The sequence below is a fragment of the Alligator mississippiensis genome, chromosome 13 (assembly GCF_030867095.1).
Source record: "Alligator mississippiensis isolate rAllMis1 chromosome 13, rAllMis1, whole genome shotgun sequence".
Taxonomy (NCBI): domain Eukaryota; kingdom Metazoa; phylum Chordata; order Crocodylia; family Alligatoridae; genus Alligator; species Alligator mississippiensis.
In genome coordinates this window covers 53036176-53175975 of record NC_081836.1, presented here as the reverse complement: position 1 = coordinate 53175975, position 139800 = coordinate 53036176, and the positions used below count along the sequence as shown (strand labels likewise).

The following is a 139800-nucleotide window of genomic DNA, read 5'->3' as shown; positions in this document are numbered from 1 at the left end:
GGCAGTGGTGAGCGGGGCCTGGCAGAAGCAAGCTGGCTCGTGTGTGAGCGGGGAGCTGTTGCTCCATTTTCACGATGGTCTCCACGCCCAGAGACATCGGCTGGTGACTCATGGAAAGTCCTTGGGGCATGAAGACAACTCGGTCTGTCGCATTCTGGCTCCGTCCCTGTAATTTTCCTCGGAGGATGTTAGTGTGGAAACACCCCGGATGCTGAACTGGACCTCAAGGTTGTCCTCGCTCCCGCCCCGCCCCGCCGTACCTCTGCCGGACAGCCTTGCGATGGCAGTTGTCCTGCCACAAACAGAGGCCTGTGTTTTTGGGTGAGGAAGGAGGGGATTAGGTTTCCAGGCTTTGAGTGCCACAGAGGAAGCTTGGCACACTTCCATCGTCCGCACCTGTAGCGTGGGGTATGCACGTACACACATCCCAGTGCACCGGTGTGTGTGCACCCTGCTGGGGCAGGAACACGCCAACCGGAGTTTGCTCCACTGAGCAAAAACCCCAGTGCACAACTGCCTTTGGAGCCTGAGCAACTAGGAAGAGGCCCCTTTGGAAACATTACCATTAAGGAACATGGCTCTATTAGCCTGTTTTCATGCAAATATCCCTAGTAACATAAATGAGGAAAGAAAAATACAGAACATATGGTCTTGGCGCATCTCAGCACAATGTTTTTTCCAAGCTTCCCACGAGTGGACCTGCCCTGTGGTTTGAAATATGTTCTCTTGCAAAACTGCCATCCAAGAATTCGAGATGGGGCCCAGCCCAAGCCAGGGCGCTGAGCACCCCTGCACTGGGGGAAGCGTGGATTTGAGTTTCCTGGCAGGCTCCCCCTTCTTCCTAGAGCCAACTCGACTGCACTGGCTCTGCCTGCTCTCTGCTCGAGTCATTTGGATCCTGACCCGAGTTCTCCAGTGCAGGCTCCTCTGTGCTGGGAAGCAGAGAAGGCAATTACATGCTTCCTTCATCAGTGAAGGGAGAGATCCATGGAGTCCTGTCCAGGAGACTTAAAGCCAACAGGGATCATTAGGGTAAATGCAGGCCAAGTCATGGCTTGTTGGGGGATGCTCGGGCAGTGCCGGATTATGACGTGCTGAGGCCCTAAGCTACGTCTAACTTGAGAGGCCCCATGCGATAAAAATTGGGTTTTCGTGACATTTTAAGATGAATTCTTGTTATTGCTGCACAAATGTGAATAATAACCGTAGAGCCATTTATATGTGTATGTTTGCCATGTTAGAATGAAAATGTCCAGTTTGGTTTTTTCCTTATTTAGAGGCCGCTCATATTGTGAGGCCCTAAGATGCAGCTTAAGCCTAAACCCGGCACTGTGCCCAGGTGTGGATGAGGTGCTGCCGGGGTCCTCCCCAGATAGCGGGGCTCATCCAACCCAGTTTGCCTCGTGTGGGACAGGTCCTTGCGTGTGGCCGAGAATCCCGTAGCTCTCGTCCTAATTTTGATTTTTTGCTCGTGCAACTTCAGCATCCCATGTTCTTCCTGGCTCCTGGGTCTGGGAGGTGTATGTCGGTCCTGCTTGCATGCTGAGGCGCTGGTATAATCCGAAGCCCTTGCCTGACAACACCATCTATGGTCAAAGTTTGCCTTCTAGGACTGGAAATGCTGAGAGGAGGATGTCTGACTAAATCTAGAGGGTCACCAGGACTGCTTTAGACTGAACTGTTCTCCGGTCTTTCTTCAAACCCTTTATAGATAAGTGGCAATCGGCGCTCTTCCTTCCCCTTCCTCCTATCCCTAGTACATTTTGCCTTATCATTTCCCCCCCTCTTCTTGTGCTGACGACCCCTCCATGGCTCCCTGGAATAAGGGCTTGATGGTTTAGTTTGGAAGGAAGGATAGAAAATTATTTCCAAGCCCCAAATTAGAAACGACATCATCCTTTGGGCTGTGTCTCAGAGGGGACAGTGAGTGTGATGCTTCAGCAACGCGAGTCCTGCAGAGATGCAGCCAACAGGGCAGTTCTCTGTTTTTTTGCTCCATGCTACCTGAAGGGCTTGCTGGGCTCCCTGCCCCTGCATTCAAGGAGTTTGATGGTGTGGGAGCACCCATCAGCCTATGGGCATTGGTGGCCACAGAGGGTTTTCACAAGAAGTGGTTTGCTCCTGGATTTTGGGATCCTTTCTTCAGGCAGCTTTTATTTCTGGGGGGCGGGGAGCGGAGAAAAACCTGTAACAGAGCCCAAGAGCATGTCCGCTCCCTCTCCTTCCCGTTGAGCAGCAAGCTTATCTCTGTAGCAACCATCGCTGCTACCGGCTGAAATGGAGATTCAGGCATTACCTGCAGCCCCTTCCCATTGCTGCTGTTTGTGATCAGCAGGGAGATGAGCAAATTAAAGCAATTAAGAAGCATCAAGGCAAGAGACCACTATTTCACTTGAGCGCCGCAGGTTGCTCTTCCATCCGTGAGCTTTCTGTGGGCACGGCAGTCCAGTTTTAGGTGCCCACGTAGGTGTGTAAGAGGGAGTCTGTTTGCACAAGGATGAGTGGGCGTGCATGGGTTCTGCAGGCCAATGCACACTGTGCTGGCTCCATTATGGAGGTCCCTTTTTGAATGAATATATTTCGTATTCCAGGTCAGATAGGCCAAATCATATTGACTAAGCAGAACTCGATCGTTCCAAAAACCATATCGATAGAGCAGGTGGAACTCAGTCGGTCTCAACACCACGTACGGTGCTATAACCGGCGAGCATCCTCCGTCCCAGGCTCCCATCCTGGGACTTCAGATACTCACAAATCCAACGGCAGGCATCCTACGTGCAGGCCCAAGCCCAGAGGTCTTGGGATTCAGATGTCCCCACTGGATCTTAGCCAAAATGATCTGAGCCAAAAGGCTGAGGAGCGATGCTGATGGGACCCGACCACAAGGACCGGTTAGTGCAGCCCATCTGAATGAGATGGAGGTCCCTTATTCCGGTAGATTGAATTCCCATCAGGAATGAAGCTATGCTGGCCTAAGACACCTTTATACTTGTGTCTACGCTACATGGGTTGTGCCACACATTTAGAGGGGTGTATGTGGTATAACTCTGGTAGGGAAAAGGCCAGACCCTCCCCTGCATCTCATGCCTAAGAGTCGCTAGCAGCTGACCAGGTAGTAGTGAATGTCACGCCGACAGATGCTGGAGTCGGGGATCTAATGCTTGGGCAGACTTTGCAGCTTGTTACTCACTCACCCTTGAATCTTTTAGTTTGTTGGGATGCCTAGGTGAGCGTGTCCCTGACTCTGGCCAGGGAACTCCTATTGAGAGAGCTTTCCTTCCGAATCCCAAGCAAGTCTCTCCGTTAACTCTCCATTTCCTGGGTAATGCCTTGCATGATGTCTCCAAAACCAGACCTGCAGTTTAGCTTTAATGCAACATTATTGTATGTTAAATACCAATGGCTTATAGGAAACGTGTACCGGGGATTAACAGCCACGTAAAAGATAAAGCGCCGCGGTAAACCTCCAAACAGCATGTTTCAAATAATCCACAGCTCTTTCAATCTGGTGTAATAACTCCAGAAATAAACACGACTCGCCAGGCTGGAAAAGACTGATTGGGTATTTAAAGATCACCCGGTTATTTCAAACCCCTCTTGGAAATGTCACCTCGCCGAAGGGAGGGAAGTAGCTGGTCTGTAGACCAACAAGAATAGGTGTCTTCGAGCTGGTCTCATTCATTCCCCACAATGGCATGTCATGCTGTTTATTTAGAGAGATGGTCCAGAGGCTGAGGCTTTGGACCTGGCTGGCAGTGCTGGTTTTGGGTTCAAATCCTGACAAAGCAAGTTAGGGTCTTTGACTCAGTTTCCCCATCTGGAAATTGGGAGCCCAGTCTTATCTACTGAAACTGCAAGCTCTTCAGAGCTGGGCCTATCCTTGGGGCATATCTGAGCAGCATCTAACACCATGGAGCTTGCTGGGGCTGGTGCCAGAGGCACCTGGAGCACTGGCCTGGATTGGGCATGCTGCCCGTGCCACCGTGTTGGGCCACAGCTGGCTTTTCTCAGTGTTACCTTTTGAGGCACTGAGACTGGGGTGGAGTATCGGGGAAGGAAAGGAAATGCATGTGAAATGGCCAGGCCCAGGCGAGGGCCCGTGCTAGTGTGTGGAGGACAGGGCAGGACTGACTCGTCCTAGGGGGTTGTCTGGGGTGCTGTGGTTGGGGGGAGGGCAGGTACAGCCCCCCAGGCCTGGCAGGAAGAGTCTGTCTTGGTGACCCCATCCCATACAACCTTCTGCATGCTAGCATTGCCTCTTTGGGGTGCATTCGTCTACTGCAGGGCAAGCGTGCGCATGCAGGCAGCTCCCGCGGAGTAGTGCCCCTGGCCTCCCCTGGGTACATGCCAAGGGAAGACAAGGCAGGCTGCGAGGGCCTCTCTCCCCCTCCCTGTACAGCCTCCCCACATGGTCAGGGTGGGGTAAAAACCATCAACTACACTATCATTGCTGGTATTTTAGTGTCAGCGAGTCCAAGCTAAGTAAGAACAGGCCCTTTCTCCCAGAGAAGAAAGCGCTCTACGAGCTGTCCCGGGATAAACCTTCCATCGCTGGAACAGCCAATACAGCTGCTGGCTCTTCTCTGTGGTCCCTGATTGTGCTTTCAGGGAAAAAGCTTCCTGCCTTTGTCCTGACTTGCTCTGCCATCTGAGCTATTTCCCAGGTGCGATCAGTCGTGTAAACTGCCTGAGCCCCGAGCGGATGGGCACAGTCTTGCAGCCGGGCTTCCAGAGGGAAGGCAGACCTGACCGTCCCTCTTGGTGGGGCCCAGGACACTGCTTACAGCTTGCTTTGGTGACCTTTCTTGCTGGCCTGATGGACCACGATTTATGTGCCTGGTCCCCAAGCTGGATGTTAGGGAAACAGTGTAGGAGATCCAGTGCCCAAAAGCACATGACACCACTTCTCCAACCAGAGATGGAAAACTCTCAGAGCAGGGCGGGAGCCAGGCTCACGGATGCGGTGCCAGGGCATGGCATGGGAGGTCGTGCACCGATGTTCCCTGAAAGCAAAGGTCTGCCAAAGCAGCTGGAGCAGGTTTAAAGTTGCAGCAAAAGTTGCCATCCCCAAACAGGATCCAGTGCCTCTACTGTCCTCTGTCCCCAGAGAGCCACAAGTAGGACCGAGGTGGTGCTACCATGTGAGCAGCTGTATCCATGCTGCTCTTTGTAGAAAGAGCCCAAAAGGCCATCGCCTTCCTGACCAGGGGTGCTGGCTTTTCCCCAACAGCCTGGCCACCCAGATGAAAAAACCACAGAGGCACGTGGCAGGAGTTTGCCCTAATATCCCAGATACAGCCTGCTGCCTGGAGGCTGTGGCAGGGTACGTGGCATTGCCCCTACCTGAGTGGAGATGGGGGTGGGATTTCCCATTGCACATAGCAATCGTCCCATCTCCCGGGCCATGGCACCCACCCACTGTTAGTGCTCTTCCTGGAAAGCAATTAGGAGGACAGAATATTGTTTTTTTTTCCTTTGTCGATATTTTAAACCTTTTCTCCCCCCCAGCGTGCAAATAATGAATGGGGAAGGGTGGTTATTACCAACAAGTAAATCTGCCTCTCGTTTCAAATGCTATAGCCGGTCTGCGGTATCATCAGAACCTCTCCCCTGATTTACAGCCTAGCGATCATCTCTCCCCTTGCCATTATCCCAAACACACTGGATGCCTTTTGTGTTCTCCTCTTTGCCGGTCCTTTTGTACAGCAGCCTTTCCATCACTTGCTCTGAATTATGTGCCTCTGCCAGGTTGGGGCCGGCTTTGCTAGCTTGTTTATCCCCATAAATTTTGAATTCCACCTCTCGGGCCGTGCCCTGACGTGGAGATGGAAATCTCCTGGGGTCTTCTACCTGCTTCAATAAAGCACTGAGACTGTGTCTGCTTTTGTAGAGTGCCTTTCATAATTAAACTGTCCCCAGGCTCTTGATAATGAGGACCTGGGTTTTGGCAATGTAATGACTGTCATAGGAAAGATAGTGGTGGGTGCATTTTGCACTCCACGTTGTCATGGCCAGGGGAGCCTGTCCTATAGAGAGAGAGGAAACACTGAAGGACCCGTTTCCATCTTACTAGGGAATGTCCGGCTGAACAGCCAGCACAGCCTGGGGCCATCTGGTTGACCATGGTTAGCTGTGTCTTGTCTCAGCATCATTTCTTTGACATAAGGAGTACCAGAAATGGAGCTGTGCTGCCTAGCCCCAACTGCAGAAGGCAGATATAAAGTTGCTGGCAGCCTACTCGAGCAACAAGAGGGGCAAAACTTGGCCTGGGCTAAGTACAAGTGTCCTGGGGCAGGATGCAGTTAATAAGGTAAAACGCACGCTGGATGCCGTTGACCACGCAAACGGGAATAACTTGCATGCCGACAAGGAAGCGGAGCTGGAAAACTGTCTGCCACAAAGGCATGAGATGAAGCAGCTGCCCTCCCACCCCAGCCCCACGCCTCTAGTTACACCTGTCCCGTCACAGGGACATCCAGGTCTTCTGCACGCCCGTGTGATGATGGCACGGCTGCTTCCGGGGAGGTCAGGGATGGAAGTAAGGTCACACTGCTGTGGGCAGAAGCCACCTGAGGTAGGTGCCCGTGTCGCTCGTCTCTCTGAAGGCTTTGGCTTAATTCTTCGAGTGTTTAAAAAGATTTATTTTTGTCCCTGTTATCGGAGTGGGTTGGAGACTTGTTGCTGATCTCCAAAGATTCAGATGTGTAAAATGTAGGTCAGTAAATCCTGAGGCTGGAGCACTGCTTCCAAAGCTCTGGCTCTTTCTCCTACTCCTTTCCCCAAATCTGGAGTCCCCCCCCCCCCACCACCACATCTCCCCCTTTTTTTTTTCTTTCCTTGGTCCAATTTACTGTTCAATGCAAAATGCCTTTGCTAATTAGCAGCAAGTGTCAAAGGAAACGATTAATGTTCATAAAGGGAATTTAGTTGCCTTTGTACCGGTGCACCCTAGCTCGGACACTTAAAAGGTCTATTAAAAGATAAGGGAACTCATGATGGAGGGGTGCAGGCTTCCTTCCCCCCCTAATATTAAAGAGCACCACGGGGGGAAGGAACATGGGTAAATGGAGCGAGGTTTTGATGTGCTAAGTGGTGGAAAGTTTGGCTCCGTGAAGCCAGGTGCTGGTCTTTTGGGGTCGCCATCAAAGGGCACTTCCCGACTGGAAGAAGGAACTAGCTGGTTTTGCCTTTTCCGTCGACAAAGGAAAGAATCTGGCTTAATGCGGAAGGCGAGGCAACGTGATCGCGACGGTCCCTCCTGGCCTTCACATCTGCCCATGCTCCATTTGCTGTTTCAAGGTCGAGCTGTTTCATCTGATAATTCGGGGCTTTGTAATGGCTTTTTTTTTCCCTGTACATTTAATGAAAATAGACGCTTGCTTTGTCTGTGTTGTCAGCCTCTCCCCTGGCTGTTCTCCACAGCCCAAAGTTTTAATGTTGAAAAGCAGGGAGGGGGGAAGCAGGGCTGATCTTTCCCTCCACGCACATGGACATGCAGGAAGGAGGAGGAGGAGGAGGAATGATGACCAGTCTGCTTGGCCCCTTAAATCCTTTGCATTGCAGTTGTTGGAGCTTGGTGGAAACATGTCTGGGGCCTGATGCTCCAACATGAGAAAACTTCAATTCTGCTGTTGACCGGGGCCCAGGATCTGTCACCTAAAGGCGGTCTCATTTGTAGCAAGAACGGGTGGAAGGTGTCCGAGGCGATCTAGAACTTGGCTCCTGCTTCCACCTTCCTGACTTCACATTCCCCCGCCGATGGAGTTGTCGCTTTATGCACCAGCTCAGAGGGGTTGCCTCTGATCTTCCTTTTAAGGAAGATTTCTTTAGCTCGGGGCCTGACACTCATTGAACAGATAGACCTGAGGCCAGAGGAATAATGGCAGGTGGCCCGAGCCCCAAACCCATACCTAGAGGCAGGAGCACCCTCTTTATGGTGCACCTTGATCACTAGGCTGCAGACGGACTTTCAGCTCTTTTATTTGCATCTCGGAGCAGACTTTTGTTCAAGAAGCAGAAAATCGTAGCAGCCCTGGGGTTTTGTGGTTGACCTTGTCCCTCTTGTTACTGAGTCCTCAGTGGGGTTTTATAATGTGTTGGTTAGGAAATGCGATGGAGAGAGGCAAGGTTGTCTCTGGAATAACCCCCCTTGGAGGAGACCTCTTGAGATGCAGGAGTGAGGTTGCACCATCCTGGTATACCCATGTTCCTAGATAACGAGCTGCTTTGGCTTGGAGATGCGTATATGAGGTTGGGAGTGTGTGTGGAGGGTCTCTCGGGTCCTTGCCAGTCAGTCTATTAAATGCTTCTCCTCTCTGGTCAACCTGTCTCCATTTCTTAGTCCCTCTTAATGGGAATCCCACCACCCACTTCACCAGCATGGCTGCTTGGGTATTTGCTGTCCCATTGGGTTTCTCCGGAGGGGTGAAAAGGGGGCATTAGCGCAGTCAAGTCTGCAGTCATTCTCCTCCCTCCTGCACTGTGCATGCATGCATTTTTGCAGCTGCTGTCGGCCAGTGAATCCAGATGCTTTTCAGCAGCCTGTGGTTCCCTTTAGGTCACTATAGAGAGTGCGTGGCAGGCCAAGCCAGCGTTTAATTGTAAGCTCACTTGGGTTTTGCACATGCACTGACCTTTGTGAAGCCTCTCTATCTCTTTGGCCAATGAGTCCAAGCCTGTTGAGTGAGGCCCAGCCAGAGCCTTTCACCAGGCCAGACTGTGACGGACAAAAACCTACCCCTCTCTGCCAGTCCCGTTGGATGCCTTCCCCCAGCTGCTGGGAGAAAGCAGCCCGAACCCCTTGGCTTGCCCTCCACCTCACACCACTTTAGCTTTATTACTCCAAGAGGGAAAACCATTATTTTTGTAGTGATTCTTCAGAATGAATGGCAAAAAATGTCTATTGAGGCTGAATGTGGGTTCTTGTTCCTGCCGGTTTCTGAAGTGCTCTGCGGCACTGTTTTACTGCTGTCAAATAGATTTGTTTTTTACCTCTCTCTCTCTCTCTCTCTTTTCCCAAAAGATGGTTGGCAAAGAATAGATCTGGAAATTTTAAAAAGTGGCAAGCTCTGTGCAAGCTGCCATACAAAACCATCCCTAACCTCCACAACTGGCTTCCATTAGGCACAAAGGCAATTTTAATCCAAAGCCCCTTTCTCCTTCGAGACATCGACTTAAAGGAGTTGGAAGGCATGTATCTTGGGAGGGAGGAGGGGGAGCAACCCCGTTCTTTGCCATCTGGAATCCTGGTCTGTCTATATTAAGACACAGGAAACCATTAAAATGAGCCCAGCTTATTCCAAAAATCCTCTGCAAATGCTCCACTTCTTTTGTTTCCTGTGCTGGAGAATTGGCCCTGCTGCTTTTGCGGGTGTTCAGCCACCAGCATAGGATTCAACCCACTGGTGGACCAATCGTTTCGGCGATGGCTGGTGGCCAGACAGTAACCACAGCTGAAATTGCTTGTTTTCTTTATCCCAAGTTAATTGCTCAAATTGCCAGCTCTGATCTGATGATGGGAGGAATTTTTTTGCCATGGTGTGTGTGTGTGTGTGGATGGGAGAGTTATTATTATCTTACATGGAAGAAGGATGTTGCAGCAAGGTCTAATCAGCAGGACATAGGCTTTAGCACCAAGGGAGTCCTTAAGCCTTTCAAGTAATGCCTAAGTGGAGCGTAGTCCTCATCTTTCCAGGATCCATCTCTGTTGTTGCAGCTGTGCCAGTTATACTAGGGGTTGGCTAAGACTTGCAGTTGAGTCTGGCCTGTTGTAGCCAAAGGGGGAACTCATCTGCCCATATTCTGACCTCATTCCTGCCAGTATGAAGCTGGTCGCTACCCTGACATCTATGCCAGGCCACGTCTGCAATAGTGGGGTGGGAAAGGAAGAGGTAGTACTACACTATTGAAGCCTGGTGGGAATGGGGCAAGCTGTAGCTTTGCCATGGTGCTGGTACATCACGTGAAGCTTCAACCCTGCACTGAAAGCTCCTGTGTCTTATCCAAGGAGGATATGGACAACTTGGTCCGGGACTGGGATGTGAGTAGCTCACTGTCCATCCCTGGCACCTCTAGAAAGCCTCTAGACTTCATCACTGGCTCAAACCCTAGGTGACATCTATACCCAATCCTTGGGGGGGGGATGCCTCGGTGTGGTGTTGGAGGTGGGAGACTTAGGATCCCATTCTGGAGGCCTTTCCCTAACAAAATGTTATCTGTGAACACGCTGGGTATGACTCCAACCATTGACAGCAAATGCCTGGGGAAGGGCCCGGGGAGGAAAAACCCTTCTAGTGCAGCTGGGACTGTGGGCAGATGGAGCAATGTTGCCCCTGTGCTTTAGGACAGCTTCTGCTAGCCCCGTTCTGCCTTGGTCTCGCTGATGATGGGGATAGAGCAAGCTGCCGAGGGCCAGAGCAGATGAGAAGGGGCTTAGCAGGCTGGTGTATGGGAGAGACTGAGCACTCTTAGCCTCTTTATCCAAGCAGGCGAGAGCTGGGCTTCATGGAGGATTCAGCCTTGGGTCCGGGTACTTGGCACTTGAGAATTGGAGCACCTCTGACAATCCTGCTGCCTCTGCCCAATGCCCCTATCTCGGCTGGCCTTGTCCGGCCTGAGACCAGGGCTTGTATTCGGCAGCACTGAAATGGAGGCTGCTGAAGTTCAGTGCTAGGCTGGGCTGTAACGCCTGGACCCTGCCCGCCTTGCTGCTGCTCCTGCTGGTCCGAGCTGCTTCAGTGGATCAAAGCAGGAGCCTCTCCCTTCTTTCTGTCGGCGCTCTTACGATGCAGCGTGGCCTGTTCACAGACATGCCTGAGACATGCAGTTCACAGATGTCCCCCCCCGGCTCCAAGGGCAGCACGTAGATGCATGTGGGGCTTTGCCAGAGTCCTGGTTGAGCACAGACACTGCTGCCCTGGGAAAGCTGTGTGCTGTGGGGTCTCTGCTCACACCCTTGCTCCCTCCTGTCTTGGGCCCTGAATTCCCCCAGTGGGCAAGGGAAAAAACCTCCAGGACCCCTGGCTCAGCCCCAGGCTCCCTCCCGATTTTACTGCAAAGGTCTAAGAACACGCAGTCTATGGTGGATGGCCAGAAATTTGGCTCCTGATGCCGGATTGGCCTCCAGACGGCTTGATTCCCACCAGCCGGCGTGTTGGGCACCATGATTCATTTGGGGGGCTAGCACACGACGTGACTCTGGCCCAGATGTCAGAGGGAGCCCCAGGCACGTTGTGGCACCCAGCGATTTGCCCACAGGTCGTGCCGCTCTATGAAGAGGTGCACCACGCGGGCAAACACCACAGCCCTGTTCTTGAGGCAAGTGCCCTTCGGTCGGTTCCTGTTCCCCCCGGCTGCGCTCCTCTGCTTCTGACCTTCCCTCTCGGTTCAGAGGAAGCTTCACATCCAAGCTGAGCCACAGGTGCCCGGGACGAGAACCAGTAGACACATAAGCTAACGTGTGCCCATCTGGAGCTTTGCCTCCTGCCTGGCCCCATCAAAACGTGGCCCAAGGTAGTAGTCCTGGGAGCAAATGAGAAGGCAGCCACTACAGGGGAGGGGATGGTACCGTGCAGCTGTGGCAGATGTGAGTCGGGCCCATGGCCAGGACCTGCATCCTTCCGAGGGGAGAGGAGGACAGCAGGAAGGAAGAGCCTGATAAACTCTGCCAACTTGGAAGGGTGGATTATAGCGAACGCTGCAAACACTTTCCTGGCAGGAAAGCAGGGGCTTTGCTGGGTCTAGAATGAACAAGACTAAACGCATTGCCTTCCCCCCACCCCACCTTGCCTTCCCCTTCCAGCAGCCTGCGCAGCCCCCTGTTGTACCACTGCCACCCCCAACGAGATCTCTCCCACTCTGCCAAAGCCGCCAGTCGGCACCCCAGCTTCTGGAGGGCAATGGAGGAGCTCCGAGTTGGAGCCACCACTGTAGAAATCTATTAAATAAAATGTCAGCTCTTTGTTTTCACTCATTTTTAGACTATAGAAAAATAATACGGCAATGTTTTCTCTTTCAAAGATCTCAGGAGGCCCCCAAGACAAGTCAGGATGGTTTTAAATGGACTATTTGACACTATTGAGGGGGATCTTATGAATCGTATTTGTACACTTAACAGTGCTAGCATCGCGTGGCATCCTGTGGCACCCCTAAAAAGATCTCAAGGCGCCCCCAGGCACTGTGACACCCTGGTTGAGATTCACTGCTCTAGGGGACTTATACAGCCCTTGGATAAGTCCCCACTCTCCTATGTACTTGCCTTTGAAAATGCCTGGTGAGGGAGGGTGGTGTGGTTATCACCATCCTACAGATGAGGAATGGAGAGGGAGACTGAAGGCCCGTCACCCCTGAGAACCTCAGCCTGGCCTCTTGCTCTGTCTCGCCCTGCATGGAAAAGCATTGTCATCTTAAGGCAGCACTCATCTAATCCTTGTACCTTCTGGTTCCCAGGCCTTGGCTCCTAAGGGCATTGTTTCTTAACGACCCTTGAGCGTTTGTGAAGAAATAGGGTTGAAGCGTTGTCCTGGCCACGTTGGTCCGGGAAATATCCGAGAGGCAAGAATTGCTTTGGTGGTCTCTTCTATTGGCTGAGCTGTGGGAGAGGTTGGGCACACGTTTTTGGGCACCATGTGCCCTTCTTCGGGTGACTTTTCTTGAGATGGTTTTTTGTTCCTGCTTGTTTTCCATGTGCACGCTTATGCACACGTGCACCCAGCCACCCCCTTAAACAAAACCAATGCATTCCCACAGCAGGCACATGGCCGTAGGTGCTGGCTCAGCCCATGAGAAGCACTGCTGGGAGCAAGTCCACCTCACTGCATCGTACAGTTTGCAAACTGTTTTGAAGGTACCAACGTGGGCTGCGTGGTCCTGCTGTTGATTATGACTCTGAGGCACCTCTTATGAGCCTCTGGCTTTATCCTGATATCACTTAACTGTGCAATTAGTTTGTGTGTGTGTGTGTGTGTGTGTGTGTATAACCCATCATCAATGGGTTTCTAGGCATTGTGTTGGTAGGTGCTGGATCAGGCAATCTTAACAGGTGTGAGAGGAAGGGAGAGGGGAGGAAGCTGCCTAGTCCATACGCTGGGAACTGAGATTCCACCAACAAATTACTTTGATGCGACTTGATGATGTGACATGGTGTGGCAATGAAAATGCCTGGGACACATGACTTGTGAGGCCAGGCTGAGGGAACTGGGTTTATTTCACCTGCAGAAGAGGAGACTGAGGGGGGAATGAAGAGCAGCCTTCAGCTGCCTGCAGGGTGTTTCCAAAGAGGATGGAGCTGGACTGATCTCGGTGGTGGCAGATGACAGAACAAGGAGCAATGGGTTCAAGTTGCACAAAGGGAATTTGAGGTTGGATATTAGGAAAAACTTTCTCACTCGAAGGGTAGAAAAGCCCTGGAACAGGTTACCCAGAGAGGTTGTGGACTCTCCGTCCTTGGAGGCTTTTAAGACCTGGCTAGACAAAGCCTTGGCTGGGAGGATGTAGTTGAGAACGACCTTGCTTTGAGCAGGGGTTGGACTAGCCGTGACCTCCTGAGGTCCCTTCCACCCCTCCTTTTCTCTGATTCTGTGACGTGCCCATCGTCCCACAAGAAGCCCAGGCCCGAACCAAGAACTGGACCTAGCTCTCCTGAGCCCCAGCATGGTACCTTTGCTGCAGGTCCCTCTTCTTCGTCCCTCCTGGCTGCCACGAGCCAGTGCATGCCTGAAAACCCTGGCACTCGCCTGTCTCCTCCCATCTCCTACTCCGTGCGTGGCTTTCTGGGTCCCCCCAGTCTATCTGCCTAACATTTTGGTAAAGCGACGTGCGATATGCTAATACGCTACTTCCACCTCCTCATCCATCACAGAGTTTAGACGTGCTTTATATTACATAACAGAACTGGATATTTCCGTGCACATCCGTCTCCTGAGCCATGCAATATACAGATGTGCAGAGATTACCTTACAGGGACATTGCCTAGACCTCGAGGCCCCGTGTTTTAAACCTCCCTTTCAAGCGTGCATGGGCTATAACTGTTGTCAGCGTGCCTTGTTTTCCAGTGTGGAGAATACTAAGGTTAAGGAGGAAGAGGAGAGAGAAGGTGATCGTTCGACTTCATTTAGTTCACTTGGAACATAAGCCAAGATGTTTCACGTTATCGGTGAGAGCACCGCAGCCGCACAGGCTATACGGAGACAGAGGACCGGACCCTTACAAAACATCGAGTGACCTGCAGGCAGGCAGTATTATCCTCCTGAAGGGTAGACCCTGGCTTCTTAACTATGCATGCTAGCTAACACCTAAAGGGCTCAGCAGAATTGTACATCAGCTACCTGAAGTGATGGTCACTGCTGGGAATCGATATTTTAGTCTCTGACGTGGGATGACTTTCATTCTCTAAGGCCCTGTGCTAAGTCACGTGTTAATAAAACAATGATTAACTGGCATATAGACAATGTCTGTGAGCACTAAGGCGATACAAGCCATGTTCCTTCGAATATTTAAATGCAAAGGCTCAGATGAGACGGAGACAAAGCCCACCGTGCAAGGCTTTCTCAGGTGGGAGAATTCAAATCTTAACCCTGCCACAAACTTTGGGTGAGACTCTTAATTCCTGTGCTTCGGTCCCACGTGCATATAAATGAAACGCATGCTTGCATACCTCCAGTAGCTCTTGGGAGAACCCAATCAGCTGTATTGCCTACACCTATACATTCAAAACCTTTGACTTATGATCAGCATCGTACCTAGACTCCTGGTGGCCCCGGGTGAATTTTTAGTATTGGGGTCCCCTTTGCCAGAGATAATGATAATAATAATTGGACAAAAAAAAGACCGTTTTCGGGCCTCCTTTCTGTCTGGGCCCCAGGTGACTGCCCAGTTCACCCATGCCTGGCTTTGTGGGGGCATCCTTTAAGAGTTTGGGGACGGGGGTGGGATATGCAGCTCTTTCTTTGCCTTCTGGTTTTTGAGCCATTAGGTTACACTTGGGTCATGTTCTCAAGCGGCTCTTTGCAACCGTGAAGGCTGGAAACAGACTTCAAAAAATAAATAACTGAAAGCTGAGATTCTCATGTAATCAGCTGTCCGAGTGTTGGCCGTGGTGACACGCACTGGAATTGTAGTGATAGGTGCCAGATGAGAAGATGGATGGCATGGTATAAAAACCTAGCTGGGAATATGTTGGTACTGCAAAGGTCTTGATACTTTATAAAGTTACTAGTAACTGGAAAACTTGGCAGCTAATTGATGCTATGATCCATTTCTAGGAGGCTTAATTCTCTTGAAACCTATAGCCCTTACCCAGAGGGGGTCAGAACGTGATACTTTGAAGCATAAATAGTGACTGCTGAAGCCAGTGGAAGCTGTTTGAGGGCCGGGTGTTTTGCCTATCGGGCACTTTATAGAGCACCAAACAAGGTCTTGGGCTTAGGAAGTGGTTTTGCAAAACTCTATAGAAACAGCAGCGTGTGAGGGGCAAAAGCTGGCCTGTGAAGGATGCCTCGGAGCAGGGGGCGTTGACATAGGAATATTTTTTAGATAAACAGGAAGAAATTCATTTGGAGAAGGCTAAAAAGTGCTTTTGACGGGGATAACGTGGGGCTTCTCCAGCAAGGATTTTCAGATCCCAGTGAAAGGGGACAGCGTGTCCTAGCCTAGGGTCTGATCCTGCATCCTTTCATCAGGCTATTGCCTTACTGGGGGCTTCAGCTGGACCATCTGCCAGATGGGGCCTACTCGAATGATCAGCGCTGTGCAGTAGCAACCACAACACATAACCTTGACTGCGTGAACCTGGAGGAAAGCGGAGACGGTTGCGTCGTGCTGGAGGATAGACTCCATCCATTGCAGCGGCAAGCAGAGGCGTGCTGGATTCTCTTCAAGTGGGCTCCACTTCACGCCCAGGAAGATTAAAAGCACATTAGCGAGGCATGCCAGCAGAGCAGGAGCACTGGGAGGGAGGGGGTGGAGGAGGCGGCGAGGGCTAAGTTCAAGGAGCTGCCTAGGGCAGGTAGGAAAGCAATTGCCTAAGCGCAAATGCAAGGGCAGATGAGGCATCTGCAAGCGCTCCGAGCAGCCCGTCGCCATCTCCCGCGCTGAAGCAGGCGGACGGGTACCGCAGCCCTGCTGCAAAATGGAGGAGGGGGAATGCAAGGGGCGGCGAGTGCCAGCCTGAAAGGTGGTTTCTGTACGTGCACCTTTGTGGGCAAGCGTGAACAGGCCCATGCAAGGGAAAGGAGAAAGGGATGGCAATAACCCCTGCTGGGGTCCTTGCCTAACCAGGTGATCTGCTCCCCTGCCTACGTGGCTTTTATCCTCGCTATGTTCAATGGAGCGGTAGCTTGGGATGATTGGCATCTCAGAACATACGACTGGAAAGGAGCTCCAGGGCCCGGCAGTTGCAGGCAACACGTTGGACCGAAGCCAGTCCAGCTCCATCTTGGCAGCGGAGCCTTGGCCCGGCTGTGCCGGCCGGAGGTTGTTCCAGGATCTCCCTTTTCTGGTGGTCGGGAATCTTCTAACTTCCCACCAGAATACTCTGGTATACTCTGAGAGTATACGAGCTGCTGGCTTTGTGCCTGCACGGTCCTTGTACCCTTGGATATATTTATAGGCAGCAATTGCATCTCTCCCTCGCTGCCTTATTATTATTTTGTTTTCTACCACGCTTTATAAGCCCAGGTTGCCTCGTTCAACAGGATCTCCATTCCCTGATCCTCCTAGCAGCCCTCTCCTGCACCTGTTCCAGCTTGAATTCATCTTCCTCGAGCATGAGTCACCCGCAATAACACCCAGCAGTCCAGATGCCTCCTGCGATGCCATGGATGCTTCCATGTCTCCTGGAAATGCCTCCCCTGATGCGTCCTAGGATCATGTTCCCCTTTTTCCCTAGCTACATCGTGCTGGCAGCTCTCAACCATCCACATACGCCCGGGTCTGTCTTCTCCGTCATTTCCAACTGGCAAGGTTGTAGCTTGTGGCAGCAATTCTTGTGCAGCCCCAAGTACACGGCCCTGTCCCTTTGTACTCCTGAATTCCCCCCACTTTCTATCGCTGGGTCCTTGGGGTCATCCAGTGCATCCTGCCTGATATCCTGGTCCTCCTCTGTACGGATGATGCCTCCCAACTTCACCTTCTTCTAGCATACTCCTACTTTTTAGGTGCTGAGATCCTATTAATCTTTTAATGTTATTGAATATGAATATATTGAATATCAGATATTAATATTAATAGCTTCATATTAATGTTAATATCTTGAATATCAGATGTGACTGGCACTACGCGAATATTAATGGATTCATATTAATGAAGCCCCAAAGCAATCTTTGAGTGACTCAGCTAGGAACCTCTCCCCACCGAACAACCCCTTTTTTTAATCTTTGTTTAAGCCAGTTCCTTATCCACCTTGCAGATCTCAGACGAAGATTCATTTCTCCGTATCAATTTCTGGTGGCACCACAGTCTGTCAAGCGTTTTCCAAACAGGAAAAGCAGCAAGATCCACGACCCCATGCCCTTGCGCAACGTAATGCCGATAAAATAAGATGACCTAGGCGATGTAGTGTCCTTATCTGCAGCTGTGGCATGAGCCAAACCATACTGAGTCATGAATCGTGATAGTGATAATAGTATTGGCTGACTCTTCTGTATGGCTCTGCTTCCTAGAAAATCTGGAGGACTTTACAAAAGAGGTTGGGAGCACTTGGGGAAACCAAGGTATGGGGCAGTGTTGTCACCTGCTGAAGATCATTGAGCAGGCCAGTGACCCGTTGGGTCTCCGGAGCCCCAGCCCAGGGAGGTCTGTCTGTAAGTCCATACTGTGGGAAGGGGAAACTTCAGCGTGTTGCCCCCATTGACATCAGTGCTAGGAACAGAAGTACCACTGACCCTTCAGAGCAGACCTTGGTATCTGTCACTGGGCCCTGACTTTCTCAGATCTCCTCGGTTCCCCATGTCCCCCACTGATGCTGCACTGAGCTCCTCCACTTTAAGCTTGGCCCTTGTAGCCAAACCCATTGCCTTCCTCTAAGCGCATCCTCTCACTAAGCACATCCTCTCTGCCGGGGCCCATTTGCCTTGGGGACATCCGCCGTGCTTTTCTGTTCCCACGGAGGTAGGTCGTGATTGTGATGGACGTGTTTGACCTGGGCCTAAACCCTGAGTAGGACCCAAAAGGATCATTAGCATCTTGCTCAAAGTCCCTCTGAGATAAGTCGCGACCAATTGCAAAGTCTTTCCAAAGCGGGGCTCTCGCCTGGTGACGGCTCTTTGGGGATTGGGCCTGTTTTTGTCGGACAGAAACTTTGAAAACGGAGAGGAGGAAAGTTGTTGCTAAAGTCCTTGGCCATTCTGTTTCCATTGTGTGCTTTATAGCTGGGGCAAGGGCCGACAAGTCGGTCTACAAAAATCTCCTTGTATCTCTTTCTCTCTTTTATTCCCCACCCTCCAAGCAAATTTAATTAAAAGTCATTCAGATTCCTTTGAAAGAAAATGTCATCCGTCAACACAATTACATTTTAACTAACCAAAGCTGTTACAGTTCCTATATATATTGGAATCAGGCTGTCGTTATTAGTTCTAAGTAAGTAATTTATTCCCATTATTGTGTTCAAATTACAGGATATTACCCCCTGGGGAAATAATCCTGTTATTTGAAATGTAAAAAAGAATTTGCATGGACAACAATGGATTCCTAAATGAATCTAACAACACACATGATATCCAAGTGTAGCCTCACTCTCCCGGGGTGGGAAAATACCAAGTTTCTTTTTCAGTGTTTTTCCCCCTTTTCCAACAGAGGGAAATAAAAGGCATCAACTACATCTCTTGTAGATATTTATGGGGGAAATTTTAAATAAACAGGCTGGAATGGGATCCCTGGAGGGGATCATGGGGGAAAAAAATATTTATTTTTCCCCCTTGATCTTTTCCACAAAGACTTGCAAGGGAAATAACCATTATAGAAGGGAAGGATGGGGAATTCAAACTCCTCCGAACCCTTTAGATCAAGATGCAACTGTCAGGTTTCTGCAGAGGCCTGCAATACTTTCTTTCCCGGGTAAAGGGCGGTAATGGTTTCTTTGCTGAAATGTTGTTCACTTGATCAAGATCTCCTTCAGAGAAGCCAAATAACAGCTTGTCTCTGAGACACCCAAACACAAGCAACTAATTTGGACCACCAAAAAAAAAAGGGAGGGGGGGAAGAGAAAAATCAGATACACTTGTAGCCTGATTACAACAGCCCGCTATGTGTGCAAAATCACAATGCGGCTCTATAATTAAACCTCTCCTTCCCCCTCCTGCCGAGGTTTTTCCTCGAACAGGCACGGTACAAAAACAGTTGTTATGACATCAAATTCCAGCTCGCTACAAGAGGGGACTTTGTGTCTGTCACTGCTCTCCTCATCCTGAAAGAAATAATAATTAAAAGACAAATGCTGGTGTCTGAAGAGCTTTGCCAAGCCGAGGAGCAGGCTCCTGGCACCGCAATCCTGCTCTCCCCTCCATGCTAATCGACCCCCCCGCTCCAAGCCTAGTCTCTGGAGTGGTCCGTAAGGGTTGATAAGAGATGCTGGATGGGATGAGACCTGAGGTCCTCCTGGCCCGGTGCTGGAGATGCTGGCTGGAGAGGACCCGAGCGGCTACAGGTCTGTGGTCCTTTCCCTTGTCTGGGCACATCTCTGAGCAGTCTCGCTGGGTGGCATCCAATGGCTCCTTGGATGCCTTCAAGGAGCAGCGGGCGCTGGCGGATCCGCTCCACATCCTCCCTTGGCCCCCTGGTTTTTAACCTGTAACCTGCACTCCTGTTCCTGGCTTGACAAGGAATTGGCTCTGCACCTGGTGGCTTCTTTCCCCCCGTCCACGGAGGGGGCCTGTCGATGCTGATGGGACTGCGCCCGCTAGCACTGAACAGCAGACAGGCCTGTCTCCTACAGGAGCCAGGGGAGGGGGTGAGAAACCCCCCCGGCCCCAGCTTATCTGCCCCCTGGATGGAAAGCACCTCCCAGCCGCCTCCGAGCCAGAGACCAGCTTTTGCAGAGTGAGGTTTCAGCACGTCCCTTTCAATACTTACAACTCCTGTCCTCCCCATATTGCAAGCACCTTCCTCCTTTACCCCAAGTGTGCCGGATGGGCAAAGCAGAGGACTCGTGTCCAGTTTTCTTCTAAAAACCTGCTATGCAGAGAGCCAAGATATTTACAGCTAGGCTAGGTGCTTGGGGCACGAGCCTGTTTGCTTGAACGACACTGGGCGATGGCTTTTCCATTCATAATGAGGACAGGAATTTAAAAAACTAAATAAGGGAACAAGCGTTGCAATGAATTGGATGGGGACTTTGGCTCCGACTTTGTTCTTTGTAGGAAAATGTATATGCCCGAGATAAAAGGAGGGCGAGGGGGAAGGAGGAGGGATCCAGGCACTAGGACTCCTCTGTAGCTATCAGATTGTTCTCTCGGAGTTTGCGCGTGGATCTTGAGAGCACGCAGAAGAGGATTGTGGAGATGAAAACGGAGAGGGAGTTGTTTCAAAGAATTAGCCATGGGAAATGCTTTTTTCTGGTTCTTCTCCAGCATAAAAGGACATGCTGGAGAATAATAAAAGGCTAAGAGAAGAGTGTGGGGGGGGGGGGGGGGGGGGGGGGACAGAGCGACCTTCCAAGACAATGAAATGGGTTTGTAACTTCTTTCTTTTCCTTCTCCAGCCTTTTAATGCAGAATGCTTTGGAGAGCTGGCATAGATAGTTGCAAAAGGAACTTCAGTGTACGTGGTTGTGAGAGAGAGAGAGAATATCCTTGAACAATCAGAAGACCTAGAGGTTTAGTGGGTCCTGGTAGCAGCCAAGGGATTTCTCCAGCTCCCTGGCTCTGACTCTCACCCTTTTCATGTGGTCCTCTCCTTCCATCCTGAGCCCTAGATCGACAGATGACTAGTGCGAATTGCCCAGCACCACGCACCAAGGCGGGCATCTCCACATCCTCTTAAGCCATGCCATTAAGGCAATGGCTTAATTTAATAACTGCTCTTACCGTATAACCAGCAGCACTGCCTCCTTTGTCCGGAGACTGACAAAGCAAATAGTTTTGCTGAAGTGAAAAAAAGACCATTCACCAGAGCTAACAAATGAGCTGGGCCTTGCAAGAAAAGGGGTGGTGGGGGAAGAAAGCATTGTCAAGGGAAAGTGACGCTGGAACGGCGGAGAATAGAGCCTGAAGGAGGTGGATGGCACATCTTGGTTGTTTATGCAACCTCGGTGACGAGTAGCATTGTTGAGCAGGCCAAGGCTCCCAGCGCGGCTCCAAGATGGAAAGAAGAGGAAGCGTGGAAGTGAAAAGCAGTCCTCAGTGTGAAGTGGGGCTGGGTGAGAGGCTTTCCTCACTGCGCATGCGGGAGCGTGTTGGCCCCTTGCAAGGTGCTTCCAAGGCATAGATGTGCCAGGTGGATTCGATGGCCCGTCTTGGAATATGGTTGCCTGTGCGCGCACGTCCAGGTGGACAAGTGAGTGGCTAATGCCAGGAGGGCAGCCCCCACCTGCAGTGACCACAGCCTCCCCGACTGTCCCCGGGGGTGCTTCTGTTTCTGGGTAGACCCCATTCATCATCAGCTCAGCTTGGAAGATCTGAACCCCGGGTCCCTGTTGGTCCCTGGTGTCACCTCTCCATTGCCAGGTGGGACAAAAGGATCTTGGGGATTACTCTGGACAGCCATGGACGTGCTGACTGGGTGTTCACACTCGGGGCACCCCTGAAATGCCAGGGTTGGGCCCTGTTGGGGGGAGTCCATGGCATACAGTATTTTACAGTAGGGGGTCTCTGGATGTGTGTTCAGTAGAGGCTGGTACGCAGCTCTGTTAGCTATGCAGTAGGGGACTACCAGCTCCTTTCACCTCCTCCCATACCCATTACCCAGCTCTGAAGACCACACAGCCCAGACTGTCAGCCTCACACGGCGAGGGGCAGGACAGCCTCCGTGATGGGAGCTGACCGGGGAGGTGTTTGGCAGGCAGTGAAAGCAGAGCAGATCTGTTTTGAAGCAACAACACGCTCAGAAGGAAGCTATCAGCAGAGGAACAGGAAAAGGATCTCTATAAAATTTGAAGCGCAGGACTTTAGTCTTTAAGGGACGTTCTAGGAAGGGGGAAGACCCTAAATCCTGGCTGAGTGCACAGGGATGGAAATCCATCGCAGGGCAGGCAAGAAAAAATAAACCCTTACAAAGCATCCAACTACTGAACCACACCACCCACCCAATGCACCGGCCTGGTGAACTCTTAATGGCTTTGCCTGTTTCCAGCCTGGTCAACTATGGCCCAGCTGGCATGGCCAATGCTCCTCATACGGTTTCCACGCCCAGGCAGCACGCTTGCTGTGACCAGCAGCACCGGTTTCCTTGAAGGCAGAGTTTTCTGTGCAGTCCCTTGTTCCTTTCCTTTGGCAGCTTCAGAATTAGATCCCCCCCTCCTCTTTGCAATTCCCACCCGTTCGGCCTAACAAGGCTGGAATCTGCCAGGGAGGAGATGGAATGGCACATACTGGACACCCAAATGGAGAAATCCGAGTTGACGTGCAGAGTAGCCGCAACTAGCACATGATTTATTGATTACACCTTGCTCTGACAGCCCCACCGCTAGCGCAAGTGTGTGTGTGTGTGTGTCTACGTGCATGCACGCAGGCTTTTAAACACACAAAGCGGAGAATGGGAAAAAAAATCATGACCCTTTCAAGCAACGCACGAGAGATTTTGTTGTCGTGGCAATGACTTACCTGTTCAGAGCTGGAGGGACTTGAGAATAATGCTTTGTGCTTCTGTGGGTCTTTCGCACGGAGATTTTAAAGATTTGCAAATCTGCTTTCATCTCGGTAATCCCTCCGTGCCTCGCGGGAAGGAGGCGGCATTCTGCCTCTTTTTAAGAAGGGGAAACTGAGGCACGATGCACTGTTTTTTGCAAGCATGCCCTGGGAAGAGCAGTGCGGGCTACTCGTGTTGCAATCCAGTGCATCTGCCTGTTTGATCTGCACACCCAAGGGTACGTGCCTTAGCACCCAAGGGTACGTGCCTTAGCGCCCAAGGGTATATGCCTTAGTGAAGGCCATGCAGAGACTTCGTGGCGGAGCTGGGGCCAATAAGGAAAAATCTGGACTTGCTGTCTCCTGCTCTAACCAGTGAACGCCAGTGCCGTGACTGCCCTTCCCTGAGCAGGGCTTATATCGTTTTGGTGCTGCAAATACGGATGCAACAGTCTGTTCTGCCCAGGCTCAAAACAGTAGCTCTTCAAGCCCTCGTTGGGACAGCAATACCCGGATCTGGACTCGCGGCCCTCCTGGGCTCCTCTGTGCCCCAAAGGGGTTGAAACTTGTGAAAAATATTTAGTCTGCACCAAAGAGCTGATCAAGTCGGGTCCTTCAGCTCACCTACTCCCCAAGCTGCTTTCTTTATGGCCATATAGGAGCAATTCCCCAGGGTTTTCTGTATTAACCCTTTCTCTTGGGCTTACTCCCCCACTTTTACATGGTTGCCTGATCCGAAGGCCTTGACATTGCAGGGCGGGAAAGGGGTGGAGGCAAGGGGCTGGGCTCTGAAGGTGTTTGTGTTTAAAGGGACAAAAATGCAAATGCCTCAAACTTGCTCATCAGGCTTCTGAAATTTTTCAGGTAAACAGGCCTGTATTTACTTTCACAAGCCTTCCTCCGAGCTGTTTATGTGGAGCACGGCTATCTTTAATTTGGCGTAAAAAATGTGCAGGCTGGAATTTAACCTTGGGCAGGAACTCTGTGCGTGTATGTGTGTGTGTGCGGGGAGGCACGCATTTTTTTAGGAAGTTGTCTTTGTCAGGGTGATATTGCAAATCTGGATTTTCCAGTTCCTAGAGGCTTCTGCTTGTTTAAATTAGTAGCAGATAGAGGAGGTGAATTGAAAGAAGGGCAGAGCAAAGACACGGACTCCTGCAGCTAACCTCAAAACTTCTTTCTGGGTGTCTCCTGCTGAGTAAATACTGTAAGATCTCCCAGGCGCAGCTCTTAATATCTCCTGTAACATGCCCTGCTCACCCACCTCTTCATCAGAACGGCAAGAGCAGTTGTGAATATTTTTCCATTTTAAAATTGGTTTTGTATGCATATTAAAATACCTGCAGCTGTTGTGAGCCGGGGTAGAAAGAAAAACCTTTGAAAGCCAGCTAGATATATAAAATCTTTATATAGCGCTCACTCTGTCTCGCATACACATCCAAGAATATATTCTTGACTTAACTGACAGGCAGTTCAGGAGAAGAAAAATCCAATTCACTGCGATGACATAAAACTCTTGTCATTCAGTGGCAAGAATTCCCATTTGACTGGACATATAATTGTTTTAAACTTTCATATTCAAGGCTATAATAACCTTGAGCTCTACCGGGACTGAGAATTTGGGTAGGGGTGGGTTGTTTTTTTCCAAAAAAAAAAAAATTTTTTCTGCTAAATGAAAGTGGATTTTATTTCTGCTGAAAGGTGTCATTGCATTTTCCTAGCATAAGACCAGATTTAAGAATGGGAGGCGATGTCGGTATCCTAAGACTTCCAGCAGAAATTATAGTTTGGGAATTTAGTTGCATGATATTTTTCTTTACGTCTTGGGGTGGGGGGGGGGGGGGGGCGTTGTTTGCTGGATTTCTGATCCAGGATGAAAATCTTATTGGTTGAAAAATAAAAATCTCTCGACTATTCTGCGTCTGCCTGGCCATAGCCTAGGGAAAGAAACTTATTCTTGTCCTTCTCGAGAGAGAATAGCACTGTGTACAGAGCACTACATTGTTTCAGAAGATGATGTCAGTCTGAGCCGAGTCCAAATGTTTAACAGGAATTGCATACTCTAACTTTAGCAACATATCTTCAAAAGCGTCGGATCAGACATCCACAGAATAGATCAGGAAAGACAGATGGATCTGTCTGGGTGAGGGTTTTTACACTGGATCTCCAGCGTTCCCCATAATTAGTATTGTACAATTTTTTTTCCAAGCGCTACTGCTCCGGCATACAGCTGAATGACAGAAAGCTGATCTTTGATTTCTTGGGCAGGGATTATGGCTTCTGCAGCTTTCGGTAAAAAAAACCCAGCAGTAGCTGCCCATGTAAGTGCATTTAATTCTCTTCCCTATGTAAACACGGGGATCCATAAAGGAGATCTTGACTGGTGAGCTCACACTTGACCTTTTTTTCACCAATGAGGAGAGTGCATGGCAGAAAATCCCTCCCTTGGTGCTGATCAACTGGTGAGTTCTCCAGACCCCGGAGGCAACGACCGAGGGTCCCTTGCATATTGAGTGATATTTAAAATAAACCTGGACTTCTTACCTAGATCATCTGTTAAAATGTTAATCTGTTTAAATCCTATTCCTGTAAAACTTCTCTGGTAGTCGGTGAGTGCAGGCACATTGCAGGAAAAGCCCAATTGGGGAATATTTTTTTGAAGCATACTGTTATTTTTTTGTGTTGATCATCAAATCTGATTTACAGCCAGCTTTGTCAGTGCCACTAGTGATGTGGGGGGAAGAAACTGGGACTGCCAGAGCTGAGCCCTAACCCAGCATTTTGATGAGAGAGTGGATTTTTGTGTTTTGCTCTCAAGAGCGGGTATGCACCTCTGAATCCTGCCAGCAGCTTTTCATAAACCGGACCTTGAGCTGACACTGGTGCTGCAGCCAGCCCTGGATAAGGTGGCTTTACCAAGGCATCCTTGTACCTTGAACTTAGAATTAAGAGTCTAGAGGGAATTTTAGCTATAACCCCAGCCTCTCTCAGCTGATCCCTTCTCCTTTGCCTTATTGATCTGTTTTGGCCAGAGATGCTCAATAAAAAGGCACCTAATCTTGCTGCTCGATGTGGTTCCCACTCCAGCAACAGCAGGGTTGTTAGTTTTTTTTTTCTTTGCTTTTTTTTTAAAAATCTTTAAACATTTTTCCTCATGCTTTTAATTGCCTTTGAATGCGCGTGTGGTTTTTTTTTCTAGCCTGCACTCTCCGTTTGTGCTCATCATCAGCTTTTCCTTTTAATATACACAGTGTTCATCCTTGCAGAACTCAGTGGGGCCAAGGGGCCGAGGTGCTGGATTTAATCAGCCGGTATTTATAGAGAAAACGCGCCTTTTGTCATTAATCTTATTCCAGCAGGAATTCTTCCCCCCCCCCCAGTGAAAACACATGAGCCTGGCAGATTTCCACCGTGACTTGTGTAAAGACCCAAACCTGGCATCCCTCACGCCCCAAAATGTTGCTGTAAATTCTTCCCCTGCTGTCAACAGGCTGTTGAGCAGGTTCGTTATAAGTTAGGGAGCAGATGCTAATCAGCATGAATGTGTGTGTGTTGGGGGGGCATGCATAGGGGTGTGGGGCCTGACCTGGGCTGAAGTATTTGACCTTTACCCTTCTCGGGGGGGGGGGGGCGGGGGTGATGCTACTACCAGGATTCCTGTAGGCAATCAGCACTAGGGACACGTCTTCCCCACTGCATGCCTTCACTATCCCCTTTTTTCCCCAACTCGTACAGCTCTGCAAATCTGCAATTGCTTTCCCCTTACAGGGGCCATGCTTTAGTTGAAAGAGGCTCTAGGTTTTAACTCCAGATTGAGGTCACATTGGTAGTGGTGGTGGGGGGATATAGCCAGCTTCTCTCCCCTCCCCATAGCTATAAGGTGAGACATATCCTGATCTGGCATCTGGAAGCTGCACCTCTCCCACTCCAGCAGCGGGCACAGCTGGGGTGGCCAGTGTGTCCCAGGACTGCCGCCTCTGCGTTTTCCTCCTCTGCCATTGTTTATAAACCCTTATTCAACTGTTGCTGTAGGGGAGCTAAAAAGAGGATCTCCCAGCCATCCTCTCTAGGAGGGGGCCCAGGTAGCCAGAGCCTGGGTCCCGCTTTGTGCGCTGAACGCAGCCTGTAGCGTCGCGCCTGCTTTTCTATATAAAGTCCCTGACTCTACACTTTAAATATACCCCGGCAGTTCCAAACCTGAAAACCTATAGTAAGCACGTTAAAAATGCACAGTGAAATGCATGCACAGCACCCAGCACTTCTGGAAATGTGGTTGTAGTGCCTTTTTTTTTTTTTTAAACAGGCTTATTGCAAAAAAAAAAAAGGGAGAAAACAAATAATCTTACAGCAGATGCCCGGGGGCTGCAGATACAGCATGTTCTATTCTAAGCCCAAAAAAAAAAAAAGAGTAAATCTCAAAGTCCCAGTAAGAGTGATGGGGAAGTGGGGAGACAGCAGCGATGGGCAGAAGGGACTTGTTCTGCTATTACCCACCAGGTCATGGGGTTAGCAGCATCCACCAGCTCTACCCCAGAAGCCAGCTACTGGGAGGGGCAACGGGAAGGTTTTGCCATAGAGCTGATAGGCTTCCCCAAAATGAAGGACCCCCACCCAAAGGCCACTGCCCCAGCCTGGATGCCATGTGCACACCTGCCAGCTTCCTGACCCGGGATAGACAAGTGCCACCCCAGCAGGACTTTCTGCTTGTGAGTAGTAGTGCTGCATCCCCCTGAGCTGTGTGTGTGCTCTTAGCCCACCTGGCTTGCTTGGCTGAGTGATGGAGGGGCTGGGGGAAGGCACTTGAGTCCTGCTAGCACCCACAGTCCCAGGAGGGGGACTGGTGTAGGGTGATGCAAGTTGGGGGGGGGTGCAGGGACATCCCAGGAATTGGGGGATGCAGGAATTGCACCCCAGTGCTGGGCCTGGGGAGAAGTGGCAGGGGTTGTTATTATGTGCAATCCCTGCAGGTATCTTTGCTCCCCGGCTCAGACCTGCCACATATCCTGTGATCCCCTGCCAGGGTCCTGGGCTAGACTCTGATTTTAGGGGGAGGTGGCGGCGTGGGAGCCCTTTAGCCCAGGCAGGATGCATGGGTGGGCAGCAGAGGAGTGCATCCTGTGCTTTCCCTGGCTGGTTGCACCGATCCTGGCTGCGGGTGTTTGCTGTTCCAACATTCTGGACCCCGACTCAGCTCGGGGTTGTTCCTAGGGGTGCGGGACCACCAAGCACTTTCACCAATTGGGTACAACTGGGGGAGGGGGCATTCCTATTCCAGGGCTCACCAAACCGTCCCTCTCTGCCTCACTTCAGAGCACCTCCACAGAGGAGAGACCGCAGCCATCCTTCTGGGACAGGAGGCAAAGCAACAATCATCCTTCACCTTTCTGGGGGGACCATCCTGATGTAGGAGCCGGGTCTCAAGGAGGGCAATTCTGGGCAAAGAAAGCCTGAAACCATCACCCTGCCACTCAGGTTCAAATCCTCCACCTCTTAGCAGGAAAACAAGGGGGGAAAGGCTTTGATCTTCCAGATGAAAGCTTTATTTAAAGAAAAAAAAAGCAGCAGCAGCTGAGTGGAGTGGTTACAGCCCTTTCATACACTGGAAGGGGGGACAGGAGCGAGGGGCTGTGGTGGCTGCTTTCAAAGACTCCTGTTTATTAATCATTAGAACTAGGGGTGGGGGGAGAAAAAACCTGGAATAAATAGGGTTTAGGGTTTTTGTTTTTTTTTTTTTAAACTATTCCCAAAGAAAAGAGGAAGAAAAGTTTCTGGAGAGCCAGCCCGACCTGGCAACCCTCTTCCAGGCAGTCAGGAGAGCTGGAGGGACCCATGCCTTTCCCAGGAAACAAGCCCCTATTGTGCACCAGCATGTGTGAGAGGGAACACGCCAGACCTGCACTGAAACACGGGACACACGAGCTTCCCCCCACCTCTAGCTGGAGTACAAAGCACAGCCTTAAACCCGAGCCTGCTCCCAACATTTGTGTTTACCCCTGGGAGAAAAAGAGTGATTTTCTTTGCTAGGAATTTTTTCCCTTTTAAAAAAAAAAGTGGGGGTGGTGATTGAAACAGCTCAGTACCGTGGCTCAGGATCTGGAGAGAGGAAAGGAAGACAAAAGAGATGCCTCTGAAGGCGAGCGGCTCGGGCTTTTTATGGGCGAGCGGTGACAAGGCGGCTTCAAGGTTGGAGTGTCCTTTGATAAGGCGAAGTATTTTGGCAACCCAGCTGGGAATAATAGTGTGTTTATGATACAGTGCATCTCAAAGCGGCCCGAGATTTGCACTGGAGAGCGAGAACAAACAATGGCAAGACAAAAGAAAGTCTTAATCTAATTAACGCCGCCTAAAACAATGCAAGGGGGGAGAAGGGGAGGGGGGGAAAAAAACCCTTAACGTGCTCGTTCAGTTCCGTTCTTTTTGCAAAAGCAAATGCAGCTCGGGGCGAGCCTGGGGAAACTGACCAGGGCCCCTGATGAGGGGAAACTGACCAGGGCCCCCGAGCCTGCAGAAACTGACCAGGGCAGCGCCGAGCCAGGGGCCCCCGGGCCGGGCGCGCTGCATGCCTCCATTGACAAACTAGGGATTATTATTCTCCCCCCCCCCCAGCAGCCAAAAAAGGGCAGAGAAAATGGCTCCTGAATCCCAGATCCGCCTGTTTACAGATCTGGGCAGGGAAAAAGGCAGAGACCTCCCCCCTCCTCCAATATTGAAGCCAAGCAAGGTTTGCAAAAAATAAATAAATAAAAAATGAATAAAAGCGGGGGGGGGGGGGGAAGAAAAGCAAGCCCCACTTACACAGAAAGGGTGGGTTCCTCTCCTGCAGCTGAGAGAAGCAGCTTTCTGCAGACGTAACTTTATTTAAAGTGATTAATTGCTTTACTAACCTGGCAGGCGGCTGATTGCCCGCGAGCTTTTAGATAGAGAGAGATATTTATTTATTTTTGGGGAGGGGGCAGCGGGGGAGAAGGCAAAGTTTTGTAGGCAAAGGACAATACTGCTCTCTCAGAAATGTTTTCATCCCCACCCTCCAAGATGGCTCCCAGCTGCTGTTTATCAACCCGCAATGGAAAAAAAAATAATCCTTAATTCAATCCAGCGTTTTGCTATCAGTGGCAAAGATCAAGGCAATTAAATCTTTGCTACAAACTCAGCTCGCCATTCAGAGCTGCATGTAATATATGTTACAGCTATATTATAGTGTGTGTATATAGATGTGAGCTCTCTATATGCACACTTTTTTTTAAATATTTTTTTATACTTTTTGCAAAGAGAGAAGAAAACGCGGACCCTAGCACCCGAGTGTGTGCAGCGGAAAGCAGCCGGGATGGTGAGCTTGGCTCTGCATTTCCCCCCCTCCATAACAACATCTCCCACCCCTCTAGGTAACTATTTGATTACATAAAAAAAAATGCTCTTAAAATAGCTTCTCCTTGCATTGAGAGCTGACCCAGTAAATCTTGCTTTAAGTCTCTTTTTTGGGGGGGGTGAGGAGGAGAGGTTGGGGCGACTGACAAAAGGAGGAGGAAGGGAGGGGGGGGGGGAAGATTGATCAACAGAGAAATTGCAGCTTTAATGAAATGCAGATTCCGTTCTCAACTGATGAGAAACACTTGAAAAATGCAAGCGCCATTGGCAAACGAAGGACAACCCGGCAGAATTTTTATTAGCAACGAAATGATGTATGGCATACATACCCCACCGCCACCATTACAGCCTCCTGCAGGATCCGCGCGTGCAACATGGAGCAACTGGGCTTTTAAAGCCGCATCACTGCCATTAAGCCCATTTATATATATATAATATATCGTCTATCTAGTTCTAGACATGTTTGTTTGGTTTGTTTTCCACGGGAGAAGGAGCCTGGTGCAGCAGGGCCCGGGCTCTCCTCTCCGGGCTGCTTCTTTAGGTGCAGGGCTTGGTGGTTGTTTTTAAGGAAAGTGCATTTAAAAACTGGCGGCGTTTGGAGGGTTTGTTGGGTTGTTTTTTTTTTTCCCCTCCTTTAAAAAAAAAAAAAATGCAAAAAAAGCAAAAGGCAGAGAGGGAGAAGCCGAGGCGAAGCTTGGAGGGAGCCGAGCAGCTGTCAGTCATTGCTGCTCCAATGATCACTCAAAATCTCTCCGCGGTCTCTTCTGCAGCCGTGGGCTCCGCTCCGCTCCCTCCCGCCCGGCCGCGCGTTTGGGCTCCGTCCAGCGCCGAGCAGCCCCGGCGAAGCTCCCGTCCGGGCACCGGGGTGTCGGAAGGAGCCGGGGCGATATTTGGAGCAGATCTTCTTTGCGTTCACACTCAGACATTGCCTTTCCCCGGCTCCTGCCTATTTTAGCTGACTTCCCCCTCCCCTCCCCTCCCCCCCTTTTCCAGGAGAGGGGGAGCCTGGAAACGGCTCGGAGGGTTTGGCTGCGGGCAACTTGAAACGGTCCTACCGGGCTGGGTCCCCCCCATTTATACCGGGATTAAATTAGATTCCCCTCCCCCCTGCATTTATTCGTTTATTTAGACAACCCAAATTGAGGGAAGGGGGGGGGGGTTGTGTATGCGCGCGCGTGTTTTTTTTTTAAACTGGTAAAGATATTTTAGCGGGGGGAGGGAGTTACCAGGTCTAAACACGGAACAGTTCGTGTCTGTGCGTGTATAAAAGTATTTGTATGTATGTATAAGTGTGCATGTATAAAAGTGCATGTATGTCTAAAAAAGTGTGCAGCTATAAAAGTGTGTATATGCATCTATTCAAGCGTGTGTCTACGTATACACTCCTTGCAAGCTACCGAGCGATTATACAAAGATACTTTGAGTGCGTGTGTCTCGCTGGACGCGTGTGTATGTGCCGACCCGGGGGCAGCAGCAAGAGCCGGTGGGGGCCAAAAACAACAAAAAAGCCCGTCCGGATTTCCCTCTGGGAGCCGCGGGGGTCGGGGCTGCATCTTGGGCTAAAAGAGCCGAGCGCGGGTTGTGCTGAAAGAGGCATTACAGAAAGTACAAAGTCGTCGCGTTTCTGGGCGGCTGGCGCTGCACTTTTGTGCGCGGCCCCGTTTTCCTCCAGCTAAGCACATTTCCTAACCGGGGGGGGGGGGGGGGGGGAGACAAATGGTCTTTGAAGCAGCCCCGGGGGGGGGGGTCCCCTCCGAAATGCAGCGCGATGTCCGGGGTTCATGTCGTTTGCAACTCGGGGCTGGTTGTTTTTTTTTATGGGGTTGCTTTTGCAAGGTCTGGCGCGGCTGCTCCCGCCGGGATTCCCGGAGCGCTGCCCCCCTGCCACGCGAAACTCCAGCCCCGGGGGTGACTTCGCTTACTGCCCCCAAAATCCGGATCCCGCCCGGGACCCAAGTGCACCGGGGAAGCAAAGCCCTTGCCCCCCCTCCCCGTGCCCCAGCAAAGCCCTTGCCCCGCGGCAGTGAAGGGACAGGGGGGGAGGGGGAGCCTTGAAACCTCCCCTGAAAATTCTCACCGCCGCCCCGGCCCATTCACCCCGCACCGGGGGGGGGCCTGGAAACCGCTGCGGCGCTCGGGCCATAATTGGTTTTATAGGCATGGCCGAGGGCCAAGGTGTTTACACGGCCTGAGTGGCGGCGCCCGGAGCCAATCCGGATTAGCTGCGGGCAGGGGGCGGGCCGCGAGAACAATGCTCGTTTCATGGCTAAAGAGGGTGGGTTTTTTTTTTTTTTCCTCCCTCTTTTTTTTTTTTTTTTTTTTTAAGATCCAGAGAGAGGAACTTGAAAGGGGGTTTGTGCTCCGCACCTTCCCAATCCTGGGCTGTCTATGGAGATTCCCGGTGCTCCCGGCCCGCGCTGCCTGAGCCCGCGGGGAGCTGCCGGGAGCCAGCCCCGCCGCCCGCCTGCCTCCAAGGTGGAGCAGAGGGCGCCGCTGTCGGGACGCTTTTCGCCGGCCAGGGAGCGCGAGAAGCCGGCGGCGCAGCCCCGTCCCGCCGGGGGCGGACCATGCGCGGCGCGGGGGCCGCCTAGGCAGCAGCAGCAGCAGCAGGCACCAGGTAGGCGCGCCCCGGCTGGCTCCGCCGGGCGGGAGCCGTCGCCCCCCGCTTGCAGGACTTCACCCCCCCCCGCCCCAAAAAAGAGAGAAATCAGAGAAAAAACAACAATCCTGTGCCCCCCCCCCCCCAACCCTCCGCAACTTCTGGGAGCGCGGCGCGATCCTGGCCTGCCTGGCTTTAATTACAAGCAGGAATTTTCAGCCATTTTAGAGTCGCTTGTTTTTTTTGGGTGGGTTTGGGGTTTTTTTAAAAAATGTTCTCCGTGGAAAAGGGGGAGCGGGGCCGCGGGCTGCCCCTTCCGCGGGGCCCGGAGCCGGTCCGTGCGAGCTGCAGCCAGCCCGGCTGGACCCGCTTCGCGCGGCTGTTGCTGTGTCCAGCTGCCCGCACACGCACTCCTCGTACGCGGAGAGGTGCCGGTGTGAACGCAGCCCCTTGCACGCAGTGGTCTAAAAGACTAATATAAAGTAGGGCAGACAAGGTTCTTTGGGTGAATTTGATATCTTTTATTAGACCAACCCAAATAGTTGGAGAATAGTTAGTTATTAAGCAAGCTTTCGGGTTCAAAAACCCTTCGTCAGGCTAAGGAAGCTGCAGCAGTTGGTGTGTGCTCTTCCTGGACGGAATGAAATTCACCCAAGCAACCTTGTCTGCCTATATCCTTAGACCAGCACGGCTACAACCTACACCCCTGTAATATAAAGTAATGCATGGTAAAGATGCAGCCCGTGTAAATGAAGATACCAGGCTTCTGCTTCTGTAAGACTGGTATGGGGTATATACATGTATGTTTACTATAGCTATCTTTATATCTACACTATATATCTATTTATGTATACACTATGTATTTATATATATACCTACACTATCTGTCTATACACGCATTATATATCTATACGTATACACTATGTATTTATGTATACACACTATATATCTATTTATATCTACACTATATATCTATATGTATACGCTATATTCATATATACCTACCCTATCTAGCTATCTATACCTACACTGCATATATACACACACACACTATATAGCTATCTATATATCTCTATACTCTAAAACTATATATAGAGAATTTAGAGTTTTTGAGTGTGTGTGTATATATATACGCGTACGCTATAATGATATATATGTAGCATTATAGTGATAGATGGCATATCTACATCTATAAGACTGATATATTAGGCATATGTTATAGTAATAGCATATCTTTATAAGGCATTTAATATATAGTGTAATATATATTATAGTGATATAGTAGATCTACATCTATAGGACTTATCTATAGAATATATAAAATAGTATAGTAAGGTATAGCAATATCTGGTATAATCTTTAAGACTAATGAGTGTGTCTGTGTGTGTGTATGTATATATATATAATTTTATTAATATATATTTTCAGCCTCTTGAAGGGTCAGATCAAACGTAATATGTAAATGTAACCTTTAAGGCAAATTTGTAGTGCACGTATTTATTATATATTGTAGTAATATATAGTACTATGTAGTCTGTAGATCTGTAACTAGTATATAGAGCACATTATATGTACTATAGTAATATGTGTATCTCTGCCTAGAAGGCGAATCGCTGGTATAGATGTTCTCGGCAGTGTAACAGTTATATCAGTGCAGCAAGGGGGCTGGTTTCTCTGCACTGACAACAAATCCTTGGCCCCAACCCCAAGCTGGGAGAGGGGTCGAAGTGATCCTTGTGTGTGTCTGTGTCCGTGTCGGTGCCTGCGCCTCCAGCAGCCCCGTTCCCGCAGCTCCCCGCGCTGAGCTGGGCTCCAGCGGGCTTGAATTCCCAGCCCGTCCCAGGGCTGCTGGAGACCCTGCCCCGCCAGGGGACTGAGGAGGGGACATGGGCAGGGGTGCGGCGGACAACGGGCCACGGGGAGCGAGCGAGCGGGCTGGCAGGGAGTGCGGCCCGGTGGCAGGGCCCAATCCTGGCTAACCCACTGTGTCCGTCCTGCAGGCAGACGTCGCGCGGCCCGTCGCAGCGCCATGGGACGCGCCCAGCCCGGGGGGCCCTGCTCCGCCTGAGCCCGCGCGGGAGGAGGATGGATGGCCGCGATTTCGGGCCCCCCCGAGCCGTGCATGTGCCGCCACCGCTGCTGCCCGGGTTGAGCATGGAGGGCCACCGCGTGGGAGCCGCCAGCGCCGCCGGCCGCCTCGGCCCCTCTGCCGGGCCGCTGGCCGCGGGGCTACCAGCACCTCTGCAGCCCGGCAAGTACCTGGCATCTGGCATCAGCCTCCACTCGCACCCAGGTAAGGACCTGGCCCCGGCTGTGGGGGGGGCTGTACTGGGGCTGGGAGGGGAAACATCTGCAAGCGCATGGGGTCCAGGCGTGTGGCGGGTAGGGAAAGCAGGGAACACAAGGAACTGCGGCCGGTTGCTATCGTTTTAGCTGCCTCTTTGCTTTGGGACACATGAGTAGTTGCAGTGGTCCCAGCCCTGCCCTGCCCCCACCTCCTGGGGGGGTGAGGGGGTCTGCAGGTAGGCAGGGGTACCCCCACAGCATGTGCCCATGAGCTGGGGGCGCGGGTTGGCGCCTGCACAGAGCGGAGGAGCCGGGGCTGCAGGCAGAAGACTGCTGTGCCGGGGGCTTCTCCCCCCTTCATTTGAAATACTACCCCCCTGCCCGGCCTGGTGGATGCAGTTTCTAAAGTGCTTGCAATACGGAAACCCCACTTAGAAGCGTTGTGCCCCCTTCGCTTTTTAATCCCGAGGAGAATTTTTGCTCCAGATCTTTGCTGCAGCCAGCCCCGCGCTCCGGGGGGATGAATTCCAATGGCTGGGAAATCGCCCTGGCTTCCCAAGTAGGAGCTTTGTTTGGTCTTTGCCTGGCGGGCTGGGACATGACATGGCTTTGCGGCCCTGTTTTTCTTTTCTTTTCTTTTCTTTTTTTTTTTTGCTCCCCTTCTCCGGGCGTGGAGAGGGGACTCGTTGACTCGAGGCCTTGGGAGGGTGACAAGTTTGGCAATCGTAAACCTGCTTTTTCTCCCCGCGGCGTGGGGCTGGATGGCTTTGAAATCTGCAAACTCGATTGCCAACATCTGCAGAGAAGGAAGCAGCCCGAGCGGAGGGAAAGATTTATTGGCTTTAGAAGAGGTGGCAGTGCCAATTTTCCAGGTGCTAAAACAAGAGGTGTAAAATGAAGAGCAATAAAAGGAAGCACATGGGCAAACACCTTTTATTCCCCCACCCCCTACTTTCTACCAAGGCCGCCGTCTGCTAAAGCAAACAGGAATATTTTCTAAAGTATTAAATATTAAACATTATGTAAAACTCAAGCTGAGGCCAGAGACAGGGTTAGTTGTGTTTCGTTTTTAAAGGGCTGAAGAACCCTTGATTCTGCGCGGGGAGGAGGCACACGGTTACCTTTGCAAGGGAAGGGGCCCCCACCCCTTCCCGTGTCTCTCGGTTGCTTGGATTACCTCCAGATACGAATGTTTCCCAGTTGTCCCCTCTCTTCCCGTGGGAGTGTTGCCAGCATTCAGGTTGTGGCTGGATTTTATTCTTGTTGCAAATCTGTTCCGCTCCTTTCCGCAATTCCAGGTCTTATAGGCACCCGTCCAAGCTTGGAGCCCCCCATCAGCCTTCCCTGATTTTCCCTTCCCCAATTTCTCCGCTTGTTTGTTTCCCTCCAGCCACCCCCCACCCCCTACCCCATATTCCTGTTAACAAAGCTCTTGCGGAGATTGGCTCCAGCACAGAGCAGTAATTCACAGCCGGTCTAAACTGCATAAAAAAGATAGGTACAATTAGCAGTTTAAAGTTCCATTATAGCGTGGCAGTTGGTAGGCAGGGTTGGGTTTTTTTACGGCTTTAACAATTTCATTTGAAACGATGATTGCTTCCTGCTCTTTGCAGCCCTTTTTAGGTTCGACATTTAAAAAAAAAAAAATGTTTTTGGGGGGGGGGGGAGAAAAGGGAAGTTAGGAAAGGGTGGGAGTGTTTCAATAGACCACGTTAAGAGCAGGCTTTCAATAATGGTGCGCTGAAGAAAGGGACTGCGAAACCTACCCCCGAGCGGTCTGAAAATAAATCCTGCCCTTTTAAAAATAGCGTGGTTTGCCGGACTTCTGAGTCTGGTTATTTGAGACCCTTGATTTCAAATTTCGGTGCTGTGCTGGCTTCCTTTGCTGAGCAATCTGGCTTCTCTTACCTTGAGCGGAGCAGACCCTGGACTCTGGCTCAGCCGGTCATGAGACTTCCAGGCATCTGTCGCTTATCTTATGCATTTCTATTTAATGTTAACTTTTAAGTAATCCTGACCTTGGGGTGGGATGGGTTGTGGGGACAGAAGTCCTTTGTTTCACCGATGCAGCCCGGTGTGGACTGCTGCAGCGAGAGAAATGAGAGGGAGGAAATGAACTCGGGAGTGGTGAGAAGGTGAGCTGGCCTCTGCCTTCTCTGCTTGGGGGCTGGCAAAACACGGCATTCCCGGGGTCTGTGCATTCCTACGGTTCTTGGCTTGCTTGACGCGGGCAGGTCTGGCACGAGGCTCTGGGACGGCGCTGGGCAGGCTGGCTGTGCTAGGCGGGAAGTTTCAGGGCACCTTCCCAAGGGCCCTGTTGAATCCCCATGAAAAATGTAGTGGGGTTGGGGGGGTGACTGTGCAGTGGAACAGTGACCACAGGAGCTCCGCGAGAAAATAAAGTAGCCTTAAATAAAAGGGAAAGCAAGGGCAATCGATGAAGCCAGACTGCGGAGCCCCTTAATGCACTGGCCTTTTGCCTCTGCAGGCAACCTTCAACATCTGGTGGGAGCCTGGGTTCCCCCAAACCTGTAGGTCACCAGTGAAGTGAACGTAGTGGTCTCTGCCAAATCCTCAGAGCATTTGATTGTTAACACAAGCTTCTAGGAGTGCTCCGAGCTGTGGAAAAACCTGACGCGAGACTCGTGCGGGTTGTGGCAGGGATGTGAGAGAGGGAGCTAGCCCAATCCCTGCCCGTAGCAGCCACCGGAGATAAGGGGCTGTGTGTGTGCGTGTGTGTGTATGTGTGCATATGTGCGTGTGTCAGACATAAGGGGTGCGCGCGCTCGTGTGCACGCAGGATGCCACTTGTAGATAATGCTAAATTCCACTACGGGCTGATCTGAGGCTTCCCGCAATCCACAAGCCAGGACAAACATCCCAACCGAGACCCATTTTGTATTAAGAGACTTGCAAAGCTGCCATCGGAAGAGAAAAGTCTGGGAGGGGGAGAGAGAGGCACTTTGCTATTTCCACGTGAACGCCTGCCTCCCCTTTCAGGTGGACTGCAAGCCCGGCTTTGCCTCCCCGGGGGCAGCGGCAATCTGTTGCATGTCGTTTTGGGGCACGGGGCGGAGGCCTGGTCCGTGCTCACAAGTTTGGCCAGGGTTGCTGTGTTGCTTGGGAGTATGTCAAGCAAAAAAAAAAAAAAAGAAAAATCCCTCGCTCGAATTAACGTAGCTGTGCAGGCAAAAGCCCTGGTGTCGACACAATTATAATGGCAAAACCGTGTTTGTGCTGAGAAGGTTTATTTTGCTCAGGAGAGCTGGGATCAGCAGTGCCAGCCCAAGTGCCGTTCGACTGGTATAAGCTGTGTCGGCACGGGGGGTGGTAGCTGTGCCAGCCGGGTGCTCGGAGACCTGGTCTGGTTGAGTCAGTCACTGAAGTGCCAGAGAAGCAGTAACCGCTAGCCCGCGCTGCTCCAGGTTGGGAATGGTGGGGGGGCGAACTTGGTAGTTTATCGAAAGCTGCCAGGTCAGCGGGCCCGTGTAGGGCTTCCGCATGGGTATTTTTGTCATCATAATACATTCAGGGGAAGTCTCCTTGAGTTCAATGGTCCTTGAAATCTCACTTCCCCTCTGGGGTGTGGTGGGGCCGGTGATGCAACGCAGTGCAAACGGGGCAGGAGCGGAGCTGGCTCAGGGACCCGGCAGAGCTTGTGTTTCTTCCTCCCTCCAGCCTTGTCTGCCCCAGACTTTGCCAGAATTTGGGCCATGGGTGCAGCTCCAGGCAGTGGTGGAGAGGGTACGTGTGTAGACCGAGCTCCAGCCGTCCTCCCGGGCTCTGAGCAGGGTCGAGATGATAGAGGGCTACAGCCGCTCGTGCTCAGCTCTGTCCCCGCTGCTGCTGGGTCTGCCTCGGTCAGAGCACGGGTGGGAAATGAGTAGCCATGAAGGTCCTGTGGATACCTCCTTGCTGTCCGTGAGACTCGCTACTGCGAGGAGCAGATGTGCCACAGGCGGGCAGCGAAGGGTGGCAGGGGAGCAGTGACAGTTGTGTCCTTCCCCTCCCCTGGGGGAAGCCGCGATGCTGTTAGGGTTAACCCATGTGTTCCTTCCCCCCACCCTCCGCCTCTTATTTTGAGTGTAAATGGGTCCGTTCCTGCGAGAGGAGAATAATGGCTCTGCCTGGCCGGAGGGCAGGAATGGATTGAGATGCCCGGCCCTTCCTTCCCTCCATTTGCATTCGTTTTCCACTCGCTCGGACCGAGATTGGTCCCTAGCCGGCAGAGCCCAGAGAGGGGCTGCAGGCAGAACAGGGTTCTCCAGGCTTGCAGGGATCTCCCCTTGTCTGTCTCACTGGGGCACCCGCTGGGGAAGTGTTTGGCGTTGTCTTGGGTCTTCCTTAGGGTTTTCCATGGATGTGGGTGCAGCCGTCCTGTATCCAGAGGCACTCCAATGGCAAGGTCCCTTATCTGGACAGGCTGTGGAGAAAGGGCACTGGGATTTATCCCACTGGGGTCTGTCTGCACCGCTGGGTGGGTTTGGATTCTTGGTGTCACGTGTCCCCAAACCCTTCCCAAGTACTGTCCTCGCTCTTTCTGCACCTGCCCGGGTGTTTGGGGCAAATCCCATCAACACTAGGCTTCTGTCCCTGGGCATTGTACCACTTGGTAGAGAGCTTGTCCATCTCACAGAAGGGACTGTAGGAAGGGCATCGTTTATACTTAAATGACCTCGCCACACATTCACGGCAACATGGGTTGGTCCGGCTCTTTCTCTGACCTGCGTCCCAAGCTGTACAAGCAGGATAGAGTTCAAATATGCACGCCCTTGATGGACTTGGGGGTGTAGTGTTTGTGGGGAAGGTTGGGCACAAACACCTGTAGGAGCAAGGCTAAGACTACCCTGCAACATCTCAATCTGCACAGAGCAGGCCTAGCTGACGGTGGTGTCTGGGGGATGCCTGTCTACATTAAGGCAGCCAATGTCAGGTGGGTCGTTCGGGTCTCTTGCTGGAGGTGTTGTGGGCCATGTGCTAGAATGAAATGGCTTATAACAGCAGCAGCTTTTGCTGGCCCAGCTTATTCCAGTCCCACCCTCAGCAAAATACACTTTTTCTGGTATATCTGCATCTGTGCATGGCAATGCAGTGTCCATCCCATCTCATCCCGCTCCTGGCTGATGGGGCTGGGCTAGCAAAAGTTTGTCACCACCGGGCAGAGGAAGAACGGGGACAGGGTTGAAAGGCCTGGCGTCTGCGTCCAGCCCCTTGCTCTAGTTCAGCCTGCGGTTCCTTCCCAGCACTGTAGGAAGTCGCTGGAGCGAAGGTTTGAACCTGTTGGTATTAAATCTTTTTCAGGGAGCGGCCTCGATAAGCAGAACTGGGGGTTTTTTGCAACAAGGAAAGTCTAAATTTCCTTTCCTTGCTAAATACGGGAAGGAACAGTCAAGCTGGTTTATATTTATAGAGTAAATACCGTTGCTCGTGTCACTGCTGTATTCAGACGACTTGTGTGTGCAAATAATGGTTTTAAAGGAAGCGAAGCTAAGGTTCCTGTGACAATATCCGCACGGCGCTACACATCGTGGCTTTGACTAGGCAAGGCTTGCAAGGCGCGATGATGTTAGCTCGCGTTCGTTAGCCGAGCCTAACACCTCGCTTGCCGAGAGGAGATGTGTCACACTTTCGCATGGTCTGAACTGGCCCAGTTACAGCTCGGTGGTGGTGGGGGAGGCAGACACGTGACTAATCTGGGTTAGCATGTGCTAACATGCGACATGCCTTATCTTGAGTCTAGTTAGAAGATGTGAGATCATGTAGACCGTGAAAACTAGCATCAGGCTTTTCCACCCCTCTCTAGACAAAGCCATATAACAGGCAGCCTTAAACCAGTTTCTATGGCGAAAGGCAGGGTTTACCCAGGCTCCCGATGCGGACCGTGAGGGGTGGGCAGGCTTGCTGAGTTGTAAGCCTGTAAGAACATTAACTCTCACGGTTTCTTTTAATTGTGCAACTCTCTCCCTGCTTTGCACTTATTTGTTGTCCAAGACAGAGGAGAGGGAAGTGCCTGCACTCAATGAGGTTAGCATTTCAATGGTCCCAATTAGGTTCCCAAGTCCACACCTCGCTGTAGCTGAATAAGACAGGAGCAGAAACGGGAGTTATAATCTTTCCTACTGTTGTTTGCCTGAAAATAGTTTGCTGCAGGGTTGGGTTGGGAACCCCCCCCTTGAAAAGTCAGGCAAAGACGGAGAGTGAGGAGCGCAACGTGCTGCAGCAGAACAGGCAGAGATTCTCCTAAAACAGGGCTAGGCAAAATGCGGCCCGGGGGCCGGATGCGGCCCACCAGGCCATTCTACCCGGCCCGTGGGGCCCCTAAAAAATTTAGAAAATTAATATTTATCTGCCCCAGCTGCCTGTTATGCAGCCCTTGATGGCTTGCCAAAAGTCAGTAAGCGGCCCTCTGCCCCAAATAATTGCCCACCCCTGTCCTAAAATCATAGCATCCTCGAATTTCCCCTTGTGTTTGGTGGAAGGATTTTGCTTGCATTGTAGTGAGAGGTTCACAGTTATTTCATTATGGATGTGCAGTCCGGGGGCTTTTATAATGCTAGTGCCCTGATCCTGAGGCTGGATTTGTGTGGGCACAGGGCATTTATTCTCTGACCCCCCCCCCATACACACTTAGTGCGTAGGTGCGGGTCCTTCCAGGCAAGCCACCCGCTTGCACGCTTCGGTGCCAAGGTTTGCATCGGTGCAAAAATACCCCCATGTCTTGTGTAGGCAGGGCCACTGGAGGGGCACAGCAGAGACGGGCTGGATCCCTCCCCAGCGTGCGGCGATCAGCTGTTGAGTGTACAATATGCTTCTATTTTCCTTTCCAGCTGTTTTGGATGACGATTATGGAAAATGAAAGGTGCTTATGTGGGGAACGTTGGGAAGAAATCAAGAAGTGAAGGCTGATTTTTTGAAAAGCAGCCATCTGGGAACACATGTGCGTGTGTGTGTGTGCATGCGTGTGTGTCTTTTTAAATCGAGCAAGAGTTGAACTACTGATAAAAATGACCTTGGGAATTTTTTATTTTATTTATGACAAGCATCAGCAGTGGCCACCAGCCCCATTTTAAGGGGATTGAAAATAGACAAACAAGCTGAACGCCATGAGGCTGGCACAGCACCGGGAGTGATGTGGCGAGTCTGGGAGAGATAACATGGTCTTCGAGAAATAACGGAGGGAAGGCTTTAAAAAGCTGTGGCCCTTCTCGCTAGATCTGTGTCCCTGATAACTTCAGAAATGGTTGCAGTTGCCTATCGCGGCATCTGTGTTCGCCTGCCAAGTTATTAAATGCTGCATTCTTTTTTTATAGTCGGTGGTTACAGGCTATTATCTTGCCTCCTGCTTGGGTTTTTTTCGTCCTCTTTGCCACTCTGTTCTCGTCAGCCTTTTATCCTTCCATGGGGGTTTTCAGCAGAATTCCCTGCGGATTGAATGCACTTTTTTAATACGTTTGGGTTTAATTGATTTTAATATTAAAAAAAAAAAACAAAAAACCCCAACAAAATCATCACGATGGCTCGCACGCACGGAGCGTGAGGTTTTGAGCAGGTATGCCTCTGCCTCGTTGTTGCTGGCAGGATGGAGGCGAGGGCATTCGATGGATGTGAAATCAAACTAGGAAGAAATAGTGCCACGTGTTACCCCAGCCAGGTCTGCGTGTGGCTATTATGCAAATCTCTCCGTATCGTGTCCGGTTCTGCTAGGTGTGTGCGTGTGCAATGCAATGCAACATCCAATGGGATAGTACCAAAAGCGGGTAAAGGGTGTGCATGCGTGTGATTCTTTGCTCGCTGCCCTTGGCTCCCGGTCCTGGTGGCAGTGGTGGGGAGGGAAACAAATCACCTTCCTCCGTTTTCTGCTCCAGCAGTTCTCCACATCGCACATCATACCTCTCGTGTGCTACACTCTGGGGCTTCCCTTCACAATCCCAGCGCTGCAGCAGGGCATTCTCCATAATGAGATTAGTAACACAAAGCAGCAATTCTTCTGCTTCTTTTAATGTACGTTCTGGGATTGTGTGGGATCGGAAATTCCTGCTTTCATCCGATGAGCCCTCTCTGTAACTTTTTGTGGCCAGCTCTTCCTCTCCTCCTCCTCACAACAGCAATGTGTTGGCACGGGCATTGTCTTCTCTTTCCCCCCCCCACCCCACCGCCCCCTTATTGTTCAGGTTAGTTTTATCTTCTTGCATTTTTCCTGGATCTCTGCATAACCGAGCTGCCTCCATCTTGTCTGGGACGCGACAGCTCTGGGTCTGTTCCTAGCCAAGTTAAATATAGTTCTGAGCGTTCAAAAAAAAAAAAAATCAAAAAAAAAATCTCTCTTGCATCGTTCCTACAAATGGCTCATAACTTCCCCGTCCATATGTGCAAACAAGTGAAAGCCGCCGATGACAATGCATCGCACAAGTGGCGTCTGTAGCTGGGTGGCCAAACATTGCAACATCGAGGGCTGCATTGGCAATGTGTCAAGAGCCCAAGGGCCCTGCTTGAATTTGAATATATATTTGCATAATTTATCAGGAATTAATGCAGGCAGCCATAATATTTGCTTTTTTTTTTTTTTAATCTCCCCTTATCAGGGAGTAGAAATCGCTCAGTGCTTTGATTCTGCCAGCGGTAAAAGGACCTGGCTGCTGACGGCGACTCCCTCTTTCGGACTGCAGGACCGTGTTAGCAAAGGTGGTTTTTTGGAAGGGCATAGACACGGCCTTTGGTGCCCTTGATGATGGAGTTGCTAGCCCTGGCGTGGTCACACCTGAGGAAGGATAGCTGAGCGTGCAGCAGCTGGAGAGGCGAAGGATAGGGTGTGTATTTTTTGGCATAGGGAGTGGTTCTGAATTTCCTGGCTGCATAAGAAAACTAAGGTGGAAAGAGGAGCAGAGATGCCAACCCCGGCAGCACTGGGAGCTGAGGAGAAGAGGCAAGGAAGGGTGCTGAGATGATGTTTGAAGGCGTATAGACCGATTTGTCTCATGAGCACGAGGCATGTGGGATTTGGCCTTATCTGGAGATTTGTCCATGACGGCAGGAGAAAGACAGAGTTAAGGATTGCAGTGAGGTAGGGTCTAGTATAGACCTTACACCAGTAAAAACCAGTTTACTTCATTAAACCAGTATAGATCCATGATATGGTTGCACTTAAGCTAACAAGTTAATAACTTTAAGTTGCCTGGAGCACGTCTAGTCCGTGAAGAATTCCTCAGAAATTTATAGTTGGCCTGGCCATTTTGTGTCGCCCTCCTGACGGGAGTCTAGTCGGGCCTGCTTGGGGTAGAAAGGGCCTTGGAGCTGCTCTGTGCACTGCTGAAACTCTCCTTGGTGAGGCCCAAATATGATACACCGCTCTCAAGAGGTTTGTCCCAGGGAGTCGCTCCTGCCTGCCAGCTTTGCAGAGGTCTCTGCTTTGCAAGCCCTGAACCTGTTGTGCCATGGAGACCCATCTGCTCCGTCTCCTGGGTGTCCTTGTGACCTGATCCAAAGAGAGTGGTTTTGAGCCTCTTATCCTGCCAAGACTAATGTCTTTGTGCTTAGCTTTCCCACTCGGGGCCTGTCATGACCGCGTCCTGTGACTGCCGTACGGGATGCTGCAAACCCCGCTGCTGACATGCCCCTCTTGTACTGATTGAAGGGTTCAAGAGTCCCAGTGAATTGGGAGCCTACCATAGCGGCTTGGTGGGATGGGTGCCTAGCAGAGGACACGCTACACTTGCACTTGGGAGTCCTGAATTTGAGTCTCATCTGTGCCATCGATCTTGGCCGAGTCCCATCCTGTGTGCCTCAGTGTCTCCATCTTTACAAAGGGGACACTGATACTGCCTCAGTTGTAAAGTGTTTTGAGATCTGCTGATGCAAAGCACAATAGAGCAGCCTAGCCTTCCCTAGCTATTATTATTATTATTATACCTTTCACACCTGGGATACAGGATTTAAGGAGGCCATATCCAGTGTAGCTTTGAGTCATAGCTGCTCATGCCAAGTCTGCCTGGCTTCTCTCTGCTGCTGCGGTCGTATTGGCAGGGGCCTCTAAGGCAAAACAAGCCCAGATACAATTGCCACCTTACATCATTTTAATGGCCGGGGCTACGTGTTTATGCTTTGGCTGCGGATGCAATGGCAAAGATGTCCCCTCCCTTCCCACTCCAGGGCGGAGAAGATGACACTTCTCCATGTTAGTTCTTGGGACCAGCCACAGTAAGCAGACTGGTTTACGTACCGAAAGTTCCTGGCTTGCGGCAGGACAGGAAACCTCAATGGGTTTTTGAGCAAACGCCCTTGATTTTTGGAGACGACCTAGACGAGTTTCCCAAGTCCTGTGCCATGCAGGTGGCGCTGCCTGTTGTTATTACTCTTCATACCCAGTTTCTCCTGAGCCCCGGGGTCTTGCAGATGGGTGTGCAGATGCAGGACCTGTCCCAGAGTGCTTCTAGGCAGGGGCATCGATCGTGTGGGGCATAGACCCCTGCTTCTTTTCACTGCCCTTGCAGGTATGTCTTCACTGCAGCATTCGTATGATCATCAAGGGCAGAAAGGGACCTTGTGTGATCACCCTGAGTGAACCATCGCACTCGAGTGTACGTCTAACTTGCTCTTAATTTCCAGAGATATAAATTCCACAGTTCCTCTAGGTGCCTCTTCCAGCGCTTGACCACGCTCCGTCAGAAAACTCTTCCTGATCTTCAACCTCAGTTTCCTCTGGTGCAACTCGAGGCCACTGCTAGTCCCGTCCCCTCCAGTCTCAGAGAAAAGCCTGTTTCCATCTTTGTTATAGTTCTGGTTGCTGGCACTGAGGTCTGAATGCCCCGGTCTGAGCAGTCGCCCTTCAAAGCCAGGCTCAACTTGTTCGCTCTACCATTTCGCATGCGGTCCTAGGACTTCTGGGGCATTTTCCCCGCTGCCTTTAGCTACCTTGTACTCCTTTCCCAAGAAGCAGGGAGGACTAGTCTGTCCTGTTAGGGCATGTGGTGGCTTGGGAATTGCTGGGAGGCGGTGGAGGACTACCTGCACTCGAGTAGCTTAGCTTGCCCCCACGCTATGCAGAGGCTGTGCTGACAGCCACGGGCACGGTCTGAGCGGCACTTGGGTATTGGGCCGGGGCGAGAGGCGTTTGTGTGGGGATGGGAGTGTGATTAGGAGCCGCACTCAGATGACGCCCCGTGTGATCTGTGCAGTGCAAACGAGCCCACCAAATGCAGTGGGCCTGAATATGTCAAGTGTCCTGGAGAGCACAGAGACGAAGGCTTGGGGGATTCAGCACAGAGGAGAGCGATGGGATATATGGCGAAGCCAGGGAAAGAGGGAGGAGCGGTGCCATATTTCACCAGCGAGAAGGGCCTGGTTCAAAGAGCCGAAGCCAGGGGGAGGCGAGGGCAGGTGGCATTTACCTTTCCAAGCTCAGCTGTCCCCTCCAGTTTTTCTTTCAGGTGCCCTGTTGTGAGGACTCCAGGTTGGCTACTGCCCATCACGTCTGAGCGTTTAATTTCTCAATGGGAGGGAAGGCAGATCGTGCTGCGGAGCTCCATTTAACCTGCTGGTGACCTGGTCTTAAGTCATCATGTCTGAAAATAGACATTGTTCCCTTCAGGGCATAGCTAATGACTCTGGGAAAGCTGGATCCTGTCTCTGAAGGCTGACTTAATTGCCGCTGCCAGAAACTTGGCACAGGTGATCTTGGGACCAGCACCTGTGCCATCCCATAATGCGCTGGCCAAAAACACACGCCGCCTTCTCGGGCTCCGAGAAGAGGGAGATAACGCGGTGATCTCTTTTTAATGAAAAGGGACATTGTCGCATTCATCGGGCACAGGCGACGGCCCGGCATTGTTAGCAGGGCGGGTAGGGCTCTGCGGACGTATTCTAGGCAGGGCTCTTCTTTTTAAGCCTGTTCCAAGTCCGACAAAAAAATAAGACAAACAAACCATTGTGGCTGGATCTCCCACTCCCACCAGACCAAGCCTGGGACAGGCTGGGAAACCAGAGGCACACAGACAGCTTGTTTCTGCTGGGAAAGCGGCTCGGGCTGGTCCGTCTGGTTGACTGACACGGGGTCAAATGCAGCCCAGGCCTTCACATGGAGAAGACATTTTTGCTTATAAATAGGGAAGCAGGCGGCGGTTAGCCCTGAGGTTGGTCTGCAGAGTTCTCCTCTGCATTTTTGCAATGTAGATCCCCCCCCTGCATAAAGGGATTTATTCTCAAACCATTGGTTTAGGCCAGCTGCTGCTGCAGGGGACACTGCTTTGTTGGGGAAGGAGCTGGCGGATCTGGATTAGCAGGTGCTCACGCCACGGTGGGGCTGAACCAGGCAAGGCATATGGTAACCGTCACGGATCTGAGCTTTGGCATGGGGTAGCTGCCGATCTTCCTCAAACCCATTTCCTGTTGTGCTCGTTCCGCCGCCCTGGTCGACTGTTCCTCCCGGCTATGGCACTCGGGGATATGGAGGCATGTGAGTTGTCACCCACCTAGCTCTCCTGTCTGTAGTCCCCAGTCCAGCCTCAGGTATGCTAGGAAAACTCTGCTGGGTTAGCTGGCTTTGCTCCTGGGGATGGCCTTATTCCACTACAAAACTCACCGTTCATGGTTGGAGCAGGTGGCTGATGTAGATTGCCAGCATCCGCGTCCTTGTGCAGACACAGCGTTGTGAAGCCAATAACACAGAGGATTTAAAAACACGGATGGCTTTGTAACGATGCTGCAGGCATACAAATGGCGAGGTTAGCATCAGAAGTTGCTTGCTTGAACTCGCACGGCCCTTGTTACCCAGCAAGAGGAGCCTTCTGGGCCTCTGGAATAAGGGGAGCTGCAGGGACGTTATCTCTAGTCAACTCTAGCTTTTTTTTTGTTCGTTTCCATTTCCAGGCACCAGCTGTGTGGGCTCAGCCCTGCAAATAGGGTTCGTTGGCTGATGCTGCACCAGCTATGGGGAGGGGGCAGAATGGTTGTGGATCCCAGAAATGTGGATTAAAGGATGGAAGAGACCAGTTTGTTCCATCTAGTCCATTGGTGCGCTGGTCTGTGCATGCATTGCTGTGGCAGGGCCTGTTGGTGCTGTCGCACATAGTTTTCCACGTTTTTGCACGCGAGCAAACGTGCAGTCTCGGGGAAAGATCGTCATGTAGTTGCTGTAGGCCGTGGCGTGTGCAGACGTGGCTGTATGAGCAGCGGAAGAGCGGGCTTTGCGCTTTCACTCTGGCTAGCCAGTTCTTGTGGCTGCATTGCTGTTTGGGAACTGGGCCGTGGTGCTGAGCTGCAAATCTTGAAAGGAGTGATTGCTCTCCAGTGCTGTTTGACTGCCTCTGTTTCATGCCTGGTGTATTCTTGGGCACGTGTGAATATGCCGAGATCTACTTGGAACATACTCCTTGCCAAGTCACGGACTCATTCCCCAATTGGATGCCCATTTGCAAGGCCCTACATACCCACTCCTTAGCAAATGGATGCATCTAACATCAGAAGGGGGAACAGTATCCAGCTTAAAATGTTAAAGCTCCTTAATTTTATCCCATTGCTTCTGTAGCCATCTATCAAGTTCCCTTCTCCCTGTGAAGCCTTTCTGTTCTTCAGATGCTAGCCAACACATGGCTACCAGTACCTATGACTCTGTGTCCTTCACTACATTTTTAAAGATGAACTGAAACGGTAAAACAATGCTTTTCTTCCAGTATGACTCTGGCTAATAATTTGGCCATGCCCAACAGCTCCACAAAATCTTTGAGAGTTACTCTGCGGAAGCAAGAAAAGCAATTTCCTTCGAACGTCAGCACTGCCATGGGCGTGTGAGACCGTAGGTCCATCTTGCCCGTTCTCCTGCGTCAGCCCGTGGCAGAGAGTAGATGCTGAAAGGGAAAGGGAACTGGGTCGGATCACGGCTTTTTTTCCACCGTTCCTCTCCCACCTGAAGCCTCCAGCATTTTAAGGTCTGGGGAGTTTTGAGTCGGAGGCGAGCTCCCATGCTCAGTAGCTACTGATGCCCTTTTCCTCCAAGAATTTGATCCCTTTTCCTTTTTTCCTGCTGGCAAAGGATCAGTAGGTTCATGCATTTCCTGCAGCATTCTCTGGACTCGGGGACATCCCATCTAATGGGGGATACAACCCCGGGTGTATTTTAATAGTTTGTGCAGATGCCTCTGCTGGCACGTAGCATCTTCACAGCACCGAGAGTGAATGTGTGGGCAGGAGGGTTGTAGCACTGGAGGCCTGGTTTAAGGATGGAGCTAATGGCAGAAAGTCTGACTGGGTATCAGCGTATGTCCCAGGGATCTCCTCCTGTTTCTGAAGAGCAAGCCTGTGTGTGGGAGGCTGGACTGAATTGCAAGGCAAGATCCCTGCACTCTGTGGCAGTTTGGTGGAAATTTTGGGACCCTCAGTAGTTGTCTTTTATTCCTACAGGATTAGGTAGGAGATTGAATCATGCAGTCGGGACAGCACCTCCTGCCCCTGCCTTCAGACCAAACTTTGAAGTTGTTGGGTGGGGCCTAGAGGAGGAGGCAATTGGTGCCTTAGGGCACTTTTACAGGTGATGGGGTTTTAGTTCCCCTAAATTGAAACGGTGGGTTTTTAATTTGTGGGTTTTTAATTGACCCACCATTTCAATTTAGGGGCTTCCGTCACTGTGACGGGACAATGACGGCCCGCCGGCAGCTTACCCCCACCCCTGCTGCGGGCAGGCTCTGCCGGGAGGGGAAAAAAAAAGCAGCGAAGGGCCTGCTTCTTTTTTTTTCCTTCCCCTGGCAGAGCCTGGAAGCCAGGTCGTACAGCCCCTGGGCTGTGGGGCAGGGGGGTCCGATGCTTCCCTCCATGGTGGCAGCGCCTCCCAGGGCTACCCAGGCAGGGTGCTAGCTGGGCAGGTGCTGCCCCAGCTTGCAGGTAGCACCCAGCCCGATTCAACGGTGCATTGGGTGCTGGAAGCCTGGGTGTGGGGAAGCTCGGGCTTGGCCGGCTTCCAGCGCCCCATGCACTGTGCTCCCTGCCTGGGAGCACCCGGGAACAGGCTAGCTTGCCCCTGGGGTAGTGCAGGAAGGTGGCAGGAGGGACGGTGCATGGAGCTCTGGAAGCCCGCCAAGCCCGAGCTTCCACGAGCCTGCCCGAGCTCCCAGCGCCCTGTGCACCTTCTCCAGCTGCCAGACATGACCACATGCACAATTATTTTTTTTTTTTATCCACAACAGAACAATTTGCCTCGATCAAACTAAAACACATCGGAGGTGGTCTAAGTTGCCATGCTCCAAAAAATGTTTACATGAAAAAAAATCGTGCACATGTACATGGTGATGCCATTATGTTAGACAAATGGTGATTTCTCGTCACTTTTTGTCATGTGTACACGGCCCCACGGTCACATGTACAAGCTCCCTTAGGTATCTGGGAAGGTGCTGAAGGTGTTTTATGGTGGTTAGCAAAGGGCTTTCATCTGTTGCATTGATCAGCCAGGCAAATAGGCAGGGGCTGGCACCTTTTATTCTTTTTGTAGAATTAACATCCAGTTTAGATGGAGGCCAGTTCACAACTTCAAGAGCGGCCTTTGTTTCAGGCTGTCGCAAACTCAGTGCAATTATATTGCAACAAAGGAGATTTAGATTGCATATAAGGAAGATCTTTCTAGTTAATGAGAGTGATTTAGTGTTGGATGGGATTAGCTAAGGAGATTGTGGAAAGGCCATCACTGGAAGTCTTTTACCTGTAGGTTAGGCAGGCACTTGGCTGGGAGGATTTTGGCAGGGATATTCCTGCCTTGAGCAGGGGATTAGTCTAGATGACCTCCTGAAGTCCTTTTTGGCCCTATTTTTTAAAGAGTTTTTCCACTAAGTTTGCTTTCAGTCTGTAATTCAGCTGGTGGACGTCCCTGTGTGGCACTGAGGTCTGTGCTGCGTCCGGTGCGTGGTAAACAGAGAAGACAAAGCTGAAGCTCGAGCAGCGTGGACGCATGCTTGTGGTTGAAAGTTTTCTCTCTAACAAACAGCGTCTGTCTAAAAAAGGGCTGTTTCCATCTGGCATGGCAGCGCTCTGGAGGACCTCACTGCACTGCCAACCCCTACTTCAGATCTTCAAGGATAAACAGAAGGACTAGAAACTTGTTTAAAATGGAAACGGCAAGATCCTGGATCGTGATTGTGCAGCTGCAGGGCAGATTTTTAACGATGAAGGGGAAACCAGATGAAAGGAAACCTCTGATCTCAGTTCTTCAGAATTTGATTTTCATTGCAGGCATCCAGGCCGGGTATTACGGAGAGTCCCTGGCTAGCAAGCCGGTTTTGGTGGGGTCTTTGGTCTAGGAGAACTGCAGAGATGAAGACAAATGGTCCAAGCCATCTGATCATTTGCCATTGGGGGGAAGAAGGAGTACTTTGTAAGAGGACTCTTGCTAGTTCCTTGGTTGTGGCCAGTTTCCAGTCACCAGACTCTGCCAGTTGGCCACTGTAAATAATCCAGATAACAACGGGCATTAATCAGTGGCCTGGTTCTCTCTCCCTGCTGCCCATGCTGCCTCTGAGTGTGAAGGGTGGGGTATGTGGGGGTATGCCAGCTCATCTGCTGCTGGAGAAGTCAAGTGGCTGAAGGAAGGAGCAGACACCCCAGTCCACACTCGAATGGCCATCAGTCTCTAGCCCGGAGGAGGAGGACGAGAGGAGGAGGAATAACCCACGAAGGGGGAGGTTGTGGTGAGCTGGAAGGGGATTGCAGTCGGGCTGGTTTAGCTGCTTGAATTTCATGTTGCCTGCTCAGGCCCTCACAAGGGCTGTGTAATAATGCGGGAACCCAGTTCTACCCCACGATGAAGACAAGAAGTCTGGGCAGCTTTCTCTCCTCCTTTCCCTGTTGCCCCAAGAGCCCTTTCTGTTTTAAAAGAGACCTTATCACTTGCTTCTTTGCAAGAGGGCTGTGTGCTGTGCCCCCCTGCCTGGGCACTGCCAGCCGTGATGGGGCTGCTGCCACCATGGCCTTGCTGGCTGGTTGTGGCTGAGACCTGTGGTGGAGGTAAGGGACAGGACAGACAGCAGGAGGGACATTTCTACTTGGGGAAATGGTACAGGTTTCTCAAGTCTCCAGCTAGTGTCGTAGCTATTGCACTACCCTTCTTCTCCTTCACGTCACCGGGTGCTTTTTTAAATTGCCTTTCCCCTAGTCGCTACTGAAATACCCTGTGTCCTGGCCATGGTGCAGAGCAGGCTGAAGTTTTGCGGCAGCAAGAGTCAGATTTTCCCAGCCAGGGAAATCCCTTCTGCCCCTCTGTGTGTATTGGCTGCTGGAGGTGCTGGGTTATCCGTGGTGATTCACCCTGGGAGCCATGTTGCAAGAAGTCAGCGCCTAGCCTTCGGCGAGGTGTCGTGGATGCAGTAGCACTGGCATGGGAGGAATAGAGCCGCCTCTCCTTCCATTTAGGAAGGGACTTGCTGTTCCTGTATCAAGGCAGCTGAAAACAATAGTAAATATTGAGCAAGTGCAGTTTTAAACCTGCCTGGGTGCAGATTAACAAGTGTAACGAGAATGGGAATCTGTGCGGGGCTCTCGGCTTCCGCCAGCTCTTCGGGTGGGGATTTGCTGGTGGGAAGACACCGCGCTGGGCGCAAAACACTAGAGACGAAGGAGGTGAAGCCACCTGCTTGCATGCACCACGCATGCATGTTGGCGGCATCTCGACAGCCTCCAGAGCCCTCGGAAGATTAAACATCGAGTCCAATTGATATCGTTGCTGTGTATTGAGAAGTGATTGATGCCCGCGAGATGCTCAAGTGAGGGTGGCAGGGAACAATGGTGTAAATTAACAATTTGAAGTGACCGTTAGCTTTGGGATGGGGGCTAAGGTTGCTGGCAGAGTCAGGCAAAGCAAGGCAGGTAGGCGGCACGTTCTCCTGCGGAGCACGGCCAGCTTGAGGCACTTCCAATTCAGGAGCCAGCGGCGAGCCCTGTGCAAGGAGAGCCGTACCTCCGGGGAGCAGTACAGTAGCTCCGCTGCACGCTGTGGGCTTGATTGCAGCCTCTCCTGTCATGAGGCTTTGTGACGCTGCTTCCGTGCAGATGGCATGGAGTCAAACATCTTGGGGGCCTAATGAGAACTGCCCCGAGAGACCGAGGAGGAGGTGGGAAAGATTTATGCCGTTGTTGCTGTCCAGCTCACAGCTGTCGGGGGTGTAGCTCCTCCCGTGCATGTAGCTGCTCCTTGTGAGCTCTCCTGCACCGCCTGTCTTTGCATCCCGGGGCGGGGAAAGGGGTGCATTTCTATTTAACCTTTCCTGAGCACCAGCTTTGCTACACAGGATCTCTGGAGGTGCTGATGGTGTCGTGACCCGTGTCTGCAGGGGCCTCCCCAGCAGCGCTGCCTGGGGGTCTCTGATGTGCTGCCCTTTCGGGAGGTTGGATTCCAGGCCGCTGGTGTAACCGCATTCTTGTCCCAGGCGGTGCCTGCCCTGCTCAGAAATGTGCTTTCTTCTTTGCCACTCCCGCCTCCGCCTGCTCACCTGCCTCTTCAGGAGCCAGATGCGGGGCAGACCCGGGGGTGGGAAGGAGGCAGGTGGTGCTTTCAAGGAGGAGGGAGGTGGGGGTGGCAGGCATCGTAAAACTCCACACTGAGGATTTCCCAGCATTTTGCGACCCCTCCTGGATGAATCTGCCTTAGCTCAGCTCCCCGAGGCCTCAAGAGATGCAGCAGCAGGACTGGAGCCCCGCTCTCCTGCCTCTCCAGTCATTGCTCTTACCCCTGCAGCGTCCTTCTTGGCATCCCCTGGGAGAAGGTGGGAGCTTTGGTTCGGATCCCACCGGGCACTGACCCCAACAGTCTTCATGCAATCGGGGGCCAGCCCTTTTGGCACGCATGCCGCTCTCAGCCCCTTCCCCTTGCCATATCTGCTGTTTTTATCTGTCGCTCTCCTGCCTGTCCTCTCCCTGATCGGCCACATGCCACACACAGCCTGCCTGTGCCACTTGTGGCCACCCATCATTGTGTCTTGCCCTGCCACTTTGTGGGACAGCAGGATCCAGCCAGTGAGCTGTGACTTTTGGCATTTGGAAATGGCGGGGTGGGGGTGTTGAGAGAGTTATAAAGGAATTGGGTGCCCGGTTCCTAAGGGAATCGGACATGCAGTGTCCTCAGGCTCCCTGGGAAAGCCTAGCTGAGCACTCTCTCTTTCATGGCATCTTAGCTTTAGATCAGGTTCAAAACTTGCGTGTGTGGGGAGCAGCGTGGAGGTACCCAGATGGGAAACCTGGGAACTGCCATTTTCAGGACTTTGGTCTGCAAAAGCTGCTTGTTCTGAGAAGGCCCTAAAGCCCTCCTTTCTCCAGGCACAGCTTATAGGGTCTGCCCAAGTGGGGCTGGGGTCCCCAAGTGGGGCTGGTGTGGCAGGGGTTTGCTTGGTAGGGGTCTGGCGAGAGCGTAACTATATGGGGCAGGCTCACATAGCCTCAGCTGCCCCAGTGCCTCCTTTCCTCCCGGGCACTGGACTGTTCTCTGTCCAGTGAAGAGCAACAGAGGCCAGGGGCCACGGTGCAGGCTGGGGTGCTAGCACACAGCAGCGAGGTGCACATTTCAAGCAGGTGGAGCCAGTGGTGGGGAAAGCTATGGCCTCCCTGGTGCACACTGAGCACCCTGTACGTGCTCTGGCCTGGGTAATTTATGGCTGCGTGTCTGCTCCTTCTGCCTGTCTTGAAGACCAGGCGCCTGGAGGGGTGAGTATGTACCCTTTCTGGTCTCCGCACACTCAGGTGTCTCTGGCATCTGATTCCCAGCTATAGACCCAGCACCTCTCGTGTGCAGCCTGCAGCCAGATAGGATGGAGGGGTCAATGCCCAGCTATTCCCGAGCTGGTTCTGTGGGCTCCAAAGGCCTCTGGGCTAGCCACTGAGAGTGGCCTTTGCCTTATGATATGATCTACCAGCTTGTCTACAGGAAGAGAGGAGCAGCTCCCTCTGTACCTTGCCGTTCCCATGATCCCCAATTCCTCAATGATCACTTTTGATCCAGCAAGTTTCAGAATGCAGCACAAGGATATCTGTAGGAATTGGGTCCTTTTTCTGTTGGCGCATAGCAGGGGATGGACTTTGGGTAATCTCCAGATCTGGTTGGGGTTTGGATTTGAACTCGGCCTCTGCAAAACCCCATCCCCTTCCAGCAGCCGCAGCGGTTCCCTTACAGTATCGAGCTCAGCACTGAGACAGTGGCAGCACAGCCACATGACAACTGCAGTGTGTGGTCTCTTGCTGATATGGAGAATGAGGGACCGGTGATGGGATGCAGTCTCTGACCGAGTACAGAGCACTACCCATAGGCTGCCAGGTGATGCCGGGTATGCTTCCCTGCTCATTTCCCACGTGTTACAGACCTGAGACCAGACCTGGGATTGAGTACTGTACCCTGCTTAGATCCTCAGACTGTATTCAGTGCACTTGGATTTCCCTCTGCTTCTTGCACTGCTGGAGAAAAGGGCCTCTTCAGCCAGATAATGAGCTGTTGGTGTCATGGTCTGATGTCCCAGTTGGCTGTTTTAAAGCACTCCATCTAGGGCAGAGGGAAGCCTTGGCTGGGGGGAAAGGGGAGGGTGTTCCTGGGTATGAGAAAGGCCTGGTCGCTCTGTGCTGCTCTATGAATAGCTGAAGCTCTACAGCCAAGGCAGGGATGGATCTCAGACCCTCCTGCTGTAAAACTGGGGGATCCTACAGCTTTGAGTTTCCTTTTGGCACTTCATACAGAAGAGAGCAGCGCTATGTGTGCTAGTGCTGGTGCAGCATGTCTGAGCATGTGGTACTTGTCCTGGGTTACCAGGGTTGGCGCGAACCTTGGAGGGAGATGAGAAGGAAAGGCCCAGAGGCAGAGCGGACGGTGATCTAGAGGTAGCTGTCCTGGACCCTGGCTGCTTTGTCTCCTGCAGGGGGGCATCTTTGCCTTTGAGAACAACGATGGGTGGTTGGCACCTTACAGGGGCCATTTCCCCTGCCCTCCAGGCTTGGTTCTGGGTACCAGAGTCACCGGAAAAGGGAAAGACCTTACTGTAGGCTTGAGTCATTCCTTTGTGGTGCTTCTGTGGCACGGGTGCCTTGAGGCTTTGCAAGTCTTTGGTTAATTTGGTGCTGCTTCTCCTTCAGGCCTTCCTACTTCCCGCCAGTTCGTCCATCCATCAAGTGCCAGGCTGAAGAGGCCAGCATGGCCTACAGTTAGTTGTATTTCATAAGAGGCAGAAACCTGTAACCGGTCAACGGGCGGCATCCGGGCACGTGTGTAGAGTGGGGAGAAAAGTTACTTAACCTCCTACGCAGCCGTGAAGGCCGCAAGGTTTCCGGCGACGGGCCTGTGGTTTCTGATGGGAAGTAGGAGCTGCAGCACGTGGCCTCCTGCACCAGCACCCTGTCCTCAGCCTGCTGCTGTTGCATGCTCTGTGGCCGGTCCTGTCACCTCACACCCCAGCCTGGGCACTTCCAGCCTTGCATGCTGCGTTGCGGCTTCTCCAACGGTCTGGCCCTTGGAGTCCCGTCCCCTGAACATGAGGTTGGGTGGCCGACGGCTGGAGCGATCCCGCATGCTGCTTCTGTCTGACGCATCCTCATAACACGGGCGGCTTGCTCTGGGTGTCAGTTTGTGGTGTGGTTCTCCAGCTAGGTTTGAAGTGGGGAGCTGGGCCGATCCGCCTGGTTTGCATGGAGCAGCGTGGGCTGAATTACCTGTAGAGGTGACCAGTCCCACGCTTTCCCCAGGCTTTATCTTCAGTGGCTTTCACAAGGGCTCCTTCCAGCCTCCACCCAAAGAAGGACGGTGCTTGGTGGCGACTGTGGGATCCCTTGAAGGCACTGGCTATGGTTGCATGCATCAGGGCGTGGGCGTGGTGTTGAAGCTAGCATGCACCAGCAGCCTTGGGCGTGCTGCCTGGCTCAGCCCTGCACCCATCTGGGCAGGGGACTGCACTTCAGGGTGACCCGGTGAGCTCGTGTGCATGGAGGGACGGGCAGCATCTTCCACATCCCTTTGACCCCTTACACACTCAGCAAGCCCGTGTTTTCTCTGAGCTCCTGTAAATGTTTTTTTTCTGAAGACTTACTTCCCCAGGGGAGTTTTAGCTCGGGCGCAGTCTGACTGAGCATGTCTCCCCACCCCTCCCCTTTCCCTTCCTTCCCCGATCCTCCGAGACCAGCACAACCCCTGGCCCCGAAGACAGTTTGTTGTGCGGTTTCTGTGGTTGTTTGTATCTAATCTCCTGATCGGTCACATCCTCTCGCTGGTGAGTCACCGGCTCCGCTCCTCCCCTCGCCGTTCAGAAAGCAGAGCAAAGATGAAGACGTTTTCGGCAGCTGCGTCCGCCAGGCTCCCATAATAACAGCTCTCCACGATTTATGTCTCCACCAGCCTTCGTCCTCCCAGCACCCGCACGAGGCAGGTATGTTGCCTCATTTTACAGCTGGGGACACTGAGGCAACAGCATGGCACTGGGCAGTGAGTCGGTGCGAGAGCTGGGTATTAGGACATGGGAGCTGCCTGTCAGCCCCGGACCCCATCCACGGGCCTGACCTTTCCCTAAAGATCCCACAGGCATGTACATAGGAAAACTCACGTGGGAACGGGCTCACAAGTCAAGTTATCGCTGGTTGAAGCTTTTGTTGGGGACAAGCGTGAGCAGGTGCCAGGGTGCAGCTGCTGGCTGGCAGGAAGGGCAATGACTAGGGAACCTCCTAACCCTAAATGTCTTCTCTGTCTTCCCCCATTCGGGTGAGGCCTTCCTGGGGTGGGCATGTGGCTGGGTCCTAGGGCACCCGGGGAAGCCTTGTCCCTTTGCTGTCTGACCTACCCTCCAGGTCCGTCTCCATACGGTGCAGCTCTGGGCAGCTCATGCCCATGACGATAAAGATGGAGCGAGAGACCCTGCTTTCTGATGGCAGGGGCGTTCTCCCAGCGCAGCGAAAGGCCCGCAGGACTTTGGGAGCTGGCGTTAGGTGACCTTGTGGCCAGAGGTGCTCAGGGGTCACACGTCCTTGCCCACCCACAAACTGGCAGGGCCGCGGGCTCGCACTGAGAGTTCAGGTGGAGGAGCCTGTTTGGAGCCATCGGTGAAGGACCTTAGACCCCTTTGCAAGGCGGTCTGCTCCGATCCTCTCGGGGAGATGGAGGTGGGCAGCAGAAGCCTGTGGCTGGGTCCGATGCTGCTTGTCGCTGGCTGCATGGGTGCGGGAGGCAGCCAGGTAGCAAGTGCCTCTTCCTAGGTCTGAAGTTGCTTCGTGCCATAGGGGGGACCAGACTGAAGGAGCTGTGCCCCCTCCAGACCTGTGGGGCTGGGTGGTCTTGCCCCTTTTGGATGGATGGGTGCCATGGGCTGCATTGAGGAAGGAGGCAGAGTCACGCCCCAGGAGGCAGGGCCTGGCCAAGCTTGCTGCCCCTCTTGTGCCCAGTTCCCTCCCCAGCACACGCTCAGATTGGAGGTGCCCTGGTTCTGGTCCTTTGCTCCATCGTCACCCCCTTAATGTGTAGCCCCTCTGGGACTGTGTCTGTCCCCTCTCACCCGAGGCAGCAGTTCTCTGCGTCTACGTTCTTCACTCTCAGCCTCCGCTGGGTCGGCCTGGACCCCCGCCGCTCTCCCGGTGGTCAGGGCCTCCGTTACATTTCTTGCGTCCATGTGCACTGCCCAGGAGCCCTCCTGCCCTGTGCCATCGGAAGGTGCGGGACGCCCAAGGGGTGCTGGGGGTAGCACGGGGACAATCGTGTGTGGTGGCTAAAGCATGGGACCAGGACTCTGGAGACCTGGGGTCTGTTGCTGCCTTTGCCACTGGCCTCAGGCAAGTTACTCACTCTGCCTGTGCCTCAGTTTCTCCATTTGTCAAATGGGATCCCAATACAGACCTCCTTTTGGCAAGGGTGGCTTTCCTGGGGATACAGAGAGACATCCGAGGCCTTGGGCTGGGGGACTGCTAACTTGGCACCATCTCGCTTCATGGGAGATGCTCAGGGAACATGAGTTGTCCAGGCATCTCCGGGGGCTGGACGGGAGGTACAGGACCAGGGCGGTTCTGGTTTGGGGGAGCCAGGCAGCAGGGGTCCCTCCAGTGATGAAGTTATGGAGGCAGCTTGGGTTCGGTGCTGCCACGTGTCCTGGCAGGCAGCCTCCGAGCAGAAAGTTTGCAACCAGCCGAGCTGGGGGGTTTCTCCGGTCTCCCAGCTGTTGCAACCTGCCCGTGCAAGGCCGGCGCCGGGTGGGGCTTTGAGGGACTTTCATCCTGCTCCTGCAGGCGTGGGACTTAGAAGGGGCAACGTGTAATGGCGGGTCTTGGGGAGGAAAAGCGAAAGGCGTGGGTCTGTCGCAGGGTCTTCCAGGACCCCCCAGAAGCAGCGTGCAGAACGAGGCTGCTAGGGCCTCAATATTAATTAATCTGTTTATTCCCCAGCAGCCCGGCGGGGGCGGGGAGGCGATCCGAGTGCTGAGGCTTTGCCTGCCCCCCGGCCCTGCTGCCCCTCGGGGCTCCCCGGCTCCGCAGCCCCCCGTGCGTGCTTTCCCCACAATGCCGCAGAGCTCGGGGGCTGCTCCCGGGCCCTGAGCACGCACAAAAGGCGGGCTTGTTGCCGCGCCGCTCCTGGCTCCGGTTACCATGGCAGCTGGTGTAAAACATCTGTAATAACTTTCCTCCCTCTGGGCAGGGGGGAGGGACTGAAAGGTGACTGCACCCGACCTTCGACCTCCGTGCACCCGCTCCCCCTCCCCGCCCCGACGAGGATCTCTAGCGCTTGGATCTGCCGGCCTCGGAGACCCCGTTCCACCGAGCCGGGGCCCGGGATGCTGCTGGAGACGGGCAGGAGGTCCTGGGTTGGAGGGGTGGGAAGTGACCTGGACTGATTGCAAGCTTGCTTTGCTCCTGCCCTTTCTCCCCAGCCCTGTTTGGAGCAGCTCTGGAGAGGGGATCGTGATGGGGTGGCTTCCTGCATGTCACCAAGTCTGAATGACGGGGTCTTCCCGAAAGCCAGCCATGGCCCACAACAGGCAGGAAGCCTCGTTGGCCCCTGTTAGGACCAGGGGTGCAGCCCACCTGTTTAACTGGGCATTGCGGAGCATTGGGTTTTGTCTCTGTTAGCAACCAGACCACGTACAGCCATGGTCCCGCGAGGAGCTTGGTGTCGAGGAAGTCTCCACTCTTCGTGAGCCTCCTTTCTTGGCCACCCCTGATGAGTTGCCACCACGTGGCTGGCGTCTTAGCACCGGGTTGGCTTTTTCGGGTGCTTTCTCTGCCACCGAACTCCCCCTGGAAGAGTTGTAGCTTAGGGCGGCGATTCTCTGCCAGGGTGTCGTGGCACCGTAAAGTTTACAGACATGATTCACAAGGTAAACCCAGAAATTACAGGTGGGAATCCACAGCCGTGGCCTGTCTGAGTTCTTTGCAACAGAAAAAAAGCTTCTCTATTATTTTTCAGTAGGCAAAAGAGGGAAAACTAAGAGCTGGCATTTTCCAAGGGGGGCCTCCGCTCTATCCAGGGGTGCCTCAAGTCTAAAATGGTTGAGAACCTTTTCCTTGGAAAAGTAAGGCCAGTGCAAATAAGGTCTCTGAGAAGAGAGAGCCAAGGGCATTGAGGAAGAGGAATGGTTCAAGACCTGGTCTGGCCTGAGCCCTTTAGAGCTACGGTTTCTTCAATACTTCCATGCTTTGTACCTTGCTTGATTTGGCTTCCCAAAGGGGGTGGTCTGACCAGGGCGGGCTTGGTGTAGGGATGGCAATCGCGATAGCCCCGGTGCCAACCCCAAAGCTCATGACCTAGCTGCTTGAAAACTGAACCAAGTGTGTTGGTACCTGATGGTGAACCTAGTGTGTCCTCTGCTCACTGGGTGTGTGCGGCCTGGAAAGTGTTCCCGGAGTACGGTTGTGCCAAGCAGCGTCAGCACTGAGCGTCGTGCTAGGTTTCAGGTGAAACCTTTCCTGGTCTCTTCCCCGTGTCATTACTGAATTGGCTGCAGTTGGTTCCCAGGAGCTGGCTCATGCACTAGAATAATGCTTCGTTGTGGAGCAGACCCTCCAGTCCCTGGACCAAGCAAGCGTGTTGGCTGGTTGAGTGTGAAGTGGAAGTCCTATATGAACATTTCATGCCTGGCAAAGGGAGCAGATACAGGGCTTTTATACGATAATACAAGAAGCGTCACAAGGTCGTGGCCACCTGGGACCTCAGAGTTGTCTCTTTCTTCCAGTTGCATGGCCCTTCGCAGTGACAACAGCCCACGTTACCCTGCTCCAGAAAGCATCTGAGATGGAGCAGTCTCCGTGATCGATGGAGCTAAATCGATAAGCTGCACAGAGAAATTAAGCCACTCCGGTGCCCTCTGGTAGATGACCACGGCACACAGAGCCCATTCATTGGGGTTCACGTGTGTGCATGTCCGTGTATGTGTGCAAAAGGACTGAATCCTTGAGAGAGTCTGTCTTGAATTTGGTTGGCTTCTTTTTTAATCAGTTGATTTCTGGGCTGTCTCTGGAGTATTGCTGCTGTAGGGATGGGATTGGGGAATTCTCTTGCAAGCCTTGACCTAGGGGTGAAGCCGTTAAATGCCTGACTCGGTGATTTTATTCTTGCCTAATCCGTTAGGACTCTCCAGGTGGTTTTAATTTGGGGGAAAAGGAAAGCTCTTAAAATGGCGACGCACCAGGGAAAGTCAATTCTTATCTTCAGATTCCCCAACTGGACCCACTCTGGGACACGGGAACGGTGCCAAGGCACGCGGTACCCCCAGGCTGCCGTTAGGTGGCAGTGGCAGGACAGCCGCTCTGTGTGTAATGCTACACGTGTGCGGCCGTGGGGACCCGTTTTACGGTAACGCCTGAGCTCCCTAGTCCTGGATTGGGGCTCCACTCTCCTTGTCGCTATACAGCCAGGTAGCCCAAAAGACTGTCCCTCCCCCAAAGAGCTTGACACGGTTGTCTTCCTGCAGGTGACTCGGAGGTGATAGTCCTGTATTTTGGGGATTTTGGAGTGCACTCGTTGCTTTGTACGGTGTGCCTGGTGCTGAGCAGACCCTGTTTTCAAGTACTTGTAACTGCCAGGCGTGAACCGTTTGGGCTGATGTTCTCCGCAAAATTGCCTAGAGGCAGATGCCCAGCACTGGGGAGTGTTAACTCAAATGGCTAAAGCTTGGCAAAGTTGCAAGCAACTGGGGGTCTCACGATGACAGGCACTGGGCCCTTCTGACCGTCGGCGGTGCGGCGGGGAGGGGTGACACCTGCGGCGAGTAACAATTTTCATCCGACTTGCATTAGCCTGCGTGCTCGAGGCTCTGACGCATGCCGCGGGGGGATGCAATGACACCCGTGCTCCTGGAGGGCTGTACTGCGAGGGGGAGCGTTGGAGGGGCTGGCAGCACCCTCTAGCGGGAAGCTCTGAATGCTGCTACCGATCTCCAGGGGCTGAGCCCATCTTGCAGCTTTGCACGGCTCGCCGGCTGGTTCAAGCCAAGCTGCGTGGAGCTTCGCTGCCGCCTCTCCTGGCGTGGGGGGCTCGCCAGCCATAACAATCTGTCACTCCGCGGGGCGTGTTCCAATGCAACGCGCCGGCTGGGCTGAAACGTGTCTCCTCTTCTGTTTTCCAGGCTTCTCCCATCTGCCTAACGGGTTGTACCCTTCGTACATTCCCCTGAATCATCTCGAGCCTCCCAGCAGCGGCAGCCCCCTCCTAGCCCAGCTGGGTCAGCACAGCCTCTTCGAGTCCCAGAAAGGTCAGTGTGTTTGTACGGGTGTATTGTGAACCACGTGCATGTGCCCTCTCTAGCCTGTCCTCATCCATCTGTGCACCCGTGTTATCGCACCACCCTGGTGATCCAAGCCCTGGAAGCGTTTTCGAAGGAGGAAGACGATCGTGCCAAGAAGGACCATGTCCAGCCTAAGGGGGGCTTTTCCTTTATTTCTACCATCCAAGCCCAGCCCCAACACAGCAGTCGCGGCCTCTAGGGCAGACAGACTTAGTTTTACTAGCACTGTTAGAGAAGAGTTTGGGATGAGCTGCCTCCATGCATATCAGGCCTTTCCTCCCCCTCTCCCTGTCTACAGGGGTACAGCTATGGGGTCAGCTGGTCACAGGTGGCTCTTGTCTGTCTCAGATTTCCATGGCCGTTGAGCCAAAGGGGGTGGAGAGGGGAAGAGGGGCAGTCAGGTGTCACCCCTGCCTGGAGAAGGCCCTGAGCGCTGCTGGCTTTTTAAGTTAGGTTCATCCCCGCTGTAATAGCCAGAAGGAAGGCATCTCTGCCGAGCAACTGCGTTAGAGTGACGTGTCGGTTTTGGGGTGCAGACACCTTAAAACTCCCAGTACAGGCGGGTGGGCCTGGGCTGAGACAGCAGGGAGCAGGGGACAGGCCAGGAGATGCACGGGCCAAATCGCCCTGTGTGCTTTGGGGTGCCACAGGGCTTGAGCTGAGCTGCTGCTGATGCCTGGGATGGTGGTGTCTTCTTGCTCATGCTGCAATGACCCAGACACACGGGGCACCAAAGGGTGGGGAGTACAAGGCCAGGAGCCAGATGGGTCTTATTAACCCTTATAGTTGCCCATTGGTCCTTTCCTGTCCCTCGGTTCCTGGGACAGACCCACGAGCCTGACCTCATGAATTAACCTGTTGAGCCTTGGAGCTGGCTCATCCTTTTCTCCCGAAGACGAGCGCAGTCTCTGGACATCCTGGTGCTCTGGACGTTTCACACACGTGGGGTCAGGAGGGCAGGGCAGCCTGACTCGCAGCAGAGAGCTGATGCCTGTACCTGTGCTGAGGGTCAGGCTGGACTGCAGCCACCCTGGCTCGCTCCATGCAAACCCTTGCAGGGCTGGATGCTTGCCATGAAGCCATTGCAATTCTGTCTGTCAGTCCCCAAGGCGGGAAGGGGCTTGTGCTGCCGTATGGTGATGGCCTTGCACTGGGAGATCAGAGGGGTTCCAGTTGAACTTCATCAGGGATTAAAAAACAGTGCGGTTGTCTCTCTCCATGGCATAGGCAGCCCCTCGGTTCCAGGGTGCTGCTCTCAGGATGGGGTGGGGCAGCTGGGCTCAGCCATGGGAGAGGTGGGTTTCTGGGCAGTCTCTTTCCTTCCTCCCTACCCATCCCTTGAATCTTGGATTTGGGATTTGACCATGTTCTGGGGATCCTGTCAGGCCTCAGCATCACGGCTACCTGCTCACCAGGGGGGCTATGAAGGATCCCCCTTGCCCCTGCATGCAAGGGGGATCTGTGGTCTCAACCCCATCATGCCCTTGCCTACTTTAACGTGCCCATTTCTCCCACCCTAGAGCCGCAGGGGTCCCAAGAGGGCATAGGCCCTGTTCTGCACCAGCGCTGGAGAGGAACCGATGTCACCTTGTCCCGTTTTGTTTTGCAGATGGGTTTTACCTGTCCGGCCATGCGGGGCAGCCAGCCTTGCAACCCCAAGCCCCCATCTCAAGGACGGCGGCCAATCACACGCCAAGTGCCCTGCTGCGCGAGAAAGACCTCGGGCACCTGCACAAGAGCTCGAAGGAGAGCATGAAAGACCCCCCTGGCAAGGAGCGGGCGTGTAGGAGTGACCTCTCCTTGCCCTTCTCCAAGAAGGACAGCAAGCAGAAAGAGGAGCCCCGGCCACGCAGCGTGGTGGATCTCACCCAGGACACCAAGCCCGACAGCGAGCGGAAAGTGGCTGGCTTGGTGAAGGCAGGGGAGCGCCTGTCCCCTTTCCTCATGGAGCACATGCCAAATCGGGGGGCTGGCAATGGAGAACCAAAGTCCAAGAACCCGCTGCAGACCTCTTCCCTCAGTAACTGCAATGGTGGTGGGGACCCCATGCTGAAAGTGCTGGGGGTTGAGCAGGACCGGTGCGCCAAGGACCCCAGCCGGCACGACGAGAACATGAGGCCTTCTGCTCACGCCCACCCCGACAGGCTGAAAAGGGGTGACTCCATCCTGACTTCGGTTGGTGCTTTGCACGTTTCCTGCAGTTGCCCCTCCCCACACGCAGCTCCCCCGGGGAAGATGGCGCCGTCCTCGACATTCCCTCCGCAGCCTGTCCATTCCAACATGTACACCATCTTCCCCCCGGCCAAAGAGCCCGGGAGGGAACACAAAGTCATTGCCCCCACCTTCGTGCCTTCGGTCGAGGCCTACGATGAGAGGAACGGGCCCATCCAGATCGCCTCCCAGGCCCGGGACAACAAAGCGAAGGACAAGGACATGGGCAAGGTGGGCGTGTTGCAGTCGCCGACAGAGCGGTGTCTTGCCGACACCACCCGCACCCTCTTGTCCCAGGACTTCTCTTGCCACAGCGACACCAAAAGGATGGAGGCCTTGCGGGAGAAGGGGTCAGTGATCAGGGCCAACTCTATGGCGCTGAAGAGGCAGGTGGCTTCAGAGCCTTTCCTGAACCGGCCTGGCCTGGGGTCTCCGGAGAGCAGGGAGTTCCTGGCGGCCAAGGACTTGATGAAGCCGAGTCCGGACGTGGAACACCGTGCCTGCGATCGAGACCGCTTTCCCCGCGCTGGCTCCAAAGAGTCAGCAAAGGTCTACGGCACTTTGGACTCCTCCAGGCAGCACCTGGACCATGGCCAACTGAAGCCTCCTGAGCAGAAGTGGAAGCCCTTTGAAATGGGCAACTTTGCCACCACCCAGATGGCAGTGCTAGCCGCCCAGCACAACCACGTCAACCGGGTGGAGGAGGAAGCCAAGAAGGTGTACCTTGACCCCAGTGGCCTGCAGAGGTCCTCGGTGGTCGGGTCCCGGGGCTCTGCAGACATTCTCCACCCCACCTCCCATGGCGAAGGGTCTGCCATGCAGAGCCTTATCAAGTACAGCGGCAGCTTTGCCAAGGAGAACGCGGCCCGGCAAAGCTGTGGCAAGAAGAGCCCGTTCGGTGGGCTCGGTAACATGAAGCCAGACTCTTCTCAGCTGGGAGCCTCCAAGGGGCAGCAGCTGCTGTCCCAGCCTATGGGGAAGCAGCTGAAGAGAGACCCGGAGAGGCCAGAGAGTGCCAAGTCCTTTGGCCGCGAGAGCATCGGCTCCCAGGGCGAGGTGGAGGTGAGGCACCTGCCAGTCGGCATCGCGGTGGCAGTGGCCCGGCAGAAGGACAACAGCAGCAGCAAGCTGGGGCCCAGCCTGGCGGACCGGGATCGCTCCCTTTCCCTGAGCAGCATCAAAGGTAGGATCGTAGCATCCATCTCAGAACCTCGCTCTCCCTCTTGCCCCAACCCCCTCTGCTGACCTGGGATGGGCTTAGAGCAAAGGGGCACATCGGGGAAGCTGAAATGACACGGGGTCCCCTCTCTGGGCTGATCGGGGATGGACAGGAATAGGATGGGTGTCCAGAGCTTAGTCCTCAAGTAGCTTTCCCTGGGGAGAAGGGCAGAGGCTGGCTGTGACAGATGGAGCCTCTTGCCGTTGGGGTTGATCGCTGGCTGTCCCCTGTGAACTGAGCTGGGCAGACTCAGCTGTATCCCTTCTTTGCACAAGGGCGTGCAGCCAACCAGAAGGCTCTTGTCATTCCCCAGGCAGGAAAGCCCAGGACTGAAGGGGCCTGGGGGATCTGGCTGTTCCCTCTTACCCTAGCAGAGGTTCCTTCAAGACCTGTGCTTGGCTGAGATGAGTCCTAGATACCAGAAGGCAGCCCTCCCCCATTGACATCATCTCTTTGCTTCTTCCCTCTCCCTGTTGTGAGCAAACCACCCAGGCTTGGTCTGTTCTTGGTCTTGTGGCATGACCCCAAGCTCTGCCAGTCATTTCCCCCATTCTCTGGTGCCTTGGACCTACTCGATCTACTCGGCTTCTGTAATGTTTTGGCCTCCTCAGTTGCTTACTTCTGTTGAGTTGATGTTCATGAGCATGATCATGCTTGTTCTGTCCTGCAAACCCGGCTCTGATGGGGCCATCCTTCCCCTATCTCCATGCATACACATACACGTGCATGCACACACACAAAAGGAATCAGAACTTGTGGCAGACGTGATCTCTTGTATTAGACTAACTAGATATATGCAAAAAAAAAAATCTTTATTTGCAAGCGTGGGGGGCGCACTCACCCTTCTTCAGGCATAGGCGAATACAAAGTCTCCTAGGTGGAACTGAAAATTTGTATTTCACAGGAGAGCTGAAAGTGTTCTTACAACAGGAGATCTTACAACACCTTCAGCCCTCCTGTGAAATACGAATTTTCATTGCCACCTAGGAGACATTTTACAATCTTTGCATTCTCCTATGCCTGAAGAAGGGCGAGCGTGCCCGAAAGCTTGCAAATAAATAATTTTTTTGCACGTATCTAGTTGGTCTAATACAAGAGATCACCTCTGCCATGAGTTCTGGTTCCTTTTTGCCTGTAGACCAATATGGCTACAACCTGTATACCCCCCCCAACACACACACATGCGCACGCACACACACTTGTGTTGACTAGTTTCTTATTAAACCTAGCACCGGCCTATTCGATTTCCAGCGCCCCTCAGATTTAGCAGAGCTACGGTGCTCAGCACAGGGGGCTGCTGGCTGAATTTGCAGCTCAGCTCTTACTTTTTTTAATGGAAACGAGATGTTGGCAAGAGGACCCCACAACCGTCGTGCCTGCAGTGGGCCTGGGTGGCCGCTAGATGCCATTGTTGCTCAATGCAGACCTTGCTTATAAAAGGCACCTGTTGGTCTGTGCCAGTGGTTCAAGTGTGGGCTGCAGGGGTGGATCCAGGGGAGGCCTGGTGGGGGGTAGCCTATCAACCCCCACTCCTCCAGGAGTTCCCCCAGTGCCTAATAGCTACAGTGAGGCTCCCCATGTTGGAGCCCAGCCTTGGAAAACCGGAGAGCGACCCCTTGCAGAGCAGGTCTCACTCGGGTCTGAGAAGCCAGGGCGTTGGCAACCATCATAGGATTTCTCCAGTGTCCAGCCTTGAAGGCTATAGCCCCTACAGATGCTCAGCACATAGACATCAGGAAGCAGCTGAGACCCCAAAAGCACCCCCAGACTGAGCGCTCGCACTAGCCATGTATCCTGTTTGCCTGGAGACCCCACCACGTCTTGCACGCGTGTCGCAGAATCACGTTGGGTGGAGGAGCAATGGAAGAGTGTCGTGCTAACTCCGCAGCCGAGTCTAGTCCCATCCATCAGGGATGAGAGAGCTGCTCGGGTCTGACCCTGGCATGAGCCACACACCGCACAAAAAACACTTAGTTCTGGCCTGTTCCAGAGCCCAGTAAAGTCAGTGGACGGATCCCTACTGACTTAGACCTCTTTGAGCTTTGGGACATGCCCCATAACCCATCAGGGCCCTATAGTTGTCTATACCCTGGATTTATATCCCGTCCCGTCTCAAAGACTCAGCACAGCTTACAGTAAACAGAGAAGCAACCCACAGAGAGGATTCTCCAGACGGTGATTGAGATTGGTCAAAAGTTTGCCTTGGAATAGTTTTAAAATGAAACATAGCTTTCTTTTATTATTATTGAAATGGAAACTCCAGTGGGAAAAGCCCATTTTTTGACAACAAAAAAAAATTGGGATTGTGTTATCCAAAACCGAAACCGTTTCAGCTGCGCTGGGTGAAAACTTTCAGTAAAAACCAAACACTTGTGCTTGACTGGCTAAGACCTTTAAAATTTTTTTGGGTAAAGGTCAACAGCAACAGAAGTTACATTTTTTGACGAACGCTCTCCAGATTTTTGTGGGATTCTTTTTTGTAAAGATCCTTTTTTTCTAATTGTATTTTCTTGGGGGTGAGAGAGGCCTTTTTTTTTTTTTTTTGCAGGAAAAAGTGTCTCCATGAGCTTGCTTGCACTTCCAAAGGAAGGGTGTCACCTCAAGGAAAGGGAAAGGCCCCAGTGACATCTCTGGATGTTTAAACCCCTGGTGCAAACCTGTGCATAAACCTGTGTAGTTTGATGTAGTTTTGATTTTAATTTGGTAGCAAGGAGTTTGGGAAGCCGGGCTGAAAGAAACCTCCCTGAACCCACAGCGAAGAGATCTGCGCAGGGCGGTTGCATCAGGTTTTCCAAATCAGTGTAGAAACCAATTGAAGTTCGACTGATGCGATGTCCGTCCCGTCCCTCCCGGTTTCCCAAGGCTGGCGCGGTGTGAGCAGCCTGATTGCTCCTGATCTCTCTTTCCTCTTCGGATGCCCCAATGCACGTCGATGCCCCTGCCCCTTGCGCCCATTGCATTGAATGTCTCTGGAGGACTGAGCCTGGAGAGGCACGTTTCAGAGGATAAATGTCCCCTCTTGGCTTGCAGTGGTCCTCGAGTCGATCTTCCCGCCCCGTGCTGCTGAGGAAATACTGAGTCTTGCTGCCAGGCGTATGGGTCTGTGTCCCAATATTGGGTCTGTGTCCCAATATTGTGCTGACCTCCCCGTCCTGCTTGCCAAGGCACCAAGGGGTAATAAACCTTGCTTCCCTGGGGAAAGGAGGGTACATCTCAGAGCTTATCAGGGAGAAAAGACCCTTGGGCATACAAGCGGGGGAGCTCATTCATACCAAAAGAAGTGTGGAGACCTGTAATTGCTGGAAAAGGTGCAGACACGCCAGGAGGGAGGAACCCCTGGCTTCTAGTCGGACCCGAAAAGCTGCACACCCACCTCCTCTGGCACCTCCCCGGCGGGCGAGCGCCCGCCCCTTGGCCCTCGCTTCCCAGGCCGTGTTCCACACGGCTCCCATTGAACGGCAGCGCCGAGAGGGTGGGAGTCAGACAGGCGCATTCATTTTGCTCCGATAGTCTTTTTTTCCACCCCCCCTTTTAATCCTTCCCCGGTGCAAAGATGCATCACCCCCGCCATCACGTTCTAGCCGAAACCTTTGTGCGAAGGGTCATTTTTTTCTCCCTCTTGGCAGCTCCGACCTCCTTGGCCCCCCTCCCATTCCCAGAGCCCCCTTAATTCTTTCCACGCTCGCCCCTCCGCCGGGCCGGAGCGCGCAGAAAGCCTCGTCGCCGGCACAGCGAGCTGTTTGTTAAGCCATTCACTCGCCCGGCCCCTCCCAGCCCGCGGTAAATGTAATTTACTGAGCCGAACTAAAAGGCTGCAAACAAGGGTTGAATTCTAACAGGGCTCGGGGTCTGTTGCTAAGTGATGGCGTTGGCTTTCATGCCGAAAACAAGGGCGCTTTTCTCCCCCCTCCGCCTCCCCAACCCCTCCTTGCGTGCCAAGAGATATTCCACTAATAACATTAGCTTGGTTGCAGCGAGTGGATGGTGCTTGAATGTTTAGACCTTTTAAGAAAGAGAAAGCAGGCTTTAGTTGGCTAATCTGTAGTATTTGGCAAGGAAAATGCAAGTATTTAGTACTGAGCATTGGTTGCCAAGGCAACGGGCCTAGAGTCGTCTTTTTTTTTTTTTTTTTTTCCCTCCCCCCCTCCGTGCCTAACTGATTGAATTTTGTATGCGCTCCCTGCGTCATGTTCGTCTACGTGGACAAAATGGCCATTCACGGAGGAAGACAATCGCCGATTTGTACCGAAAAAGGAAGCCGTTCCCTTCTGGGAAGGGGAACTGTAGCGGCAAGAAAGAGCCAGGGGTTTTATTTTATGTTTAATAAAAACGGAGCTATAAATAACCAGCTGACAATAATATAAATGATGCCCCCTTGCAAAAAAAAAAAAAAAAAGGAGAATTAAAATAGCCCAGGAGAATACGTGGCTAACGGGGGGGTTGGCTCGCCCTGCAGCAAGGAGGGGAAACAGGCCGGGGAGGCAAGTAGCTGCAGGTCCTGTCCCAATTCCAGCTGCTGGAGGGGCGGCCAGGCCTTTCTCGGCCATAAATAAATAAAGAAAGGGGCTCCGAATGGAAAAGCGCGGGCGCTGGGGCCACGGGTATGTGTGCGTTGGCGGTGTTAGCGAGCTGTTAAGAAACACGGGCCCCGAGATCAATCGGCGCTCCATGCACGCCGCCGCGCAGAGTTGTAGACTCAGCAGAAGGCGCTCTTAAGGTGGGTTTGATGTACAACCCCATGGTGCTGCCAGCTCACTTGATGGATGTGCCTGGAAAAATCCATTTCCCCTCCCCTTTCTCCCTTCCCCGCTCCACTTTCAAAGGTGTATCAGACCATATCCTCTCCGTGCGCCCTGTTTGGGCCGTGGGGAAGCGAGATGACCATCGGGGTAGCGTGGGCATTGGAGCATGGGGATCTAGGTGCCTCAGAGATGGGCTTGACGTCTTGCCCGTCATCCCTCTGCAGAGGGACCGTGCTGTAATGCAGAGTGTTTGGCGGGGCAGAGGGGTCTTTCCTCTGTCCTTGGAGAAGTCAAATGTAGGATGAGCAAAGGTGGTGCTGGCCTCTTCCCTCTTGCTTTGAATAGCTGCAGGCCCAGTGGGAAGCATGGGGGAAGGCTTGGGCAGACAAGGTTCCTTGGGTGAATTTGATATCTTTTATTAGACCAACGCAAATGGTTGGAGAATAGTTATTAAGCAAGCTTTCGGGTTCAAAAACCCATCCGGCACACTGTCCTGACCGAAGCAAGAGCTGATAGCTCAGAGAGCGTGAAGACGTCTAGCGTCCAACCCTGTACTGGGATCATGGGACAGATAGTGGAAACTCTGGCACGCGGCGATCGGCGCTTTCTGCCTGCCGCCCATCAAAAGGAGGGAGGGGGAGAGATGTCGTTTCGTTCCGATATTCTTTCTGACAGTAAAAGCGGAGGGAATTGCAGTCTTGACAGCTCAGAAACGCGGGCTGTCCAGGCTTGTGGAAATACACAGCGGAGCCCTCCTTTAAAAGACTCCCTGTCAGCAAAGTAGACTGGATGTCGAGATGCTTTCCATCCCCGGCCCTCGCTCCCCCTCCTCGCTGCAGGGCGGAGCAGAGCAGAGCAGAGGGGCAGCTCTGGAAAGCAACGGAAAACCGCCCTGCTCAAAGGGAGACATCCGGTGAAAGATGAGGGCCATCACCCGGGGGTAGAGTCGCGCCACTGTGGGCTCCAGGCCTGCTAACGGAGACCTGCTAATTGCCGGGTGGGGGAAACGGAGGTTCCCGCCCGTCTCCCACGGGCTGACTGAGGCTAGGGCCAGGCTTTGAAAACCAAAGCTCTTAAGAAAAGCTAAGGCATGAAAAAAGGCGATTGTGCGAGGGATGGAGGGAGATATCCAAGGCAAGGGCATTGGACTTGTAGCCAGGAAAATAAATAGATAAGGTAACCAGGACTTAAGAGTGTGCTTTGGATATGGGAGGTGCCAAGCTGATGCTGACCCAGGTTCCATCTACTCCATGATCATATCTCTGATGGTGACCAGCACCAAAGGCTTCGGATGAAGAACAAGGTGTCCCGCTGTAGATTTGCCCCCCACAGATCCCTCGCCTGCTCACCCCCTGAATCAGAAAGTTTTACTTCCAGCCCAAGCTTTGGTTGCATTGGTGGATTTAATTCGGGGTCCAGTTGGCCATGCAAATGCCCAGTCCCTCCTTCACTCCTGCAGCCTAACCCTGATGCCAGCACCTCCCTGCACCTGGGCAGAGTCGCCTTGGGTCCTTTGGACTTTGAGGAGGGTTGAGGGCTTCTGCTAAAAGGTTGCCTTGCAAGGCTGGGGCTGTGCTATCAGCACCGCAGGTGTCTCCCATCACTTGTGGGCTGGCGGTGTTTATTATGGGCGTTCATGTATCGGTAGATTTTGACCAGATGAAGTAGTGTTGGAAGAATAAGAGCAGAGGAAAGCACCTGTTTGCTCCCTGCCTAACAGACTGGAGAACCCCACCCAGGCATTTCTGCGTCGAGCCAATAGCTTCCATTTGACCCGATCTGTATAGGAAGTCTTAAAGACCAACCTGGATTTCTTACGAGCATACCTCAAGCAACAGGAAATCCCACTGTGTCTGCAGGTAAAGTTCGTTCCAATAGTTTTAGCTTTTAACGCCTCAGTTGTGGTTGGAATGACTTCAAACCAGACGTGACTGGGATGGGAACAGTGTTAAAAACGCCAGAATAGGCACCCCCTATGTTGATCATATCTCTGACTGGTAGGTCCCTTGGCAGCCCTGTCCTATGACTCCAGCTGACTCTATTGACTGCTCACAGTGACCGTCAGGAGACACTAAATGGGAATTGTAGCCCTTGAATTGCCAGCTTGGAGGGAGCCCAGTGTGTCTTACTGAAGGAGGCCAGTGGTATTTTCACAGCTTGCTTTTGTCATCTACTGATGGCCTGGACTAGAGCGCTGCAGACATCCCTTCTAGCCCTTAAGCTTCTGTTTGCATCACAGGGCACGGCCGCTCGGACGATGACTGCGGGGATGACCGGGGCCGCCACCGGGACAGCCACCTCCTGGCAGGGCGTTTGGAGCGAGATCAAGAGAAGCTGCTGAGGTGATGCCCTGCTCGGGGGCCTGGGCTTTGCTCCTTCAGGCCTGCTTCTCCCTGTGTACATGGCGTGTGCATGGCCTTGGCACTTTGTGCTGCAGGCAGTGCACATAGTCTCCCGTGTGAAGCCAGCAGCGTCGCAGGCTCCTGCGTCCAGCCTTCTGCTCTTCTGGGAACGTGGGTGCCAGCAGCAATCTTGACAAAGTGCTGATGGCCCCAAGAGCAGAGGCAGGCCCTGAGGAGGGGGCTGGGTTTCAGGGAGGGTAGAGACCAAGGAGCGTGCCAACATTGCATGCATCTGCACTGCACCTCTCATCGGCCTACATCATGACCCTTGCTGACGCCCCCGGTGAAGGCAGAGGCTTCACAAGATACGGGGCAGAACCCAGAGCTGCTCCCAAGGAAAGGAGGGCAGCGGGTGCTGAGCTGAGTTCTGCACCTGCTGCTCACCTTCCTCTTGCTCTAAGGAGCCCTTGGGCTCCAGACACAACCTCTCCTAACCTGTCGTTGCGCTGCTGAGCTTTATTTTGAAGACCGACTCTTAGGAGGTCCAGTAATGTGTGCTGTGTTGGGAGCTGATGCTTTGTGCTCCTCAGCCAGCCAAGGTGGGCTGTACTAACCCTTTGCTTTTCACCCCTTCTCTCCTACCCTTCAGAGAAAGCAAGGAGCTGGCAGACTTTGCTCGGATACACCCCTCTGGCTGTGCCACCAACGGTTTGAACTCCAACCTCATGGTGACAGGGGGGCCAACGCTGGCCAGCTCAGGGCGCTGGTCTGCTGACCCTGCTTCTCACTTGGCAGCTCACCCCTGGCTCCCCAGGACAGGTAGCCCTTCCATGTGGCTAGCTGGCCACCCCTACGGTGAGTCTCTGGGAGCGGGAAGGGCAGGGGCCTGTGGCGGGTGTGTGTGAATGCAGTCAGGGAGGAGCAGAATGGCACTGACTGGCAGGGGGTTCTTGGCCCCCATCTGATTTGCAGGGAGGAGGGAGATTGTGTGCTTTGAAGCAGGCACCATGCCTGTAGCTGCTGCAGGCTGAGGCCCTGTGGGCAGCACAGTGTTCTAGTTTCTCTCTTGCCTACTCATTTCCTTCACATACCCCACATCTCCTCCTTGCTTCAATGTCTGCAAAAGCCCTCTGGGGCTGGGGGTTTGTGCCCACCTCTGTCCCATTGAACTGAGCTGGGGTGATGATTCTTTTTCTAGGACTTGGACACCCTTCCTTGCACCAAGGTATGACTCCAGGCTTCCCCCCTGCCATGGGCGGCGCTCTCCCTTCTGCCTACCAGTTTGTCAGAGATCCTCAGTCTGGGCAGCTAGTTGTGATCCCCAGTGAGCACTTGCCACACTTTGGTGAGTACACAAGCAAGGGAGATGGCTTTTGGGTACTGCCTTGATTGATCATAACCCAAACCTGGGGTACAGGGCGAGGACTGGGGTCTGTCAGTGGGAACACACCAGGAGGGTACACGTTGCACTGTCTGGCAAGAGACGCTTCTGCATGGAACCTGCACCAGCCTCAGATGAGCGCAGATCCCCCATGAGCTCATGTTCTCCCCATGGTAGCAATGGCCTTTGTGTCTCTGCTTTGCCGTAGCTGAGCTGATGGAGCGCACCCCCCCTCTCTGGCCAGCGATGTACCCTCCAACCAGAAGCTCCCTCCAGCATGCGCACCAGCTCCAGCTGCTGTCTCACCAGCAGCTGCTTCGACAGCACGAGCTATACATCCTGCAGCAGCAAGCCGCGCATGCCATGGAGCTCCAGAGGAGCGCACAGCTGGTGGTATGTTCTGTAGGGGCTGTGACGGGCAGCTTTACAGCAGGGCAGTCTTGTAGTCTGGGTCTCTGGGAGCACAGATCCCCATAACCTCCCATTTTCTTTGCTCGCACGCCTGGCATTCAGAGAGGTCTGCCAAGCAGTTTATTTCCAGTCCTTAAGGAAACCTCAGTCTTGGGGTCCTTTGACCTGGAGACATTAGGATGCTGGCTTGGTACCTTGATTACGGCTGCAAACAGTAATCTGTTTGCTGGTTTATGCCTCCTTTATTGAACACAGCATTTCAGTGCCAATTCCACTCCAAACAAATCTTGCTAGACCACATACTCCTTCCTGAAACCTCGGGACCCAACATCATCACTCACAAGCACACAAACATCGTGTCAAACCCCAAGTGACCAGAGACAGGCTTAAGGCACAAGATTTTAAAAAGCATAAAGTTCAGCCTGCTTTCAAGTTGCCTTCATTTGTCATGTTGCTTGGGGACAGAACGGGGGAATGATTATTAAGCTGAACGTTTCTAGCTTAGAAGCTGGAAATCTTTTTCTTTTAAATGGCAGCTTAGGTTCTCAGGTATTTGCATGGCTCCTGGAGCTGGGAGAGGAAGTCTTAAATAGCTTGTGATACAAGCCACAAGAGTCGGCAGCAGCAGTCATCTTCTGTCCTGGCCTTTCCTACCACCTCTTCATTGTACAGCTTCTAACTCTTTTAGACCTCCCACCTGGCACTTGCCGGGAGCCCTTTCAGGATCAATTCCTGTATAGCTGCCCCCTACATTGTCACTTTGGGTCAGTTGACTCAGCTGCTCAGCAAGAGCTTTGAGATGGGGCATTGTGTTGTGTTGGGAGCCCTGGCTCCAATACCTTGCATTAGCCCTTCTCCAGTGCTGATAATGGCTGGTCGTGGTGTCTTTTTTGACCTCCCTACTAGCTTAATGTTGTGGCTCCTTCTTGCTTTCAGGCCTGGTATCCCAAGCAACATCACCCCAAGGTTTTTTCTCTGCTTTTGCAACAGGAGAGGTTAAAAGCCAATGAGCATCGAGTGGACATGGAAGAGAAGATTAGCAAACGTAGCCTGGACAATGCCAAGTCAGGCCTGTCCTCCTCCACATCGGGGCTGCTGCACCGGAAGCCACCCATCCTGTCTCCGAGCACCTCCACGTCCTACAGCAAGGCTGTGAGTCCACCCCCCCTGTCTCCCAGAGCCTCGCCCGTGTCTGTGCTCAAAGCTGAGGTGATCCAAAAGATGGAGGCGCCACCTACACAGCCAGCCTACTCCTATCCTGCCACCCCCAGCTCCCATCCTTCTAGCCCGCCCCCTGCCTCTCCACCCCCTGCCCCTACCATCCCTCCAAAAGAAGAGACACCTGAGAATGTGGAGAAGAAAGACTTGGAACTGGAGAAAGAGGCCACCAGTCCATTCCAGGCCTTGTTCCCAGGTAAGAGAGCCCTGCTTTGGCAGAGTCCCTGTGTGTTTGTGCCTGGCTCCCTTTCTCTCCTCAACTCTTTCCTGCTTCAGACCTTTCCCAGGAGAAGATTGCATAGGTCCTTTTCAGTGAAGGCTAATGCACACGGAGCAGGAAGTTCTTGGGAGATGGGGTGCAAGGATTGACCTGTGATGTGGCACTGTAGAGATACCGGGAGTCTTGGTCCCGGTCCTCGTCTTACTTTGGGAGGGATTGGTTCCTCCAGGTGAAGATTAGCATTTGGGGGAGAAGAGCGGGGTGAAGAATGGAGGCTGGATTCTCTTCTCCCCCAGGACTAGCTGGCTGATGGTTCGTGTGGTCTTTATAGCATTGATGGAGGACATCAGCTTGAGCAGAGAGGGAATACCAGAAGTGCAGCCACTGAGAAGAGCAAAGGGGTCGGAGAGGGTGGCATGTAGAAGGAAAACTGTCCCTGGAATTGAGTAGGAGAGAACCAGGCTTGGGTGACAGGGCTCATGGGCACCCAGCCTTTCTCCATCCTATTCCTTTTTGTTTCTTGCAGAGATCCCACCAGGGTATCCATTCCAGTCCCTTCCCGCCTCCTTCGGACGCCATTATCCTTACCTCCTCCAGCCCACGGCAGCTTCTGATGCGGATGGCCTGGCTCCTGACGTCCCCCTGCCCGCGGAGGGCTCTGAGCACATGGAGCTTTCTCCAGAGGTCAAGCCCATACACCTGTCCCCGTCCAAAATGCTGGAGCCCATTCAGGCCACGGTGGAAGAAGAGGTCTTGGAAGAGAGGGTGAAGTCGGAAGTGGAGATGGACGAAAGCCAGGAAGGGATCTGCGAGCAGGACATGGAGGCTCTGAACATGGCCACTTCCACTGCCGTCCCTGTGCAGAACATGGACAGCTGCAATCTCCTGTTGCGCCAAGGGGAAGCCTTGAGCGCTATGGAGCAGGAGCAAGAGGTCCTCCAGAGCTGTCAGCAAGCCTACCAGGTCGTGGCCTGCCCTGCAGAAGCAGAGGCCCAGGCTGAGGCAGGCAGCGGTCCAGAGACCTGCTCAGTGCATATGGAGTATGAGAGCTCACTGATGCACACAGAGAGTGAGCAGCCAGAGATAGATGTGAAGCCTGAAGGGGAGGAGCCTTCCCTGGCCATGGACCTGCAGGGCAGTCACTTGCCTCAAGGGCGGGAGTTTTCCAGCTTGCCTTCAGCAGAGGGGGAGCAGGGGTCAGAGATTCCCCCGTACGCGGATGAGGCCATGTCCTGCCAAATCCCAGCTCTGGACATCAAGCCTGATGACCCACTGGCCGGCATGAATGCTTTAGTAGCTGCTACAGAGATGCCTCAGGCTTGCTCCTTGCTGACCACCAGCGTCATAACCCACTCCCAAATGACCACGGAGGCATCCCCCGACCAGTCGCTGGAGCACTCCTTCCTGCAGGGGATCACCCTGCTGAGTGAAATTGCAGAGATGGAACTGGAGAAGAGGAAACAAGAAATGCAGAGTGAGTTGTGGGGTTGAAGGCACCATATCTAATCCTGGAAGGGGGCTAGCATATTTGCACGTGTCCATGCAGCTTGGAGTGTCTCTGTGGCCCCCACACTCACATAATCCCCTTGTCTCCGAGCATTTGAGTCGGCGCGTGTTGCACGTTTGTCCAGCAGCCCCACCATGCTCCCACTGTAACCTGCTTTTATTGCTGATTCTCCAGACTGACTTGGCATCAGAGTCCTGCCACAGGAAGTAGAGATACAAGTGGTGTCTGGTCTGCTTTTTGCTTTCCAAGCCCATCCCTGTGTCTAGACAGTTTATAGATGAACATAACACGGTACTAAACGGCACGACCCCTCTTGCTGTTACGCTCACCAAGTTCTGCCTGCCTTAACATCCTTTGGGCAAAGACTGGTTCTGTAGGCAGCCAGGGTTTGGCATAGGAGGCCCAGATGCTCTAACCGACTTTCAGCAATAAGAGCCTGACTGATCCTGAAAGGGTCTTGGCTTCCAGTCACGTCCAGGTGCGGGTGAAACAGTGTTCTGCCCGTTGGAAAGCTGCCGGGGATCCCTTGAGTGGGTCGTTACACGCTAGGCCTCAGATATGGGTGGTACCGAGGTTGATTCAGACAGCCCATGGCAGAGGACAGATCTTTGATGCCCATCAGAGATCAGTCGACTCTTGTCGTGATGGCAGGTGAAATTCTAAAGGTTTCTTTCATTCCTAAGCAGATCCAGAGAACTGTCCCATCCGCCCCACCCTGGAGAGTTTGCTGGCGGCCAGCACCCACATGCTGATGGAGGTGCTTTCCACCCCGTTCATGGACAGTCTGAAAACCATCCGGCTGCCTCGAGAGCTGAATCCCAACAAGAAGTACAGCTGGATGCAGAAGAAGGATGAACCTGTAAGTAGCTCTTTGATGCTGTTGAGTTTGAAGCCATGGGGTACCTGAAAGGTCCTCTCAATGCCGCTGTTCGTCCATACAGCAGTTCACTTCCCGACTACTTTCACTGCCAACCTGCACTTTCCCCCTCTCTCCTTTTCCCAGCCCTGCAGTTGTAGCTGAGCAGAAGTCAATGGGGCACGATGTGGTTTCCTTCCTTGTTTGTGCTTAAGCATCATTGATCTCAGCGGGAAGGGGCACGGTGTTGGGAATGGTGTTTGCCATACAAAGGCAGCAGGGGAAGCTCATATGTTGTTTCTTTGGCCGCAGGGGTACACAAAGATAGTGCTGGCATTCTTTTCCTTCTCGGGGGGATAGCTTTGCAAATTCTTTAGGCATTTACTAGGCAGTAACTGCTGAATGGTTGGTAATGTGTTGGGGTGAGTTTAAATCCAGTCAACGGGAGGAAGAATTAATTGGTTTATTCAACTCCTTGGCTTTTCCTTTTATGGATCCAAGACTCTCTTTGCACTCTCACACCATGCCTACAATGTAGAGTCATGCTGAGATAGCTGCACTATCTCTGAACAAGCCAGCTTAGGTACTAGAAGCAGTATACCTGCACTAGAAGGGTACTGGGGAGATGCGCCATATGCTTACCTGGCCAGTTAGCTTGGGTGAAGTGTGGTAATGCAGCTAGCTTGCTTTCAGTGCCCAAGCCAGTTCAGGTATGTCTGCCCAGCCCTGTGCCCTAGGAAAACAGGAGCCTTCCTATGGCAGGTTTAAGCTTCTGGTCTGCTTCCTCATTGGACCCAGCACCCGTCCAGACAAGGAGGACAGGGACATGACTGTGCTGCCCTCTACTGAGGTTGGACGGGGTCCTGGCGCAGCATGGTGGCCCTGGCTTCCAGGGCCTGAGCTGCTTGCCTCTGCAGAGGTGTAACATCTCCTTTTAGTTAGGGGAGCAGGCGAGCAGGGCTTACATTATGGTCTCCCACATGGCAGCTGCGCGTGCCGCTGCAGGGCAGCCTGCTAGGGCGTTCAAACGCCCTGTCTCCAAGGTAAGGAGGCAACCCCATGTAAATAGGAGTTCTCTGCCAGTTGTGATGTGGGAGGGCAGCTCTTCTGCTCGCTGCATTGATGGGACTCTGTGGCCCTTGCTGAGCAGCGGGATGGGGAGCAGCAACAGGCCTGTTCTAACCTAACCCTGGGGCTGGCAGCAGCCTTCCCGCATCCCCTTATACCGTCTCTGCTTGCCTTGCCTCCCCCCTCCCCAGATGTTCTCCATCAAGTCTGCCATCGAGAACATGGATGCCATGGAGCTGGACTACAGGATGCGGCTGGCTGAGGTGCAGCGGCGGTACAAGGAAAAGCAGAGGGAGCTGGTGAAATTGCAACGGCGCAGGGACTCCGAGTAAGTCGGGCAGGTCGCTGTCCCCGCTGGGTACCTCCACGGCATCCAGGTCTAGGAGAACACTCTTCCCTTGCTCCTTCCCCACCCCTTTCACAGCGTCTCTGCCCACGCTTTGCACATGCGCTCCTAGGCTGTTAAAACGGCAACCGGATGACTGGTGAAGGCAGCGGGGTGACCCCTCATAAGAGACCCTTGGCTTTCGCAGCTCAGCGTAGCGGTTCAGTGGCAGGCGAAGGCTCCGGGCCGGCATCCGGGTCGTGCGACCGGCCTCGGTTTGTTTGTGTTCTTGCTCTTGTTTTTGCTGTGTGTCTTGTCGCCCTGGTTAACAGTGAAGCGTGTGGTTCTTTTAAAGGGAAAAGCATGACGAGAAAAGTAGAAGCTTGGCGCGAAGAGGCCCAGGAAGGCCCAGGAAGAGGAAGCATGGATCGAGCGGTCTGTCGCCCCTTAAGGAGAGAGGGAAGAGTGACAGCAAGAGCGGAAAGTAAGGCTGGAACGCGGGGAAGATGGGAATGGCAGGGTCTCTGCACCGCGTCCTATCGGGGACAGCGTCCCTCAGGCAGCGGGGTCCCGGTGCGGTGCGTCGTCGTCTCAGCAGAGCGCGGCCGTGGCAGCAGGGCTTTACCACGTGGTGGTGCGGTGGCTGCTCATTGCGTCCTTGCGAGCGGGAGTGCCATTGCGGGGTCGCCTCACCATCGTGCGCCTGTTGCCTCTGGAGGAGAGACATGGGGCTGGCTGGCGCGCGGCCTGGGCAGGTGAACAGCGGGGCAGGCCGGTGGCATAGAGAGCCAGGGATTGCGTGTCTTCGTGTGCGTTCCACGCCGGGGTGGTGGCTAGCACCAGGGGCTCTTCTGGGCGCTGAGCGGCCGTGTCCGTGCTAACGATTTCAGTCCTAATGAATTCCCGAATGGGAAAGAGGTTTCTGTGCTGGGGCCTTTCTGCCATGTTGCCCTCCCATCGTCCTCCTCTTGGTGGGAAATGGGCTTGTTGCCTGCGCGCTCTCTCTCTCTTCCCTGGTGGGTGTCTGGACCCCTTTCTCTTGCTGAGCTGGCTCTGGGCAAGTCTGATAGCTTTATTTAGGTTGCTTGAGCACTTCTGTAGTTCTGTGAGCTGCCTCTTCTTTCTGGGCTGGGTCTCGCTTGGTGGGTCGAGATAGGAACAAGAGTCAGGCCCGATTCCCATTGATTTTCACCTGCCCTGGTGCCTCTGGAAATCAGGCCCCTCCGTGGTTGTGTAACTTGCTTCTCTTCTTCGGGGTTTGAAAGGCTCGGGACGTCCGCAAGTGTCCGGACTCTCTTGCATGTGCGTCTCTGGTGGAAACGGATATCGTGGGCATTCGTGGAAGCCTTGCTCTGAAAGCTGAGCCATACGTAGATCTGCCTTCTGATGGCTGGAGGCTGGAAAGCGGCGTCGGTTTGGCTTTGGGTTGGGGAGGAGAAGTCAGGAGGGCAGAGAAAGAGGCTGCTTTGTACCATTGTGGGGAGGCGAGGAGGCTGCGTTGTCTTGGTGGCTTCACAGATGTGGCAGCTGTGGAGTTGGCCTGGCGGATGTAGTGTGAAGGAGATGGCTGTGGCTTGCTTCTGTCACGAGGTGGCCGTCAGCAGTGATGGGAATGGGAGATGGCATAGCGTGTACGAGGGAGTTGAATGGAGACTTGGCAGGAATTGTTCAAGCATTGGCTCACCTCTCCGTCCATCAGCTGATTGCTGGAGGCAGCTGGGGAGCGGTGACACCCGTCCTTTTCCTACCTGCTCTTCTTCCTCTCCTTCCCCCCAATCCCATAGAGGATGCAGGGAACCCAGTCACAAGTTTTGCTGGTTAAGGGCCAGATCTGTAGCATTCATGGATGGCCTAGGCCCAGCTAATTCCTTCCCCCACCCTGTTTGCCAGGTCCTTTCAACTCTGTTCTGCTGTCAGCTCCCTGCTAAAGCACCACTCCTGCCACGTGCGCACAAGGATCTCCACCAGCCCGTGGCTAGCCCAATACCTACCGTATCCTGTGGAATGAGTCTCCTGGTATCAGTAGAAAACCCAGGGAAAGACCTGAAGGGTTATCGCATCCGTTCTTCCCTTCCTGCTCCTTAGCACAGCAAATGGCTCTCTGCGGCCCTTGCCTAGCCCAAACACGGGTGCTCCCACCGCTTGCCTTCAATGGCCACTTCGCAGGCCTGCAGATCTCTGCCGAAAAGCACCCTGCTTCACACCGACCATCTAGAGCAGGCATCAGGCACTAATTGGCACTTCTGCTAAATGGGCCAAATCCTCACAGGTCTCAGGTGATATAGGTTCTTTGGACTCATGGATTTTCCCCAGCTGGGGGTATAGTCCCAGGTGCCAGGTTTGAGGGCCTGTTACTGGGGAAGTGACCTCTGCAGAGGTTGGTAGATGCTTGCAGGAAGGAAAGGCCAGCCTTGATGACCAGTCCTGTGTTTGGCTTGCAGACTGAGCAAGTCCTTACTGCTGTCCGAGGACTCCGAGACTGGCGAGGGGATGAAGAAGAGGCACAAAGGGGCCCTCCCTGAGGAGGACGAGGATGCAGAGAGCGGCGGTGGGAAGGTGAAAGGGAGGAACCAGAGTTGGGAGGAGCACGAGGCAGTGTCCAGCTTTTCCAATGAGGTCAGTACTGTCACGGCGCGCATGGGACTGCATGCCAAAGGCAGAGGCAGCGTGGTCCAGAGGGTAGAGCAGGGTTTCCTCTGAGCCTTGCAGATGCTGTTCTAAAGCAAGTAATACATAAGGATGTGCCATAGGCAAGAGGCCCTAGCAAATGTCTTGCTGTACGGAGGGAGCAGCTTGGGGGGCACTTGAGCTCCAAGCTGGGTGCAAAGCAGGGCCGGTGTTGCTGCCTGCACTGGTTTTGAGCCGAGGGGCTGGTCAGTTGACCTGCGTGCTCATTTAAAACACCAGCGTGTTTTTTGCGGTAGCAGCATAATACTGCAGTCCGGACACTACGACTGGTCCCCTTTACCGTTACAGCAGCATGTCAACTCTCGTGAGATAAATGAGTCTTGCAATATTTGGGGCATTTTTTTTACGGCCTCCGTTTTTTGGACTCGAAGTAATTATGGAGCATCTTGCTATACTGATTTTTTTTTTTAACATGGTTTCTGGTCTATACAGTTGTTGAGAAGAGGTTGTAGGTATAATTTGAGTGTGCTCTAAAGGGTCACCATTTAGAAGGGGCCCAACGTGTTGTTAAAAAAAGGCATGATTTTTTTTATTTTTTTTTTGATTTTTGGATCAAGAAATGCTTAGCAGCTCCTGAGTCTTGGAGGCTCAGTGTGGGTGAGCTGGTACTAGGTACCCCAGGGCAGAGCTTCCTCTGCTGCCCTATGTGTATCCTTCTGCAAATGCCAACAGGATGCCAGCCCTGGGAAGACTGCCATCTCCTGCCCTCTCTCGCAGGATACATCCACAATGGGGTTAAGTTTTTCCTTTCTAGGCCCTGTTCGTTTGAGCGTACCATGAACTGCAGTCAGGTTCATCAGCAGAGTCAGCCTATAAAGTCTCTGGGGTCCGTCTCGAAACGAAGCTGTATTCAAACGTGTCCGTTTCCCCTTCCTTCCTCGACAGCTAAAGATCAAGAAGAAGAAGGTGGCGTCAGATCAGGAGCAGCTGGCGAACAAGCTGGACAAAGCCCTGTCACTCACCAAACAGGACAAGCTCAAATCCCCCTTCAAGTTTGCAGACAGCTCTGGGGGGAAACAGAAGACCGGCGGAGGCAGTGTCAGCAGATACCTGTCGCCCCACGAGCCCCTGTTGAGCAAGGAGGAGAAGAAGAGCATGGCTAAGAGCCTCAGCTTGTCGCTGAAAACCTCCAAAGAAGGTAAAAATAAAATGGCTGCCAAAATGAAGAAGATGGAGGTGGGGTTAAAAGTCAAAAGTCAGCTGAAAGTTTCCCATTCACCAGCAATATCTGAAGTTAGCAGCTACTCCTATAGTAAGTAACCTCTCACTTATTCCTCTTTTACAGTGAATTTATGTTGCGTGGGGTTTTTTTGTGTTGTTTTTTTATGAGGACTTAGTCTCCGAGGGCCATTGGAAATGGATCTAATTTGGCTTTCAAGCCAAAGGTGCTCCCCTCCCTTTGCCTGTCGCTTTGAATTGGTGGAGTCTAGGCTGGGGTCTGCGCACAAAGCCTGGGGTGCTTCAGTTCTCAGCATCGGTAGCTGCTGAACAGTAACATAAAAGTCTCTATTAAAAACCTCCGTCGGGACACGAACGTGCATCACAAATATAAGTCCCTGCACACTAGACTTACCCTGGGTTGAGGTGAAAGGCATTAGTTGGTTATTTTTACACTGTAACAAGGCACCATTCAGCAGATCTCTTCACCCTAGTACAACGTATTTTGGAGGGCGGGCAAGTGCTATTTGGCATCTCTTCAGTACCTAGCCCACAAACCAGGGCCCAGGACAGGTGAATTAACTTGGCAGAGAATTAAGAGATCCAAGAGGAGACGCTAGCAATTATCCAATAAGATAGAGGTGGTACATGCAATTTCCCGTTTACACGGCAAAGTGAAGGGGATGCATCTTGACTGTCAAGGATGCCCAAACCACCGACTGATTTATTTTCTCTTCCGTGCATTTCTGATCCCAGAGTGACCTTCCTGCGTGGGGTCCATTGAGCACCCAGCAGTGACAAGGGGCCGGGGCGCTGGGTGGATGGGGTCACGGCTGGGAGGGCCGTTGGCTTTTGATGTAGCAGTTTCGAGCCTGAGAATTGCCTCCCGTGGACTCGTACATTGGTGTTCCCAGGGAGCTGCTGCCTCCGTTTCCACTTTTGCACTAAGCTTTCCATCGGAGGTGGGGTCGGTTGGGACTGGGAGGTAGTTTGCGGCCTCCCTCTCCTGCTGCGAGGAAGAGGATGGTTCTTCAAGGACCCATGCAGTGAGATGGCTCCATATCTCTGTGCTCCAAGCTCTACCCTAGGTTGAGGTGAAAGGCATTAGTTGGTTATTTTTACACTAACGAGGGACCATTCAGCAGATCTCTTCACCCTAGCATAACGTATTTCGGAGGGCAGGCGAGTGCCAATTGGCATCTCTTCGGTAGCTGGCCCACAAACCAGGGCCCAAGACAGGTGAATCCAACTTGTTAAAAAATGGTGAGGGCACCGGATCCTTTCCCCATCCTGCTCCAACCCCAGGGCTATTTTTAGGGGTCTTAAAAAAAATGCAGACCTCCAAGATCCCTCCTTATCCTCCCACCAGTGCCTGTCTCCAGATGTGGTTGGAGAGCAAGTGCCGATCCTAACAAGCTGCAAGAGTTTCCCCCCGTCATGTTCGTAACACTTTGGAATTAATGATGCATTCAGGAGTAGCAACATAACATTCAAATCCGCTTTTATTGGATCCATTGGGTACCATATAGTCTTAGCTTCGCTCATCGGGTACTGGATGAAAATATTGGATGATTCTCAGTATTGGGTACCCAGGGGAAATGTCAGCTTTATAAAGAGTAGATTGTATTTTGGCTGGATGACTGTATTTTCTCGCATACAACATGCCTGTTAATATAATATGCACTTTGTTTTTGAAAGTCAGAATTAATTAAAAAACCCCAACTCGTTATAGTAAGCAGCTGAGTAGCGGCAGTTAGGGAGCAGAGCCAGCTCCATGTTGTGCTCTTGTGAATCCTATGCAGATTTGATTTGACTTTCACTTTTGCCCATAACTGGCAGAAACAGTGTTTACCATGTTTATTGTATATAATGCACATACTGCAATTTCCAGCAGCTGTTTTGGGGGAGGAAAAGGGCATGTTATATGTACAAAAATATGACACTGCAGGCTAAGGAAGGACCTCCAGACTCTGGCTCGCTCCTTTTGTCCCAGGTAGCCTCAGGCTCGTTGCGTGGTACTGTTTGAATGATGGCTGATCGCGCGATACACTTAGTAAACATGATCTTTAGCCCATACCTGCTATTTCCTGGCTCACCGTGTTGACATTTCATCATGCGGGTGAATTCATGTGCAAATTGAGGGCCAGTTCTGGCATTCATCATATCCCTAGTTAAGGCTTACTACAGCAGGGTTGGCGTCCCATCTGGCTCTTGGCATTGCCAACTTTACAATGAGTGGGAATTATTGTTATTATTCTTTTTTAAATCCAACTTGTTTTTCCTGAGCACCACACTGCGATACGTTGGTGGGGATTTCCAGTCTGGGGAAGGAGTGGCCGTGCTTCTCTCGCGGTGTTGTTTTTTTTGCTAAGGGATTGCACTGAAGAGCCTCGTTGCAGCATCCATCGGCGGGTTTTTTCCAGCTCAGGCACGGACACTTGTCAGGGCTGAACCCTTTTAGACGGAGGAGTAGTCTTAGAGCTGTGTTTGCCCAGCGCCCCCTGAGTCTGCTGTCAAGGGATCTCTGCAATTCGAATGGAGTCTAATCATGCAGGAGTAATGAGTTTTGCATTCTTAGATCAAATCCAGAATTTCTTCCAATTCAAACTAAGCAAAGATTTAGGCGGCTTTCCCTGGACAGAGACTATCGGTCTGGGGCTAGGGCGTAAGGCCTCGTGGTTTTGGTTGGCTTCGTCCCTACCAAACCCAAAAGCTACGGCGATGCACAGCTAGGAGAGGCAGATAAGGATTGCGAAGCACCCTCCGCGCTGCGTAGGGGCAGCTCGTCCAACTTGCAATGCAAGCGTGCTCGCAGCCTTTTGTCTCCGTTGCAATGTCACCCTTTTTTACCGTTAAAAGACAAACCCGCGGCCAAGTGCATTGATTTAACGCTATTAACACCTACTTTGACTGCAGATACGGACTCGGAGGAAGATGACGAATCCCTGAAGGACGAGTGGCCTTCTCAGTCTCCCTCCAGCTCCAAAATGAGACCCCCAAATCTCTACAGCGTAGTGGCCAAAAAAAGCAGCAAGCCAGCCGGGGGCCTCAAGCCAGCCAAGAGGGGCATGGCTGCCACTAGGACTCTCAAATCTAAACCGGCCGCAAGCAGGAAGCAGCAGTTTTGCTTGCTGCTGCGGGAGGCCGAGGCTGGATCTTCGTTCAGTGACTCTTCGGAGGACTCGTTCGATCAAGGTTACTAGATTATAACAAACACAAAACAAAACAAAACCAGAAAAGTCTCTTCCGTGTTTGTGGAACGAGTGCGTGTGCGTGTGTGCGAGTGCGTGTGCGAGCGAGAGATGGCGGGACTGAGGTCTGCCATCTTTGATGGTCAAAGGAAGGGCGGCCGTCTTTGTTCCTGGCAGCGTAGCCTGCTTTATCGCTATAATCTTTTTTGTACTTGTATCATTGTGATATTATTATCGGCTGGCTCTTTTGGAGCTTTAATATCAATTGGATTTTAGTCTCCACTTCTCCCCTCCTTTCCTCTTCCCCGTCTTCCCTTCAGTCCCCCCTCACTCTCTTCCTTGCTGCCACCACCACCATGATATGATTTTTATTTTTATTTGGGTTGTTTTTTTTTTCCAATTTTTAATTTTTTTTTTATTTTGGCATGGGCCTTGTAGAGGTTTGGAAGGAGCTTGCTTTCTTTTTATTTTTTTTTCTAATGGGATACTGTTGTGTGGGTGTGTGATTTGATGTTTGTACTGCAATTTGGTATACCAAGCTTTATTAAACATATCGAGTTCATTTTTAACTAAACCTGTGTACCTTGTCTCTCTTGCTGTGTCTCTTATTAGGCAATTAGGTTGCTGCTTCACTTCATCCTGCTCTGCCTCCCCTTTTCCCTTCCCCATTCCTGATGTATAGAGCTAGAATTAACATAGTCTCAGGCACTCTCTATTATTCAAATATCCCTGATAGCAATTGGCTTTTGCTATATTTTCTAAGACAAAAAATGGATGTTGTCCCCCCCTTCCACCCTTTTACTTTTGTTTATATTTTGCAGCGATTGGTCATTTAATTTTTTTTTCCTGTTTCCTTTGGATTAGACTCTTTTGAGGCAGACGTGTTGAAAGAAAAAAAAAAAAATCATAGTAACAATAAGCTGGATAGATAGTCACATTTCTGTTCCAAAAGCGTGGCGTTGCAATCCTGTATTTTTGCAACCCCACGATTTTTGCAAATATTGCGGATGTGTTTAAAATGCACACGGCACTTGCTCGAGCCTTTTTGGATTATGCATTTTTCAGATCTCATAATTAACCCGCAGATGTTCACGGACGTAGAAATCGCCACGTTGAATTGGACCCCACCGTTCAAACCCTCACCCCATCCCCAAATTTCTCCCTTTGGCTTTTTGTTCATCTGTCATTAATACTTCGCTGGGAAAAGAGATCGTTCGAGACTTTTCCTCAAGAGACACAAGGCAGTTTCTGGTTTAGAGCGTGCTTATTAAATAATAATCATGGGGGGAAAGTCAATTTAATGAGCTCTGGAGTTTCCAACTCGACTCCCAAACGAAGGTGGCTCGCGTGGGCTGAATGTTAAGGAAGGGGGGAGGAAGCGTAGTGTCCCCTGTTATCAGCAAGGTAACAGGTTAACCGAGCACCTTCTATTTGAACGTAGCACAGCAGAGTCCCCGTAGGGATTTACACCCCGCTTCAGAGAGCTGCTCATTCAAGGTGGGTTTGGCTTTTTTTTTTTTTTGGTGTTGGTTTTTTTTTTTTCTTTTTCCTTTTTGCTCTAACCCTCTTTTACCCCGCTTCTCTTCCCCTGCCCCCTCTCCGCCAAAACGAGCGACCCATTTTTAACCATCAGAATTCAGCCCCCCAAAGCTGCAAACCGCTGCTTTTTCGCATGGATCTGAAGCGGCCCTGCCGATGCATTCATGCAAGAGGAAACCTCTGAGGGAGAAGCAAAATGTCTCGGGGAAGTGACATTTCCTCAGAGGACCTGCAATGCCGCAGTGGTGGTGGGCTGCTGCAAGGGTGATGGGCTCTGCATTTTCCATGAAGAATGGTTCAGCCACCTCCATCCAAGCTGGCACCCCTTCCCCTTTCCCCACCCCACCTTTTCCTTCATTCCTTTTTTTTTTTTATTTGCTGCCATTGGAAATTTTGAGGATATCAATCCCTTTTCCAAGCCCTTGAGGTTTTTTGTCCCAGATAAGCAGATAGGTAGCTTGTCCAGAGACTTCAGACCTTTGCCTGGCTTGATGCGTGTCTCAAGCCACCTCTCTGCTTAGGATCCCAGTTTCCCCGGGGTAGAGTCTGGGGTGGCGGGGAGGGAAGCGGATGGGAAATCTGGAACAAGTGGGGCAATGCATTGTAAATCATGCTGCGGGGTTATTGAGCGGTGGGGGGTTGCAAAACGCTGGGGAAGGTGACGTTTGCGGGGGGGAGGCGGGAGGGGTCACGGGTGATCTTTTCTGAAAATGGCTCTTTTTTTTCTATGACGCTTTTCTGTAAGGGATATTTGGGTAATAGGGTTTTCTAATGGCTTTCCCTGATACTAAACCGATTAATAACCTCAGCTTTTCTAGAAGTGCTCGCTTTCTCCTTGCAGCTGCTTGACCAACCCCTCCACCCCTGACCCCTATCCATGACGCTTTGAATGTCTGTATCGGTCTCTTGCATTTGCTCTCTGCACTAAAGAAGCAAAGTGATTGGCTGGGAGTAGGGCAGACACTGCTCAGCGAGGGGTCTCTAACCATGAACCTGAACCTTGAACATTGTTATGTAGGTAGGCAAAATACCTTTTCTTTATGTCATCTGTAAACCTGAGACGTTTCGATGTTAACCCCATGACTTGATAACACACGTAGACTTTTTGCATTTTCCGGCTGGCTTGGAATTGGAAGAGGATCAATGTCCACTTGGATTTCACTGTCCTGCAAGGAAGGTCGGCTCGAGCGTGTGTGCGTGCTGAGGGCTCCAGAAAGACCTTGCGGATCTGTAATTCCTTCGCGGGGAAATCTCCTCCCAAGCAAAAGACAGGCCTGACTTGACCGGGTCAACCCGCTGCGGGAAGCTTGTGTGGCTTCTTGCAGTGGAGCGACCTTGCCTCGCCGGGACCCGGGATCCACCGATGTCCGCGAGGATCGTTGGCTGGATGATGACTTTTGTTTGGGCAGGGGACCTGGCTCTACAGAAAAGCCCCTGGTTTTTGGTTTTGCTCTGAGTTTTTCCTGGAGGTCAGCAAAGTTGGGGGGTAATTTGCTTCCCCCGGGAGTAAGCGTAGCATCACTGTTTGATGAAGCGTGCCATATTTCATCAGGTAAAGTCCATGGGAAGTGCCTTTGGTTGGTAAATCCGTGCAAGCATGTAGGAAGCCATCAATCAAGATGGTCATTCTTGGCCAACATTTCTTCCCTCTGTCTCGATGCAACTTTGAAAACGAACCTCTTTCCTCTCCTCTCCTCTCCATCAGTGGGGAGACAGCTTACGCAAGCATAAACCAGGGGGGTTTTAATCGCCTCTCCTGGCACTTGATCCGGAGGAACTGTTATGCGTGCAGTATTTTGGTTCTCGATGCAAAGCATTTCTGGAGCCCGCAGCACAACACACGGAGGGAACAGAAACCCTTAAAAGAACGTGAGTTGATGTGTTTGACAAACCCGGTGCAATGTTTCGAGGGAAAATTGAAACATCACTAATATTCCAAATTGGACAGATCACTCCAAACGGAGGTGAAGGACCCGGTAGCTGTCTAACGTCTGCCTGTACTTAGCCTGCTTTGTATGCTGTAGGCCTGCTTGGCATTTGGAGAAAACCATGCTATTTTTTGACAATGTGAAATGAATCTTTTGAAGTGTGTGTTTTTTATCCCCTTGCCTCCCTCACCCGTCCTCTTCATGCTCCTCCAAACTCACCTTGCTTCCCATCCGTCTTTGAACATCCGAATTACTTAACCCGCTCCTGTCCATCATTAACAACCCGTTCACTCACTGCTCTTCTAACGACCACGAAGCCCCGTGCCAGCTCGGCCATCTCGAAAGACAAAGGGAAAGTTTGAACCTTGCTCCCATTTTTTTTTTTTTTGGGTGCTGAATTGGATGCACAGATTAACGTTTTGTCTGTAAAGTATTTGGTGCCTTTGGTTTATTTGCTGCCGATGGCATTTAAACATCCCTTTCTTTGCGTGTGTTTGTGATGGATACCTCCGTGTGCGTGTTTGTGTGTGTGTGTATGTACGTACACAGACACACAACCTTTGGAAATACTGCGGTTACTACAGATGGGGTTTTTTTGTGTTATGTACACCTTTCTTTCCTTGGCAAAGCATTGGCTGCTTCATAATGTTTGGGGAGGGCGGGGAGTGAATATTGTTTTATAAAAATGTTGCATTTCCCACCTCGGACCTGAGTTCCTGTTAAGGTTTCCAAGTCACTGTGTCTACATGGTGTCTCCTGTTACGTGTAGAGGGGAAACACGGGTTATTGTGCGAGCCGTGGTGATGTGGTTTCTAGGGCCGAGCAGAGCGGGGCATTTCCACCTGCAACTTAACTTGGGGATCTTCGTTCTGAAGGCTACGAGTGAAGGGAGACGCCCAAAATATTTTATTTTTTTGACTTGTCCCATGGAAATCCTAAAGGGGAAGGGAGTGCGAGGCTGCGAGGGACGGAGGGATACCTAGCAAAGGGATACATCCCATAGCAATGGCAGGAGGAAGTCATGTTTGCATTTAAAAAAGTATTTTTTCCTGTTCTGGAAATTGTGCCTGACGTGGATAAGACTGGTGTTTTTAAGAAGTGCTTTGGGTATGGATTGGCAATAGGCTTTCCCTAGCATGACAGTAGGTTGGAGGGAGAAGAAAACTGCCAGATCGGTACTATGTGGATATTTGCCATAATGCGAGAGACAGCTGGTTGCAGCACAGTTTTTACATCGTTTTACCTTGGTGTGTTTAAAGTGCTGGAGTTGCGTGGCCTATTTTTTAGATTAGCAAATGCAAAATGCATTTTTGGGCTTGTGGAAGAGGAGTTTAAACCTTAAATTGCAGGGCGAGGTCCCTTAGTTCATCAGAGCTGCCTGTGTCCGTGCTGCCGGAGAGCATGTGCCTCCTGGCCTCTTTCTGTTGTACGGATGTGCTCGACCCCGGCGAGTCTGGCTAGCGATGCAACCTGCTTGGCTCTTATTAGACGGGGTGCAGTCGGTTGGCTTTGTGTCTGAAGTCTGGAAGCGTAGCTGCAGTGGTGGTTGACGGGGCAGAGATGGAAGAGAGGAAACGCGTGAGCTGCTGCAGCCTGATCTAAAGAGACGGGGGCTATTCCTGGTTTCCTTCTTCCCTGCAGTCTCGGCATGGATGGGGGTCTGGACCACGTCTCCTTCGTGGGTTGTGTAGCTTGGGGCAGGTGTTTTGCTCCAATTTGCCCTGGTCCCATCATTTAGGTGCGTTAGATCTGAAACTGGAAAGGACGGCGTGTGTGGCTCTGTCACAACCATGTGGAAGTAACCATGGAGCTGGAGCGGGTGCCGCAGGGATCCCTGAGTATCCCCCGCGGGAGCAAGCTCTGGTTCACACGGAGCAGCTCCTCGGTGGGGATGCGAGGGCTTGCCTTTCCTTCCCCTCGCCCCAGGCTCATAGCTCCATAGATTTAAGGAGGTGAGTGGCCACGGCTTTTTTGTCATCAGTTTTCTGACCGTGGATTAACGAATGCATTGTGAATTTTAAAGCCAAGTCGTAAGCCTTGAGGGAAATGGGATATCTTTTTCCCTCCCAGGAGTTGTGCATAGGAGGAGCAGGGCAGGGAAGGAAAGGTGGGCGATAAAAGCCAGGCAATGACAAAAAAGTCAGTCTTCTTGATTTAGGGGACGTCAGATGGATCGGGGGACATGGTATTAAAGCCATTTTAATCGAAATTTCCCTGCAACTTGGGTCAAAAGTGCAAGGCTGTAGGTGATGTGGTTCCACGTAGCCCCCAGAGCCGAGATCCACCGTGACCATCGCTGCTGGGCCATTGCACGCTGGTTTAGTACCTTGGCCAGCACGGGGAGGAGGAAGAAGGACCTCTCTTGATGGGTCTTTGGCTCTTCTTTAGCTCGTTGCCTCCCTAGTAGTTTCCTCCAGGACTTCATCGGATCGAGACTGGCATTTAACCTGGCAAGACGCTATTAGAAGTAGAGCTGACCACAGCTGAGTAGAAAGAGCTGGGATGGCTGGAAAGTGTGAGGATTTATGAGACTAGTGTGATCGAAGTCCCAATCCTACAAGTCAGCAAGCAAATTGGCTGCTTTTTAGATGGTTGTATTTTGTCTTGGTGAATAGGGAGGCAGATCACGATACGTTTGAGTGTGATAGTTGAACTATAAGGCCACGCACGCCCCTTTTTGCTTGTTTTTGGTGGAGGAGCAAAGCCCAGAGTAGTTCTTGTATTTCCTTCCTCCCCCAAATCTTTGGGGGTTTTTTTCCCCCCCCTTTAATATGTTCTTTACATCAGAAATGTCAGGGCTGGATTTCCCTGTTTTTTGGGGGAGGATTGTGAAGCTAGTGGATGATGATCTTGCAAGAAAGAAGGCTGGACAAGTGAAGGGATTTTTACTCGGTGCACTAATTCTTTGTTTTCTCAATGCCATTTTTGACTCAAACGCCCGAGAAACACTTTTGGGGGGGGGAAAAAAGCGCTCTTTGTGCAAAGTTCAACACGCCCGCCCCTTTGACTGCTGCCTGAACGAACTCCAGTCAAAACAGGGAAGGCAAGAAGTCTTCTGATATTCCTGTTATTGCTAAGTTTTTAAAAACAAGCCCAATAAGGAAAAAAAAAACCTTAAAAAAAAAAATGAGAGAGAGCGTGCACTGAGACCATTTTTAAAAAATGCATCCTAGAGGGCACGAACGGAAAGAAAAATATTTTCCTGCTCACTTCATTTTAAAAGGGGATTACGATTTAATTTATCATTTGGCAGGCTTTCAGAAGGCAGAAAGAGTGGCCCACGGGGAACTTGAAAGCTAGACATCGGCAATGCAAACAGTATTCTTAGGTCTGGAGGAAACCAGGCCACCTTATAGATCCCAAGTCATTTCTCCTGAATCGAGGCTGTGAATTATGCTTGCCAGCCCCATTTCTCTTTTCTAAGCAAGAAGGATTCTCTGTTGATTCCTCTCGAACGGGTACAGCCAGGCGACATGCTCGGTAACCGGCTTCCCCTCGATTGACCGGCACAAGGTGGTATCAGGGAGAGAGAGGGGCCAGTTCCTGCGAGCAAAATCTTCCCCCTAACCTCCAGCACACGCGCATGCACGATAGAGATAAAGGGCCAAAGCAGCCTGCTCTCATGTGTTGCAGCCCAAGCAGTCCGCTTTGCCCGATCAAGGAGACTTCTTGCCTGCATCCAGCTGACCCCGTAGGACCAAGCTAGGAATTTTTGGCCTGAGAAGAGAAAAGCAACCGCGGAAAGTTTTTACGCAGTGTCTTAGATGCACCACTCGACCGACTCCAAAGCAACCTGCTGAAAACATCCCCTTTAGTAACTGCCATTCTCTTCCCTCTCTCTCTCCCTACATCTGCGATTTATATTTCCTTAAACATTCAAATCTCATCGCTCTTAATTTCCCCTCTCTTCCCCCTCTACTTCCATCTTGCCACCTGTCCCTTTTTTCTCTTTGTGTCTCTTTTTCCCCTCCTCGCCATGCTCTTTGCAATTCCCCTTCTGTAGACAAGAACTGTGTACCAATTACAAAGCTATTCCCATGCAGTCACAAAGTAATGGATTTCATCGTATGGGGGGGAAAAATCCCTGCACTAATAAACCTGGTGTTTTCAAGGGAGATAAATATGCCATTGCCATTGAAAATGGGTGGGAAATGGTGTCTCACTTCCTTGGGCTCCTTTGAAAATCTCAGCCTAAATTTTTCTTTTTCTCTCTCCCGTCCCTTACAAGTCTTTTAACAGTATCGTTATTATTATTTTAATTTTACTGTACGGTATTGGATGTTATGCCCATCTCTTTGAACAAAGGTGATAGGAGGTGAGGAATGATGTCCCTGGTTGCTTTATGACTATAAAAACAGTCTTGTGTCTGTGGCTTAAGCTTTCTTGCTCCGTTTGTTGGGTAGCTTTGTAACAGTAAGTGTTGTGGAGAGGACGGAGCAGGCTTACGGTGATAAAACCCATGCCGCTCTGTTTGCTAGAAAGATGCCCCGTGCGTAACTTGATGTACTGGGGTTGAGGTTATGGACAGGTACCCCCTGATGAGATATGTAATGGGTTTCCTGTCTTCTGCGTGCTAGATTCTAGCTCGGAGGAGGAGGAAGAGGAGGATGAAGAGGAAGAGGAGGAAGCAGAGGACTATGGGCTGGATGGCAACAACAGGCTTTCTTCCCCAGCCCTGGATGAGAGTGGTTTGGGACTGCTAGCAAGGTTTGCTGCCAGTGCGATGCCGAGCCCCATTGTTCCCCCTCCACTTTCCATTGTCCAGCTGGAGGCCAAGCAGAAGGCGAAGAAGAAGGAAGAACGGCAGAGCCTGATGGGTGAGTCCTGGGATCTGGGGTAGAGGATGGTGAGGACTATCTGGGACTAACAGGAGGACACGTTGTCCAGGGCTTTTTAGCCACCTCCCCACCTCATAGTCAAAGAAATATTGGCATACGTTCTTGGTCAGTTCTGGCAGCTTCTGGAGAGGGAGCATAGACAGATCCTTCGCTCCCTGCTCCTCCAGTTTAGGCCTGACTCTGAAATGCCAGGTTGAGGCATCGTGCCTGGGGGGCTTGTAACAGGGTCACTTCCCATGGACATTCTTGTGGTGGCCTCCAGCCTCTGAGTGGCGGCTGCTGGGGCACACTCGGGAGTCAGCCTCGGGTAGTTGGCAGAGCAAGTCTTCCTCCTCTGCAGATTTCCTCTGGCTTCCCTGGAAGAGAGGCAGCTGGCAAGCCCCTCACCTTCCTGCTCAGCAGCAGGAAGCATCCATCAGGCCCAAAGGGTGTGTGAGATTGTCCTCCCTGCCATTATAAAGTTATTAGGAAGCAGTGCTAAATTCTGATCAGCAATTTGCACCTCTGTAGGGGAGGGCAAGGCAGAGGGAAGGGCAGCACTGGCAGCCGTGATGTAGAAGGAGGTGGTGATGGCAGGAGGCTCTTCTGGAGGCGACGAAGATGCCTGATCCAAAGCCCATTGAAGACGCTGGGAAACTCCCGTTGAGTCCAGTAGCTTTGGATCCACCCCAAGGCAGCCAGGCTCTGGTCTGGCTGTGGGATTGTTAGTGCCTGCTGTCACATTGAGCCGTTAGCTTGCTGCGCTGCTAGCTGCTCAACTCCCAGCGCTACAGTAGGAAGCCTCTTGGGAGCGTATGGCAGGAGCAGGCTTGCCAGGCCCCAGCGTGGGGGGAGAGCAGGAAAGAGAAGAGGGAACGAGGAGCAGTACCCAAGCACAGCTGCACTCTACTGCTGGTCCTTCCTGCTTGTTCCCATAGAGGCTCCTAGAGCAGCCAGCAAGAGAGCCAGTCGGGGTGCATCCCGCCAGACAGGTGCCCTCCTCTTCTGTCCTTCCAACCCTCTCTCTGCTAAAGGAGCACTGGTTACCTGGTTCTTAGTGCTTGCTAAGTGCTTTCGATCCTCAGTGAGCTTGCACTAAGGGTGCCCACATAGGGATCTGGGGCAGAGCAGCTTCCTGCGTGCTCACCTCCCTGTGGCCATGGGGCGTGCGACTGATCCAGAGCCATCATCCGATTAGAGCGGAGTTGGCCCTGCCTTGCTGTGCTCAGGTCTCTGTGCATCCGTCCCTCCCTGCCGGTCTGTCTCAGCCTCTCTCCCATCTTCCACAAATAGCTGCAGTTTCGCTTTTTTGCTCCCCACACACCTTCCTGCAAAAGGACCCCAGGGTGACATCTTTTTCAGGCAGGCAGATCCATAAAGGTTCCATTTATAAACCCTTTATTAATATTTATTAAATGATAATAGAATTTATAGCATGCTTCAGAATGGGAAGTGATGCCTTCCCAGGGAGCCCCGCTTATGTTAACACCATTTCCATGCTATATTAGGCTTTCTTTGGCTTGTTCCAACGGCCTCCGTTACGAATTTATCACGATTGCTTCTCATAACCATTAAAACCCCAAGCATCTAAAAATGGTCCAATGCCTATTAATAAAAATGGGAGAGTTAATATCGTTATGATGAAGGGAACCGTCCTGTCGAACATTGCCTGCCTGTGTCTTGCGCTTGTCTGGAGTGTGTCTCTGGGGGAGAGGGGCAGGAAATGTTGGATGGGGAGTCCTGCAAGTTGGATGGAGCTGGAGAGGAAAGGAGGGCGGGGGGGGTGTGGGGGGGTGTGGGTGCATGTGTGCGTGTAGAAGACAGAGAGATTGAGAGAAGCGCATAGTCTGATCCTACTTCCAGTCTTGGAACAATTCCTTTCACCTACTTGGATGCTGTAAAGCCAGGGTTATGCATTTTAAGGTCTCCCTCCTGCAGACCAAGGTTGCCACATGGGAGCTGGCTGGTAATAAGCCCAGAAAAGGTGGTGGTAAGCAGGTGTGGCAGGGTATGGCTTGTTTTAGGCACAGAAGCCAGGCAAGAATGCCCCTTGCCAGGCTCTCCGGGTCTGAAACCTCAGGCCCAGGCTGCTTTCCTCATCCCCTGATCCCATCTCCTACACATGGAGCTCCAGGGTGTAGGTTATACACATGCAGACAGGATCTGATCACCCGTGTAAGAGGCAGGTGAGTGGGAAGCAGAGAGCTCTGTGACTGCAGCTCTTGGGTGGGATCGCCAGCCGGGAGGAATTGCAGGAATCTGGGGGCTCATTTTCAGGTAGCGATGAAGTGCCCTTTCATGGGGTATAGGGAGGAAGGCTGGTTCTCAGTAGCCAGGGCTCTAGTTTGGGGCTGAGGAAACCTATATTGAAATTCTCTGCTGTGCCTTAGCCTTTCCGAGCCAGTTTGCTTAGTCTCTATGTGCCTCAGTTTCCCCTCTGCACAATGGTACTTGCACCATTGCCCTGCCTCCCTGGGTGCTTGTGAGGCTACTTGGACACTGCAGTGCCAGGGGCTGTGTACAGATCCTAGATAGAGGCTGTCTCAGATGTGGGGTGTGGTATGGGAGGGGGCAGCGGGAGGGGATTTCCACTTGCCACATACAAGAGATCATTTTCCTCTCTCTACTCCATACCCGCACCAATGGAAAGGTCCTTCTGCTTCCTTTCACCAATCAGGAAACCTGGCCAGGAACCTGGGTTGATTCAATTAATGAAACCTGTCATCCTAACGAAGCACAGGCAGGTGTGGGTGGTGTGAGGAGCCCCAGGCATCAGGGAAGGGTGACCAGGCTGTAAGGGGCTTGTGTCTTATTCCAGCCACGCAACCCTTCCCGACCGAGCTCTCTAGCTTCATAGCGTGGGTTTCCCTGGAAGGCTTGGCTGTGACTGCGGGGATGAGGGGAGCGGGGAGGCTCCCCCACAGAGGTGAGATGGGGAAGGGGGAAGACCTGGGATCTCTCTCTCAGGATCTCTCTCTTGGGAGGAATAAAGGGAGGGAGAAGCCATCGCTTCCGTCTTCCGGGGGGAATTTGCTTCTGCTTCGTGGGAGCGGGAGCAGAGCAGCAAAGGTCCAGGAGGAAGAGCTCAGCCCAGCTCTGGACGGCGGCTGTCAGTGGGTACCTGGCCATTTGGGCCGGGGAGCCCAAGACAGCTGGATGTGATGCTAGTAGCCATGTTGCAGGGTTGTATGCCTTAGGCTGCACAGACTGGTGTGGCTTCACCACCCCAGCCCATGACTTCCATGTCATGGGACAGCTCTTTGCACTGAGGTGCTTTCGGGTGGATTTTGTATTTTGGGGCTGTGATCTGCACGTCCCGTCTGACGTCAGAGCCAGAGGACTCCCAGCACCGATGCAGTGCCTGGGCTCACTGCTCAATCCCCTTGTGTTTAGGGACGGAGTTTGAATACACCGACTCGGAGAGTGAGATTAAGATCCGGAAGAAGTCTCCCTCAGGGCTGCTGCGTGGCAAGAAGGGGCTGATGGACCAGGGCAGCGCCGCACCCAGCCAGACGGCCAGCATCCTCGACCCCAGCTCTGGGAGCAGCGACAAGGTCAAGGTCGGGGTGGAGAAAGGGCGGAAGCTGAAGAAGTTCAAGTCGCCCAAGGACCTGAGCTTCGAGTTCGGGCTGGAGGTGAGCGATGATGACCTGTGGAACCGGCGCCGGAGCGAGCGCATCTTCCTCCACGATGCCAGCGCCTCGTCCTCGGTGCTGACGCCAGCCACTCCAGCCAGCTCCACCCCTGCCTCCAAGCCTGCCCGCTGTGGGAAGGGGGCGCCTTTGAGTCCCAAGAAGGACGGGAGCAAAGGGAAGGAAAGGAAAGAACTGAACAAGGTAGGTGCGGTGCTGAGGCAGGGCCAAAAGCAGGCAGTGGGGGAGAGGGAGGGTGGGCTGCATTTCACTGCCCTTCATATCCAGGGCCTTGCAAGGGGGGTGGCCACCTCAGCAGCCCCTCGCTGTCTCAGTCTGCTCACCGCAGGCAGCCCCCATCTTTATCCTCAGCCTCCCACCTGAAGGTGGGACTGGGCTCATTGCTCTTGCCTGACTCTCCACATTCATTGTTGTGAAGGGTCTGGGTGAAAACCCGCCCCCAGGGACATCAGTGAGGAAACTTTGGGCTTCAGGTGGGACAGGGTTGACCCCAAACTTTCTTCTGCCCCTTTATAAATATGGCAATCCCATCCCCAGCTGCTCCCCAACCAGCTTGCTGAAGCATCCGGCTCCTTTTGGCCTAGTCTCTGGTACCTGGGGAGCTTGGATTATGGAAGAGTGTTGACAAGTTGTCGCGGCTCCAGGCCAGGCCGCCGCCTCTGCTGTCCCAGAGGCAGTCTCCATCAGCAGGTGGTGCTGGCGGGGATAATTAAAAACTCTCCCTGGATCGTATCTCCTCAAACGTCAGTGCAGTGGTCCAGCAGGCTGCCTGCCCAAGTGCCGGTGTCCTGGTCTGAATACGAGCTGCTTTGCTACCCTTTCCCCTCCTTCTCTCTCGCCTGTGATGGCTGCTGAGCTTCACTGGCCAGATCTGTTTGCGAGGGGGGCTGCTCTTGTGTTTGCCTTTAGCAGAGGAAGAAGGGTAAAGACGGCCCGTGCTGCTCCTCCTCCTCTTCCATGTCTCCCCCTGGCATCCCCAGCTCCCCTTCCGACGTCCGGGTCAGCCTGGCCAACTCCCTGAGCTCCAACAAGAAGAGTAAAGCCAAGGTGAAAGCAAAGGAGGTGAAGAAAGAGGTGAGGGCTGAGGCCAGGCTGGAGCAAAGTTGAAGGGTCTCTGCTCCTTTCTCGCCCCACGGCACCATGAGAGGAGAGCACCCCCTGGCCGCACACATGCCTCCCTTTTGGGAGCTGGGGTGTTCTCAGTACTGCGGTGACTCTTCTTGCTCATGGGTTATGCCGACTTTGGGGGCCGAGCAGGCAAGGCCCTAGATTTATTTTTGGTTCTGGTTGAGAAGCTCGAAGACTCAAGTGAGCGTAGCACATCCTCAGCTGGGTGCTGTGCCCAGGAGGATGGAGGGCGTTCAGGGGACTGTGAGGAGCCCGGGGCTGAACGGACTTGCAGGCTGACTTCCACATTGGCCCAGAGGAGAGGGACAGCGCTGGGATGTGAAGCAGGTGGCAGGCCATGACTGCCAGGGGGTGGGGGGTGAATGCAACTGCTGCCTCCTCCATGGAGTCCAGTTACCAGTTGAGAGACAAACCCTGCCCAGGGCAGCCGGTGCCCCTGCGTGAGGTTTCCCTTGCTATTCAGGCCATCCTGCAGCTGTCAGTGTCTGTTCTGATAGACCCCGGGCTTCATGTTTCTTCTAATGCGGAGAAAGAGCTTTTAGGGGTGTGGGACTGGAAGGGGCCTCTCAGGCCACTGGGTGCAGCCCCCCGGGACTGCAGACAGCTGGTTGCTTGGGAATCCACCCCGGAAGAACTCCTTTGCTCTCAAAAAGCAGCAGTAGCCGTGGATGCCCCCGTAGCAGGGGCTGCTGACTCTGGTTAATGAGATGAGGATGAAGACGACCCCCTCGTAGTGTCCTAGGTTGCCGGGCTATTTACCCTGGGAGGTGCATGAGATAGCTGCGTGGGCTGGAGGGCTGTGGTGAGGGAGCATCCTCCACATTTCATGAGAGCTACTGAGAATGGGAAAACTATAGGGCTTTGCTGGGAGGGCCTTTAAACCTGTTCTGAAGCCTCAGGCTGAATAAAGAGATGGGGCTGAGGGGTCCTATGTGCTTCTTTGTTCCCTCCTCCAGAACCGAGGGAAGGGAGGGGCCGTCAGCAAGCTGATGGAGAGCATGGCTGCGGAAGAGGATTTCGAGCCCAATCAAGACAGCAGCTTCTCCGAGGATGAGAATCTCCCCCTGAGCATGCTCGTGGAGCGGCCGCCTACCCCGGGTAAGAGCAGGCGGGCTGGAAGTACCCTCGGACCACACGTAGACCTGGGGAAAGCTGTGCTAATCTCCCAGCAGAAAGGGCAGCCAGTGCCTCTGCCCTGTGCTTCCCAGTAAAGCAGCACTAGTGGGGTTATTCACTTTTACCATCGGCTTGCGACGTAGGCAGATAGAGGGAAGAAGTTCTCTGCGCTGGCTTAGTTGATCAGTGGAGATTGAAAGTAACCTCAGAGGAGTCCTCCCCAGGAGCTTTCACTCTGCCGATTCCTTTCATAGATTTCATAGACATTTGGGCTGGAAGGGACTCGGACGATCATCGAGTCCAGCCCCCTGCCCGAGGGGCAGGAAGTCAGCAGGGATCATAGGATCCCAGCAAGATGAACATCCAGATGTCTCTTGAAGGCGTTCAGAGTAGGTGCTTGAACCACCTCCGGCGGCAGGCTATTCCAAACGTTGGGGTTTGGACAGTAAAGAAGTTCTTCCTTATGTCCAGCCTGAAACAGTCATGGAGGAGTTTGTGACTGTTCAACCTTGTCATCCCTTGGGGCGCTCTGGTGAACTGGTAGGCACCCCTGATAAACTTATAGGCAGCCACCAGATCATCCCTGAGCCTGTACTTTTCCAGGCTGAAGAGTCCCATGGCTCTCAGCCTCTCTTCATCAGGTCTGTTTTCCTGACCTCTGATCATGCGCGTGGCTCTCCTTTGCACCCTCTCAAGCTTCTCCACATCCTTTTTGCATTGTGGAGCCCAAAACTGGACGCAGTACTCCAGCTGTGGCCTCACCAAGGCCGAGTACAACAGGAGAATGACATCCTGGGATTTGCTTGAGAAACATCTATGGATGCAAGCCAGCATTTTGCTCGCTTTACTAGCTGCAGCATCACATTGAAGGCTCATGTTCATCTTGTGGTCAATCATGACCCCCAAGTCCCTTTTGTCCATAGTGCTAGCCAGCGTAGCACTGCCGAGCCTGTAAGCATGCTGTAGGTTTTTCCTCCCAAGGTGGAGAACCTTGCATTTTTTGGTGTTAAATATCATCAGGTTCTCGGGCGCCCATTTCCTGAGCCTGTCCAGGCCAGCCTGGATCGCCCTCCTGTCCTCAGGTGTGGACGCTTTACCCCAGAGTTTGGTGTCATCAGCGAACTTGGCCAGTCCGCTTCTGATACCAATGTTCACATCATGAATGAAGATGTTGAACAGTGTAGGCCCAAGGACAGAGCCTTGAGGGACCCCACTGGTCACAGCGCACCACAACGATTGACTTCCATCAACCACCACCCTCTGGGTCCGACCACGGAGCCAATTGCCCAGCCAGTGGATCGTGGTGAGGCCAAGGCCACAGTTAGCCAGTTTTGCTAAGAGGTGATCATGGGATACCAGATAGAAGCCTTTTTTAAAGTGAAGATATACAACATCAATCTCATCTCCCTTGTCCAGGTGATAGGTCACCTGGTCGTAGAAGGAAATAAGATTGGTCAAACAAGACCTACCCGCAACAAACCCGTGCTAGCTGTCCCTCAGGCTACCCGTGCTGGCTATCCCTTTAAAGCACCACAACAGGTTTCTAGGAGAATTTTGTCTGATTTCTAGTGAAAGACTCATCTATATTAAATGCCAGGTGTTGACTGGCTTATTAATGTCATCTTTAGGTGACCATAGTGCCTGGGAGCCAGCTGAAAATGGGGTCTCCTTGTGTTAGGGGCTCTACAAAGAGCCACAGGCCTTGTCCTAAAGAGCTTACTGTCTACATGAGGCCTCTGGGGCTCCTTCACAGGGGAGGGGATCTTGGTTTTTATCCCACCCCCATCTCCTCCATGGGATTGCTCTTCTTGGTGCTGAATTAATTCCTTCCCTGGCTCCGTTTCAGCTCCCCGCTCCTGTATTATCGACAAAGATGAACTGAAAGACGGGCTGAGGGTCCTCATTCCCATGGATGACAAGCTGCTCTATGCCGGGCATGTGAAGACTGTGCACTCGCCTGACATGTGAGTAAGAGGGTGGCCTCATCACACGGTACTGCCGGCTCATCCTTCACACCCAGTGGGGCCTACTTCGTGCTCTCTGGGGTTTGGGTTGTGATCCAGCCTGATGGATCTTGGAAAGATGCATTGTGTACATGGGTGGGAGCAATCTCTGTGTTTAGCCAGGAAAGGTGGAATCAACTCTAGTTTATTAGCACGTTCCTCGAGTGGAGAAGAGGTATCTATACAAAGAGCAGCCTAAACTGGCCCCTGGGAATGATGCAGTGAAAAGTAATGGCGCCTGGAGAAGGATTGAGGAGCTGCAGCCTGGGGAAGGGTGATAGGGGCAGCATCTCTTCCTTGCTCTGCTTGTCTCGGCCTCTCCCATCCTCCTGAGGCACTGGGTCTTGTGTTCCAGATACCGTGTGGTGGTGGAAGGGGAAAGAGGAAACCGTCCCCACATCTACTGTCTGGAGCAGCTTCTGCAGGAGGCAGTAAGTCTGGCTGCTGTACCCTGCTCACGTGAGGATGTGACTTCCATGGTGGGGATGGCGTACTGAAGGGAAATCTCAGTGGTGGGAGGAGAAGGGGGCTTGAGCAGGTTCAAAGTGCACCCTGGGCTCATCTCTGGCAAGCCCTTTGTCTGGAGCAGGTGCTGGACTGAGCATTTTGTGCCTCACGGCAGGTGTAATTGCCTTCCTGGCTTCATGGGTGCAGGTTTGCTTTGGCAACAGCCCTGGCTGGCAATGGGCGAGGGAACCCATGCCAGCACCAAGGGCTTAACCCTCTTCTGCCAGGAACCACGGCCTTCATTGTATCAAGGGGAGGGACTTGAGCATCTGCTACAAGAGATTTCACTCCTTGTCAGGCTCTGAGGGGTTGAGCAGCTGCCTTTTTGCGTCCGGAGGGTGGGGTAGGTCAGCAGGGCCTGGCCCAGCCTAGCAAGGCCCTGGCAATGTCTGCTAGCCGGTTGTCTCCTGAAACATCAAATGTCCTAAAGGTGCCCAGGGAATAACTAACTTGGTCTTCCACCCCACGCAGATCATTGACGTGAAGCCCCCATCTGTGCGATTCCTCCCCGAAGGAACAAGGATTGCAGCCTACTGGAGCCAGCAGTACCGCTGCCTCTACCCGGGGACGGTCGTCAGAGGTGAGGGCATGCCAGCTCCCGCAGCAGGAGCATCTTAGCACATCACTGCCCTGTGGTCTGGTACCTGGCTTAGGGTGAGGTTTCCAAAGTGGTCAAATGGGATTCAGAGCTCAAATCCCAGTGAAATTCAACAACCAATTTCAAAAGCCCATACATTTCTAAGGAGCCAGGCCCCAGCTGACTTCCAGTGAGGCGTAGGTCCCTAAGTCACAGAGGTGCCTTTGAAAACTTTGTCCTGGGTGCCTGAGTCCATTAGGCCTCTTTGAACACCCTGGTCTTAAGAGCAGGGCTGCCAAAAGAGACACTGGTGTGACTGTCAGGCATCGCCTGCTTCCCTTAACATAGTTTCGTGTCAAATGACGGTGAGTCGTGGCTGGGACCGCTCTTGGATTATAAATCGCCCTTTTGGAAGAACTGAGCAGAGAAGAGAGTGAATGTCACTGTAAGGCTGGAGAGGTCGATACGAGGAGAAGGGGAAGGGAAGATGAAGAGGGGGCAGCCTGTGGTAGCAGAGGGCTGTTACAAATCCCCGGCCGGGAGCAAGGGACATGGGTGGCAACAGGGCACGTGCACATGTGTGTAGCAGGCGGAGTGGGCTTTCATGTGGGCGGATGACTGGTGATTGTGGTGCAGACTTCTCACTTAAAGGTCTTCCCCCCAATGAAGAATACCCACCTCTTGTTTTGGGCTGCGGGAGAGGTTTTGCTCTTTGGCCCATGGCTGTCAGAGTGGCCAGGGCTTGAGGGGCCCGTGAGCCACAGCTGTAGACCTGCCTGAACAGCTGCACCGAGAAGGAGGTGCGGGGCTTTCAGTCTCGGCCTCGCTGGTGCTTTGGGAGGAACTGAGCTTTCGCTTGAGAGAGCTGTGGGGTAGAGAACCAGTCGTGATTCCCACCCTCCAACCCCAACACAGCTTTCACATCCCCTGCCTGTTTCCACGCCTGCATCAGGCTGATTTCTGCCTCTGGTTCAACCCATCGTGTCTGGGCCTTACCCTTTTCCCAACCTCTTTCTCCCCAACCTGCAGGGGCCCTTGATCTGGAGGAAGATGGAGACCTGATAACAGTGGAGTTTGATGACGGGGACACTGGACGGATCCCCCTGTCCCACATTCGACTCCTCCCACCTGACTACAAGATCCAGTGTACGTAGGGGCTGTTAGATTGGGCTCTTTGCCCCGATACCTGCTCTTTTAGCCTGTGAGATCCTAATAGCCTCCTTTTCAGCTGCCTTTAAAGGGAGCTTTCCCACATGGGGACACTCAGGAGAAGTGTCATCTCCTCAGATTCTGTGGAGGATCATCGCTTTTCTTTTTTCCCCTCAAGGGTTGTGCCATAGATATTTATACGAGTCCCTGAACTGAGTTCCCAGGGTGGGCGCATTGTAATGATAACCTATGTGGGGTTAGTCCTTGCCTGCCCAGTGATTTCTATATAACACATTGCATGCACTCAGTGCCTGGGGGAGGATCTGGGGAGAGTAGCAGACTTTGATTTAATGGGTGCCAGTTCACGCCCCTCTGGGCCTGGCCTGTTCGTGTTGGGTTGCCCAGCAGGAGCCCACCATCCCGAATTGCCGCTCACTGTCTTCCTGACATGCCATTCCAGGTGCAGAGCCCTCCCCAGCCCTCCTGGTGCCCAGCACCAAGCGCCGCAGCCGTAAGTCCAGCAAGGATGCTGGGGAAGGGAAGGAGAGCGCTGCCCTGGGGTCAGAGGAGCCTGCGGCAAAGGGCAAAGGGCGTGGGAGGAAACCGAATGCCAAGCCGAAAGCTGGTATGTTGATGCCAACCCCTGACTCTCAGTGCTGGAGCAGAGCCTTCCCTGGAGGAGGTGGTGGTTCCCGGTGTTAGTCCAGGGAGGGCTAGCCTGCACCCCCAGGTTATAGAGGCCGTCCATGATGTGGCTTTAGTGTTAGCCTCAGAGCCCACTAGCCTGTGGGATTTACTAAGCCCTAGGAAAGGGGCCTTCCAGGAGAGGGGAGGACAAGGCTAAATGATAAAGGGAAGGTGGTGAAGGAACAGTAGGGCGATCTCTGTCTCGGTCCCAAGCTGGGCGCAGGGAGTACCAAGAGCCATTTGCATGTAGAGGGAGGCCGGGCTGTGGCCCGTGTACATCTCTCGGCCCACTCTGTCCCTCTGCAGATGTGGCCGCCCTGCCGGAAGAGGCCAGCCTGACGGAGTCTGCCTCCGGCGCCGCTTCTGCTCCCGAGAAGACAATCTGCCTCAGCAAGCAGACCGCGAAGGGGGCACGGAAGAGCCAACAGCTCCCGGTGGGAGGCTCCCCGGTGCCCTCTGAGGAGAAGCGAAACAAAGGCAGCAAAATGAAAATCTCCGCTAAGCTGCATAGCCCGGCCCAGCCTTCCTTCCAGCCACCTGTTTTTGGTGGCGTCATCAGCCCGGAGCCCTATAGCGAGCTGCCCGGGCCGCTGGGGACCTTCAGCCCTGCAGACACCCCCTCTGGAAAGGCCAAAGGCAAAAAGGGCCGGTCGGCCGAGGAGGGGCAGGAGTTTAGCTCCACGGCCAAGGCTCAGAGGAAGCAGCCAGACAGCGAGATCCTCATCAAGCTGGACCATGAGGGCGTGATGTCTCCTAAGACCAAGAAGATGAAGGAAGCCATGAGGATGCTGGAGGACTCGGGCCTGGCGAGCCGGAGGGATGGCAAGGGCGTGCTGAGCTTGGGCTACCCCTCGGCCATGAGTGGTGACGCCAAGCAGAAGTCCTCCCGCACCAAGGTGGCAGAGGGGGAGCCTTCGGCAGGCAACTTTGGGGGCTCCGGGGAAAGCCTGGCTGCCTCGAAGGATCAGGAAGACAAAGCCTCGCCCACCGGGGCCAGGGAGGAGTCGGAAAGCAACAGCAGCGACAGCAGCTCGGAGTCAGAGGGTGAAGAGGAAGCAGAGAAGAACGGGGGCGAGGCCCAGGACAGCAGCTCGGCCAGCTCGCGGGCATCCACGCCGCTCTCCTCCTCTAACTCCTCTTCCTCCTCCAGCAGCAGCAGCAGTAGCTCCTCATCCTCCTCCTCATCATCCTCCTCCTCCTCATCCTCCGCGTCCTCCACTTCATCCTCCTCCAGCTCCAGCTCCTCCTCCTCCACCACGGACGAGGACTCCTCATGCAGCTCCGACGAGGAGGCAGCCGAGGCCCAGCCCAGCTCCTCGGTCCAGCCTGCCCTCCCTCCCAAGCCAGCCAAGCAGGCTGGGAAGTCCCGCGCCTCTTCCCACCCGCCAGGCCAGAAGCAGCCGCCACCACCTCCTCAGCAGCAGCAGCAGAAGCAGCAGCAAAAGCAGCAGCAGGGCGGCAACAAGAGCAGACCCAAGAAGCGCGAGGGGATCCATCTGCCCACCACCAAGGAGCTGGCCAAGCGCCAGCGCCTGCCTTCCGTGGAGAACAGGCCCAAGATCGCGGCTTTCCTCCCTGCCCGCCAGCTCTGGAAGTGGTTTGGGAAGCCCACACAGGTAAGCATAGCCCCAGGACCCCCGTTCCTTTCCTGCCTCGCCATAGTGTGCTGTTGTGAGCATCGGGCTGTCAGCACTTCGGAGCAGGGCAACAAAGGCACAGCCTTGTGCTAAGCGGGGGGTGACTGCTTCAGCTGTAATGCCCCCTGGGGCGAGCAGACCTCAGGGTACTGACATCCCTGGTATTCCCCCACTCCCTTGTCCCCAAAGGGATACGGGCACGACAGCCGTCGCTGTCATTCTCCTGATCAGGGGGAGTGCGATGGGCAAGGCCGGTTGGCCTCCAGCGATCCTTCCCCTGGAGAAGTGCCTTCTGGCCGCACTGCCCTAGAGGCTGGGGTGGCAGCAATCCTTAGGGGGTGCAGGTGGAGAGAGCAAGTAACCTGAACGTGCCGAGGGGACGTGCAAGGCTGATCTGGGTGTGTTGCTGGGCCGGTTTGGCAGAGACGAGGAATGAAGGGGAAGGCCAGGAAGCTGTTCTACAAGGCCATCGTCCGTGGCAAGGAGATCATCCGCATTGGAGACTGCGCGGTTTTCCTGTCGGCCGGCCGGCCCAACCTGCCCTACATTGGCCGGATCCAGAGCATGTGGGAGTCATGGGGTAACAACATGGTCGTCCGGGTCAAATGGTTTTACCACCCGGAGGAGACCAACCCTGGGAAGAAGCTCAACGAAGGCAAGGTGCGTGTGCTGAGCTGGACAGGCTCCTTTCTCTCTTGCTGCAAGAGCAGCTTTTCCATTCATATCAAAATACCAGCAAGTAAATTACTGTCTGCTTTTGGCCAGGACCCTGGCAAAGGGGGTGTGGAGATGATGTGTTGTCCAGGCTGCTGGGGAGCAGGCGTGCCCAGTTGTTCCATAAAGGCACTTGAGAGTGAGGGAGGGCATGTTATGCTGCTTGGTAACAAAACCAAGCTGCCTGGGCCAAACTGGGTCGAGTCAGGGGTGGGGGTGCATACAACCAGGCAAGTAATTCCCACTGTCTTGTGTGTGAAGAGCAAGGTCAGGTCCCTGGTGGGTATCAAGGCCATTGGCCTGGCTTTCAGGGGTCCTGAGGGCCTGCGGCTCCCATTGACATCAAGGGGAGTTAGAGCTGCTCAGCCCCTCTGAAGATCAGGGCCTGTCTGTTCACCTCGGTGGCTCCAAATGGAAATGCTGGCTCGGGATACGTGGTTTTTCGTGGTGATGGTGTGGAGCTGTCCTGAGTTATTCCTTTTCCCTTCTGTCCCTCCCTTTCTTCCCTGGCCAATGCATCTGACACAGCGCTGGGATCAGAAATCTGGCAGGAGCCTCTCCACGGCTTTGCAGGCATCCAACCAGAGGAAGGACTTCATGGAGGTAGGTGCGAGGTGCTTCTTCCTCCCAGGAGAAGGTTTGCAGGGGAGCCATTGACTTCTCTGCTCTTGGAAGCAGAGTAACAAAGACCAGGGAGGTAAAAGCACTCTGACCTTTCCTTGGCCACTTCTCTCCAGCAATGGGCACCAGCTACAAAGCCCCTGCACACCTAGGTTTTGGTGTGGCACAGGGTGAGGGCGCTGCACAGTTTGGTTTGTGTCCAAATGCCCCTGCAGTTCAGGGGTGCCTGGAGCCAGCACAGTCCATCACGCCTGTCTTTGCTTCCCTTCATTGCAGTGATGGCCCCAGCCAGATTTAGATGCTTGCAGAGAGGCTGAGACTTGGGAAATGGGCAGTGGGTTTGGTGGACAATGGGTGGAGCATCTGTGCAGGGGCTGCCCTCAACTGCAACTTCCCAGGTCCCCTTCCGTATCCAGTCATCCCCAGTATGTCGCCCGCTGGTCCCTCTCTGGCCCAGGGCGCTTGATCTGTGGTAAAGAAAACGTGTTAGGAAGTGTCCACTGATGACTGCTTTGCTGTCTGTCTCCCTTGCTCTCATCCAGCGAGCGCTGTACCAGTCCTCTCACGTGGATGAGAACGACGTCCAGACCATTTCTCACAAGTGTCTGGTGGTCGGACTGGACCAGTACGAGCAGATGCTAAAGACTAAGAAGTACCAAGACAGCGAGGATCTCTACTACCTAGCAGGGACGTATGAGCCCACCACAGGCATGATCTTCAACACAGACGGGGTCCCGGTCATCTGCTGACGGCCTAGGAAGAGAGGAGCGCCAGAGCCTGTGCCATCCAACTAGGGAGTCCCAGTGCCCCTTGAGGAGAGGGGCTGGGTGACCCTGGTGATGTGCCTGTTCAGACGACATGATTGTTTCCTTTAATGCTCACGACTTGTGCGTCACGCTATGGATGGGGCTTCACAGGGAGGAGAGAGTGCGAGTGAGCGGCATGAGCAGGGCGTGGGGGCAGCGAACGTAGGACTTTGGGAAGGTGCCTTCAGGACAGCAGGAGAGATCAGATGCTGCTGCTCTTGTGGGAGAACGGGGTGGCTTTAACTAAGGAAACCACTAGCTTCTTCCCTCCACCTCCACACCCTGGAGGGCTGATGGCGTTGTCATCATTTCACTGGCAGGATGACATCCCAAAAGGACGACTTGGGGGCTTGCCTCCTTCAATGGGCCACCTTGCCTAGGAGGAGCTCTGCTAACAACCCCCCACCATGACATCTCCCTTCTTGCCGACTGCATGCAGCCTTGGGGAGAGGAAGAGGTGGAAGAGAAGGGCGAAGGGGCTCTGAGCACCTCAGCTCAAATGGGCAGGGGCACCTTTGATTGGTTTCCCTTCTTTTAAGGCCACTGGCTGCTGGCTGTGGAGGGCGACGAGGAGCAGGCAGTCACGTAGGGATGGAAGCGGGAGGCAGAGCTGCAGGCGGACATCTCTCCAGGGGGAGGAGGAGCCGGGGGGGAAGAGGAGACGATTTCCAAAGCCGCATCATGGCGACCTTAGTGCACGCTGCGCAGCTTGGCTGGAGTCAGTGATCCACGGAGAGTCTTCAAGGCGGGGGTAGGGTGGGGAATGGGATGGGCTCCAGTCCGAGGGGTGGAGAACAGCAGTGGAGATCTCCTTTTTGGGGATGCAGGAGAGGGAGGTTGAGCAGAGCAGTTTTGAAACGGTGAAGCCGCTTCTTGAAGTTGGATGAGAGGGATAGAGGCCACCGCCCAGTGCTACTGCCGGCCCGGACAGGGCTGCTTGGATCTCCCACAGAACGGAGCACCCAAGTGTCGTCCCCCACCCCACCGCCTACCAAGCAAGGAAGATCTCGCTCTCCGGTTCCCTGTGCAGGAGAGAGCAGCACCTACCTCGCCCAGCAACCTTGATGCAGGGGATGCAGTCTCTGTCCCTCCAGGGCCGAACAACCAGGTCACCGGAGAGCATCAGGGACTGGAGCAAAGAATCGGCGCGGATGGGGCCGCGCGGACGACCTCCTCGGAGGTCGCTGAGATCAGATGCAACGTCACCCTTTTCCAAGAACCCGGCTCTCCATCTCGTTGGCCGTCCCCAGCTTTGCCACCTGCCTTCGAGGCTGCTCCGGGGGAAGCTGGTTTTGGATTCTGGAGCGCAGAGGGCCCTTGATCCCAGATGGAGCGGGACGACACTATGGCGCTGCACCCTTGCACTTAACTGAGAACAAACACACGAGACGCACTGATCTTGGCAACGAACCCGATTCGCACGCGCTACATAGGTGTACGCACGCTAGTGGGACTGTTCCAGTCCAGGCTGGAGCAAGGCAACGCTACTCAAAAGCTCCAGTGGGGAGGTACTTATGAGGACAGATTTTTCAGTATCTGCCATGAGTACAAGAGACTTGCAGCCTAGGGAAAGGGGAGAGAATCAAACCATAAAGTAACCCCTTCTACACAACAAGAACCACAACGGTGCTGGCTTCCAGCCACCTCTGCCCCAGACCACGGGCTCACCAAGACTTGGTGGATATTAATGTTTCTAAACTGTACAGTTTTAATGTACCAAAAGACTCTTTAGCCCGCCTGTATTATAAGTCTTTAAATGGATTCAACTTTTTAATTATAAATATAAATATAAATATATATATATAAATATAAACTTTTTAAAACTGTGAAAAAAAAATTATGAAATTATAAAAAAGAAAGGAAAAAAAAGAAAGAAAGAAAAAAAAAAAAGAAACCACCCCCCCGACACAGTCTGACGTTTAGAATATTATTTTTTATTTCCTGTTGGATTGTGATTGTAAATGAACCGGGAACAGATACACGCACCCACCCCGTCCCCCTACACGCCAGTTGTACTGTACTTCGAGACGCAAACGGTGTGAGCAGATTTTAAAGAGAGAGAGAGAGATTGAGAGAGATTTTATGCTAATGTTAAATAGAAAGCACTTACTGCCCGATGCCTTCTATGGAACACGAGGATATTTCAGACAATCGAAAGGAAAGGAGAGCCAGGTTTTTTTTGTCTCTTTTTTTTTGTTCGTTTGTTTCTGTTCTGTTTGTTTTTTGGTTTTTTTTGGCATTTCTGTTTGTTGGAGAATCCGTGTGATCTTTTTTCATAAAAAAAAAATCAATTGGAAAAAAAACCCAAAAGCCCCGGAACATCTTTGTTCGCCCTGGCGGGCGGGCTCTGGGCATGGCGTGGTTCGCCGGTCGCTTATGGGGTGGGGAGAAGGGCCCGCGGGTGGGTCGCTGGGCCGGGGAAGCTGTCGTGAAGCATGCGGGGAAATACAACTGCCCTGATGGCTTGCTTTGAACCTGTGTGCTGCCTGCTCCGTCCGCCTTTGCCTAGGGGAACGCTTCAAACCGGTTTCGCTCTTCCCTCCCCGTTCAGTCAAGTTGCCTCCATGCGTGCCTACATCCCCGGGGCGCGAGGGGAGCCAAGCGTGCGCTTAACTCTGGGTGCAGCTTCCACCCCCTGCTCCCTTCTGCAGCATCGCTGTCCGCGGCCCAGCCGCACCCGCGAGAAGCCTGGGCAACAAGCAGGAAAAGCCTGGCTCAGCAAAGGGTCTCCATCCTTTCTGCTGACAACGGCAACTCCAATACACGCCAGGCCCCGGATCTGCTGAGCGAGGAGGCGTCACTTGTAGAGTCACTTTTCCGTGGCTGTCAGCAGCCACCATGGGACCTATGGGTCCTGGCTGGCTGGAGACAGGAGGGCGAGGGACAAGCGCAGGGCCTTGTGCAGCTGGGGTTTCCTCGTGCTGCACTGTCTTTGTGCCTGGCACTGGTCCCTGCCTCCGTGCCCACTTGCGTGCTGGTCCCTTCACCTGGTGCTTGCCTACCCCAAAGGCTGCCCTCGCTCCCTGGGGCGAAACCTGGTGCCGCTGTTGCCCCTTCTGGCTCCTCAGGCTCTGCCTTTGGCACTCGCTTGCCACGGGGAGCTCTGGGGGAGTGGGGGAGGCAGCTGGAAAGTGCCTCTCTGTCTGCAAGGGCCAATGCCTCTGGCCTTTCCTCTTTGCTTGATGTGGGGCCCCGATGCCAATGTCTTGTGGAAACCTGTGGCAAGAGTTTTGCTAAGGAGTCCTGCCTGGATCCCAGCCGTGACCCGCTTCAGGAGCAGCCCGGTAGCGCCCTTTCCCTGGCATGATGGTATAGAGCAAGGGTCGGCAATGTTTTGGACAGAGTGCCGAATATACCCGCAAACGCAGCTTGTAGGATGTTGGCGTGCCAGGGCAGATGGCAGGGGAGCTGTGAGGGGCCCGATCCTTGCGGCAATGCAGCCCCGGCCCCTTCCCTGCTGTCCGCCCCGAGGTGTGCGTGCCAAGAAAAATGCCTTCATGTGCCGCACTCTGGCACACGTGGCAGGGGTTGCCTACCCTGGTATAGAGAGCTCACTCAGCACGGAGATATGAGGGCGGCATGTTGTCCCTGCACAGCCCCAGAGCAGGTCGCAGCGGCCTCAGAGCCTGGGGACCGGGGAAGGCTGACCTCCGTGGTCGCCTCCATGGGTCACGGAGCCATGTGCCCCCTTGTTCATGCTCCTGTGGCTGGCTACGAGCTTTCCCCTCCTGGCAGAGGTGCCACGGCAAGGAGTCTGTGGCTTGGGAAGCTTTACCCACTGTTCACCTGCCCTGACAGCTCCCTTGCAGGCCGGCAAAGGCGGGGTGGAGCCGACAAGCACTGCCTGCCCATGGTCAGCCGTGGGGCGCAGAGGGCATTAGTGCTGCCAAGCTCCCGAGGCGCAGGAGAGGCAAGAGTGGCACACGCCAAGGGGCAGAGAGGGCATGGTCGTGGGCCTGTATTGGGAGAGGGTGGATGGGCAAGAGCGGGCTGCTCCTCCAGGGCAGAAGCAAAGGCCGAGACCACGGGTGCAGTGCCTTTTAGCAGAACCAGAGCAGATCCGGAACCGCAGCACAACAGCGACAGGCGAGGCCTGGGGGGACCCCCTTGAGCTGCATGCTCTGGCCTCGCTTAGCCCAGTCCGCAGCCTGCAGCTCTCATGCCCCATGGCTGCAAACACAGGTCTGGGATGGCGACTTGCTGCAACACGGCCTTGCCCGCTGCGCTGCCTTATTGCAGCAGGGCAGCCTGCACCGCCACCAAGCACAGGGTTGCCCTTTGCTGCACCCTCCACCCTGCTGCCAGGCCCTGCTCGGGCTCCTGCCCCTGGGCTGGCTCCATCACGCATGGTCTTGGCTGGCTGACGCGCTCGCGGCCGCTGCTCCAAGCCCCGTTTCTGCACAGGGTTCAGAGCCAACCTGTGGTTGGGCAGCCACTGTTAGGGGCTCTACATCCTGCCCAGGTTATCAGCGCAGGGCAGCGCGCCAGTGCCAGCGCGGTTCCCTTCTGGGGAGGGCTGGGCAAGGGGTTTGTTAGGAAGCGCAGTGGTGGCGGTGAGGGGCCGGGGGCCTTTCTGTCCCTGCCGCTGCTGCAAAGCTCTCAGGGCCCGGGGAGTGACAGCTGGGCTGTCCTGCAGCAGCCGGCGCTTGGCTGGGTTTGACGTGTCTCCCCGTGGCCCCCACAGGTTGTGGCATGGGGTTAGCAGGCGCACAGCAGCCCGGCTCTGCCGCGCGTCCTTCACTTGCAAAAAACCAGGCGTGTTGGGGGTGATATACTTTATTGGCCCAATGGCTCGGGTGGGATGGACTCAGACAAGCTTTCCCATGTGCTGCATTCATCTTTGGGCCCTTTAACTGCTTCTCCTGCTCCCCAGTTGGGTCTTCATCTTCCCCCTCCCACGAGCAGAGTCTCCCAGGTCACAGCTGCACTTGAGGAGGGTCAGCCCTGTGAACCTGGTCCTAGCCAAGCCTTGGCCTCTGCAGCCAGAGATGTCCAGGGAGATGTGTGTCCCCCCAACTCCCAGCTCTCTTGCAGTGTCCGGAGGCAGCTGTCCCAACCAGCACAGCATGGCCCGGGCCCTGTTGCAGCCCAGCTAAGAAGTGGGCTGCACCATCCAGCTGGAAGCCTCAAGCCTCGCTGTGACAGGGCAGCCCCCTCCCGTGGTGTTAAGGGTGACCCCCTGCTTTGCTGCCAGAGCCTGAGACCCGGGGAGTATAAGGGGACTTGTCTGGTGGAGCAGGGAGGGATCCCACGGCCACTTACCTGCCCTGCTAGACTAGACTAGACTCCCCCAAGCAGCACCCTCTGGGGATGGACAGCCTCTCAAAACGGCCCCGATTCAGTCCCCTGCGCATGGCACCTGGCTCATCCCTTCCTTACTGCTTCTGACAGGCAGTGCAGGCAAGGAGGGGGATGATGGATGCGCTTGTCTTCCCTTGCTCGTCCTTGCAAAGCCACATCCTTTTGGCAGCGCCTCTTTCCAAGGGCATTCCAGTGCCCGTTTGCCACTAACTTATATGCAGAGTATTGAATTGCCTCTGAACTGCACGGACTTGCTCCGCAGCGCTCAGGAAGTCAAGCAAGCCTCGACTTGAAGAGGGATGTCCCGCTGTGTTTGCCCTGCCTGAAAAGGGACTTCATCTCCCGCCACAGCAGACGTGAGCTTCCTGGACTTGCAAGGGGCTGTTGGAGCAGGGTCAGCTGCAGCGGGCACCCAGAACCAAGCTCCCTCGGTGCCCGGGCCAGCGTGTCTGGAGCCGAGGTTGGGTCTGGGAATAGCTCTGAAGACAAGCTCGGTCCAAAACAAACTTCCTCCAAGCGCTGAGCAGGTCTTCAGACAGCAGTGTTCCCAAGGCACGGCCAACAGAGGTCCAGGCTCCCTCAATAGGGCTTTCTCTTGCTGGCCCTTTTCTATCAGCATCTCTAGGATTGCTTTATCTCAAACACAGCTGCATCCTGCCTGGTTGTTTGAAGTGCCTGGCAAGTTTGTTAGTGATCCTGGCTCTGGTCCTAAGCCGCGGGGGGCCCAGTCACCAGCCGGCTGGCGGCGGGCACTGCTGTAGGATCCGGGGAGAAAGAGTTTCATGCCCATTAGACAAGGCAGATGGGAGGATGCCTGCTATTCTGGAGGGGGAGCTCCATGGTGTGAGCACAGATTGCTGGTAGAGGAGAGCACACAGGCTGCCCTGTATGGAGAAATGCTCCTGCAAATGGGGGATGAATGAGACGGCTCTGAAGATAAAGGCAATTGTCTATGCTGGCATTTAGGAATGCCCTCAACCAGCCAGGACCACATGAGCCACCCCTTCCCCACCTCTGTTTCCTGCTTCCCGGTCCTTGAGCACAGCTTTTCTGGGAATCTGGCTACCCGCGACTTCTCCCTCTTCGTGTGCTTGGTTTTCATCCCGACCCAGCAGCAGGAAGAGGCAGCAGGGCACCGAAGGGCTGGGAGTCGAGGGCAGGGAACTGTGGGATGGCTGTAGGAGGCCCTCCTATGGCAGTGATTTTCAACCAGGGTGCTGCAGCACCCTGGGGTGCCTTGAGATCGTTTCAAGGATGTCAGTAGGAATCCACAGTGCTAGAACTGCTCTGACCTGCTGGCATCTCGCTGAGCTCTTTGCACCAGCAGACTTGCCATATGATTTCTCCACAGGCAAAAAACAAGTGAACATAAAGCGCTGGCATTTTCCGAGGAGGCCTTTGCGTCTACCGAGGGGGTGCCTTGAATCCAGAAAGACTGAGAACCACTGTCTTGTTTTTAGCTGGCTGAGCCCAGGCGAGTCCTCAACACGTTGCGAAGAGGGGTTGTGGGGTGCGACCGGGGCAGACTTGACCTCAAACCTTGACACCCAGCAGTTTCCAGAGTCAGTCTGGACAGTTGCTGAGGGAGGACCTTGCGGTCTACAGTGCAGAGGTTGGTACGTAAGGGCTTTGAGGCACCCCTAAGTAGCTATACACCATGCGACTGCACAGAAAGCAAAGGACAGGGCAGAAAAGAACTGCGAAGGGCCATTATTTCATGGGCTACATGGTGCAAACCCATGCCTCCAACCACGGAAAGGGCCCTGGCATCATTACTCACGTCACAAGGCTTTGAACTGGCACATGGGGGCCGCTCAAAGCACAGATCCACAAACACAGCCCAGTGCTGCTAGGCGAGGCTAAGGCTCATCAAAGGGACTTGATAGGATTGGTTTTTAATTGCTATTTTTGCTACTGGTGGACTCAGCTGCCACAGGTCAGCTGCCAGGGGCCCCAGAGGCAAACGGAGGCTCTGCTTTGATCATCTTGTGGCCATGTCAATAAAGCTCAAGCACTGCAGAGTTTGGAGACCCCCCACTATGGAGCAACACAAGAACGGTGGGTGCTCTCATCAGCAACCCCTGTCAGTCTCACAAGCAAGGCCAAGGAGGGAAGGGGTTAGAAGCCACCACTTGCCCATCACCTACAGCTAGTGCCCCAGGGCAGGGACAAGTCTCATGGCTGGACATGGCATGGCTGCAGATTTGCAGCTAGGCCAGGCTAAAGGGCCCCTTCGGTTTCCTTGGGCTGCCCTTCCAGCATCATTTACCAGCCCTAAATGAATTTAGGTGCATCCTAAATTGTGTTCAGTGTTTATACTGAAAAAACTTGCATCACACTTACAGGCTCGGCAGCGCTACACTCACTAGCACCACGACCAAAAGAGACTTGGGGGTCATGATTGCCCACAAAGTGAACAGGAGCCACCAATGCGATACCGCAGCTGCAAAGCAACCACCACCCGGGCTTGCATCTACCGATGCATCTCAAGCAAGACCCAGGAAGTCGTCCTCCTGCTTTACTCGGCCCTGGTACTGCATCCAGTGCTGGGCTCTGCACTTTAGAAAGGATGTGGAGAAGCTTGAGAGAGTCCAGAGGAGCCATGCGCATGGTCAGAGCACATGAGAACAGACCTTATGAGAATAGGCTGAGCCATGGGACTCTTCAGCCTGGAGAAGCAAAGGCTCAGGAGGGATTTGGTGGCTGCCTAGAAGTACATCAGGGGTGGGCATCAGGAGCTGGGAGAACGTCCGCTCACCAGAGCGCCCCAAGGAAGACAAGGTCTAACTGTCACAAGCTCTAGGAAGACCGTTTCAGGCTGGACATAAGAAAAAAAACTTCTTTACTGTCCAAGTCCCGAGCGTCTGGAACAGACTCCCCCCCCAAAGTGGTGCAGGCACCTACTCTGGGCACTTTCAAGAAACATTTGGATGCCTATCTTGCTGGGATCATTTGACCCCAGCTGACTTCCTGCCCCTTGGGGCAGGGGGCTGGACCCGATGATCTTGCGAGGTCCCTTCCAGCCCTAATGTCTATGAAATCTGAGCGCAATGGCTGTGGCTTTTTGCAGACAACCAGGCCATTAAAGATAAACACTAACCCCTGGAAAACTACGTTCAAAAAGGTTTTGCTTTCCCCCAATGGGAGAAAAATGAGTCTATTGATTCTGCCATAAACAGCTTCTGCAGCCACTCCTGTATTTTTTTTAAAAAGGAACATGACAGCCTATAAAACATATTTAAAGTGTTATAAAATTAGCTACACTCCCATTTGAAGCGGGGGGGGGGGTGGGAGGTGATGGATCTCATCATTGTGCTGTACGATACGTTCTGCAGAGCATCAATTGGCCAACTAACGTAGCTTGGCTTTCTCTGTCGTTCTGCCTGTGCTAGGCTGGTCTGCACCATCTAGCTCTATCAAGCAGATGAAAGGACACAATATTTGCCACCCTGCAATTCAGAGAGGGAGGAAGGAGATGGGCAGAGCTGTGGGACCATCAAGAGTTCAGCGAGAATGGACCAGCCTCCCCAGTCAAGGAAACAGGTTCAGAATAACATGGTTTAAAAGCATGGGGGTAAACCAGCACTAGGGATCCTTCAAGATCTTCTCAGCCCTTTGGGTTCATGTGTTCAAGCTCTCCCATGTGGGTGCCTGGAAACGCTCAATGTTTTTAATTAAAAGGAAAACACTGAGTATTGCCAGATTTGCTCCGCAGCTCCTGGAAGGGGGATTTAAAGAAGAAAAGAAACCTACAGATGTAGACACGTTTCAGTTCTTCTTTGCAACTCCCCTGCCTGCTCCTCTCCTCTCCGCCCCCAAACCCACAACACACGTATTGCAGGTTCACACTAGCAACACGTTGTGTTAGCTCAGGGAGCTGTGCCAACAGGTACACGGCCAGGCAGTGCTGTCCCTTGCCCCCTAACCAGACGTGGTACACACTACAAAGATAGTGGCTGTGCCGACTCCGGGCTGCGCATCGAGGTGATGGGGTGGTGGTACACAGGGATGTTTTCAGAGGGTGCGTTTCCCCTCTGGTGCCTATAGGTTTGGGCTGAGGACCAGGACAAATGTCTGAGGTTGTCTTGGATGGATGAGCAGGGCTGATCCGCTGCATCCATCAAAACCACGTCCCTCTTCCTTTCCGGGCTGGGGTGGGGGGACACAGAACCCCAAAACTACATCCAGGGAAGGTCTTTGCCGCTGTACCCTCCAGGGATGGAGCAGAGGGCTGTCTTTCCTCCCCTCCTCAAGGGCAGCTGTACACTTTGGCCAGACTCCTGGGTGCAAGGGTCCTCCAGGATTTAGACCTGCCCTCAGCTGGCCGGTTGGCCGTGTGCACGTTCTCCAGGTACCACCAGTGCAAAGCCCACCCAAGCCCAAGCAGGCCACCATGAGTGAAAGTAACCCGAAGGTGGACATGCCACTGTCTAGGGCCAACCTTATTCCTGGTTTAACACCACAGCGTTGAGTGGGGTTACACCAGGCACGTGCTAGCCCACTCCCCTCTAGTGCCCACCTGCCAGCTCTGTGAAGTTCTCACCTGCTATCCCACGCCCCCCGAGACCAGGGCAGGGTGCCGCCGCTGGAGATGGAGCTAGGCCTAGACAGAGCTTGCTTCAGCACAGCCAGGGGCAGGCCCTAAATATTGGGATCTGCGTGGCCCCCCACACCCTTCTGCACTGCTTTGGAGGCCAACGTCACTCCCAGCTTGAGGGGCTGCTTTCCAGGTTTGGTGTTTTCCCTTCCCTTCCTTTAACCTGGTGCAGATGCGCATTGGGTTCTGCTCAAGAGGAGCCCATCGCCATCTCAGACACCTGCAGGTCACTCCATCTTAGGGCATTAAGTGTTTCAGGGATCCCATTTCGAATGGGAACTGACTGATTAGACACAGGGCAGTTCATTCCCATTCCTCTCTCCTTCCCAGGCCAAGGATCTGCTGGTCCCTTCGCTCTCACGCCCATAAACCCGACCCACCAGTCACAGAGCTCGTGCGGCCCCCGCCACGTCGCCCGCTCAGTACCCTGCCGTGAAAGAGCTGTTGTAGGTTTGGGTGTGGAAGCAGGAACTGCGAGACGTGCTGGTGAGGGTATAGGCAAAGTAGGCAACGGCAGAGCCCAGAGTCAAGCCGGTCATGTAGGACACTGTCATGGTGTTACCTGGGGGAGAAATCAGGATGTTAAAGCTGTGCCCTGACTGCCCCGTGATCACCTTGCTACCAGCCCTGGGGTGCGGGGCGGAGGTTCCCACCAGCTCTTGCTGTGATCCCTAACTCGCTCTTCAGAGCGTCAGATCCATGACCCTGGGCCAGGGCAGGTGCCAGTGCTGCCAGGCTGAGGTATACCTCGGGGGGCACCAATCACCCATTTGCACCCAGGAACAGGAAGGCGCAGGGCTCTGGGCCCACGGTGGGTTTGCTGGGATGGGGAGCAGGCCCCGAGACTGCCCTCCGGCTGTCCCCTGTAGGCTAAGGCAAGGCAGGACAAGCCCTATGCAGACCTCCCATCCCTCAGCCAGGCCAAAGACCAAGCAGGGAGAGTGCCCCAGCACTGATGCTCAGGGAGCCAGGATTTCCCCCAGTGACCCAGTTTGATGCATGTGGCATTTCCCCCAGTCCCTGCTGTAGTTGAACATCCCCGCTTCCCACCCTGCAGCTGTGCGTTTGGGAAACATCTGGGCCAAGCTGCTGCCTCCAGTGGCAGAGAGCTGTAGGCTTGTTTCTGGGGCAAAATACAGAGATCTGTGGCATGGGAGGACTTTCTGACCTGCTTACCCTGGCAGGAGGAGGACCTGGGGGCAATCGGGTTACAGGGGGTGAAGCAGAGACAGAAACATGGTGCCCAATACTGCTGGCAGCCACATGTGAGCCAGGCACGGACACACGATGATGCATGGCCACGACAAAACCCAGCTAGAAGCTCAGTGGGCAGGGGGGTCCTAGCGTGGAGCAGTGGTAGGGGTACAGCCTGGTGTCCCTCTAACCGTGGCAGCCACAAAGGGAACACTAGGTGGGATGCCCGCAGCCCTGGCCTTGCCCGCCAGCTCTGGACACGTCTGCATGTGGTCCCCCTACCTGCCAGTTCTCGCTGTTCGGGGCCCACTTTGCCAGCAGCAAGGATCATGGGGACGCTGCCGAAGTACCCGTTGGTGATGCCCATGAGGAGGGAGAAGATGCAGGGCCACGCAGGGTGCCCAAAAGCCGGTTTCCCGTTAGGGTACACACACATGATGAAGAGAGGGATGAAAATCACTCTGAGGCAGGAGTAGATGAGGAGGTGGGTCCCTCTCCAGTCATAGGGCAGGGCAGCCAGGATCTGAAACAAGGAGGCGACATCACGCTGGAAGGCGAAGCAACTTGTGGAGTGAAATCCAGAGTGATAAGGGGCCAGGCCGTTGAGAAGGCCCAGCGAGACTGAGCGGTAGCAAAACCAGATTCCAGAACAGGAAAGCCACCAGAAACAAGGTTGCCACCACGAGACCTCAAGGAAACCAGACCTAGACAGTTCTCATCAGCAACCCAAAGCCATTCAGACCAGAACCGAGGTCCGCGGATGCACCGTGCCTGTAATATTGTGGCAGGGGAACAGACCAGCCTGTACGAACCCACTGGTTTTCTAATGGCCCAGGTGGGAGGAATGGACAGGAGGGGGCTGGAGCTCTCCCTGGCCATGGACTGAATCTTCTCTGTGGTGGGCAGAAGGGCCCTGAGCCCAGCCCTGGTCCTTAATAACCCGACGCCCCTGGTACGGCACCCCTCGGCCAGGAAGCCCAAGCACCCACTCCGGTCGAGGCTACCCCTACCTTGCCTACGAAGTCGGAGAGGTTGAAGATAGCCATGATTAAGATGGGGAGCCACTCCCCGAGAGTGCAGTTGCGGATCTCCGACTCCAGCCCAGGAAAGAGGCACAGCGTGATGAAGTAGGTCATGGCTATGGAGAGCATGTAGGCCCAGATCACCCTGAACACGACGTAGCGGTGGAGCATCATGTCTGCAGGAGGACACCAAAGCCGCCTGTCAGGTCTGTTATGAAACCTAGGTGCTTAGGAAAGGGAAGGAGCACGCTTCACAGGCTGAGCCGGTGAGGGCTGCCCTGAGCTCCCGCAGGTCAGGGCTGCGACAATCCAGCTCGGGTGCATCAACTCCACGGAGCCGGCTTCCATGACGGGGATGCCCGGCCTCTCTCGGTCCGAGCGTGCACCCTCACGAAGCAATTCTGCTTTCCTTTGTACGGTTGTCCTCGAGGCCACCAGAAAGCAGGGAAGGGGGGCAGGGTCTTACCTGAACCTCCTCTCTGCGCTCAAGTGCAGATGCTACTGTGGGGCTGCTGCCACTAGGGATGGTGCCATCCCTGGTGCCCCTTTCACTGCCCGCCCTGCCCAGATATGATACTGTCATGGCAAAGACTCCCAGGGGCACCAACCCACTCCCCGCCCTGTCCCCTAGATACTCTATCAGGTATCTGATAGATATACTCTATCAAGGGGGCTCTGACGGCCAGCAGTGCCAGGCTATTCCTATCACAACAAAGATTTTTGGGGTGGAGGGGGGCAGATTCTGGCACCCCCTCTAAGATGGCACCCAAGGCTGTGTCCTGCTTGCCTCCTGCCCCAAGTTACACCACTGCATACAGGCACTGCCCCACCCTTGCTGTGAGATGGCACAGTGGGATGTCATGTCCTTCCCCCACCTTGGGCTACATGTTCCTTTCCCTCCTGTTGTACCACATGAGGAGCATTGTGTGGCTCCTATGTCCCACCCCAGAGGCAGCCGCATGTCTGCGTCTAGAGTGGGGATGAAAGGGCTGCCATCCTAGCATGGGCATACAGGTGATGGGGGCATACAGAAGTGTCCTACCTCTGAAGCTGGGCCAGGTCCTTTTGATTTTTGGTCGTGGGACATCAAACCTCATGTAGGTCCCACTGCCGGCCAGCTCGGTTTCGTGCCCCAGGCTGCCTGTCGGGGAGCCGGCCAGCCCACGAGGCCGGTTCTCCTGGGGAAAGCAACGGAGAGGAGCGGGGGGCTCTGAGGGGTTTGCCAAAGGCGACTTCAAGTGGGGGGAAGTCCTGGGGAACTGCTCCACTTCTCCCTCAGGCCACAGAAGGCTGGGACAGAAGCAAATCAGGGGTGGCAAAGAGAGGAAGCAGACGAGAAGCCAGACTAGCTACACACATGGTAGGACACCCTTAATGCACAGACCTATGTACTGCACCGTGGCTGCTCTCTGCACCCAGGCACCGGCAGAGGGCACCACACACCTCCTCGAAGAGGGATTCTCCCCCATTTTCCCCTGCAATGTGTGGCAGGTCTTGCAGACCATCTCCCCTCCCAGTAATGTCTGCGCAGCCCCGCAGCCATGAGATGGTATCCTCAATTGCATAGCACATCCCCTAGGCCCATTGTCGACTGTTGTATGTCGCTGTGGCCCCCTCAGCATTTCCATGCATAGGACGGTAAAGTCAGGAGGATCTCTAGGGTGCTGGCAATGGTCTGCCACGTAATGCCCCAGCCCTGGCCATTGGGCAGACCACCATAAAGTGCCGCTCCAGCCGGCGTCTAGAAGCTGCAGCCTGGAAGCTGTTGCATCTGCAGCAGCCTGGCCACGTCACTTGTGAGGGGCTTCCCAGACCCTCAAAAGTCACTCCCACCCCAGTCCTCCACGGGAAGCCCACCCAATCCCAGAATGCCCGGGCCACTTCAGAGGGGACTTTTAATTTCTCCCAGCTTGTCTGACTTCCTCCAGCTGCAGAATCCCCCAGGGATCAAAATGCCCCGGGCCCCCGCCCACGTCCCAGAGGCAGGGCAACTCACAAATCGGACGTCCTCCGTGGTGACGTCGTGGTGCACCCTGTATCCAGTCCCCCGGTCCGGCACCCCTTTGCCGTCGGGGCCCCGCTCTCGGGAGCAGGCTGTGTAGTACCTGACAAAGCGCGTGCGCTTCACCAGCAAGTGGAGGATGAAGCACATGAGCTCCATGCCGATGGAGATGAAGAAGAAGATGATGGTGTTCTCCTTCTCATCCGACAACAGGAGCTTGGTGAAGATGCGGCTCAGGGAGATGATGACCCCAGCGGTGCCTGAACAGAAAAGAGCAAATTCAGCGACGGCACTTTTGGGGTCTCATTCATTCAACACCTTGCCTTTGGGGGCTCAAGCAACAGAAACAATCCTGTTGGCAGGTAGCACATTAAAGCTGGCACTCACACGGGCTCCTGTTTGGATGGGTGCCCATGCCCACACACTTGCCAGCAGGCCCCTGGGCTGGCGCGCACCAGGGGATGAGGACGGATCAGCTGTGACCCAAGACCTGTGTGGTAGGAGCCAACTTCCAACAGGAAATCTCCCTCCCCAGCAGCAGATGAGCTGCTCCATGGGAGAGGGAGGCGAGACCCATTCCCCCCTCGCCTTGTTCTCTTGGAAGTTACTGGAGAAGAGCCAGGCCACCATACCTGCATGTCAGGAGGTGTCACACACCCATGTGACCACCCCCTGCTCACACCAGCACCCTGGCCAATGCTTTATTACACACTCCCAGGCTGCAAACAGGCCTGGCAATGGGAAGCTGGCCGGGGCACTGGGCGCTGCTCCTTGTAGCAGCTCCCCAGAGGGGTGGTGGGGAGGCCATTCTTTCTTGCCCGCATGCCCGCTGCAATCATGTCATTCTCTCTGCCTGGCAGGGGCCCAGCTAGCCACCAGCTGGCCCTGGACAGGGCCAAGCAGTGTGCCAGCTGGGGTGCTAGGCAGTTTTAGCAGCAGCAGCTCACCAGCTGTCACCACTTAATGCATCTGCCAGTGGTAGTGGGAAGCATGCCCGCCGTTTGCCAGCAACTGCCCCAACCAAGGGGCCTGGGCCCAGCAGGATGAAAAGCCATTATCCCGGCCAATGACTGTTGGCTCTACCAGCAAGAGATGAATGCATGTGATCCTGTGGTTCCCATGGAGGGAGCAGCCTGCCAGGCTGGGACAGCCCCAGGACTGGGGCTTTAGTGCCTGAGATGATGTTCCTTCAACAGTCCCATCTCGCAGCAGCACCTTTCCTAAGGCTTTGACTGATGAAGGGACGTTTGCAACTGGCTTCTGGGTCAAGCTATAGGTCCTTATGACACATGAGCATACACAGGGAACAGGCTGGCTAAAGAAAGCGCTAACCAGCGGCTGGCTCATGAGCATTACCCTAGCCCACCAAGCCCGCAGGCCGTGAGAATCTAGGTTAGCAGGATACTCACTCTCACCAGTCATCACCCCCTGAGTGTAGCGCTTGGGCAACATCCCGGTGTAGCCATAGAAACTGGATTGCTGCACTTCAAGGGAGAGGCACATGGAAGAGAGAAAGAAGAGGAGTCGTTATTCCCCACCCACAGTTTAGCTGGGATGCATCCCAGATACCCTGCTACGAGTTCTGCCACGGGTGGCTGGCAGGGCCCTGGCCGCCTTCGAATCCGCGGAGCCATCAGCGCCACGCCGCAAACCATTCAGCCCGGTGCTGAGTTTCCCATTCGGAAAAGCAGTCGGGCTGCTCCGGGAGCACAGAGAAAGCAGAGGCTGGACTCCAAGCCCACGGAGGGATGCCAGCAGGTGCAAGCGCTTTCTGGACCAGAGCTGTAAGATGGGGTGGAAAGCTGCCAGCCTGCCTCCTAGAAGCACCCCCTTCCAAGACCACGTCACAGGGAGCAGCCTTCCCAGGTACTGAAAGCCAAGACTACCAGGGTGTTGGGGCGGGCGTTGCAAATGGGACGACCATGCAAAACACAAGGCCTGAGCCCATCTGCCTACAGACGTGAAAAGAGGAGCAAGCACTTTGCACGCTGGAGTGTTGAAACAGCGTCATAAAGAAATCATAAAAAGGGCCGTAAACACACCTGGGGTCGTTAGTCCTAATTAGCTGCCGACGGCCAGGCTTTTACAGCATGAAATATCATGGGAGAACAGAAAGCACCCAGGTGGGGACGGCCTCGAGGCTGACACATCCCGCTGCCCAGCAGCTGAAACAGCCCTTGGAACGGCCCAACCGGGTCGCGAGGGAAAAGGTTTTGGCTAACGCCGCGGCTGCGGGGCCGGTGATGAAGTATTCCAGAAACGAACCAGAAATGCAGCAGCTGGACTAGCAGGCGGTGATCGAGCAAGATCATAAACGTGTCTCCTTTGCCCTGGAAGCGGTGCTTCACACGGCCCAGCCTGGAAGGAGAGTGGAAGCCCTCTCCCACCCACCCACCCACGCACTCCTCCGGCAGCTCCACGGGCTGGTTCACGTGCACCCTGCTCCACCTTGCTGCCTCCCAAAGGACGGGCCAGCTGGCTTGCAAGGCACGGAGCAGCAGCAAAGCTGATTCACACCAGCAGGAGACTTGGCCCTGCTGACTGCAGCTGATATGGGGCAGTTTGAGGTGGGCTGGAGGGCCCTGCAAGCCAGGGGTGCAGAATGCATTATTTGGAGTTCAGGGAGAAACTGAGAACGTGTCGCCATGCAGAAATGCAAGCGTTTTATGCAGATTTATGCAGATGCAGCAATTTTACCCCGAAATCATGTGGTTTTATGCTAATCAGCATTCCATCGGCTTTGGGTGGCAGGTGCACGTGATGCTTCGAGCACAATGCTCAAGGAGATGATGGGAGATTGGGGTGGGGGAGGCGGTGACTGAACCAACTGGCTTCAGCAAACTGACAAGAAACAGTTGCTCATGGCCATGGTAACCAGCCACGAGCGAGAAGGACCAAAACCGAGGCAGACCTGCCCAGCTGTTTGCCACAGCTGTGAGCGCCCTCACCTGCCCTAAGCCAGCCTCCACATACCTGTGCAGCCGAAGGCCACCACCCCGACTGCGATGAGGTTAATGGCATACGCCTGCCGGCGGGTGAAGAGCTCCAGCCAGACGTCGCATATGCTGACGAAGAGAAGGGGACCCAGGGCGAACAGGTACCCTGCAGCGAAAGAGCCAGACATGGGGGTGAGGCAGGAGTAGAGCCATAAGCCAGCCTGGGGCCTGGAGCAGCACATTGGTGCGATGAGTTCAGCAGTCTCATGCTGGGCCCTGCATCATATGAATCCCTCTTAATGGATGAGTTTCTAGGCAACCGGGTGCCTGGGGTGTCCAAGTGTTTATATGATGGTATTTCTGGGTGCCCTGAGTGGTAGGTCCAACTGACTGCATGGCTAGTAGCCTGGGTGGTGCAGGTATGTGGACATGTATTGAAGTGATGGGGTAGATGGTTGCTTCCACTGATGGCTGCTTGGGTGAACATACACCTTTCCCTGACGGCTGAGTGATACAGTGGGAAGGTGGGGGCCAAAGAAGGGCAATGCCAGCTCTCTGCAGCTCAGTCAGTGGAGCAGCCAGGGGGGAAAAGCCTGGTTCCTCTCCTGCACGAGCTAGCCTGACAAGTTGCCCCAACAGGAGGTGAAAATAGCCAAAGCAGTACGGGAGCCCCATGGGAGTGGGAGGAAAGCAAGGGCCCCGACTTACCCACGGAGATCCGGGTGTGCAGACTCAGCATCTCCACCAGGGCGTTGTTCAGGATGACTGCAACCAAGGCTACCAGGATGTAGGTGAGGCTCATGTCAAACACGATGGATGTTCCTGCAGAGCCACATGGGAAGAGAGGCTGGTTGCAAGGCTCGGAGAGCAGAGCCAGGTAGGATGCTCTGCTTTCAAGGGCTCGCTCCAGGATAGCGCTACACGTGATTCTGTCTCATCAGCGGGGCGACCAGCATCGGGGCCTGGGGCTGCTCTGCCTCTTCCCCAACACGCTCATCAGGGTCGGACTCGATGACCCACTAAGGTCTCTTCTGACCCTAACATCTATGAATCTAGCCCGGGTATGAAGGCTGCTGTTGTTCGGGCGGCTCAGTTGCAGCCTCTAGTGGTTCAAGGCCGCATTGGTTAGGGACAGCCAGGAACGAGAAACCCTGCCCGGTTCTGGGGGAGCGGTAGAAGGATGTGGGAAGATGCAGCAAGCGAAAGCACGCTTGGGGGACCCCTCACACCAGCTAAGGTACAGATGCAGCCACCTGTAACCACACCACGTACCCCAGGGCACAAACAAGGGGGCTTCACTATCTGCATTTGCATGAGCAGTCTGGCTGTTAGACGTCTAAGCTGTCACCTGTACCTACAACTCTGTCCCCTCATCTCGGTGCCCTGCAGAGTGGGAGGCTATGACGAGTCCCATGTCAAAACCAGTCCTGAACACTCGGAGAATACAGCGGCTGACACACGTATGCTATGACAGCCACCGCCTATGCTGTGTCCTGGGTCCCTGCAGCTGGGCACAGCCATGTTTGTGGCTGGCCTTTGCCATCAGTAATCCTGGCTGCTCGCTTTCAAAGCCCACCTAACGCGGTGCTTTACACACATCTTGAATAGGCATCCTGTCCAGGCGGATCTCCCTCCGCTTGTCAAACCAGCCATCTCCCACCCACGAGGGCTTGGAAGCTGTTACACCAACACCCTGCGTGACATGGAGGGAGCACAGACCAGACAACTGCAAAGCCTCATTGCTCCAATGGACGTACCTGGGTATTTATGATGCAGGTAGTCCACGTCGGTGATAAAGCTGTTATAGGGCAGGAGGAAGCCCACTCCTGCCAGCAGCATGGCAAAGTAAATTCCATGGTATTGGTCCTGCGGCTCAGGGTCCTCAGAAGCTGTACCCCAAAGTGAGACAGAAGGAGCAGGTGACAGTGATGCCGAGGGCCTGACCCACGGTCATGCAGACAGGCTGGGCAGTGTATCAAGAGCAGGGGCTACTGCCCACCCCTGTGAAGTACAGGATAGCTAGCACATGGCGATACATGTGTGATGAGGGCAGAATGATCACCAGGCTGGTGCCTGGCTGGGATGCAGGATGAGCCTGTTGGACAATACAGGTGGGCAACATGGACTGGAGCTAAGAGGAGTCCAAGGGTCTGCCTGTCTTCTGCAGCCTCTTGTAGACAAGAGAGAGGCGAGGATCTCTTGCACAGTCGCTGCATGCGAGTCTTCCCCACTAGGAGGAAAGACACTATCCATCTAGCTCTGCATGCCGTACTCTCAGGAGCTACCCCCAAAGCCACCATCCATCTAGCCTGGGATCTCAGCTTCCATAACCCATGCTAGAGGAACGTGCATGAAACCAATTTTGCGGACAATGACACAACATGCTGTTGTGAGGGGATTATCTTCCTAAACCCTCTCACATATGTGTCTATGACAGCGGTTTTCAATCTTCTTTCATCTGTGAACCCCTAAAAAATGTCAAATGGAGGTGCGCACCCCTTTGCATTGTATGTGTGGGCATTCACATACTTTCGACTGATCCTAGTCATCTTTCGCAGACCCCTTTAGGCATATTCTGCAGACCCCCAGGGGTTTGTGGGCCACCGGTTGAAAACCACTGATCTACAAACACACATCTCTCTCTTTCAGAAAGAGAACGAAGAGGGACATTCTTCCATGACTTCATTTTGTTCTTTTTTACTTATCCACTTGTTTTATTTAATTCTGGGATTATTTATTTTTCATGAATGCACCCTGTACAAAGAGAGGTTATGGATTTCCTCAGCAGATTCAGTCTTTCCCATACCGCTGATCCCGGCTCAGCAACAATCCTGCTACACATGAACCCCCCAAAAAGGCACTGTCTCTGGTGCCATTGCAGCTGGGCTGTACGCACAGCGAGACGCCTCAAAAACTGCAGCTGCTGTATTATATCTTAGCCCTTGCCAGAAGGCTGCCCACTGGCGAGCGCCCTACATCACCATGAAGTTAAGCAGCCCTCAGACCCCAGCCTCTCATTACATGGCCCTGAAAGCGCGGAGGATTAAACCCCGAATGCGGGCCCCGTATTAAACGCTGTAAATGCTGGTATTAACGTTCGGTGATATTAGAGCACACAACAGAAGGTTTCCACAATGCACTGAGCACTGGGCGTACCAACAGTGCTCTATAAATAATAAGCGCCCCCAGCCTGGATAAATTCCATCCCACAAATGGAGGCATTTCAACAGCAACCTGGGAGGCACAAAAATACCAGGCTTTGATGTCCAAAGTATTACAATAACCCGGCATGTAACAACAAAGCGCCCACTTCTATTTGATGTTCGAGAGCGATTCAGTGGAGGTACGGGCCTACTATTAATTATGCAGACTTAGGGCCAGTGGCCCAGCTAGTGTAAACCCCCTGACTGTCCTGATTTACATCAGTTGAGGCTCCGGCAGCCACTCAAATGAACCAGGCTGCGAGATGCGTGTAACAGACTCTCCTACGGGATCTTGGCGGCCAGGTGAGTGATTGCTCTTTAATTGCTTTCTAGTCATCTGGGAACACCGCATAGTTACGATGAGTGTGGTGCCGTGCGGGGAAGATCCCGTGGATCAGCACAGGGAAGCAGTGATGCGTGTGCATTGCAAATACAGCACCAGTGTGCATACACTGCAAATGCCAAGGCCCCCCAGAAAAGCTCCTCACTGCAAGCAGTGGGGGAAACAGAACCCAGGCAGGGGGGATGCCTCCCTCTGCCTGCTGCAGGCATGGGGTGGGGGGAGCGTCTGGGCCCAGCGATGGCACAGACTGGCACGTGGGCAGCAGGCTGTTCTTTCACTGCTTCCCCCCATCCCCATCACCCCTCGTTCCCTCCTTCACACCGTGGGAGGCAAGTCAGCCTTCCGCCATGCTCTCACCTGGCTCCATGAAGGTAAGGACCCCCTTTGCCTGGTTCCCCTTTGCCTGGAGCTCTTCCTCCTCCAACTGGTAGCTGTCGAAGCTGAAGCTCATCACCACGTTCCCCTCCGGGGTCACCACAGGGCTGAGATCCTTGAAGCGATCCGCTCCAACAGAGCCCATAGCTGCTGACCTAGACTGAGAAAGGATAGCAAGAGGCTCTTAGTCCAGCTAGATGGACAACCCATCCCACTCATGTTCCCTGGGGGTTGGGGATGGGGGTCTTCTGGGGTTTACTGTCCCCAAAGCTTGGGGAGGCAGAAAGTTCCTGTCCCTCTCAGATGTCCCCTGTGCTCGTTGCAGTCAGGCCGTCACAGCAGGACCCCGGCACGGCACAACTCAGGCCATGGTTCTGTTCACGGGGACCTCAAACCAGGCACACGCCACCTTGCACTTGCTGCACGCATCTGTGCCTCCCACGGGCTCCATGGGAAGGGGGTCCAGACTTTGTGCCTGACAGCCATCTCCCGGTCCAGGCGCTGCCCCCTCTGCCTGACAGCACTCAACAGTGTTAGCAAGTTCAAGAGCAGAGAGAGTGGTGCCGTGCCGGGGTCCCTAGAGAGCTTGCCCCGGGTTCCTCTGCAGCTAGGCGATGGGGTGGGGGCAAGGATCATCACCGCATGTGACAAGCCCTCCCTTAAAGCCTCCGAGCCTGCTTAGCCGGCCAGACAGGCTGTAGCAGCTCAGCGAGGCTTTCACGCTGACAGCCCGGCTTCTCCCACTGCGCGCCGGGTGTCAGGGTGACAACAACAGCTGCCATCAGGGGCTTGCGGTGGTGCTGGGGCTTTATTCACATCCTCACACACCCGCTTTGCAGCAGCCTGTCACATGCTCCAGTGCCTGCAAACAAACCAGAGCCAGATTCCCTCCTTCTCCTTCTCTCCTTTGAAATAACCAGTGGCACGAGAGAGCCCAGATCACCGAGCAAAACAGGCTGGGCTTTGATTTTGCATCATGCAGGCAGCAGAGCTGAGGAGGGCCAGGCTGTGGGGGGAACACCGTGCCAGTCACCGACTCATGGGAGGTGTGAGGCTGGAGTCGGAGCAAGTCTAGTCCTGGCTCTGCTACTGACTCACTGTCTCCACTTGGGAAAGTTCGTTAACCCCAATGCCTCAGTTTACCTTCTGTGTCACAAGGGGCTCATTCCTACCTGACTAGCTCATGTAAAGGCATGTGAGCACCTTGGGTGAAGGGCACCAGAGAAGGGCAAACCACTGTAACCAACCTGTGCCCCCACCCCAGACTTTGTGGGAGCCACCGTGCTGCCAGGGACCGAGCTCTGTAGCAGCAGCAGACAGAAAACCCCCCCCTGCCGCCTGGAGTGAAAGAAGCACCCGCACTAACTGTGAGCACTGCGAGGTCCCGTATCTTCTAGCATACACCATGCCCCCTGAGTAAGCTATGCACCCTGTTTTAGAAAGGCTGCATAAAGAAAATGAGGTTTTTCCTTGAAAAGCCTGGTGAGCAGCAGTAAGTAACTGGGTAGCAGCAGCCGGGGAGCCCAATACGCTCATCGTGCCGCTCTCTGTGCCTTACTTTTGCCCCCCCTCCACCAGGGCACGTCTACACATTCATTAATGCGCCTTAGATATTGCACACATAGTTTAGTACTTGCTTAACAAAATACTAACTCAATGCACAGTAAACTAGAGTTACTGTGCAGTAGCGCTGGCGCATGGTTATTCTGTGACGCTTACAGAGCATTAGCCTAATAAAACTGTGCAGTCAGCTATTAGCACAGTTTTTAACTGCCACCCAGTGTTATTAGGCTAATGTGCAGTAAGTGTCTCATGTAGACATGCCCACAGAGACTTAAGCAGCAGAAACAACTATTACTGTATTTCCTTGCACCCCGATTTCCAGCAATTGCTTCTTGGGAAGAAAATAGGTGAATATATGAAAATATGGCGATTCACTTAAGAGCGAGAAGGAGATTCCCATTCCCTCCAGCAGCGGTGCACACATCCCACCTGTGCATGGAGCACAAGTAGCCCCCAGATCTCCCGCTGGCTCAGGGACCTTACGCTCCTGGAGAATGGGGGTTTCCGCACAGCCCTGCTCAGTTGTGCCTTACTGAAACAGGCTCGTGCACCCTCCCATAAAGTGGTTTCTGTCAAGGTTGGGGAAGTCAGAGCCATCTTCCTGCAAAGCTCCCGGGACCGCAGAGTGGAGGAGCTTGGGGTAGGAGTGGGCAGGATGGTGACTTCTAACTCCCTCTGCCACATGCACTGCACAGCTGGTCCCCTCGGTGGTGGGAAGAGCAGGGAGATCCAGAGATCCTGGTGATGCTCAGGCCCCAGAGCAACAGGGCATCATCATACACACCAGCGCAAGGTGAGGGTACACTGGGCATGAAACACCACCTCCCTGATCTGGCACCGTGCACAAGCCTGATCCTCCTCAGAGCTGGGAGAGTCTCTGTGGGAATGGGGGGAGCAGGGAAAGGCTGCACCATGTCACACACCCCTCACAGAGCACCTCAGGGCCAGGTCAGAGCATGGCTCCAGCCTGCCGGTATCTCATGCCGGAGCCCCGGCCCAGAACACTGCCATCCCCCGGGGCTGCACCCAATGCCTCCCTCTGCTATAGCACACAGGAGGAGAAAAGAAGGGACCTCAGGAGGTCATCTAGTGCAGCCCCCTTCTCAAAGCAGGACCAGCTCCAGCTGCATCGGTGCCTCTTTTTCCCTGAGAGGAGCCTCCAGCCCTGCGAGGAGCCTCTCTGCTCCAGGACACAGCTTCTCCTGGCAATCACTTCAGTCCCCTGCCCTGCTCTCCGCACCTATCCAACCCCTTCCGCCAGCAAAAACTCCAGCAACAGTGGACTTGAGGGTGATTAGGCAAAGCTCGGCTAGCTGGACAAGGCGGCACGGTACACATCACAGTAAAGGAGCACCACAAGTGATGCCAGGGCCGATACAGGCCGTCGGCTCCAGACCCCAAACCCGCATCCATCACCCGGTGCTGGAGGACCATGAACCGGGAACCTCGTTAAACCGAAGGGGGACAGTGCCGCAGGAGAGCCGGCCGACCTCCAGGTGGCACTCGGTACCACCGCACGCAGGGACGCGCCCCGGGGTTGGGAGTTTTTCTTCTTTCATTGGTTTCCCGTGATGGGGATGCGCCTGGCTACCTCCCCGTCCCCACGAGATGGGTGCACACCGAATGCCTGACGGCTCGGGAAATCTAGCCGCACAACGGGAAACCCCCCGGGAACACAGGGCGGTGGCAGGCGAGGTCCCCAAACCCACTGTAGGGAAGTTAAAGACTCCAGTTAACGCTCGTTGGCCTGCACTGAGCTCTTCGTCCGCGGCCTAGCATTTCTGGCCGCCACTTCTACGGGGCGGAAAGAGGCAAGGGCCAGCTCACTCACTACCTGCTCCCACGAAGAGCACGCCGGGCCCCTCACTGGCTGAGTCTGGCGGGATTTTGAGCAGCCCTAGACAAAGCTCACATATTTTAAGCCACCTCAGAGCATCCCATTTGGAAAAGCAAATGAAGCTGCAATAGAAACTTGACCCTGAACTCTCACGTGGCCCTGCCAGACCGGGCTCCTGGCCTGTCCCACCGGGGCTCTCTCCAGTGAGCCCCACTGCCCTTGGCGGGTGCGATGAGCCAGGCGGTCGGTATCAATTATTCTTATTATCTGCTAGGAAGTTGCTGGCCCCTGATGTCCTTGTCTAGTGCAAGACCCGCGCGGCGCAGCAGGGACAGTCCTGGCTCAGACCCGAGGGAACAAGTCCATGCTCTCCCTGTTATTTCTGGCTGACCCGGGCACGCTCCGGCAGCACGACGCGGTCACAAGAGCGGACGGAGCCAAACCCACTCACCGCGGACACCTGCTGCTAGAAGAGAAACTCCGCCGAGACGCCCCGGCGGAAAGACATCTCGGGACCCGCCGCCGTCTCGCCGGGAGCAGCCGCGACCCCCGGGCCCGAGCGCCTCCGCCTCCGCCTCCGCCTCCGCACGGCCGCGCCGCGACTGACAGCCCGCCCGGCTTGGGAAGGTTTGCTCCAGCGGCCGGTCGGTCCCCGCCGCCGCCGCCGCCCGCCCGCCCGGCTCGGCTCCCCGCTCCGCTCCGCCCCGCGCCCGCTCCGCCTCCCGCACCGCCCCGCACCGCCCCGCACCGCACCGCCTCCCCTGGCAAAGCCGGCACTGACACCCGCTCTCTGCTGCGGGCCGCGCCTGGCCGGACACACCTGCTCGCTGCCGTGGCCGGGGCCGTCGAGGGACCGACCCCACGGAGGGCAGCTGTCCCCGCCGCCAGCGCCCGCGCCCCGGGATCCTCAGGACGGGGCACCGCCGGCTCCCGCAGCGGTGGCGGTGGCGGTGGCAGGGCGAGCGGGGAGCTCCCGCAGGCGGTGATGGTGGTGGCGCCAGTGGCGGGGCGAGCGGTGAAAAATAAAGGACATAAAAGTGTCCAGTTTCATATTAGTAGAAGGCCAGAAAACCGGACTGTCCTCTATAAAACCGGACGAATGGCCACCCTAGGCAGAGCTGGCGCGTGCGCTGAGGAGCCCGGCACAAGCGGGGGCACCGAGTGCACCTTGTCGGGGGGTTCAGTGCAGAGGCTTGCGGGAGACGGCAACCGGCATCTGCAGGACAGAAATGGCCCCGGCCTTCCCCAAAGCCCCGGAGAGGGCGCGTGTAATACGCAGTTACCCTCGCTAATAAATGCCATCTGACACCCACCTCTGTCCTGTGGGCTGCGGAGAAGCCAGGGGGGACTGTTGTACCTCACATGTGCACGGCTGAAAGCTAAAGGGATGCCAAGGAGGCCCAGTGCTTAGACACCTGATTTGGATGATTAATAGTAGTCCTAATGGAGCCTACAGTCATTTTACCCTGAAGTCAAACCGGGAAGGCCCAGAGAAGGATGCAAATTCTCTGCTGTTTCACCAGCCCATGAGCCAAGCGCCCCGAAGCAGAACAGGGGAGAATCAGGCCCGTTGCATTGCCGCCAGCATGGGATACGCTCCTCATAGCAGTTTAAGCCCCGATAGCCACTCAAGTAGGGTCTGGTGCCTGAGTGGGCGTGCGAGCCTCTTGTGTGCTCATCCCTTCTCCCCAGCACAGCTCTGACAAGACAATAAAAACCAATGGAGCAGAAAAGTGCTTTCTCCCCTCGGTCCTCTCTACTTAGCCTCAGCATCTAATCCCTACTAGGAAATGACTCTGCCATTTGGTATCTCCCACGCTTCCCTCCCGGGCAAACCGGGCAGGACGCATTCCTCTCCGAAACCGCTTCAATAAATCATAAGAGTTTACAATCTGGGAGCACTTGTCAGCCTGGCAAGCTCCAAAGCCTGGCAGCAACTCAGCAAACCAAGCGTCTATCACGACAACATCCAACAGGGCACAGGACTCATCCTCAGCAGCTAAGAGAAGGAAGTGGAGAAAAATACTTTCCCTGAAGTGGCATAATTTGGACGAGTGGAATGAAGGCAATGACACATGGGGACATCCTGTGAGATCGTCTCGCTCCCCATTCCCAAAGGCCAGTGCACAGGAACCAGACTAGCCACACCAGGACACAGTCCCACGTCCACCACCCTGCCCCAGGGCTTGGAGAGAACACATCTGGCCAAGAGGGGATGCTCCAGATATTCAGAGCTCCATATTGTGACTCTTCATCAGGGACCATGCACTGGGAGGACTGGGAGTAAATATTAGGAACTGAAGGATGGATCTGTGACCCAGTGCACATGGTTACATGTGGTTCTTATCAGGGTGGACTGGTGTCCCATCCCGTGACCTTCCCACGGTGTGAACTGGCTGTGCTCAACGTCCTTTGTATGTCATGTCAAAAGGTGGAAAACATTCAAGGAACCAGGGCATGGAGAGCAGGACATGGGCCTGCGGGGCAGAAGTGGGCGGAAATGGGGTGCCGTTTGTCCACATGCTGCTCTGGACACTGCATGAGTTTGCAGCCTTGCTGGACTCAGGCTGGCCAGAGGCTGCCTCTAGCTGACTGGATAGATGGGGACCTGGTCATTGGGACTGAGGAGTCAAGGGGGCTGGGTGGGGTGTGTGTCACCTCCCTGCCTTGCGTGCTGTTGGCTCAGCCAGCGTGGGCTGCTTGGTCCAGGGGGACCTTTGGCTTTGACGGAGACCACTCAGAAAACACGGTCCAGTGGACAGACTAGAGGAGGGCTGAATGGTGAGTTGTGCTTGCTCCCCCCCTCCGATATCTGCCAGCAATGATGTGCTGGAGATAGAGTCCGCCATCAGGAGCGACTGAAGAGGGATGAAGCAGGGACAGCCACGATGGCAGAGGCAGTTGGCAAAGGCTGAGCAGCCTTTGCGAGGGGAAGAGAGGCTGGCAGGACCCCGTTCATCCACCTGCCCTGGGAAGGGTGCAAGATTGCCCATACGCAGAGCAGGTGGCCTGGGGCCGTGGGCAGGTCCCCTGCTCTCAGCAAGCATCGCGAGGTGTCTCGGACTGGGTCAGCGCACTGGACTGCCAGCTACCGGGGAGGGCAGGGAGAGCCTCAGCCTCTTGATTTTATTTTGTAAGCAGCTCTAAATCCTCAGCAATCAGCCTCACCTTCCCACCGACCCTGGCATGGCGCCCGAGGCCTGGGGCTGGCATGGGCCTTAAGGAGTTTCGGTCACCAGTTCAGAGCAGGAGTCCCCCTTCAGCCTGCCTGCACACGTTGGTGCAGTGGAGGGACTGGGGGCTGGCTCACACGTCACCACGGCTCGACTTGCTTGGGAGGACAAGGAGAAGTGCTGATGCTGTGCCTGCTCTTTGCTGCTTGGCACTCCTGCCGTGGGCAGCCTGGGCATCCTGAATGCCCTGCCAAACCAGCAGCCTCCCCGGCCTTCTCGCTGGGTGCGTCTGCTGCTCTGTTCACCGCCTGCTTCTTCAAAAGAGGTGCGCGCGTGTGGTCATGAGCTGAGCCAAGCTGTCGGCTTCTGGTGGCACTTCATCCTCTTCAGCAGCTGCCCTGCTCAGACAATGGCCCCATCGCTCTGCCTGAAGTAATTACACGGCAATAAAAGGTTGTTTTATGGATTAATAACATTCTGCAAAGCTGTATTTTAGAAGCGGCTGCTGACTGGATTGGTAAATGCATCAGGGCAGGGGTCCTTCAGGGACTCTTTCGAACCTATACATAATGGGCCAGGCCCACCCCATGTCACCATTCCCCTCCCAGGTAGCTGGCAACAAAAGGGCTGCTCACAGACAGCATCTGGGCACTGGCCAGCTCCTCTGTGAGGATATAGAGAAAGTGTTTAGTGGTGGTAAATGGGTCTTGGTCCTCCCCCAGTCCTCTCTGAGGCAGGGTGGTCACAACCTAGCACTGAATTTTAAGGTTAATGTAAAGGAAAAGCAGGTCTGATGGCCATATCCATCAGGACACATGAAACAAAGCCTTCCAAAATCCTCTGTCCCACTGTAGGAAGGTGGAGTGTCTTCAGATAGTCCACCTTGCTGATGAAGAGCATGGCGGGCGCTTTCTAGGATATTGCTTATTTGGATTTATGGGACCTGGAGAGCGCTTTCTAGGATTATTGCTCATTTTGGTTGGGACCTACCATCGCAAACAGCAAGTGTTCAAGCTGATTGAGCAATTTCAGCAGGGGCTTAGATACCAGTATGGTTTCAGGTTAATCCTCAGAAGTATTCAAAGTCAAAGACCAAGCAGACAGCCATGCTCCAAACAGGGGTATGGTTAGAATAGCCCTGGCACCGTGGTGGTTACTTCTTCAGCTGCGGACTTTTCTGCTTATCCAAATCTTGGTTTTGCTCCATCCCCAGCCACCTCCGAGATCTCAGATGATTAAACCCAGATCATGGGAATGCAGAACTATGTTCATGACAAACTAAGGAGCCCAAGAACAGAACAAACCTTGATCCGGCCCCCGGGAGGATGTGAGAAAGGGATGGATGTGATGCTTGGCTTTCTCATTAACAAGAGAGGATAAAGGCAGCAGAGGGAGGGAAGGTGAACAGGGAGAGCAGCCTCGCCTCTCTCATATGCAGCGGCTGCAACTTGGACTAGCCACGTTATGAATTACAATCTCCAGGCAGTCAATAAGCACCGCCCTCCATAAATCAGCTCGGAGATCCTGCGGGACGCGGTGTTGACTGGGATGCCAGAGGAAATTAGAAAGATGAAGTAGGCTGCAGTGCCTCAGCACCCACTTCATTTGCTGAGGAATGGAGCAACTAACCAGTGGCAAATTCATGCGAGGAAATCTGCCTTGTGAGCAGGCAGTGATTTCCTTGCATTTTATTTCCATTCTTCACCTGGATTTGGCGGCATGCTGGGCAACTCTCCTGAGGCCCCACAGATTCCCCTGGAGGGTTTGTTAGGAGCTGGTCCAGCCATCTTGTCCCACTAGGATGAGTCAGATAAGCCTCAAAGGAGCAGCTTTGGGGAGAAAAACCTGGGACGGAGCCTCGGATGCTCTACGGGCCTTTGGAGGCAGCAAGCAGCCTGCACCCCTACCAGTCTCAGCACAGCTGTCTTGGTGCTTTCCTGGGTGTAGCACTGTATAGATGTGACTGCCACGTGAGCAGGAAGCTGCTTTCCGAACTTGAAGCTGCATTCCCAGTTACACCTGGCTGCCTCCCCAGCAGACAAAGCAGGAGATAGCAAGCATGATCCAGGGGTTGGCTGATCTACCCTCCGTTTTGCAAATCTTGGACTCAAATCCAAT

At 53.7% G+C, this 139800-nt stretch overlaps 2 protein-coding genes across 11 annotated transcripts; one reads left to right on the top strand and one right to left on the bottom strand.

The window, feature by feature from the left end:
* The first annotated feature begins 28638 nt into the window (after positions 1 to 28638).
* Positions 28639 to 112303, top strand: TNRC18 (trinucleotide repeat containing 18). Of its 10 annotated transcripts, none has more exons than XM_019494626.2 (31): positions 28639 to 28958; positions 30045 to 30157; positions 32467 to 32757; positions 34740 to 35032; positions 62559 to 62684; positions 64327 to 66111; positions 73129 to 73231; positions 73881 to 74086; positions 74430 to 74576; positions 74821 to 75005; positions 76014 to 76437; positions 76988 to 77935; positions 78652 to 78827; positions 80084 to 80220; positions 80573 to 80701; positions 82659 to 82833; positions 83791 to 84157; positions 86980 to 87258; positions 95299 to 95538; positions 98932 to 99374; positions 100101 to 100265; positions 101276 to 101417; positions 103282 to 103399; positions 103794 to 103869; positions 104417 to 104525; positions 105552 to 105668; positions 106132 to 106296; positions 106665 to 107974; positions 108419 to 108655; positions 109238 to 109312; positions 109873 to 112303. In XM_019494626.2, the coding sequence occupies exons 4-31, from the start codon at positions 34825 to 34827 to the stop codon at positions 110077 to 110079; spliced, it is 8799 nt and encodes a 2932-aa protein (XP_019350171.1). In that variant the 5' UTR covers positions 28639 to 28958; positions 30045 to 30157; positions 32467 to 32757; positions 34740 to 34824; the 3' UTR covers positions 110080 to 112303. The 10 variants fall into 10 exon arrangements, with proteins under 10 accessions (XP_019350171.1, XP_059572426.1, XP_059572428.1 ...); XM_019494627.2 differs by lacking the exon at positions 28639 to 28958 and adding an exon at positions 29579 to 29623; XM_019494625.2 differs by lacking the exon at positions 28639 to 28958 and adding an exon at positions 29581 to 29638.
* A 2593-nt stretch (positions 112304 to 114896) lies between these two features.
* Positions 114897 to 135159, bottom strand: SLC29A4 (solute carrier family 29 member 4). The gene is made up of 11 exons (XM_006265958.3): positions 134961 to 135159; positions 131092 to 131269; positions 128946 to 129077; positions 127897 to 128010; positions 127226 to 127354; positions 125662 to 125736; positions 124247 to 124512; positions 123293 to 123428; positions 122239 to 122426; positions 121511 to 121751; positions 114897 to 120596 (listed from the first exon to the last, which is right to left on the bottom strand). The coding sequence occupies exons 2-11, from the start codon at positions 131252 to 131254 to the stop codon at positions 120454 to 120456; spliced, it is 1587 nt and encodes a 528-aa protein (XP_006266020.1). The 5' UTR covers positions 131255 to 131269; positions 134961 to 135159; the 3' UTR covers positions 114897 to 120453.
* Between the last annotated feature and the right edge of the window lie 4641 nt (positions 135160 to 139800).

Coding starts and splice junctions, on each gene's coding strand:
- SLC29A4 (XM_006265958.3), bottom strand. CDS start 131,254: ATGGGCTCTGTTGGAGCGGATCGCTTCAAGGATCTCAGCCCTGTGGTG. Junction 128,011..128,945: donor CCTGCATCATAAATACCCAG/GTACGTCCATTG, acceptor GTGGCTCTGCAG/GAACATCCATCGTGTTTGAC. Junction 121,752..122,238: donor TCTCCGACTTCGTAGGCAAG/GTAGGGGTAGCC, acceptor TCCTTGTTTCAG/ATCCTGGCTGCCCTGCCCTA.
- TNRC18 (XM_019494624.2), top strand. CDS start 29,404: ATGGCTCCTGAATCCCAGATCCGCCTGTTTACAGATCTGGGCAGGGAA. Junction 80,221..80,572: donor CAACGGCGCAGGGACTCCGA/GTAAGTCGGGCA, acceptor GTTCTTTTAAAG/GGAAAAGCATGACGAGAAAA. Junction 105,669..106,131: donor ACCTGACTACAAGATCCAGT/GTACGTAGGGGC, acceptor ATGCCATTCCAG/GTGCAGAGCCCTCCCCAGCC.